Here is a 106,171-nt window from a genome sequence, read left to right on the forward strand (position 1 = left end):
GCTCCTGGAGCTTGAAGACAGGCTTGTGAAGATGCAGATGACCATGCTTGGCCACCATGCTCAAGAACACGCAGAAATCAGCCACTCAGAACCAAAGCCGCTGGAACCTGAGGCTGTTCACACCAAAGCCGCTGGAACCTCACACTATTCACACCAGGCTGCTGGAACTTCAAGCTGTTCACACCACAGCCACTGGAGCTTCACACTATTTGCACCAGAGCCACTGGAACCTCACACTATTCTTAGCCTTAAAGGAATGGAGGGTGGGGCCTGACTCAGGACAGACAGCTGCAACCTTTGTCCCCTGATGGCAGGTCAGCCTTTCCTTAACCGACATTCTCTGTAAGATGTAGAAAACCGAGGTGCCTGGGAAGACTCTCCTCTCTATCAGAGATTAACCCCCTTTCTTCCCTGACACGAACCTGGGGACTGCCACACAGTCTAAGGCTGAATGCTAAGTATGCTCTTTTAAATGAAAAGCCAAAAACAAATAAGGTATAGCTAATCAAAGTGCTGCCACGCATGAGCCAGGCTTGTATGAGAAGTTCTGTGATCCGTTTCAGTTGCTCTGTTTTCTGCATTTATAAGGGGGACCCTAGCTTTTCGGCTTCAGAGCACGGACCCCACTTCTTTGGAGTCTGTCATCCAGGTGGCTATTTTCAGCTTTGCACTTGAATATACTCTTTTAAACTGAATTCTGATCCTTTTGAGTTTTACAAGTTGACAGACACAGAAACTAAGGTTGAGAATTTTGGCAGAGAATCAGAAACCATTAAAAATTTAAAACAAGTAAAAGGCCTGAAAAAGGAATAATGGGGAAAATCCAATGAGTGGGTTTAATCGTAGATAAGACATAGTTAAAGAGAGTTTGTGAACTGGAAGGCAGACCATCTGGAAACATCCGGAATAAACTTCGATAAGCTGCAGAACGCAGTGCAAAAGACACGCAGTGTGGTCCGAGCGGATCGACCACACGTGCGTCCTGGAGTCCGTGACTGTGGGGACACGCGGGGCCGCGAGAGAGAGCAGGAGAGAACTCGGGGGCAGGATCTCACGACAGAATGGCGAAAACTTCCCCAAACTGAGTAAAACACAAGACGTGGGGTCCAGCAGTCCATGAAGTCCTACAAACTCCCAACTAATATGGAATAGAAATGAAGTAACCCAGTACTAACCAATACAAAATAGGTCAGAAAGAAAAGGAAGCATAGAGCAAGTGGAAAACAGAAAACGCTTCACAAATGGTAGACTGAGGCTGGGCGTGGTGGCTCACACCTGTAATCCCAGCACTTTGGGGGCGGAGGTAGGTGGATCACCCGAGGTCATAAGTTCAAGACCAGCCTGGGCAACAGAGTGAGTGAGACTCTGAAGAAAAAAAAAAGACAGAAATAAAAGAAAAAGGGTGAGAGTCAGTGAGTTATGCGTTTATCTCAAGAATTTAGAAAAATAGTAACAAATTAACCAAAAATATTGGAATGAAATCATAAAGACAAGAATAGAAATTGGGAGGCCAAGGCGGGCGGAACACGAGGTCAAGAGATCAAGACCATCCTGGCCAACATGGTGAAACCCTGTCTCTACTAAAAATACAAAAAATAGCGGGGCATGGTGGCGCGTGCCTGTGGTCCCAGCTACTCGGGAGGCTGAGGTGGAAGAATCACTTGAACCCAGGAGGCAGAGGTTTCAGTGAGCCGAGATTGTGCCACTGCACTCCAGCCTGGCGACGGGGCAAGACTCCATCTCAAAAACAAAAAAGAACAGAAATTAACAAAATTATACATATATATATATATATATATATATATATATATATATATATATCTTCTTTAAAAGGGTTCATAAAATCAAGACAGTCCTGGCAAATTCAATCAAGAAAAAAGAAGGAAGGTATAAGCAGACGTGTCTAGGGCTAGGGGCATTACTTCAGACCCTACAGATATTAAAAGGTAAAGAGCAGATCAATAATACCTGCAAAGTTGATGACAATAACTTGGAAAAGTTAGATAAAAAGAGAAATTCGTAGGAAATATGAAAGCCTTTTTTTAGAGATGGGGTCTCACTATGGTGGCCAGGCCAGTCTTGAACTTCTAGCCTCAAGTGATCCTCCTGCCTCAGCCTCCCAAAATGCTGAGATTGTAGGCGTGAGCCACTGTACCTGGCCTGAAAGCCTCTTACTAGCTGTATAAGTATTAAAGAATTGAATTCATAATTTGAAACCTTCCCATTTAAAAACAATGTCTTTATATCCAGTAATGAGCTCACCAGAGAATTTCACCAAGCATTTAAGGAAAAAATAACCAGTTTTACTAGAAGTAGAACTCTTTCGGAGAACTGAAAAAGAAGAAACATCCCAGTTGTTACCTGAAGGAAGCAGAACCGTGATACTTACAGCTAACAAGGACATTATGAGACAGACACATCACTGGCCAATGAAAATAAATGAAAAGTTCACACAAAATATTAGCCAGCCCAGAGTAAAGATCCTGTATCACAAGCAGGTGGATGGAATGCAAAGTTAGTTCTGCATCCAGCGCTTCCCTGTATGATCTGACATGTTCTCAGAATACGAGCGGAAGTCACGTCATCATCTTCGTAGACACAAAACGCATTTGATAAAACTCAGCACCTATCTGTGATCTAACAGAACACATGGAAACTTAGCAAGAGAATGAGACTTAATTAATCTGCTAAAGGCAGTTACAAATCCTATCGCAGGATTACATTTACTGGTGCAGCAGAAAGCCGGCCTTCTCTCCCGCTGGGAACTGGGCAGAGTGGGCGCTCGCCATCCTCGCTGTTCTGTGCTGCCAGGAGGCCCCGGCAGGGACAGTGAGGAGGAGGAAGAAACGACGTGGTGAGCACCGGCGATGAAGAAGTCAGCCTGGCGTTGTTCCTCATGATATGGTTGCTTTCACAGAAAATCAAAGCAATGCAAAGATCAGAATTAAGCAGGTTTAACAACGTTGCCAGATACAAAGTTGTGACACAAAAACCAACTTTATTTTTACTGGCCAGCACTAAACCAAAAATAAATGTTTTGCAAAGATAGAAGCTACAGTAGCACCACAAAACATCAGCTATTCATGCTAAATATAGTAGGATTCACCTAAGACCTTTACGCAGAAAACACAAGCATCATGAGAGCACATGCCAATAACCTGACCATGGAAGAAGGCGTGAGTCCTCGGGTGAGGGGGCCCTGGTCATGGAGGCTGCAAGCTGTGCAGGGCCAGTGCGACCCCAGCCAGACCCCAGCCAGACCCCAGGGCACACGACACGCTGCTCCAGATGAGGACCGGAGCAGCCAGGACCTTCCTGAAGAAGGAGGAGGTGGCGGAAGAGGCAAGGTGGGCTGTGGGGCTGACGCAGAATTGACAGAAAGACGGATGGGAAAGGGTAGGGTCTAGAAACAGACACACCTGAGCACACTTGAGCCAACAGAAGCCAGATGGCAAAGCGGAGGGTGAAGGGCACCTTCCCAACACCAGCACCCACGCCCCGGCCAACCCCAGTGCGGGGAAAGTGGGGAACTCCACACACGTGTGACATCGGACCTGGCAACTCCACCATAAAGACAGGCCCAGCAGAAACACAGGCACAGAGCGAAAGAGGCCCCGTGGCTTCATTCCTGAGGCCTCAAATCTAGAAGCCACCCGAGTACCCACCAACCGTGGCAAAAGAACGTAAACTGTGGAAGACCAATGTGATTTAATACAGCGTGGCAACGATGATCAATAAATTACCACTAGCCATATTGACATGGTTGAATCTCAGAGATGGTGAGTGAGGAAAAATGCACAGGCACGCACACACACACACAAACACACAAACACACATCTACACACACACAGAAATACACACATGCACACACACAAACACACATCTACACACACACACAGAAATACACACATGTACACACACACAAACATACATCTACACACACAAAGAAATATACACATGCACACACACACATCTACACACAAACACAGAAATACACACATGCACACACACACATCTACATACAAACACACACAGAAATACACACATGCACACACACACACATCTACACACAAACACACACAGAAATACACACATGCACACACACACAAACACACACACATCTACACACACACAAAGAAATATACACATGCACACACACACATCTACACACAAACACAGAAATACACACATGCACACACATCTACATACAAACACACAGAAATACACACATGCACACACACAAACACACATCTACACACAAACACACACAGAAATACACACATGCACACACAAATACACATCTACACACACACACAGAAATACACACATGCACACACAAACACATCTACACACAAACACACAGAAATAAACACATGCACACACACATCTACACACAAACACACACAGAAATACACACATGCACACACACAAACACACATCTACACACAAACACACATCTACACACAAACACACACAGAAATACACACATGCACACACACACATCTACACACAAACACAGAAATACACACAGGCACACACCAAGACACACACGCAAATACACAAACATATACACATACAAATACATGCATACACCAATAGACACACACATACACACAAATACACACATACACACAGCAATACACACACGCAAATACACAACTACACACATATACACATGCAGAGAAATACATGCATACACCAATATACACACACATACACACAAATACACTAATACACATGTACACACAAATACACACAAACACACACCAATACACACGTACACACAAATACACACACACCAAAACACACATACATACATACACACCAATACACACAAATACACCAATACACACACGCCAATACACAAATACACACATATACACATACAGAGAAATACATGCATACACCAATAGACACACACATACACACAAATACACCAATACACATGTACACACAAATACACACAAACACACACCAATACACACGTACACACAAATACACACACACGCACCAATACACACATACACACATATACACACACACACCAATACACACAAATACACACACCAATACACATGTATACACAAATACAAACACACCAATACACACGTACACACAAATACACACACACACCCCCCAATACACACGAATACACACACACACAAATGCACATTGTCTGATTCTACCGTATACAGATTGTCAAAACCAAAACAGGTGACACTAAACTGCGGAGTGTAACGGCACGTGCTGAGGCGGCGAAGCTGCGAGGAAAAGCACGGACATCACCTCCGTGAGTGTGCGCGGGGCCGCCAGCGGGGCTGGGGCTGGCAGTTGGAGGCCGGGCCCCGTGGGGGGCAGTTCCGTGGGTGCTCACTCTGGCGGTGGCAGTGGGGCGTCCTCTGTTTCTGCCCCGCTCTGTGAAGCGTGTTTGAAGGAAGGGCTCTGAACACCCCTCCTGGTGTCCCCATTTTCTGCCCTCGGGGCTGTGAGGTCAGGTGCTCCTGGCTGGCCGCGCGCATCTGACATGTTTGTGCGTCCTCTGGAAGGCAGGTGTGAATGGCGGCTGCATCCTGTGGGCAGCGAGCTCTGGGTTCTGAGCCTCCAGGCCGCCCCTCACCTGGACGCTCTGGGAGCCAACCCAGGCAACCGAAAGAGGGAATGGACCTCCAAGCTCAAGTGCTCTGCTTAACCTGGGTGCTTACACCACGCCTGTGTCAGAATCACAGAGCGTGTGCAGGCGTGGGCATGTGCGCCTGGGAGGGAGGGGGAGAGGTGGGGGGAGGGGGAGGTGGGGGAGGGGAGAGGTGGGGGAGGGGAGAGGTGGGGGAGGGGAAGAGGTGTGAGGGAGGGGAGAGGTGGGGGAGGGAGAGAGGGGAGGGAGGGGAAAGGTGGGGCAGGGGAGAGGTGTGGGAGGGGAGAGGTGGAGACTGAGAGGTGGGGGACAGTGAGAGGTGAAGGGAGGGTGAGAGGTGGGGGAGAATGAGAGGTGGGGGAGGGTGAGAGGTGGGGAGGGTGAGAGTTGGGGGAGGGTGAAAAGTATGAGGGAGGGGAAAGGTGGGGTAGGGAGAGGGGAGGGGAGGGGAGAGGTGGGAGGGGGAGAGGTGGGGAGGGGGAGAGGTGGGGGAGGGGGAGAGGTGGGGAGGGGGAGAGGTGGGGAGGGGGAGGTGGGGGAGGGGGAGAGGTGGGGGAGGGGAGAGGTGGGGAGGGGGAGAGGGGGAGAGGTGGGGAGGGGGAGAGGTGGGGGAGGGGGAGAGGTGGGGAGGGGGAGAGGTGGGGGAGGGGGAGAGGTGGGGGAGGGGGAGAGGTGGGGAGGGGGAGAGGTGGGGGAGGGGGAGAGGGGGGGAGGGGGAGAAGTGGGGGAGGGGGACAGGTGGGGGAAGGGGGACAGGTGGGGAGGGGGAGAGGTGGGGGAGGGGGAGAGGTGGGGAGGGGGAGATGTGGGGGAGGGGGAGAGGTGCAGCTCCCTGGCTGGGCTCCCAGCAGCGGTGGATCCCCTTCCTCCCTCCACTCTCCAGGACCCAGGGCTCAGGCCCAGGCTTCCCTGAGCAGTTTCCCACAGAGGCGCCCCATTGCTGACCAGTCTTTCTCAAGCTCCCCCAGTGTGAGAAGCCGAGTTTGGGCTCTTCGGAGGGCGGCTGAGCTGGACATGTCCTTTGTGACCTCACCCTGCCACCCTTCAAGCACTGTAAAGAAGGGTCACCGCCCCGGCCAGTCCCTTGAGGCAGGGCACGGTGTGTCCTGGGATGGCACCTTCCCGGCTCCCCCAACCGAGAACTGAGCCCGCCCGGGTTTGCTCACACCCAGGTGGAGGGTGGAGGTCTGCAACGCAGAGGCGTGTTTGTGTGATGGTGATGGGGCGTGGGTGGCACGTGGCCTGCTGGCCTTCAGCAGATCAACACGGCCTTCCTGAGCAGAGGGAATCCCAGCAGCCTGGACCCTGCCGGACAGCAGACGGCGAACCTGCCACCTCGACAGAGAGACAGTGCTGGGAGCTGGAAGGCGCAGAGAGCAGTGGGGCTCCCGGGGGTGGCAGTGGCAGCGGCTGCTGAGGGATGGGGGCTCAGTCTGCTCCCAGAGGTGCTGGCTCCCCTGAGGGGTGAGCATGGCAGGACGAGGCCAGCCTGGCGCAGACAGGGAGCGAGGAGGCAGTGTTGCCGCCAGAGCCACGGGGCAGCTCCCGCAGAAGCCGGTCGTGGTCCACGTGGTCCACGGGTCCTGCGTGCCGGCTCCCGTCTCTAACACAAGCACCGCCGCTTACGTCAACCCTGACTTTGATAAAATGAGCCTGTAGTCACTGGAAGCAAAAAAGGTTAAAAAATTTTTTATTTATTAAATACCTGATTTATTAAAATTTACATGTGTATTTGTTACAAAGCGTGGTGAGGAGCCAACGGAAATTCAGGCATAAAAATAGTTCATAATTAGATACAATCTGGGCAGCAGCCAGATGACCACGATGCGTCGAAGCAAAAATGTCCGCCCAAGACCTCGGCCCGCTGGAGAAGAACGTGTTTGTGTCTTCTTCACACGACTGACAGCGGGTATCAGACCATGTTGGCATTCGGCTTCCTGGATACATTTACAAGCGTGACTAACAGTTTTATTTCAACATGTGAGTATTTACGTTACACCAGAAATGACATTATTTGCAATTATTTACATTTTTGGATTTTTAAAGAAATGTAGATGTTGACTTTAACATGTGAGTGGTTTGGCAGCTTTTCAAAATTGTTTTAGGGAAAGACCCTGCTCCAGCCGCCTCTGCACACAGCCCTGACGGGAGACAGCACCAGAGCAAGGCGGGTCCTGACAGCGTCCAGGATAGGTCCGGCCTGGGCAGGGAGGGGGAACCAGGTTCCTTGCTTCAGCCCGGAGCCACAGTTCAGGCAGCTGCATCCAGCAGAGGGAAATGTCTGGTAGGAAAGGGTGGTGGGGGGTGAGGGGGGCAGAGAGTAGGTAGATGGCCAGGGAGGAGTTGGAAGTAAGAGGACAGGAGTGCCCCCATCACCACCTGGACCACAGTCCTGGACCACCAAGCCATGGCCTGGACCACAGACCTGGACCACCAAGCCATGGCCTGGACCACAGTCCTGGACCACCAAGCCATGGCCCGGACCACGGACCTGATCGTACAGCCCAGAACCCCCTCTGACTTCCAACATCACTGCAAGGTCCTTGGGAGGAAGCTGTGCCAGCGTGTGCAGGGCACACGGGGCTGGCACAGAGAGGCAGAGGGCTCAATGAGGAGGCCGTTCCTTGTGGCTCATGGAAGGCTCTGAAGCCATTTCCATGTGGCACCCAGAAACTGCTCACCAGCTCTGGAAGACGCAGGGCGTGATCTCCAGAACTACACCCTCATCCAACATAACCGAGGCGCCAGGACACAGGGCTGACATCGGGCCCTCCACTTGGAGCAAAGCTCATCACTGCAGGTGAGCACGCAGGAGCCAGGATGACTCCCATGTCCAGAAGTTCCTGCTGGTCCCCAACAAAGACCAGAGCCCACAGACCTTTAAAGCAAAGCAGTAGGTGGGTAAAAGAAAGAACCTGCGGTCCCTGCCCAGGCCCTCCCCATGCGCCCACCTGCCCTGGCCTGGACAGGAGGAGCAGCTCTGAGTGCCCTGGACATGGGAAATGCCTGCTGAGGATTCTGGGATCCAACAGCCAGCGCTAACACGGCCACTCCGGGAGCCTGTGCGTTCTGCGTTTCGCTAAATCCAATGGCTTCTTTCCAGGAGCGCTGCAGCCTGGCTGCCCTCCAGTTACGGGGTTATCTTCGCCTCCTGCTGAGCTTCTGTGTTCTCACTCCCACGCCCACCGGGTGACCTGAGCACTCAGTGACCAAGTCCTGCACTTGTGGGGTCCCCGGTGCCTTCCCATTGGGGTCACATCAGCCCAGTGTTCCCCAGAGGCACAGGCCAGGCAGCAGGGGCGAGGCATCAGGACCATATCCAGGCCTGGCAGAGGAGGTGGCAGCCCCAGTCTGCAGCCCAGGGGCCCAGCTCCAACGTCCAGGTCTGAGCACCAGGGTGCACTGGGATGGGGCTCCCAGAGCAGAGGCTGCCTGCCACACCGGCCTCCTTCAGAGGTGGGGCAGGGTGCTGCAGGCCCTGTGGGGCCCACAGAGAGGGCTCAGGGACAGCTGGCTGAGTCCACACTCTGTGAGACTCCTCCTCTCCAGCTCTGGGGCCTCCAGCCCACCTTGAGCTTCCAAACACCCAAGGATGGGGGAAGTTGCACCCAGCTGCTGACTCGGTGGACCAGGGTGGGCCCTAGGGTGGGCATTTTGAACAAGGTGGGGCTGCCTGGCTGGATGCAGGGTGCCCAGCACCTTCCCCACTCCCAGCCTCGGGCTTCAGTGCCCACCTGGCTCCTGGGGAGCTGAGCCCCTGCACCCCCTGCCAGGCCAGAGTGAGGGTCCAGGTAACCCCATCCGGGGCCTGAGTGCTGGGACTTCACCTCCCTGAGCACACCGCCCCCTCCCACTCTGCCGTCAAAAGCCTCCTTCAAGCCAGGAGCATTTATTAAGCGCCTACTGTGTGCCCGGCCGGCCAGACGCGGGAGCTGAGAGCCCGGCCCTGAAACCTCCCCTCTCCTGTGGGAGGGCAGGGGGCCGCCAGGGAAGGTGAGATTCGCCTCCACCCCCAACCCCCGACCCTTTGCCGAGCTCGGGACTGTCCTGGCTCTTATCCCGACCGCGGCTCCACTGGGGGTCCAGGGCTCACCCTGGCGCTGAAGAAAGCCCCGGAGGAGCCTGTGGGGCAGGAAGAGGTCGCCCAAGAGCCCCGGGACCCCCAGGACCCCCAAGACCCCTCTGGACCGGGGGAGGGCGGTGCCCTGTGGGTCTGAGGCCTCCAGGTGGGGACGAGGCACATTTGCCGCCTCCTTCCCGCCCCCCACGCCCCCCGAACCTCCGAAAGACCCTCGCTCAGTAGAGGCCCCCCCGGCGGCCCCGCCCCCTGCCCGCGGCCCCGCCCCCTGCCCGCCCCCGCGGCCCCGCCCCCGCCCCCGCGCCCCGCCCGGCCCTGCCCGGACGCCTCTGCAGAGGCCACCCCGGGACTGCGGCAGCCCCGCCCGGCGGCCGCGGGGGCGGAACGGGGGCCGTGGGTGCCGGCGAGGGGGTCGGGCCGCCAGTGCTCTCGGGGCGCCGGCTCCGCCCCTCGACCCTCGGAGCCCAGGGTGGGCGCAGACCCCGGGGCTCCCCGCGGCGGCCACACGCCTGGCTCCGCCCCCGGTGCCACCCCCGGGAGGGGGCGACGTGCCCGAGGCGCCGGGTCCGGACAGCGCCGCGCAGCCCCCGCGCAGCCCCCGCGACCCCGAGTTCCTGCTCGTCCCCCGGCCACACTGCGGCAGCGGCGGGCGGGGGCCGGGCGCGTCGCCTTGGAGCCGGGGCGCGCGTCGCCGAGCCCAGCCCAGCCCGGCCGCGGGGCGCGGAGGAGGCGGCTCGCTGGCCCGGGGGCCGGTGCGCGGCGCGGCCGCAGGATGCAGGCCATGGACCCGGCCGCGGCGGGTCTGTACGAGGAGGACGGTAAAGACCTGGACTTCTACGACTTCGAGCCGCTGCCCACCCTCCCCGAGGACGAGGTGAGCCCCGGGCCCGGGGGGGGGACGTTCTGCCGCCGGGGGCTCCGCGGGGAGCGCGGAGGAGGACTCGGGAGGGGCCGCAGCTCCCGCCGCCCCGGGCCCTCCTTTGGGTCTTGGCCGAGGGGGTCCCACCGCCATCCTCGATTTCCTCCGGAGGGAACAGAACCCCGAGTGCGCGCGGGACGGCGACGGGCGGCTGGGTGGGTGGGTAGCCCCCGAGGAAGTTCCGCGCGGCGGCTCCTGATGGGAACCCCGGCGGGACCGTGCGGGGCCGGCCAGGGGGCGGTGGGGGGTCTGCTCACCTCCCCGCCGCGCCCAGGAGCCCAGTTAGGCGCCGCTCAGGAGCTGCGGGAGGAGGCCCCGGAGCTGAGGTTCAGGGTGACCGCCCTCCCCCCCAGCCGCGAGACTGAGAGCTGCTTCCTGCTCTGTGGTTCCGCGGGCCTTCGCCCAGGACCGCGCTACCCTCCAGGGCGCAGAGGGGCTCTGGCTGCCATCTGCATACCCTGGCGCTTCTGCTCAGGGACGACCCACCCCGCAGCACCGTCTGCCGGAACTGGCCCGAGGCCAGACCCCGCCTGGGCTGGGTCTGACCCTATAGCTCAGCTCTGGCTTGGTTGGGTTGGAGTGGACAAGCCAGGCCCGGCGTTGGCATGGCAGGTGGCCCCTGGGCGATGCAGCCGCTCCCGGAGGGAACCTCATCCTTTCGGGGGTCCAAGAGCTGCCAGGCCTCCAGCAGGCAAGAGCCAGACGCCGGGCATGTGTGTGTGTGTCTGGTGACGGCGTCGTCACCTGCAGCCGTTGGTAGGATGTTGTGGTGCCCTCTTTAAACAGCTGGCCAGGCGAGGCTGGAGCAGGGCATGTGGGCAGCAGCAGTCCCAAGCCGGACGCCCTTGCAGCCCACATCGCTGCCTGGGTAGCGGGCTCTGAAGGGACCAGGAGTTTCTGCTGCAGAAGCACCGTCCTCTGGGAAGGTTCAGCATTGGCCCCAGGAGGCTCGCTGCCCAGCCACCTAGAAACCCCGGTGGCTCTGCGGGGGTTGGCACTGCCCCTGCCCCCACTGTGGCCTGGATTTGGTGTCGTTGAAGGCTGTAGAGAGGATCAGCAGGGCAATCAGTGAAGCTTCAGAGATCATCGCAGCTCCGACGGAGCGGGAGGGGCATGCTCTGCCTGCAGCCTTCAGAACCCCCCAGGACACATCCCAGGGCATCTGTCAGGAGGCCGCCGCCCCATCACTCTGGGAGGCTGCCCGAGAATGCGGCTCTTCCCACAGCTCCTTCACGCACCGGGGGCCTGAGACTTGAGGGCCGCCCCGCGCCACACACGGAGGCAGCGGCCGGTGCCACGTACACAGAACACGCAGCACCAGCCGTGAGCCCAGGTCCCAACTCGGAGCCACATGCCATCTTTGTGCACACGCCTCCCCCTGACAGCAGCCCCCACACGGCACACAGCGGGGCTGGGGGACTCCATTGCCTAGCGGCCACCAAGGCCTCCAGATGCACTGCAACGCCACCCAGTTAGCAGTGTGCATGGGAACGTTCTGGCGGGCCCTCCACGACACTCCTGTAACTCGGGAGGGGTCCCGGCCCGACCCGGTGCCCAGCTCTGAGCCCGCCATGCCCCGTGTTGAGAACCCCCCCGCGTTCAGACTCTGCTTTCCGTGCATGTGTGGCTCGCAAGTTTCTGAAATCTCCATCGGGGCACGTGCCTGCGCCTGACTTGCACCAGAAGGCGGTGCTGGGTGAGGGGAGGGGGCCGCAAGGCTTATCACACCCCAGGGGCAGTGGCAGGAGCCCCCGAGAGTGCCAGGAAGGCCAAGGGCATGGGGCAGCTGCAGGGAAAGCGTGGTGGCGCCAGGCCCAGGACACACAGAGGCTGCGTAAGATGTGGGAACTCACTCATTCCACAGCTAATTATAACGGCTGGCTCCACAGCGGGGTCAAGAAAGAGACGTGGCCCCAGAGAAAATCCACGTGGCTGCTGAACGTGGGAAAGATGTTTACTTATTGCAATCAGGGAGATGCAAAATACACGCCCCACGAATGCCTTCCCAACACTGCCAGGCTGGCGAGAACTGAAGAGCGGACAGCGGCGTGTGTTGGCAAGGACATCGCAGCAGCCCTCCCTCGCGCTGGTGGGAGGACACACGGAGCGGCATCTTTGGAAACCAGCCCGGCACTCGCTGGTGAAGTGGGCACCAGTGCCCTGTGTCCCAGCAACTTCACTGTGGTGTGGGCCCGAGACACGTGGCCATGCATGTGTGAGCGCTCTCTCAGCTGGAAGCCGCCAGCGCATCAGCAAGTGGGCCAGAAGGTCCTGGAGGCTGTGGCCACCTGCAGGCAGCACCGTTGGGTCAGTACAGGCAAGAACCAGCGGTACTCAATAGACGGAGAGATGTTCTGTGGGAGCAATGCAAGGAGGGCTTCCTGGAGGAGGTGTCCTGCCCAGATTCCCATGGGATTTCAGCCACTGTGGACAGGGGGTGTGGGATCTGAGGCAAAACACTGCAATCCAGCAGAATAGTGGCTGCAGAAGAGACACACAGGTCAGGCAGCCAGGCTTGAGGGATGGGTAGTGCTGGCCGCCCCCTGGGAATTCAGACGAGACGAAGAGGGTACACCGCTTTGGGTGCCACAACAGCACAGGTCCCAGGTCCCTGAGGAGCAGGCGGACCGTCATCCCTCTCGGAGTCCAGCAGGTGCCTCCAGAACCTCCCGTGTGCCGATGTCAGGCTGGGCTCCGAAGCTGAGACTGGACACAAATGCTGCCTGGGGGAGCGCAACGCTGGGGGTCCCGGGGGTCCCCTGCGGAGAAGAGGACAGTCCCACTGCAGGGTCCGTGTGGCCTCTGGGCCAGGACGAGCTCAGAGCAGAAGGCGCCTCGGGGGCCGAGGTGGGGGTGTGGTGGGGGCCTGGCAGTGTGCGGAGAGCTGTCAGCAGGCCCGGGAACTGGCCGCCAGCGCTCCCAGCCGGGAACGGAGCTTCATATTGGTCCTGTTCGAATCCGATGGCCGAAGAAAATCAATTGGTCACAAGACAATGTACTTGAAATGTGCCCAATGACCCAGGCGTCCCTGTGTGCCCCTGGCTCAAAGTCTGCCTGAGCAGGGTGGGAGTGGGGGCTTTCTGAACACGCAGAAGCCCCACATGGAGACATGCCGGGAGAGAGGGGTCCTCAGTGGGAAGCATGCCCTCCCCCCCGAGACCCAGGGACTGGCTGACCTGCTGCTGCACTGGAGAGCTACCCAGACCTGGGGGTTCACATCCACCTGCCTCCCCACATCCGTCCTCCCACCTGGAATAAGGCGGAGTCTGTGGCCGCACAATTGCCAAGTGGGGACCACTCCTGTCCTGAAAGAAACAGGTCTTAGAGGTCCCTGCTCTCAGATTTACCCCACGGCCCACCCAGGCACGCCTTGCTGGGGATGGTGAGGGGCAGGGAGGGAGGAGGGTAGGCTGGGCCACGAAGAACCCTCTGGCCCTGCCCAAGAAGCTGGGTCTGTGCCAGCAAACGTGTCACCGAAGGCTGGCCAGCCGCGACAAGGTCAGACTGTATTTCAGGAGAGGCTGATGTGTGGGAAGTCACAAGGCTCCGTTCTGCCGCGGGGCCCTCATGGGTGCTGGGCAGGTGTCTGCTGGAGTTTCCGCGGGAGGGGGCACTGGGCAGACAGACAGGCATCTGCCCGCCGAGGCCGAGTTGCTATTCACAGCATGTCACCTCTCTCCCCGGTGTCTGCCACAGCCCATTAAACTCTTGCTGAGGCCACTCCACAGCCCCGCATCCCGGCCGGGCCTATTCCACTTGAGCATGAAGCCTCCTGGCCCAGCAGCAGGGAGGCTGAGAGCCCCGGGGTCTCTGAGGCCCCCTCTGGAGGCGACGACAGGACGGCCAGATGGCTCCCGACCTTGGGGGTGACGTGGGGGTGTCTGCTGGGATGCGGGTAGGGTGCCCACGGACCTGGGGTCGCTCGGCTGGTGAGCGCCACCTGTGCCTCTCCGTCTCTCACCCTGGCCTCTTAGACCCGTCGACCCCTGCCCCTCACTTGTCCAGCCACTGCGGACTTGGGCAAGCGGCGAGGGGGTCATTCCTCTCACCTGTGCCAGAGCAGGGTGGAGGCTACAGGGTCCAGAGTTCAGGCCTGGGAGCCCTCAGCACATGACGAGACCCCTGGGTGGCCAGGGAAGCCCACTGGCTCAGGATCCTGTGAGAGCAGAAGCCCACGTTCTGGACAGCTGGCCCCGTCCCTGAGGGGAGGCCTCACCCACAGGCCCCATGGCATTCGCCCCTAAAGCCATCCGGAGATTCTCTGATGGCATTTGGCACACCCAGCTTGCACGATGCTGGGGTTCCCGGTGTCCGGCCTCCCTGAGGGGGGGGGGCTCCTCATCACCAGGTGTCTCCCCTCTGAGCCTGAGCAGGAGGGCCTGCTGTTTGTGAGGGGTGGCCCTGGGGGCACAGCCGACCTGGGCTCCCTTCCCTAGTCCGCATGTCTGGACACCACCGTGTGAGCTGGCAGGCCCCAGACCTGCGGACAACAGCCAGAAGGATCCCCAGGCCCCACAGGGGGACAGGGACCGGCCCAAACATGCATCACACTGGCGCCCTGCCTTTAAACAGCATACTCTGTGGGGTCCTCAGACGTATGTCACCACTCAGTACACGACTGTGCCCATGTTTGCAGGCACGTGTGTGCACAAGCGTGCTGTGTGCGTGTGTGGCAGTGCACAGGAGTGTGGACATACGTGTGGGCCTATGTGGGTGCACATGTGCATGTGTGTGCAATGTGTGCCTGTGTGTGCACAGGTGTGCATGTATGTGTGTAGTGCATGCCTCTCTGTGTGTGCATGGGTGTGCATGTATGTGTGCAGTGTGTGCCTGTGTGTGCACGGGTGTGCATGTGTGTAGTGCATGCCTCTGTGTGTGCATGGGTGTGCATGTATGTGTGCAGTGTGTGCCTGTGTGTGTGCATGGGTGTGCATGTATGTGTGTAGTGTGTGCCTGTGTGTGCACGAGTGTGCATGTATGTGTGCATTGTGTGCCTGTGTGTGCACGGGAGTGGATGTATGTGTGTAGTGTGTGCCTGTGTGTGTGCATGGGTGTGCATGAATGTGTGCAGTGTGCCTGTGTGTGCATAGGTGTGCATGTATGTGTGCAGTGTGTGCCTGTGTGTGCCTGTGTGTGCATGTATGTGTTCAGTGTGTGCCTCTGTGCACGAGTGCGCATATATGTGCACAGTGTGTGCCTGTGGGTGCATAGGTGGGCAGTGTGTGCCTGTGTATGCACAGGTGTGCATGTATGTGTGCAGTGCGTGCCTGTGTGTGTGGTGCATGCCTCTGTGCGGTGCGTGCCTCTGTGTGCACGAGTGTGCATGTGTGTGTGCAGTGTGTGCCTGTGTGTGCACAGGTGTGCATGTGTGTAGTGCATTCCTCTGTGTGTGTGTGTGCATGGGTGTGCATGTATATGTGCATGGGTGTGCATGTATGTGTGCATGGGTGTGCATGTGTGTGTGCAGTGTGTGTGCCTGTGTGTGCATGTATGTGTGCAGTGCGTGCCTGTGTGGGTGCATGGGTGTGCAGGTATGTGTGCAGTGTGTGCCTGTGTGTGCACAGGTGTGCATGTATGTGTGCAGTGCATGGGTGCATGGGTGTGCATGTATGTGTGCAGTGCATGCCTTCATTCTTCTCCTGTGCCTGGGGGCCTCCTGCAGTGCCAGCCACTGGGGCAGGGTGAGGGGACTGGAGGTGGGAGGTGCCTCTCAGGACATCAGCCCCGTGGTACCTGTAGGGCCAGAGCTGCCCTGTGTTGGGGGAGCTAGGGCTGGGGGAGAAGGGGCCTCTGCCTCTTTCTCACCTGCCTGGTCCCCTGAGGCACATGTCCAAAGTCTTTCCTGGCCCCCACCCATGTGCAGCCAGGGCGCAGCGCCCAGCCACCTTCTCCTGTCCACGGGGTGGAGCAGATGCTCCTGCATATGGGTCCCCCAGCTAGGGAACAGCACCCCCAAGAGGGTCTTCAGTCCATGTCTGGCATTCATGCAAGTGTGGCTGTTCAGCCTTGTGTGTTCCTGTGAGGATGTGTGTACCAGGTATGGGAATGGGTGTGTGTTTGTATGTGCCAGCGTGTGTATGTGCATGAGCGTGTGTGTGTGTGTGGTCAGCGTTAGGCGTGTGTGTGGTTGATGTAGTGTGTGCAGTCGTACATATGTGTCTGAGCATGTGTGCCTGTGGTCAGCGTTAAGCGTGTGTGTGGTTGATATAGTGTGTGTGGGAATACATACGTGAGCGTGCATGCGTGTGGTCAGTGTTAGGCATGTGTGCGGTTGGATGTGTGTGTGTATGTGTGTATGTGAGAGTACGTGTGTGTGTGAGGTATGTGCATGTGCATGAGGATGTCTCTTCTCGCTGCATGAGTGTGTGCTTGTGAAGTGGATGGAAGTGTGAGTGTGGCACACTTGTGCACCAGTGTCTGCCTGTTAATATATTAAGTGCACCTGTGTGGCGTGTGTCCGTGTGGGATGCATAAATGGGGATGCATGTGTCTGTGTGAGGGTGAGCACACAATGTGTGCTACATAGGTGAATGTGTGCGCGTGTGCACATGTTCGTAGGGTTGGGTGTTGGTGGCAGCCCTCATGATCACAGCTGAGCCCTCACACAGTCCAGGAGCCCACTCACATTTGGAGGTGAGCCCACATGGGGGCGGCTGGGCCACGTGCAGGGAACCACCATGACCGTCCTCCATGTGAACCGCCTGGAGCAAATGTCAGCAGAGGGTGTGGTTGTACGTCGTGTGAGTGTGTTGGGGGCAGGTGCGTGTGGTTGTGTGTCTTGTGTGTCGGGGGCAGGTGCATGTGGTTGCATGTCTCGTGTGTCAGCAGGTGTGCGTGGTTGCGTGTCTCGTGTGTCAGGCAGGTGTGTGTGGTTGCATGTCACGTGAGTGTGTCGGGCAGGTGCGCGTGGTTGCGTGTCTCGTGTGTCAGGCAGGTGCCTGTGGTTGTATGTTGCGTGAGTGTATCAGGAGCATACCCCGTTAGCCCCACACAAGTGCAGGGTTGGGGTGTTGACTCTGTCACGTCACTCATCTGTTGGTGGCCTCCATGGGCCAGTCCAGCCATGAGCCTGCTGCGGGGGAGTCAGGGTGCCCCAGGGAGCAGGTGACCCAGCAGCTCCGGCCGAGCCTCCAGGAGGAAGGCCCTGTGCCCAGGCTCGCTGATATGCCACCAAATGTTCTGTGTCTCTGATGGCCAGGGAACAGCAGGAAGACTCTTGAAACAAAATAAGACATGGCCTGAAGCCCTCTCCCTGACCCACGTGTTGAAACGCTGCCACGAGCCATCCCTCTCCCACGGCATCGTCTCGGTGGGGGTGCTGGGGCCGGCTGGGGGCCCTGCCCGGCTCACAGTCAGTCCTGTCTTGTCAGGAAAACGTGTCTCTGGCCGACATCCTCTCCCTGCGGGACCACGGCCTCAGCGAGCAGGAGGCCTGGGCCGTGTGCCGGGAGTGCAGCCTGGCCATGCAGAGCGTGGCGCACGCCGCCATCTTCCAGAGCATGTGCATCACGCCGGACACCCTGGCCTTCAACACCAGCGGGAACGTGTGCTTCATGGAGCAGCTCAGCGGTGAGGGGGCGGCGGGGCCGTGGGCAGAGGCGCCTTTCAGGGTGCAAGTGAGCGCCGGCTCTGCCAGAGCGGACACTGGGAGTTGTGCGGGCCGGGTTTCCCGTGGAGACCTTCTCCTCCTTCGGAGGGACTCAGGCTGGAGAGTACCCCGGGGCCCGTGGGGGTGCCTGCTGTGCCAGGGCTGTCACGCCCACCCTCAGATGCCAGAGGGGGGCTCAGCCCGCCCTGACCGCTCCCCTCAGCCTTCTCCTAGGCAGGCTGCACCTCTTCTGTCCCCCCCAGGCCATCTGCTGGCCCCACTGTGAGTGGACACAAGCCCCTGCCGTGGCTGGACCCCCTGCCTGGGAGCTGACTTTCCCTGGTGAACGTCTTCAGCTTCCTTCTCGGGAAAGCAGCAGTGAAACCCATTTCCCACCATAACCGCCAGGGAGCGGATTTCCCTTTCTCACCGTTGGGGGACGCCAGGCCTGCGGGGGGGGGGCACCTAGGGCCACCCACCTCCAGGCCCTTCCTGGCTGGCGGGTTCGGTTCTCAGGTGTGACCAGAAGCCCCTCTCTCTCTTCTCCCCAAGATGACCCTGAGGGTGCCTTCGTTCCTCCGGAGTTCGACATCACTGGAAACACCTTTGAGGTAAGCGCTGGTGGGGGTGACGCGCCACGCCCCCCCCTGGCTTCTAAGGCGGCCTCTGCTATTAACTCGGAAACGCACCTGCCTTCAGGCCTCCGGCGGGGCACAGCGCCCTAGTGTCATGACCTTAAAGTTTGACCCTGAAATAAGAGTTTGGTGGCTGGGCGTGGTGGCTCACTCCTGTAATCCCAGCGCTCTGGGAGGTCAAGGCAGGCAGACGGCTTGAGCCCAGGAGTTTGAGACCAGCCTGGGCAACATGGCAAAACCCTGTCTCTGCTAAAAATACAAAAATTTGCTGGAAGCAGTGGCTCACATCTGTGGTCCCAGCTACTTGGGAGTCTGAGGCAGGAGAATCTCTTGAACCCAGGAGGTCGAAGCTGCCGTGACCCAAGTTTGCACCACTGCTCTCCAGCCTGGCCAACACAGCAAGACCTTGTCTCAAAAACAAAGAAAAAAGAGTCTTAGGATTGTTCCCTGCCGCCCCCGATCCCCCCACTGCCCCCTCCCCCCACCGCCCCGCTCTCCTCACCACCCCACTTCGCCTGCACCCTGCTCCCCGCCACTACCCCACTTCCCTGCACCCCACTTCCCCCCACCACCCTGCTTTCACTGTACCCCACTTCCCCCCACCACCTTGCTTTCACTGTACCCCACTTCCCCCCCAGCATCCCGCTTCCCCTGTGCTCTGCTTCCCCTGCACCCCACTTCCCCTGTACCCCACTTCCGCTGTACCCCACTTCCCCCCCACCATCCTGCTTCCCCTGCCCACTGCTTTCCCGGAGCTCAGCTTACTTTCACTTTGAAGCAAGTGAGGCTAAAGCCCTTTGCCTGAGAGTTGGGCCGGGAGCCCCGGGGGGCCTCTGCTGTGGGGTCCTGTGTTTTATTGCACCCCAGTGTCCAGAACCTAAGTCCCGGCCGCCCGTGGCCTGGTGCCTGTTATCCCTGTGAGGAGGTTTTCATTCTGTGCTTGTCTCCAGTCGCGGCGTATCCAGCTCAGACCCTGGAAGTGCCCTCTGTGCCGCCATGCCCTGCCCCCCTGCATTCCGCTGATTTTATCCAAATTGCGTTTCCTAAAAGTCCCACGGTTTCATCTGTGCTGTTTTTAACTTTCTGAAAAGAGCTCAGGCTGTACGCGATCTTCTGGGACTTCCGTACGTTTCTTGCCGAACTTCATCTGCGTAGCGCCATGTGGCCGTAACGTGGCACCAGCTGCGTGTTATCCCGTCGGGTGAAGTGTGAAATTTAAATCCCCGCCTGTGGGGTCCCCGAGGGGGAGGCAGGTGTTTCCTGGAGTGTAGCCGAGAACAGATCTGGATAAGGTTTCTCTGGGCCACGTGCCCAGGAGGAAGTGTGGCTCGTGGTTGGGGCGGGTGTACCTGCGTCTGTTCCCGGAACTCCCCGTTCTCGGCACGCCCCAGAGCACGGTGCAAGGATGGCTGGCCCCCAAAGGACACGGGTGAGGCAGGGGCCTGGGGTCTGCTCTGGGGTCTGGCCCCCACAGGATGCAGGTGACGCAGGGGCCTGGAGTCTGAGGTCTGGTCTGCGGTCTGGCCCCAGAAGGACGCAGGTGAGTCAGGAGTCTGGGGTCTCTCTCGGGATGGCACTGGGCTGTGTCTCCTCCCTGCCCACAGGGATGTGCTGAGGAGTGCCTCTCCGGTGAAGGGTCTCAGTTCTTACAGGAATTCCCGTCCCTTTGCCAGGACTGTGGGTGCCACCTCCAGTTCGTAATTTGTCTATTTGTTTTAGGATGGCAGTTCTCAGACTTGCTGGCTTCAGGACATTTATAACCCTAAAAATTATTGAGTGCCCCTGAGAGCTTTTGCTTATGTGAGTTCTGTCTCTTCGTATTTGTGGTGTTATAAATTAAAACTGAGACATTTGTAAGTTATCTATTAATTCATTTAAAAATCACAATACCCATTCATTGCATGTTAACATACGTAACATTTTTATAGAGAATTTTTTCCTTCCAAAATTAGTGGGAAGGGTGACAAAGTGTTGCATATTTGTAAATCTTTTGTGTCTGGGTTGTGGACAACCACAACAAGACTTTCGTGACAGCTTCTGCCTTCAGTCGGCTGTGACGTCACATCACGTGGCCCCTAACCCCAAGCCCAAGCCCAACCCTAACCCCAGCCCTAACCCTAACTCCACTGTCCGCTTGTGAGGGGTTGAGAGTGACCCAGGCTGATGCCATCTCGGAATCGTGACGGAAAGAGTTTAACCTCTTGAACCCCACAGAGAAAAGGTGGCTGACGGTGTCCCCTGCTGAAAAATCGTTTCTCAGTTGTCATATAATCAGATGCAGTCATGCTGCTTCTACTGTTAAGGCCCAACTTTCACAAGAAGCCTTTCCCACTTCAAGGTCGAGCCGATAGTCACCGACATTTCCTACCCAGAGTTTTACGTTTTGTTCTTCACATTTGATCCACCTGAAGTTGGTTTAACATTCTGAAGTTTTGCTGCAGATGTCTTAGATATTGTTTACGAGAGTTATCCTCAGGAATGGGATGTTTTCTGATTCTGTTGTAAAATGGATTGTCCTCTCTGTGTTTTGTTTCGGTTTTGAGGCAGGGTCTCACTTGGTCGTCAGCCTGGAGCGCATTGGTGCCGTCACGGCTCACTGCAGCCCCCACCTCCTGGGGTCAAGGGATCCTCTCACCTCAGCCTCCCAAGCAGGTGAGGCTACAGATGTGCGCCGCCGTGCCCAGCTGATTTTTTTAAATTTCTGTAGACATGTGATCTCACTCTGTTCCTAGGCTGGTCTCGAACTCCTGCCTTCAAGTGATCCTCTCTCCTTGGCCTCCCAAAGCGCTAGGGATAAAGGCATGCGCCACTGTGCCCGACCAGTTGTTTTCTTTTTAATTACATTTTTCTGTTTGTTGCTAGTCTGCAGAAATGCAATTCACTTTTTTTTTTTTTTTTTTTTCTGAGCCAGGGTCTCACTCTGTTGCCCAGGCTGGGGTGTGGTGGCAACATCAGAGCTCACTGCAGCCTAAAATTTCTGAGCTCAGGCAATCCTCCCACCTCAGCTCCCTGTGTAGCTGAGACTATAGGCACATGCCACCATGCCCAGCTAATTTATTTATTTTTATTTTTGTAGAGACAGTGTCTGGCTATGTTGCCCAGGCTGGTCTTGAACTCCTGGGTGCACGGGATTTTCTTATCTTGGCCTTCCAAAGTGCTGGGATTACAGGCGTGAGTGACTTTGCCTGGCCACAATTCACTTTAATATCTTTATTTTATATCCAGCCATCTTTTTTTTTTTTTTTTTTTTTTTTTTTGGAGACAGAGTTTCGCTCTTGTTACCCAGGCTGGAGTGCAATGGCGTGATCTAGGCTCACCGCAACCTCCGCCTCCTGGGTTCAGGCAATTCTCCTGCCTCTGCCTCCTGAGTAGCTGGGATTACAGGCACGCGCCACCATGCCCGGCTCTTTATATTTCTAATAACTTGCAGATTCTTTTAGTTTTCCTGTCTAGCTGGTCAATCACTGATAAAGAAACAAGTGTTAGCTCCTCCTGTCTGATGGCCACGCCACACGTGTTCCTTCCTTCTCTTACCATACGCAGCAAGGAACAGCAATGAGTCTTGGAACGGAAGCCATGTGACGGCGAGCACTGCCCCAGCTCAGGGCGACACTGACCACTCCCCATCTGCCCTCTAAACAGAGTGCCTCTGCCCTTCCCATGTGCAGTGGCACCCACCTCTGACCCGAGGTCCCCTCGATGCAGAGTTTTATCGTGAATGTGCTTCTCAAATTTTACAAAATGTTTCTTCTGCATCCTTTGACAGGATCCTATAATTTTTTTCATTGAGGCTTTCATATTCACATCTTTATTTTCTAGTATTAAATCATCCTTTCTTCATAGAAAAACCTGACTTGGCCAAGTGTCCTGCCTTTCTCGTACGATGCTGAGTGGTTGAATCGGATTTGCGAGTGCTTCAGACTTTGGGGCACACTTGAGCCGACTGGCGATTTTCTGTCTGTTGGTGTTCTTGCTGGTGTTGGACTCCGGCTCTGTCTCATCCTGTATGGGCAGCACCCCGCCCTTTCATTGTCCTGTTTATATAAGAATGGGATGATCTGTTCCTTGAAAGTCTGATAAAAGTCACTTATAAGGCCACCTGTTTTCTTTAGGGAAGATTTTTCATTACTGCTCAATTTTTAATAGTTATAGGACTGGCTGGGCACAGGTGCTCACCCCTGTAATTCCAGCACAGGGAGATTTGGGGTGGATAGATGGATGGGGGATGGATGGATGGATGGATGGATGGATGGATGGATGGATGGGTGGATGGGTGGATGGACGGACGGATGGATGGGTGAGTGGAGGGGGTTGGGCAGACATATGGATGGGTCAGTGGATGGATGGGTTCCAGGTGTCTGTATGGAAACAAAGGGGAATGGAGGGAGGAACAAGTATCCTGGCTTTCCGTGTGGTATGGAGCTAGGTTCTATTCTCAGGGCTGAGGGAGTCGCTGTTGAGAGCATGGTCCCAGAGGGTGCTGCTGGTCTCCTGCCCTCTGTGTGCGTGGTGCTGGCAGGCATGCATGCAGGGGGCCCTGGCCATCGGGATGCTCAGCCAGTTTTGCAAATCTCTGGTCCACACTTCTGCCTCCACATCTTTGCCAGGTTGCTCCTTTGGCCTGGAATGTCCTCTTGCCTCTCACAGCTTCACGCACGTCTCCTTCAGGGGCTCCTCCCTGACCGTTAGCCCACGGTGGCTGGCCCTGCTCCTGTTCTTGAAACTGGCTGTCGTTTCACTAATGTGCTCTGGGTCCTCGGGTATTAGATCCCCTGGAGACCTGGGCTGTGCCTGGTGCTGCTCAGCACCCCTGTGACCAGGCTGAGGGACGTGCTGTCCACGCTTATTCTGTGCAAGCCACAGGCCACAGCCAGGAATGGCACTGCCACTCTGCAGGTACACTGCCCACAGTCAGGCTGACCACAGCTCAGAAATGTGCAAATGGCCTGAGCTGGCCTGGTGCGGTGTGTGTAGCTATGGTGTGTGCATGTGTGGTGTGATGTGGTATATACACACATGCACGTGCACCATGGCGTTTGCATGTGTGTGGTGTGGTGTGTGTGCGTGTAGTGTATGTGCACAGGCACATATGTGTAGCATGGCGCATGTTTGTAGCACTGGATTGATTCTCAGTCTCGGTCTTTGGGTGAGGACAAGGCTCCCAGTGGATGGTGCTTTTTATTTTATTTTTTAATGTTCATGATGAAACATTTTAAATGTGCAGAAAACAGAAAAAGAACAGCATATGAACCCCACGACTTCCCACCCAGCCTCAGGAATGACCCACGGCTGACAGGTCTCAGATTCACCTCTAAAAGGTCAGGCCCCTCTGAACACATACCACAACACTTGGAAACGTTCTCAGCCACTCTCGGCCTGGGTGGGTGTGGACTGAGGGTTCGGGTCCCCCCTCTGCCACCCGAATCTTGCTCTTCCCGCCACTTCCCTGCAGGATCTTGGTGAGAGCCACATGCCTGGCTGCGTTCGTGCGTCCTGAGTCTGACCCCGCACCCTGACTCTCTTTCTTCCTTATGGGTTTTTGTTGAAGAAACCTGGTGGTTTGTCCCTGAGACCAGGTCCAGGGCAGTCAGGGGCACTGTGGGACTCAGGTGGCTACTGGGGCCCGTGGGGGCATGTGGCGCCTGCTCCCTGACAGCCGTCAGCGGCCACCACAAATCCCTGGAGCCGCCAGGGTGATCTCAGCCTCGGTTTGTGAGCGGGGCTCCTGCGGTCCGAGAGCCACCCTCGTCGGCGTCGGGCAGCCGCAGCAGCAGCCACCATGGACAGACGGGAGAGAGGCTGTGCTCCCATCCACCGTACAAGGGCAGCGCCTGCGTCCCAGCGTCCTCCAGTGCTGACCACAGAGCTCAGCTTCGTGATCTTGTCAATTTATGACTCACACGTCTTTGATGGGATTTGGCCAGTTCTGATTCCGGTTGAAGCTCTGAGGGTGCCCTGAGGGTGCCCGGGTCTTCCAGGGCTCGGACCTCCTTCCTGGTGTGGCAGAACACTCCAGCCCCTTCTGTGGGGTCCCTGCCCCAGATTTGATCAGCCACGTGTCTGCGGAGCCCTGGCCAGCGAGGGCCTGTCTGGGTCCAGGTGGCCCGGGGCCCCCAGGCACATGTCCAGCGTCCTCGTGCGGTTCAGCGTCCCCGTGCGGCCCAGGCTGTGAGGCCCAGTGCTGCAGCATTGACTGGTCGCCTCAAGTCCACCGGAAACGTTTCCCAGGGCCATGAAGAGCCTCCCAGGGCTGACCCGAACCCTGATCCAAGGACCTCAGGCAGAGCAGAGGAACAGCTTCCCGGCGTGGCACCTGGGAGCCGGGAACCTGCTTCCCGCCCCACAGAGAGGTGGCCTTTTTAATTTGGAGAAAAACCGTAACCAGCGCTGAACTGAAGCCCATTTGGCTTTACTGCACTTCAGGAAGTCAGACCTCGTGGGGAAGCTTCGGGGTGTGCCGTCCGCTTCCTGCACGTGGCCACGTTCTGTCCCTACTTGAGGCCAGAGCCACTGGGATGCCCGTCGTGGGTGGGCGCAGTGGCAGCCACAGGCCAGAGACCACACTGAAGCTGGAAGGGAAGACTCCACTTCCTTCACCTGGGTTCCTGTCGCCCTGCAGTCCAAGCTGTGACCACTGCATGCCCAGCTGACCGCGCCCTGACCAGCCTCCCCTCCGGCCTGTTCCCCTGTGGGTCACACCCACCATGGGCACCAAGGAAGGAGAACTGTCCACACCTCGAGCACAATTAGCACCTGAAGAACATCTTAGTTCATAGTGTTACTACTCAGCTATTTCCTTTATATAATCCTTCATATATAACCATATATTAGTTTATGGAATTAGTGCCTAAAGTATAACTTACTGCTTCCATATATTTAGCTTATATAATCATACTTAGTACTTATATCTAATATACTTAGTTCCATATAACCTTTCTATATAATCATACAGGTATTGTAGCCGGAGCCGTACCGACACATTTAGTGCTGATTTATAGAATCCTCCTATATAACCATATAGTAGTTTGTAGTAGGAGGAATCCCCAGAGCAGTCACAGACAGAAGTAGTACATGGGAAAACAGCCAGACCAGGACGAGAACCCAAGACCCAGGTGGTGGTATCCCTGCCTGAAAGGGCACACGCTGTACGGCAGGCTTGGAGCAGGAGCCTCTCCTCCTGAGAAAGGAGCTGTAGCACCTTGCATCCAGTTCCTGTGGAAAGTCGGCCTCAGGCCTGAGATCCTGGAAGTAACCGAGGGAGAAGAACCCTCTGGCGTGACCAGTCACGGAGGCTGGACACCCTGTCAGTCTTTTCTCGCTTCTGTGCTAGCTCAGAGAATCCTCCCATAAATATCTTAAGAGAAGAGCACACGTCTGCCAGCTCCCACTGCACCAATATCCTTCTATTAGAAACCCTTTGAAGTCTCCAGCCCCCAGGTAAGAAGTGTCGCACGCGACACCTGCTGCACACAGCCCACCTCCTTGCCTCGGTGACCTAATGGGGGTGGACCCCTTTTCTGTACACGACCCTCTACTACTGCACATGGCCTGGCCCCCTGCTGCGCACGGCCCACCTCTCTGCCCAGGTGACATAACGGGGTGACCCCCTCGCTTGTGACTCACGTGATTATGTATGCCCTATCACTGAGCCCTATCACTAAGCCCTATCACGCACTCGCGACCCGGCCTGCTGCTTGTACCGAATAAACACAGATGCTCTGGGGCATTTGGGAGTCGCAGTTGATCTCCGCTCACAGGTGGCGTGGCCCCCGAGTCCAGATGCTCCTCACCAGTTCTTCAGTGTCCTGTCTCTTTACCTCTTGGATCCTGCACCTCAGCACAGCATAAGGGACATCCCGCGACCCTGTGGGGCCCTACAACCCTGCATTCCTCACTGACTGCCAAGCCCAGCCAGGCAGGGCACCCTGGTGCTCCCAGGACATCGCACAAGGTTTTCTGCGATCCGCAGGCCTGGAGAGCAGGCCCCTGCCTCCCTTCCTCTGCCAGATGCCAGCCCGTGGTCCAGCCCCGTCTCTGTCCAGCCTCATCCTGCTGTCCTGGGGCCTCTGGTGTCCTTGTCTCCTGAGAGGGGACTCTCCTGACAACATGACCCAGGGATACTCACTCAAATGGCTGCTCTTAGCTGGCGGCTCAAACTGCAGTTCCTCAGATTCCAACAGTGGGATTCACAGATTCCAGCTCCATGCTCCTGTGGACACCCGTGTCCCCACGTGCCGCGGCCTCCCGACCCCCGTGGGCGGCACACAATTGCGTTTCCCTCCTTCAGAGTGCCCTGTCCTTGACGTCAGAAGCTTCCGGAAGGCAGAAATGCAGAGCTCCCTGCACCAGTGCAAGGCAGGCTCCAGGTGGCTCTGTGCCTTGAGGGTCAACTGCGTCCTCTGGGCTCTGAGGGGCCCCTCTCCCACGACCACGCAGACGGACCTGCAAGTGTGAGTCTCCTGGCTGCAAGGACAGGGTCTCGGGGGCAGGAGGAGCCTTCCTTACCATGCCAGCCAAGGGGTCTCTCCAGGTTCACACCCCAGAGAGCGAGGCTTCAAACAGATTAGGTCTGGATATTTTAAAATTATAAAACTATCAGCAAAAACAGAGCTGTCCCTTTCACCTTGGGGCGGAGAGCATCGTCCTACGAAGCTGCTGAAGAAAAACAGGTCAGATTCCACACGTTAGCGCTCTCGGGTGTGAGAAGACACAGGAAGAGCCTTAGAAGCCGGCAACAGACCAGCCAGCGTGCGGGCAGTGCCCAGGCCGAGGCCAGCCCTGACACACACAGGCACCTGGCAGGCCCAGCCCAGCGGAGAATGCACTGTCCTCACCCGGGCCTTAGAGAAAAAAATTAAAACTCCAAGTAGACGCGAACAGATGCTCGGTCTCATTCATAATCACAAAAATGCAAATTAGCTCAACGCGAGTGGGTCTCCCCAAGAGACGGGCGCCTCAGCTGCGGCTGGCGAGTCAACCGGTCGGTCGTGTGTCAGGAGGGTTTGCCGCAGCTGCCCGAATGTAAGTGGACGTGACCTGGAACCCACATCCCCTTCCCAGAATTGTGGCTTCGCACACGTGACATGGCTGCACAGACGCCGCCCTGGGACACCCATGGAAGCGTCGGTCATGGTGGCAGAGTGTGGGACGCACCCGCCACAGATCAGAATGGAGGGCACAGACCCCGGACACGCACGTCACGGGTGCCCCAGGGAGGCGGACTCGGCCCAGGCATGAGACGGTGGCAGATCCCCCCAGGTGGCACAGGAGGCCCCAGGAGGTGGCAGCAGAGCAGCCATTGGGGCCCCAGCCCAGGGTAAAAAGGCAGAGATGGTGGCTGGGGCCGGTGTCTACTGAGCCATGAGAGGGCAGAGAGGAGCCGCGTCCCTACCAGAGGCCACGCACAGCCACGAGTCTGTGGGGATGGCCAGCAGGGGATGGCCGGTGTGCCAGGCGGGCTGCCCGGGCCACGGGGAAGGGTGCAGAAGGGAGAGCGTAGGGGAGAAGCAGAAAAGGGCCCACGGGGAGGCAGGGCCAGGCGTGGGGCAAGGAGAGTCAGCCTGGGCTCCTGACCTGGAAGAGGATTCCCGGCGTGAAAAGCCAGGGTGCCGGGCAGCACACCGCTCGGAGAGAGAAGAGACGCGTGTCCGGACTGGGAGAGAGAAGAGATGCGTGTCCGGCCGCCTGTGTAGCTCGGGAGGGAGAAGAGTCATGTGTCCGGCCGCCTGCGTGTTCTGCGTGTTCTGGGTGGCGTGGACGCAGGCAGCGTGGATGAGGGCAGCGTGGCATGGTGGCATGGGCTGCGTGGGTGGCAGGGGTGCGGGCAGCGTGGATGAGGGTGGCGTGGGCATAGGCTGCATGGGCGCTGGTGCTGCTTCTCTGGGGAAGCTCCACAGGGGGAGGTACCTAGCCACAAAGGGTAGGTCTGGTCCCTGAAACTTAGGCTCCTGGCCCTGAGAAGTGGTGGCTGTGGTCAGGGCAGTGCACATGCACAGGCCTTGGAGCCGATGGCCCCTCGTGCCCACAGGCTCACATCTACTCCCTGGGGGCCACGCTGAAGGCCGCCCTCGAGTACGTGGCGGAGCCCACCGTGGAGCCCAGGCTGAGCCAGGACCTGGAGGCGCTGCTGAGCCGGATGCAGGCGGAGGACCCCGAAGACCGGCCAGATCTCCAGGTAGGCGAGGCTGCCGTGGGCCACCCCAGGCCGTGACACCGTCCCCACAGGCCTGACACCATGTGCCCACCACACACACGCCTGGCAGCCTCACCTGAGTTCTGCCGCCAGTCTCGGGCACTGCATTTTGCTTGCAGGGGGCCTTGGCTTTTTATTATCTGGTTTTTTATGAAAGGTCTTGCTTGTAATGAGCCTACTGGTTCTCTGCAACCCAGACCTGCTGCCTTTTAAATACCAGAAAATGGGCAAGGCGGGCGCGGGCAGGGTGTGGGGACTGTCCCCGTGGTCACCTTCAAAGGGCCCAGCTGCGTAGGGTGGGCGGCCACAGGAGACGGCCCCTCCTCCGAGCCTTCCTGTCTGAGGTGCTCTCACGTCCGCAGAGCATTGTTGCGCTGTGTGAGGAGAAGCTGCAGCCCCTGTGCTCCTGCCGTGTGTGCCGGAGCCTCTCTGCCGTGGGGAGGAGGGTTCTCTCCATCGAGTCCTTCGGAGCACTTCAGGGTGAGCTGTTGAACCCACATGCGTGCACCCTGTGTACTGTGTACGCACATGCACACACACTGTACATACACCCATGCACACAGGCACAGCTTGTGCACACACCCACTCATAATGGGCACACATTCACACAGATCACACACACACTCGTGTATTCACACCGACACCCACACGGTCACACTTGAGTGTTCAAATAGATCACGTGTCCATATGCACATATTCACACTTGGTCACACTCAGGCAAATTCAGACAGGCCTGTTTACACTGCACACTCCCACACCAGGATGCACACATTTACACTCCCACGCTCATGCCTGCCACGCACACTGTCCTCACACGTCACACACACATGTGGCCCTGTCCACACACTCATTTCCACACTCAGGCCTGCCACGCACACTGTCCTCACATGTGGTCACACGCACACGTGGCCCTGTCCACACATTTCCACACTCATGCATATTGTGTTGCCTGTGCAAGCCTTGCAGGCGTCCACACAGGCAGAGGTGACTCAGGGGCAGCTCCAGAAGTTGTGGCATTGGTGCTGAGCGTCTGGGTGTTTGTCTCATGGGCATTTCGATAAATGGAGGCATTGATGTTTCACAGCTGATTTTCAGCTGCCCCCACCACGGGTGCCGGGCGGGTGCGTTACAGAGCTGCAGCTGCTGCATCTGCGGTGTTTGTGGCTCACTCGGACTCCGGCATCTCCCAGGCACCTTTGAACAGTGGCCACATCTGTGTCGGCATCACTGCCCTGCAGGGCCTCGGGTTGGTGGCGGGGTTGACGGCCACGAGGAGCCTCACAGTGGCCAGAAGGGCCCTCCCTGCCCAGTGAATGCATTTGCAGCTCCGGATTTGTGTGGCTGCAGGAGGGGCACAGCATGGAGTAGGCAGAAGAGAGCCACATGCAGCAGAGAAGGAACCACGCTGCGTGTGGGAGGTGGCCGCTAACAGCCGTGGCCATGTCATCCAGGTTCTTCCTGTGGGGACTCACTTGTGCAGTCCTCATGGAAGCAATATGCCTTTGGATGAGACAATTACGTGGGCCCAGGTGCCCATAGGAAGCCCCAGTGGGGAGCCCTACCTGGCCTGGGAGAGAGGCAGCCCCAGCCTCTAATGAGCCAGGATGCTGTGATGAGTGGGGCCATCAAGGAAGGCAGGAGCCTCTCCTAGGAGAGTCTGTGCCGGGGTCCTTCGTGGGGGGAGGGGAGGGGTGCCCAGCGGTGGTGACGGCCTGCACTGGGTTCCTTGGTGGGGGCTCGGGAGAGGAGAAGGGAGGGCAGGGGAAGGAAGGAGAGAGGACAGCAGTGACAACCTGTGCTGGAGTCCGTGGTGGGGGCGGCTGGGGTAGGAGGGGAGGGGGGGAAGGTGGGGGGGAGGGGCACCCTGCGGTGACCACATCTTGCTTGTGTCCAGATGTCAGTGAGAGCAGCTGGCGGGAGAGACATGCCCCAGGAAATGCTGGGCCCAGGAGGCCGCCTGGGGACCCTGGCACTGACCCGGTGGTTCTGCCTGCCCCTGGGGGCCGGTGCCCGCCCTCCGCCCCTGAAGGACCAGAGTCCGAGGCTAGCCAGGGCCCCAGAGTTTCCCCAACCAAGGCTCTGCTGTCCTCCTCCATGAGAAACGGCGAGAGCTATGGCCGGGAGGAGCTGGCCGGCCTCGTCCTGGACGCTGAGTGCCCTGCCGGGGAGCTGGACAGAGACGCCCTCAGGAGAAGCCGCCTGCGGAAGGTGCGGACATTCCCCAGGCTGCTGCCCGACAGCCCCGAGGCCGCCCTCTGCCTGCCGCTGACCCACAGGAAAAGCCAGCTCTCCGTATCCGGATTCCTCCCTCCGGACCCCAGGAAGGCCTTTCTGGATGGGAAAAATGGCCTGACTGGCTTCCAGACTCAGCCCACACGCAGGCTGTGGCCAGAGCAGGAGCCGGAACTCCAGCTGGGCAGGGTGCCCTGTGCAGGCCGCAGAGTGGACAGGGTCCCCGGGGCACCCGGCAGCCCAGGCCAGCCTGAGACTTCACATCCCAGCCTGAGGCTGGCAGAGGCCAGACCCCCACCCTGCCGCGCAGACCCTCGAGATGGGAGCAGTGAAGCCCAGACTCCCGGGAATGACGAGGGAGTTCCGGAGGGCGCCAGGCAGCCAGGAAGTGCAGCCTCGGAGCAGGTGGGTGCCCAGGCCTTGCGTGTGGGTGGGGGTGTCAGCGGGCAGTGAGTCGGGGGCTATGTTTCTCCACAGCTTTGTTTAACGAGGGGAATCAACCTTCACTCTCACTCAATAATTAAGACATTTTGGTTGAGCTGCCCCGTTTCTGAAAGAAGCTGTGGCTGTGGCTGTGGTTGGATGCTGTCGCCCAGCGTGGCCTCTCAGGTGGATGTTTGCCTCTGGATGACTCAGATGGCAGCCGCCTCCTCAGCCCCGCCCGGGCCACCTTGCACAGCCCTGCGTGGCTGTCCCAAGGGTTAATTTTCATCCGGGAAGCAAGGCCAGCAGGCCTGGCTCCAAGAGGCCTTTCCAGGGGCTCTGTCTCCCCATCCTGACGCTCACAGCCTCCCTCATCTTCTGATGGTTTAAAAAGTTAGATACCAACGCTGGGGATCAGGCTGGCTCATGCGCTGGGCTTGGTGGTGAAGGGCACCAGGAGGTGTCGGTACCTCGCTGCCTCCGCGGGGACGCTGGGAAATGGTACAGCTGCCCGGATGTGGCCTCCGTGCAGGACGGGGCCTCCCCAGCCCAGCACTGCCCCCGTCGGCTGCCCCTCGTGAGGGATGGAGGACGCTGCTGGAGCCAGTGTTCTAGGGGGCCTGGCCCGTCAGCCCCACTGTCCTGCTGAAGATGCCAAGTCCGGCCAAATGCGTTGCCCGCCTTGAGCCACCCCCAGCTGTGTCCCTGTGAGCTCTTCAGGGCAGGGACACCTGAAGCCAGGGGCCGCATGCAAGTCCACCTGCCGGATAATACTGGCCTAGGAACCAGGGTGCAAGTCTATCTGCCGGGCAGTGCCTGACCCAGGGGCCCAAGTGCCAGTCTGTCTGCCAGGCGGCACTGGCCCAGGGACCAGGGTGCCTTCAAGCCACCTGTCCCACCAGGCCTTGTTGACCTGAAGGACAAGAACGCAGGTCCTTCTGTGACAGGCTTTTCTGCACATCCTGAGCATATGTGCCCATCACCCTCTGCCACCCTCCACCTGGTGGCACGCCTTCCCATGCACAGCAGCCTCCCTTCCAGATGGCACACAGAGGCACAGGGTGGCTGGGCCTGGTGGAGGGCGGGCTTTGGTCCCAGCTGTCAGCACCTTGGGGCGGAGAGCGCCTTCCGGGCCCAGCACATGCCTGCGGTCGGGGTGTGCGTGCATGAGAAGGTGCACCCAGCAAAAGCGCACACCCCGGCCCAGCCCTTCCCCCAGTTCTGCCCTCCACCTCCATGAGCTCCATCCAGGGACCTCGTGGGAGTGGGGTGGGCGGTGCTTTGTGCCTGGCCTGCTTCACTGAGCCCGCTGTCCTCACGGCTCATCCCCGGGGCGGCCTGCGTGAGAGCACCCCCGCCCGAGGCTGAGCACCAGCACCACCCACGCTGCCCTGCATCCGTCCGTGGACGCCTGGTGCTCCCCCTCTGGCTGGTGCGAGCCACGCTGCCATGAACTGGAGTGTGCTCGTAGGCACCAGCCCTGCCCTTGGTTCCTCAGGAAGGGTGCCCGGCGAGGAACCGCTGTCTCCTGGAAGGTGCATGTTGAGCTTTTGGAGGAACGGCAGCCGTGCCGTCTCCGGTGGCTGCAACGTGGGACGTTCCCACCTGCAGGGCCCCAGTCTCCCCACGGCCCCCACATGCTGGACTTGACTTACGGACTCTCTGGCCCCTCTGTCAGCTGCGGGGGCACCTGCTCGGGCACTGAGTGGGCCTCCCCCTGGCCTGTCCCCCCGCAGGCCCCAGTGCGGGGCGTCCACGCTGACCTTGCCATTCTCCTGCCCACAGCGCGTGTCCCTGCAGGACCTCCTGTCGCAGCTGGGCCGGCCCTTCCGGGAGTACGAGCTGTGGGCCCTGTGCCTGGCCTGCCTCCGCGCCCTGCAGTCACACCCCCAACACCCAGGTGACGCGTCCCCCCGCCCCGTGCGTGACTGGACCCTGCCTGAGCCAGGGCACCCAGGGCAGCCAAGGATAGGGTGTCCGGTGAACCAGCAGGCAGCTCCCATCTGGAGCACCTTGAGGGTGCCTGCTGAGTTGCGGCACGGAGGGAGGCACGGGGACAGATGCCCACAAGGTGGGCCTGCTGCGAAGAGGAAGGGGCCCTCACTGCAGCCCCGCCCACGTACCCTCAGCTGAGGGACGTTGTCTCAGGGAGGAGCCGCTGGCCTTGGCGCAGGGCAGGAATCGTCAGCATTGCGCTGGTCCGTGCCCTGTCAAAGCCCGGCCCTGCCAAGCATCAGGGCACGTCCTGGGGTGCTGAGGGCCATGTCTAACAGGCTGGGGGAGGGGCCGTGGAGACACGGCCTGACTCCAGTGTCCACTGCTGTGGGCCGTGGCTGCCCCGTGGGCCCTGACTGAGGACGGGACCTGTGGTGGGGCTTCAGTGGACGGGCCGTAACCCCCACGCTGTCCTTGCCACTCAGCTCCCGTCAGCCGCAGTCGCGCTGGTGCAGCCGTGGTGACAGCCGGGCGGCGCTGCCCACGGGGAGGGCTGGGAGGAGCAGCTCCGAGGACCCCGGGAGGGCGTCGGGGGCGGGCAGTGTGCGTGCACCGGCAAGTGTGTGCCCGTACGACGGGAAGGCTGGGGAGCTACCCAGCCTGACCAAGGCTCCCCAGCTATTCCCCCCCAGCCCACCCCAAGTGCGGGCCAGGGCAGGCCCACCCTGACCCAAGCTCTGCCACAGCCTACCTGTGTCTGGACTCCGTGCTGGTCGCTGAGGACGGGACTGTGCTCTTCCAGCCGCCCCCTGCCAATGGTGAGCCTGCGGGGTCCCCTCAGGCCCAGGGTAGCACCGGCTCGCCAGGGTTGAGGAAACCTGAGCCGGGCCTTCTCCCTTAGGCACCTATGACTCGTTCTTCCTGGCTCCTGAGCTGGCAGAGGAGAGGCTGGTCACAGAAAAGGTACCTGGGCCCTCCCCACCCTTCCTCAGCCCTGCCCCCGGCCCTTGGGGGCGCCACATCCCCCATGTGTCCAGCAGCCCCCCGTCAGGACTTGGGGTCAGGGCAGGCCTTCCTGGACAGGCGGTCGTGGGCAGCATCTGCCAGCAGGGCCGTGGCTCTGGCCAGGGAGCTAGGACCGGGCCCCGTGCGGACGGCACTGGCCGTGGCCCTGGAGCTGCCCCTCCTGGCTCGTGAGAACCAAGGGCTGGACACCCAGGGGTGGGTATAAGGCACTTGTGAAACGTGAGCATTAAAGGTTAAATTATACAGATTTAAACACAATTAAATAAATTACATCCAAAATTAAGGTAGAGCGTCTACGCAGGGAAGATAAAAATGTGAACTTCCTCACTCCTCCCACCAAGAAGGAGCACTAAGTACCCTGTGCTAAACACCCTGTGCTAAGCACCCTGCACTAAGCACCATATATTAAACACCCTGCACTAAACACCCTGCACCAAACATCCTGAACTAAGCACCCTGCACTAAACACCCTAAACACCCTGCTCTAAGCACCCTGCACTAAGCACCCTACACTAAACATCCACTAAGCACACTGCACTAAATACCATGCACTAAACAAACACCCTGTACTAAGCACTCTGCACTAAGCACTGTGCACTCAACAAACACTCTGCACTAAGCACCCTGCATTAAACACCATGCACTAAACAAACACCCTGTACTATGCATCCTGTACTAAACACCATATACTAAACAAACATCCTGCACTAAGCACCCTGCACTAAACAAACACCCTGCACTAAACACCCTGCATTAAACAAACATCCTGCACTAAGCACCCTGCACTAAACATCCAACACTAAACACCCTGCACTAAGCACCCAGCACTGAACACTCTGCACTAAACACCCTGCACTAAGCACCCTGCACGCTGTGCAGAAAACAAGCACCAGGCCATCTGCAGAAGGAGGAGAAGGCAGCTGGTGAGGGGCCTCTGGACAAAGGGGCAGCACAGCCGTGGGTGCCCTGGGTTTTCTTTCTGTCTCGTACATTGAGACTTGGAGGTAAAGGAGCAACTGGAAAAATCCAGGGGGCACAGCTGTGCCTTTTCATCTCCTGGGGACGTTGTCTAGAGGAGCTCAGAGGGCTCCACCGTCGCCAGACCGTCCAGGGCTGTCCTGCCATCTCGGCTTGCGTGAAAGGAGGCTTTCCTGAACCCCAGCAACAGATCGCTCACCTTTACACCGAGGAGGCGGGAAGGTGTGGTCCAATGCAGGTGGCCTAGGCCGACCTCGGGGCGTCGTGCTGTGAGAGCTGAAGCTCTTGTGACATTGTCCCAAACAGAAACCGCACCCTCTGCACCGCAGCGGCCCCCTGTGGTCTGTGCACCTGCAGGATCCAGCGTGTGTTCCTCTTCAGGGAACGGAACGTCGCTAAATTGCTGTCGAAGTGCTGAGACAGAAGCACGGAGGCAGGAAACTGAAGAAGAAATGAGGCTTTTTTTGAGTAATTTTAACAAATTTAAGCCCCAACAGGCCAGGCGCAGTGGCTCACGCCTGCAATCCCAGCAATTTGGGAGGCCGAGGCGGGTGGATCACTTGAGCCCAGGAGCTCAAAAGCAGCCTGGGCAACATGGCAAAACCCCATCTCTACTGAAAATACAAAAATTATCCGGGTGCAGTGGCGCGCACCTGTAAGCCCAGCTACCTGAGAGGCTGAGGTGGTAGAATTGTTTCAACCGGGAGGTTGCAGTGAGCCAGGATCATGCCACTACGCTCCAACCTGGTTGACAGAGCAAGACTCTGTTTCAAATAAATAAATAAACACCCCAACAGTACGGGTGCGGTGGCTCAAGCCAGTAATCCCAGTACTTTGGGAGGCCCAGGTGCGTGGATCACCTGAGGTTAGGAGTTCAAAACCAGCCTGTCGAACGTGGTGAAACTCTTTTTCTACTAAAAATACAAAAATAGCCTGGTGTGGTGGTGCGCATGTGTAGTCCCAGCTACTTGGGAGGCTGAGACAGAAAAATCACTTGAACACGGGAGGCAGAGGTTGCAGTGAGCCAAGATGGCACCACTGCACTCCAGCCTGGGCAACAGAGTGAGACCCTGTCTCAAAAAAATAAGTAAATAAATAAAATGTCCCCAACAAAAGCCTGGGTCTGTAGCCAAAGGACCAGGCCGGAGCAGGGTATGTTAGTGCCCCCTGCTGTGAGCCAGCCAAACCCCCACAGGAGCACTGTGGCCCTGCCTAGCAAGGGCCAGAGCCTGGAGCCTGGACTCACCCTGGTGACACTACAGAGAAGTGCCCAGTGCCTGCCTGGCCCCAGGTGGCCTCAGAGAAGGTGAGCAGGAGCCAGCAGCCTTCCCTGCAGCCTGCCGTGCAAGGACATTTGGAAAACACTGCTCTCCCCAGCTCCGCACTCCAGGGCACCATGGTGGTGGCCGGAAGTCAGCCCCACGGGAGCGTTTACACCGGGGAAAGCGCAGACGCTACGAATGTCCTGCTCTGTGGATTGTCTGCACTTACCAAAGTGACGGTGAGCACAGTGATACCGTGACTGAACTTAACCATGCCCGTAGCTGCTACACTGTGAATAGCTCAAAACAGAGAACAGGGTCTTCTCATGTCAGCCGCAACCGTCTGATGCTGCAGAGACGTTGCTCGGAGGACGTCCCGAATCCCGGCATGGGTCTTCCGCCTGCTTTACTGAAATGAGCGAAAACATCACCAGCACTCGCCTTGGTCGCGCTCCTGTACTGCCGTGGGCTGTGGGTGAAAGTGGGTAAAAGTCAGCAAAAGCCTCCAGGGAGTCCACCGCTCCACAGAACTGACACAACGTGCGTTGAACTGTGAGCTGCACATCGTTCACGTCAGCAACACGCGTGTACACAGAGGCGAGCCGTGTGCGCGTTTGCTCAGCGCAGCGCCCGCCGGGGCCCCCAGGAGCGGGGTCCGGGAGGCGGGAATGGGCCGGCCCGTCCTCAGGCCCTCGGGCTGCTGCTGCCTGCGTGCGCAGAGCGGACGGCGGGAAGGCCCCGTCGAGGCTTCCACGCCTCGGGCGTTTAAAGCTCGGACAGAACTGCGGGGGGAGTTGGCCCTGCAGGTTCCGGGGCCACGATCCGGATGCCTATGGGCAGGTCCAGGGTGAGGCCCGGCCGACGCTGGGGAGGACTCCTGGGGAGAGACGCTCTACGGGGGCAGTGCCTGGGTGCCCCTCAGGGTGCCGCGGCGGGCAGGTCGGGCCTGTGGTCAGCACCACGCTTCTCTCCCCAGGCCGCTGTGTACTGCGTGGCCGCTGTCCTGTGGACCGCAGCCAAGTTCGGCGTCCCCCGAAACCAGAAGCTGGCGCTGCCACGCAGGCTCAAGACCCTCCTCCTGGACATGGCCAAGCGCAGTGCCCCAGAGCGGCCGTCCACGGTGGAGGCCATCAAGGTAACTACTCCATGGTCGCGGCCCCACCCAGGGTCCGAGGACTGAGGGCCGTGACCGCCCTCGCAGAGCTGGGGGTGAGCCTGCGGGTCCTCCTTTCCGAAGTCAGCCCAGCCATGCATCTGACCATGAAGCAATGGTCAGAGTGGGGGTTCACACCGTGGCCACGCCCGTGTGGGTGGACAGCACGGGGTCTCTGCTGCTCCCCTCCACAGGCGTTCCGCCTAAGATGCCTACTCTCTCCAGCTTGTCCAAGAGGCCAGGGAGGGCGCCGGGCGTGTCCTGTGGCCACCTGTGGACCCCTGCCCTTAGGCCCTGCTGGAGGTGGGCAGAGAGTGGCCTCCACCCTGATTCCCCACGCTGACCCCCACCTCTTCTGAGTATTCCACTGGCCTCGCCCCTGCCTTCCTGGTCTCCCCTGCTGGACTCAGGCTTCGGGGCTGGGACCTAACATCCATCCTGCTGGGACCTGCACCCGCACCCAGCAGGTGGACCAACGTGGGGGCAGGAGCCAAACCCTGATGTGTCAGTGCTCAGGAGGACCCCCTGGGGAGGAGCCCTGTGTGTGATCAGGAGGACCCCCTGGGGAGGAGCCCTGTGTGTGATGAGGAGGACCCCCTGGGGAGGAGCCCTGTGTGTGATCAGGAGGACCCCCTGGGGAGGAGCCCTGTGTGTGATCAGGAGGACCCCCTGGGGAGGAGCCCTGTGTGTCAGTGCTCAGGAGGACCCCCTGAGGAGGAGCCCTGTGTGTGATCAGGAGGACCCCCTGGGGAGGAGCCCTGTGTGTGATCAGGAGGACCCCCTGGGGAGGAGCCCTGTGTGTGATCAGGAGGACCCCCTGGGGAGGAGCCCTGTGTGTGATCAGGAGGACCTCCTGGGGAGGAGCCCTGTGTGTGATCAGGAGGACCCCCTGGGGAGGAGCCCTGTGTGTGATCAGGAGGACCTCCTGGGGAGGAGCCCTGTGTGTGATCAGGAGGACCCCCTGGGGAGGAGCCCTGTGTGTGATCAGGAGGACCCCCTGGGGAGGAGCCCTGTGTGTGATCAGGAGGACCCCCTGGGGAGGAGCCCTGTGTGTCAGTGCTCAGGAGGACCCCCTGAGGAGGAGCCCTGTGTGTGATCAGGAGGACCTCCTGGGGAGGAGCCCTGTGTGTGATCAGGAGGACCCCCTGGGGAGGATCCCTGTGTGTGATCAGGAGGACCCCCTGGGGAGGAGCCCTGTGTGTGATCAGGAGGACCTCCTGGGGAGGAGCCCTGTGTGTGATCAGGAGGACCCCCTGGGGAGGATCCCTGTGTGTGATCAGGAGGACCCCCTGGGGAGGAGCCCTGTGTGTGATCAGGAGGACCCCCTGGGGAGGAGCCCTGTGTGTCAGTGCTCAGGAGGACCCCCTGAGGAGGAGCCCTGTGTGTGATCAGGAGGACCTCCTGGGGAGGAGCCCTGTGTGTGATCAGGAGGACCCCCTGGGGAGGATCCCTGTGTGTGATCAGGAGGACCCCCTGGGGAGGAGCCCTGTGTGTGATCAGGAGGACCCCCTGGGGAGGAGCCCTGTGTGTGATCAGGAGGACCTCCTGGGGAGGAGCCGTGTCTGCGGCTGTGGGTGCCGGACCTGGGCCCACCTGTCACTGCCTTGACTGTTCGGTGACCTTGGGCCGGTTGCTCAGACCCTCTGGGGCTCTCAGGCCCCCTCCGCCATGGGAGGATGAGCTCTAGACACAGCTGAACGTCTGTGAAAGTGGATTTTACTCAGTAACTGCTGAGAGTCGAAGAAGCTGAGCTCCGTCCCACGTGCACAGGACTTGGGCTCATAAAGGAAGGATGGGAGGGGCTGGAGCATGGGCTCAGGTGAACATGACCCAGGGCTGGGGATGTCCTGGCAGCAAGGCCACCAGGTCTGTGGCCAACGCTGGGTGTGGGACTCTTCCCTCCCAGGGAGCCTGGGGGACAGTGGCCGACTGACCCTTTTCAGGAAGTGCTCAGACAGGCTTGTCCGAGGCCTGTATCAGGTGTCAGTGAGAGCAAACAGGAAACCCTCATGGCAGGCCTGAGCTTTTTCAGACCTGGACCCAGTGTCGTGGGGCAGGTGCCGCCACAGCTGAGGCCCGTCAGGACGCCTGGACCGTCTCCCCCTCCAGGTGTGCAGCAGCTACCTCCTGCAGCGAGGCATGGACAGCCGGAGCATCCTCGCCCACCTCAGAGCTTCCACCTGCCAGGTGGGCGGCGCCTCCTCCCACCCAGACACGCTCGCCCTCGCCTTGCCGCTGCCCGAAGTCCCACACGTGGGTCTCTGTTGACCACCAAGCTATGGGTGGGTGTGTCTCGGGGTGCAGGGGACACTCAGGTCCCATCTCCCAAGGGCCCCCCAGTGGCCCCAGGAACCAGCTCAGGATCCTTGGGGCAGGGTCCCCAGGATGGCAGCCGGCACCCACCCCTGGTGCAGAGAGCAGTAGGCTCTGAGTTTTAGGTGGTGCCAGCACCGACCACTCACAAAACCCACGGAAACCTGTTTGGATTGGGATGCAAAGGAGGCCCAAAGGCTTCCTCTACAGGCAGAACCGCTGTGGACCTCAGGCCACGTGGCTGCCACATGGGCTCCCCGAAGCAGGAAGCTCCCCGGGCACCGGCGGTGGAGTGGGGGGGAAGACCCCATGGGTGTGGCCAGCACTGGTGGAGCGCCGTGGTCACCTGGCCCAGAGCTATCGCCTGCTCCCAGGTGTCCCAGGAGGAAGAGACCATCAGCCTCCAGAACGCCTTCTCAGGGGTTGAACGGAGGCCCAGCGCAGCACCAGCCTCAGAGCCCGGCCCAGGTGGGGCCCCCACCAGCCCCTGCACCCCACCCCACAGCTGCCCCTGCCTTTGCCTGGACAGACACAGCCGGGCGCTTCCCGGAACTCCGGGCAGCAAGTCCAGGGCGCGGCCAGTGCAGCCCAGCCTGCCTGCCCCTGCCAGCCCTCATCTCTCCCAAAACTCCCGGTTCCTCAGGCCCAGGTTCTCACCGGCGTCTCCAGCAGCTGGCCCTCCCAAGCCCATATCTGGAGACCCCCCAGAGTCCACACACAGCCCACCCAGGGGCTTCACCCTCCCCAGCAAGCCCCTCCGAGCCTCCTGGTGGATCCCGTCTTTCTGGCCTGTCCCCACGTGCTGGCCCTTCCCTAAGCACTGGTCACACCCACCTTCCCGCTGGGGTCCAGCCCCAGCACAGAGGAAGCCCCCAGGGAGGTGCGGGAGGGGACAGCCCTGGGGATGCAGCACATGCTGGGGCCACTCCTCAGCACCCGGCCGGCCAGGCCCCACCTGCACGCTCAGCCCCCTGGGTCCCCAGGCTTCCTGCCGGTGAACAGCAACACCAGGCTTGTGGCTGTGCCAGGGCCCGTGCCCGGCCAACATCCCTGCTGTGAAGAAGCCGCCCAGCTGCCCGAGGCATTCACCTCCGAGGCCACGCACTTCAAGCCCATTATCCTCACGCAGGACCCCAGTGTGGCCAGGTGAGCCTCCGTCCCCACGCCCCGGAGCTGCTGGGGCCCTGGCGCAGGCAGCCCGTGCTGAGCTCGGCTCCTCCCGTAGGGACCAGCCTGTCTTGGCCCAGGAGGAATCCCAGGAGAGGAACGGCCAGAGGGAGAGGGAAGGTGAAGGGAAGCTCTGCCCGGAGATCCACACCGGGTCACCCAGTCGGAAGGCACCTGACTGGCCACAGGGAGCAGCCCCAGAGCCTCCTGGGGAGTCAGTGCAGCGTGGCTCAGCCCAGGGCTGCCCCTGCCCTCCACCCCAGGCCCCAGCAAACCAGCCAGACGGGGCCTCAGCCGAGGTTCCAAGCCCTCCAGTCCCTGCCCTGCCCACAAAGGCATCCGCGCTGCCTGAAGAGCGAGGGCCGGCTGGGCAGGTCCTTCCTGGAGTCACTTCCGGGGGCCTCAGGTCCAGTGCCCTAGGGCCCACCACGGCCCAGCACGGCCCTCGACACCCACCCAAGCCTCCCCGAAGCAAGGCCACCGAGCGCCAGGACCAGAAGCCAGAGGGCCCCAGGGCCACCCCTGCCGGGGAGCATGACAACCAGAGCCCGGACAGTGTCCCAGAGAGGCCACGGCCCGCGGACCGGAGGCCCTGTCTGCCCTGTGTGGACACCTCGCCACTGCCAGGGAGGACGGGCTGCCCGTCGCTGCAGGAGGCCACACGCCTCATCCAGGAGGAGTTTGCCTTCGATGGCTACCTGAACAACGGGCTGGAGGCACTGATCATGGGTACGTGGGGGCCGCAGACTCCCCAGAGGAGGCCCGGGCTGGGGAGAGCCCCGCGACCCACAGCCCCTCGAGCCCAGACCAGCCTTGTCCGTTTCGTCAGCCACAAGGGAGCCAGAAAAGTGGCCTTGCCTCCGTCTCACTGGCCTCCATCGTTTTTGAAAACCAGGGGAGTACATCTTCGCCTTGAAAGACCTCACCTTCGCCACTTTCTGTGGCGCCATTTCCGAGAAGTTCTGTGACCTGTACTGGGATGAGAAGCTGCTGCAGAGCCTCTTCCGGGTGGTGAACGGGCCGGCGTCACCCTCCGCGAGGTGGGTGCCCAGGGCAGCCCTGCCTCCCTCCCCTTCCCTGACACCCACCGTGCTCCAGCTCTCCCGCCCTGACGAGGGCCCAGCTTTCCCCTCCCAACCCTCAGTGTCCGTCCTGCCACTGCCTCAGAGAGGCCAGCCCCGGGGTAGATGGGTGGGCGTCCCGGCAGCCGCTCTCCGTGGTCCTGACGCCGACCACAGCTTTCTGTCGGGCCTGAGTTCCCTCCAGAGGAAGAAAAGGCTCGTGGGGAGCAGAGGGCAGGAGCTCTCTGGGAGGCTGTGGGGGCCTGGGCCATGGTGGCCACCAGGTGTCCTGCTCAGAGGGATCAGAGTGAGGTCCCGAAGGAGGAGAGGAGACCCCAAACAGGTGGCCCAAGACCCCACAGAGCCCAGCCCCGAGCCATGATGGGGGCCCCATGTTGCCTTGCTCATGGTTTGACATGGGGCCAGTGGCCCGGGCAGCTCCTGCACCTGTGTGTGGAGTAAAGGAGCAGCTATGCACAGGTGTGCCCACCTCAGCCCCGGCTCCCCACCCCGCAGCATGGAGAGGCTGCTCCAGAGCCCCGCAGGGGGACCCCAAGCAGCTAATGACCCCGGGATCCCGCTGGCTGCTATGCCCCTCAGTGACCCAGGAGGGACCAGCTCCTGATGCCTCTGGCGAGGGCTCTGTATGGCCATGTGGGCCAGGAGGGCTGGCCCCCTGGAGACTGAGGCCTCCTCCCGGTGGGCGGGGGCAGGGACGGTGCCTGACCTGCATTCTTGTTGTCAGTGCGGCCAAGGAGGCTGGGTCACAGCCGGACAGCAGCCCCAGGCCCTGCTCCCCGTCCAGCAAGAGGCCCTCCCTGCACCGCCTGGGTAAGTGCTGGCCGACCCACAGCAGGGCGGCTCCTCCATCCTCTCCACAAGTCATGGGGTGCCCCAGGGTCCCGGCAGCCTTGGAGGGCTCTGTCTTTGCCCTCGGGCACCCCAGCCAATGGTGGTCCTCTCCTGGGGACGGGCAGGAGCCCAGGGCCTTGGCGGGGGGGTCCTCTGTCACCAGCCATTGGGATAGGGAATGCTGGGAGCTGGGGGTGACCCCATCTCCAGGCAGAGGCGGAGCTGGGAGCCCCAGGCTTTGATAACAAGGCAGAAGTGGGCTTGCTGACGAAAGGACCCAGGGCTGGGCGCCTGGCTTGTTAGCCCTAGGCTTCCGGGGCACATGAATTCCAGGCTGGGGAAGCTCCAGTGTACGGCCAGCAGGCTGGGGGGTTAGGGACAAGCTGGTGGTCGTGGTCACCCTCAGGCTGTCCGTGGTCGTGGCCAAGCTTGGTGGTGGCCCAGTTTCCATTCCAACGAGTCAGAGACCAGGTGCCCAGGCCACGGTGTGAGGCCCATGCAGTCCTGGATGGCGGGGAAGCCCTGCACAGGAGAAGCTTCCAGCAGGAACAGAGCTGGGGCCACATTTTAACTTCCAGAAGCAAAGAGGAGAGGGTTGGTGCAGAGGACACAGTCTCGAAGGCGGGAACAGCAGGAACAGGGAGCGGCCCCACCCCGGGGGTAGAGACTGTTGGGGCCCCTCTGGGACCCACAAGTCTGGAAGGGCTCAGAGAGGGACTCCACCTGCGGAGAGGCCTACCCCGCCCCGTGTAGCAGTTCAGGGTCCCGCGTCTCCCCTGCGCCAGGAGGGGCAGCCATGCACGGGGTGTCGGGGGTGAAGGGCGTCCGCGTCCAGGCACCGCCCCGACCCGTGATCAGCCAGCGTGTGCTCCGCGCACACGAGCCACCATCCACGGAACCTACTTCTCTCTCTTTCAAGGAAAAGAGAAGCCGGCCGTGGCCAGGGCCAGCTGGGCCCCCTGCTCACCCACCTCGGTGTCTGGCGTGGACTCAGACAAACTCTCACGGGGAAACTTTGAAGTGGGATTTCGGCCTCAGAGGTCCATAAAAGCCGAGAGAGTGCAGCAGCCTGAGGCGGACAAGGACAGGCAGCCAGCGGGCGGAGCCCCAGACGGGGAGGCCGCGGCTCCGGCTAGATCCAAGGTGGGCAGCCCGGCCATGTCCCCCGGCCCCGCTGGACTCCAGAGCTGCAGCCCGGGCTGGTGCAGCGCCTTCTATGAGGCCGACTGCTTCGGGGCCGACGTCCACAGCTACGTGGAGGGCCTGGGTCGGCAGCACGCGGACGGGGCCCTGCCCGACGCCCACAGCCCGGTGAGTCCCAAGCCTCAGCCCTGCAGGATGGGCAGGGCGGGGCTTCCTTCCAGCAGAGCTCCCGGCCACAGCGGTGACAGGTGGCACCGTGTGCTCAGAGCCCCAGCAGGGTGATGCCTGTCTGGTGCCCCCACCCCGTGGCTGTGGAGACCGTTGGGGCCCCTCCGGGTTGAGCTGTCTGCACTGGTACCCCACGTTTGGGGATAGGGAACGGCTTTTCTCTGGTGGTTACCAGGGCGGTGGGTTCCCAGGAGGCCCCTCGGTGCTCGTGATCAGGCTGCGTCCGGCCACATCTCCCGTGGGGCAGGCGCAGCCCCCTGGGCCTTGCACAGCCTCGCTCTGCGGTAACGCCTGCCCCGAAAGCCCATGCTGGGCCTGGTCGCTGCAGCCTGGCCTGCCCTTTGTGGCCAGTGGTGCCGTCCTGGGTCAGGAGCAGCTGCAACTCCTCCCTGGTCAGCAGGGAGAGGAGGTCTTAGAACACACATCCCGGGGTGCAGGAGAGGCCCGCAGAGCTCTGGATGCAAGGGGGGCCAGTGACCCACAGCCCCGAACAGGCCCGCAGTCACACGAGGCCCGAGCGCCCAGGGCCGATGACAGGAGGGGCCCAGTTCCGGAACTCTCCCACCACCTCCTGCCTCGAGCCCCAGCCGCAGTGGGAAGCCTCCCCAGCTTCTGGGCTTCGAAACCATCCTGGGGCTCCTCCTTGCTCTCCGCCTGGCCCCCAGCTATAACTCAGTCCAGAAGGTGACCCGGCATCTCCCCGGGGTAGGGGAGGGGACTGAGGTTGAGCTCTGCGAAGCGTTCACGTCATTTCCACTTCCGGGCCACGTGAAGGGCCTGCATGGTGCTGCAGCCTCTGCATCTGGAGCAGCTCACACAGGCCTCCCGTGGGGCTGCGGAGGGACAGGGCGGCCTGCACAGCAGACACCAGACGACCCGGCCCCAAACACACAGCTTCCTGAGGGAAGACCCAGCCCCCAAACATGCAGCGTCCTGAGGGAGGACTCGGCCCCCAAATCCAGGGTGTCCTGAGGCGCACTCAGCCCCAAACGCCCAGCGTCCAGCAGAGAGGACTTGGCCCCCAAACGCACGGGTCTGAGGAGCACTGGGCCTCCCCAGTGCAGAGTCCAGCCTGTGGCCACAGCCTCACGTTTCTCTTGGAGGAACTGCTATGTCTGTTTCAAAACAGGAGGCTCAGAAACACACGAAGGGCAAAGAAACACCTGCAGACAGATTTTCACATCTGCAGCCCAACGAGCACACAGTGCAGGTGGGCCAGGGCCCTTCTCCGGGGCAGCCGGAGCCACCAGTGGGTGGGCGTTTCTCCGTTCAGCGGTGGCCCCCACCTGCGGTGGCCGCTGCAGCCGGCCTCGTGTGCAGGGCTCAGCACTGCCGGCTCCCTGGGGCTTTGGAGGCGGCGTCTGCATCTCCTGCTATTAAAACCAGCATGGGAAAAAAAAAGGGAAGGGAGGAAGGGAGGAGAGAAAGAAAGAGAGAGAGAGAAAAAAAGAAAAAGAAAAAAAGAAGGAAAGAAAGAAAGAAATGAGAGAGAGAGAGAAAGAAAAAGCAAGAGAGAAAGCATGGCTCCAAGAACGAATGAAAGAAAGAAAGAAAAGCAAGCATGGCTCCCAGAGTCAGGTGCAGGCGATGGCGTGGCTGGCGTGGCTGGCGTGGCTGGCGTGGTTCGTCCCCCGACCGTCTGCAGCAGTGAAGCGCAGCTCGTGTTTTCTTCCCCACCACCCCGTAGGTGGATTCTCAAGGAATCTGCCTGTGGTTCCCAGTGAGTCAGCGCCGCTGACATGGACGTGGAGTCCAGCTGTGAAAGGAGGCTGTGGAGGTGCCGGCTGAGAGGAGTCTGCCCGAGCCACGCTCCAGCCAGGCGGGCATCAGGCTGAGGACGCCCTCTCCCGGTTTCCTGATGCCGTGTAACACAGAGACCTTTCCCAGGAGATCTTGCCGACGTCGGTCTCTCGACAAGTGGAGGGGTGAGGGGGCCGGAGCCAGCACAGGTGACCTCTGGGTCCGGACAAGGGCCCTGTGGTGCAGCCACAGGGGATGTGGTCACCACCATCCTCAGAAGCAGAACACAGCTCCTTGGGGGCACCCGCGTTGGCCGAACTTGACCTGCCTAGCCCAGTCGGTCCTTCCTTGATGATGGAATATTCGAGATCCACGCTGCCCACAGGGCAGCCAGCAGCCACGTGTGGCTGCTGAGTTCTGGAAACATGGCCCACATGACTGAGGAGGACCTGACATTTTAATTTCACTGCACATTAGGCAGCCTCCGGCGGCTCGGTGTGGGAGGCAGGTTCTACCTGGCTGAGCGGGAGCAGGACCCGAGCACTGGGGTAATCTGGCTCAGCCACCAAGCTTCTGTAGAGGGGCCGGTCTTCACACAGCCAGCCGGGACCGCTGCCCACGCTGCCCTCGCCGGGAGCCTGGCCCTCCGTGGGGCCGCCACTGCCATCCCTGAACCTGTGCATGGGAGGAGACAGCAGGGGTCCCCCGCCTCCATGGAGCCACCAGATAGAGTGGATTCAAATCATTACACAGAAATATCACCTGCATTTTTTACTTTGCAAAACAGAATTCAAAAATAAGCACTATCAACAGAGCAGAGTCCCCGGCGGGCTGGCGTGGCGGGGTGGCTGGTGGACCTGAGCCAACGGCGCCTCACAGAAGGAAGCCTGCTGGACGGGCTCCCTCGTGGATGACCCCTCGGGGTGGTCGCTGCTGGCCGTGGGCACATGAACCCCTCCCAGGACGCCTGGGCCAGAGCCGCCATGCCTCTCACCTCTGCCCTCCACCAGGTGCCCCGCCTTGTGGCACCTCACGGTCCCCGCTGAAGACCTGCTGCCCCAGCCCAGCTCCCATGGACCCCCAAGTCTCCCCAGCAACCCCCCCACCCCGAATCACTCCCCTCCTCGGTGCTGGGCCAAGCCTCACAGGTGCAGGAGGAGGCTGTATCTGCCCCTGTGCCCCTGGAGGGAAAGGCCGTCTCTGGGGTTACTGCCCTGGCAGGCTCATCCTCAGGGCACCCCCGCTCCAGCCTCCACAACAGGTGCCCGTCCCACAGGACAGAGGGGGTCCCGGATGACCGGCTGCCCGGCCAGGTGTGGGAGGCATCCTGGGACAATGGAGCCTCTTCTCCCTGAATACAGTCCCATCCCGGGACATGCTCAGTCCCAGCCGGTATCTGTGCATGAAGCAGAGCCCAGCGGCCCTCCCTCCCGGCTCCTGCAGTCAGGACCTGCCAGTCTGGCCTCAGTCCCTTCCCTCACAGAGACAGCCTTAGGGATGAGGTCCCCGGCTCCGTCTTCCAGGCAGGAACTCAGACCCTGGGCAGGATCAGGACGGCACACCCGGGCATGCACTCACACTCCACGGGGCAGCCAAGGGCTGGGGCAAACCCTGTGGCCGCCACCCAGCAAACCACGATGGTCCAGCTGGCAGCTTCCCAGGAGGATGGTTTCCAGGGGTCTTGTCTGCGCAGGACGGTTGGACTCCATATGGTTGCGCTTCTTCAAGCCTAAGTTTAAAGGAAAGGCAAGGCCCGGTGCAGTGGCTCACACCTGCAATCCCAGCTCTTTGGGAGGCTAAGATGGGAGAATTTCTTGAGCAAAGGGAGGTGAAGGCTGCAGTGAGTTGTGATTGCACCTCTGCATTCCAGCCTGCGTGACAGGGCGAGATGTCAGCTCCAAAAAGAAAAAAAAAAAAAAAAGTCAACAAAAATAGAAAAGGAAAAGGCAGGCAGACGCCTGAAAACGCGGGATAAGCCTTTGGAGGCCATGCCCTGTCCTCCCCTCCCCCTCTCCCCACACTCTCTTCCCGCACCCCTGCCCCCCCACAACCTGTGCCGGGGGTCCCAGAGGTGACACAGCCCCACCTGCTTGGGCAGGAGAGCCTGGGGCTGACTTGGGTGGCGTCTGGTTCTACTGAGGTCCCAGGTGGTGGCCACATGGCAGTGCCCACTGTCCCCTGAGCACACCCCACAGGGCCTGAGCAGTGAGGGGTGGTGGGCACTGCCCTGTGAGCCGGGGGACAGCAGAGGCCCCCACACCACACTACCCAGGCCGGGGCCTGCCTCGCTGGCTGTGTGGGCCGGTCTCCATGGGACGCTGCCCTGCAGCTGATCTCCAAGGCCTGGGAGGCCCCAGCGGGGTGGGGCCTGGCCCTGGATGTGGCCGACGTGTGGGGCTGCCTGGGGCTTAGGCTCTGTGTTTCGTCACCAGGAGCTGGAGCAGCAGCTCATGATCGAGAAAAGAAACTATCGCAAGACCCTGAAGTTCTACCAGAAGCTCTTGCAGAAGGAAAAGAGGAGCAAAGGTGAGGCCTTGGGGGCGCAGGTCGGACACCCCGGCCACAGGAGCCCGGCCCCGGCCCACTCTGCCCTGCCCACAGGCTCCGACGTCAAGACCATGCTGTCCAAACTGAAAGGGCAGCTGGAAGAAATGAAATCCAGGGTGCAGTTCCTCGGCCTGGTCAAGAAGTACCTGCAGGCAAGTTCTCGGCGCCTCGGACGGCCTCCCACCGCGGGACGCTGTCGGTCTGTCGGTGCGGAGTCACCAGAGGGGCCCTGATTTGAGGAGGCCTGGGGGGAGGGGCGGGGTGAGCCAGCGCCACGTCCCACCGGCAGGTCCTGTACGCGGAGCGCTGGGGCCTGGAGCCCTGCGCCCTGCCAGTCATCGTGAACATCGCGGCCGCACCCTGCGACACGCTGGATTTCAGCCCCCTGGACGAGTCCTCCTCACTCATCTTCTACAACGTCAACAAGCACCCGGGCGGCCGGCAGAAAGCCCGCATCCTGCAGGCCGGCACGCCGCTGGGGCTCATGGCCTACCTCTACTCCAGGTGCGTTAGAGGAGAGCTCACTGGGAGAGGGGGACGCCGCCCTGGCCCCTCCGCCGGGCTAGGCGTGCACTTTCTAGCTGGGAAAGATGTTTACTCGGGGCCACCACGTGCTGGGGTCTGCTGGGGGCCACCGTGCACCGGGGGCCGCCGCAGCCCTGCAGAGACCCAGCCAGGGTGGCCGCCACTGCCTGCAGGCCTGGACACCGGGTCTCGGCGTGTGCCCGGCAGTCCCTGGAGGTGCGGGGGAACCCACTCTACATAATTAACTTGTGGAAACGGCTTCCAAAAATCCACACGCACAGCAGCTCGGCGATGTAGCCTGGACTCCGCCCAGCTCACCGCGTCAGAACAGCCCGCAAGGAGCCTCGTGGCCCAGGGACACGGTCGGGCTGGGGGTCTCCGCCATCGCTCGCTCGGTGTGTGCACTGGCTCCCGAGACCCCGATCCGTAAACACTGGTGTGCGTGCACCCACAGCAGCGAGGACCCAGCAGGTCCCTCACCTCTGCCGAGGCCACAGGGCCAGACCCCCGGCCGCCCCACCCACCTCCTCGCCCTTCACGCGCTCTGCCCTGCAGGGGCCTTGGCTGAACCCTGTTCTTAGGCACCGGGAGCTCTGCACCCAATGGTCTGACCCACTCAGAGAGGCCCCCCTCCCGGACAGTGACTGGCCCACCCCCATCTTGGCTATGGGACCCTCATGACACCACTCTGGAGCCCCAGGGGTCCTCTCTGAGCAGGGAGCACTTGTCCCTTGGGGCCCAGCAAAGGACACCAAGGAGGCCAGCAGGCGGTAAGGACAGGGAGGCCCTACAGAGGGACGGTGCTGTCTTCCCCCAGCCCCATTACGCCAAGTACCCTCTAGAGAGGGGCAGCAGCCTCCTCCCCGCCCCGGCCCTGTTACCCTAAGGCAGGCGTCCCCAAACTACAGCCCGCAGGCCGCATGTGGCCCCCGAGGCCATTTATCCGGCCCCCCGCCGCACTTCAGGAAGGGGCACCTCTTTCATTGGTGGTCAGTGAGAGGAGCACAGTATGTGGCGGCCCTCCAACGGTCTGAGGGACAGTGAACTGGCCCCCTGTGTAAAAAGTCTGGGGACGCCTGCCCTAAGGTGAGCTGGCCCTGGTCTCATGGGGCCTCCTGCTAGCCAGGGCTCCAGGCCGACCCTCAGACCCAAGTCTCAGCCTCCTCATCTGCAAGACAGGCACGGCCACACCCACCATAAGGTCTCTGTGCTGTTGTGGGAGACACCTGTGTGCGTGGCTGTGCACGTGTGCAGCGTGGCATGTTCTTGGTGTACATGTGTGGTGTGTCGGGGTATTGGGTGATGTGCTATATTGTGCATGTGCAGTATAGAAATATGATATGTATTTAGTCTTGTATGGAGTGTGTGGTGTGTGTGTGGTTGTGGGATGTGCGGTGTGGTAGGCACATGTGTGGTGTGCATGTGTGGGGCAGTGTGTGTGGCTTGTGTGCCCATGTACAGTGCGTGATGTGGAGTAGTGTGTGTGGTGTATGGTTGTGGGGTATCGCATGGCATGTGTGCATGTGTGGTGTGGGGTATAGTGTGGTACATGTGTAGTGTGTAGTGTGTGTGTGCAGGTGTGTGTGCAGGTGTGTGTGCATGTCTGTGGTTGTGACATTCTGTGTGGCTTGCAGGCGTGAGTGTGAGCTCTGTGCTTCCACAGAAGGAGCATCTCCTGGCCGTGCATGTGGTGTGTGGCATGGGGTATAGTGTGGTGTGTGCTGTGTGCTGTGGGGTATAGTGTGGTGTGTGTGTTATGTGTGTAGTGTGTGATGTGGGGTATGGTGTGTCACACGTGTTGTGTGGTGTGGGGTATAGTGTGGTGTGTACACGTGTGGTGTGTGTGGCGTGTGTGGTGTATGGCGTGGGGTATAGTGTGCTGTGTGTGTTATGTGCTGTGGGGTATAGTGTGGGGTGTGTGTACATGTGTAGTGTGTGGTGTATGGCACATGTGTGTTGTGTGCTGTGGGGTACAGTGTGGTGTGTATGTTATGTGTGTGTACATGTGTGGTGTGGGGCAGTGTGGTGTGTGTGTGTGTACATGTGTGGTGTGGGGTATATTGTGGGGTGTGTGTACATGTGTAGTGTGTGATGTGATGTATGGTGTGTGGCACGTGTGTGTTGTGTGGTGTGGGGTACAGTGTGGTGTGTGCGTACATGTGTGGTGTGTGTAACGTGTGTGGTGTGTGCCATGGGGTATAGTGTGCTGCGTGCATACATGTGTGGTGTGTGTTATGTGTGGCATGTGTGTGTTGTGTGGTGTGGGGTACAGTGTGGTGTGTGCGTACACGTGTGATGTGTGGTGTGTGACGTGTGTGGTGTGTGCGTGGGGTATAGTGTGCTGTGTCTATGTGTGTAGTGTGTGATGTGGGGTATGGTATGTGGCACGTGTGTGTTGTGTGCTGTGGGGTACAGTGTGGTACATGTGTGTTGTGTGCTGTGGGGTACAGTGTGATGTGTGTGTGTACACGTGTGGTATGTGGTGTGTGTGGCATGTGTGTAGTGTGTAGCGTGGGGTCTCCTGGCTGTGCATGTGGTCACAAGGGGCTTCCTCGCTTTGTAGAGCTGGTGGTGATGGGGTATTACCTGGCATGTGAGCACCTGTGTGGTGTGTGGTCGTGGGATGTCGTGTAGTGTGTGGGCCTGTGTAGTGCTTGGCCTGAGCTGTGGCCACCTGTGTCCTCGGCCCCACGTGAGCAGGTGACCAGGCCCCCGGTTCCAGAGCCACCCCGTCTCCTGCCCGAGTTTCCTCCAGCATGGGAGGACGCCTCGCCTCCCTGACCACGGTGGTCGGGCTCCCAGGACACCGGGACGGTCCCTGACCCATGTGCAGACCCCCGGTCAGTGTCTCCCGAGGGTGGCCGGTTCGCCCGGTGAAGGCAGGAGCTTTGAGTGTGCAGCGTGGCCCCCGGCCCGAGGCACCGGCTCCCTCGGCTTCCCAGGCTGACGGCCGGCGAGTGAAGCCACGAGGCCCCGCACAGGCCACGTTCAGGAAGGCCTGGTGCTGGGAACGGTTGGGAATTCAGACGTTATCCTTGTCCCCCCTTTAATTTCTCTGGGGATTCTCCTGACAGTGACATGCACAGAGAAGACGCACTCACACTCACTCACACTCACACCCCAGAACACCAGCGGAGCCTGGTGGGGCCGCGGCACCCCCTCACTGCCGCCCTGCCCGCCCCACCCCACAGCGACGCCTTCCTGGAGGGCTACGTGCAGCAGTTCCTGTACACCTTCCGCTACTTCTGCACGCCCCACGACTTCCTGCACTTCCTCCTTGACCGCATCAACAGCACGCTGTCCAGGTACCGCGCCCACAGCTCCATGCCCGCCAGAGCCTCACCGGGGCAGGCCGGGCTCCGCTATGAAGGCCAAGGCAGTCCCTGGGGGGTGAGGGGCCAGGGAAGCCTGGCCAGAGGTTGGGGACACACATGGGCGCAGAGAAAGCGACCGGGGCAGGAGGGCAGCGGCCTGGGAGCCTGGGAGCACTGGGAGGTGACCTGGGGAGTGGAGTCTCTTCCTGCTGACTAGGAGGAAAGTGGGGAGCCAGGAGAGTCAGCAGGTCAGCTCGGGAACACCAAGCGGAGGGCGCTGCCGGCCCCCAGCCTCCCTCTGCTCCCATGGCCAGCAGCTGGGGCCAAGAGAGGGAGAGGTGCTCTGCCTCTCCAGGTTGACCTGCTGACCCCTAGGACACCCCATGCACCCCCTTGTCCAGGCCCACACACGCCCAGGCAGGGCACCCCCATGGCCCTCAGGCCATCAGCCAGTCAGCTCCTGCCTTGGGGGAGGGACCCACAGAAGACCCCCAGCCCCCTAAGCCCCCTGCACATGTGGAGCCTGGTCCTGTCCTGCCCCTTCGGGAGAGCTGCGCGCAGCCCCTGGGCCTCTGTCCCCGACTCACACTCCTGGCAGCTCAGGCAGCTCCCCCATGCCTCCAGGGCCCACCAGGACCCCACCTCGACCTTCACCAAGATCTACAGGCGGAGCCTGTGCGTGCTGCAGGCCTGGGTGGAGGACTGTTACACCGTGGACTTCACCCGGAACAGTGAGCTGCTGGGGCAGCTGGAGGGCTTCATCTCCTCCAAGGTGACTGCGCACCGGACCCCCACGGCGGGAGGGGCTGCCCTCCTCCAGAAGGTGGCACTGACCGCCTTGCACCCTACTTCTGCCTAGATTCTACCCCTGGACGGCTCTGCAGAGCACCTGCTGGGCCTCCTGGACGTGGGCAAAGACAGGCGGGCCGAGGGCAGCCCTCGGGGCACAGACCTGGAGAACCCCAAGGAGGCGGAGGAAGACACCAGGCCCTTCAACGCCCTCTATAAGAGGCTCTCGGAGGACGGCCTCTCCCGGAAGGTGGGGTTCTTTCCCAGGGGAGGGCCTCCCTGGACAGGCAGATGTGGCCCCCTGAGCCCAGCCTCAAGAACACATGTACACACAGACGTGCACAGGTGCACATCCATATACATGCACACACACAGGCACATGCACCTGTGTGCACAGCTGCACACCCCCCCACATCACACAGTGCACCTGTGTGCACAGCTGCACACCCCCCCACATCACACAGTGCACCCTCACACATACACACGTGTGTGCCCTTACACACATGTGCACCCTCACACATACACGTGTGCACCTTCACATACACATGTGCACCCTCACATACACACACGTGTGCACCCTCATACACACATGTGCACCCTCATACACACACGTGCACCCTCACATACACACATGTGCACCCTCACACACATGCACCATCACATACACACATATGCACCCTCACATGCACACACGTGTGCACCCTCTCATAGACACGTGCACCCTCACACACGTGTGCACCCTCACATATGTGCACCCTCACATACACATGTGTGCACCCTCACACACGTGTGCACCTCACATACACACGTGCACCCTCACACACACATGTGCACCCTTGCACACGTGTGCCCTCACACACGTACATGTGCACCTTCATACATGTGCACCCTCACGTGTGCACCTCACATACACACATACACGTGCACCCTCACGCATACACATGTGCACCCTCACGTGCACCCTCATACACGTGCACCCTCACACGTGTGTGCACCCTCACATACACGTGCACCCTCACATGCCTGTGTTCACACGTGCACCCACACACACGTGCATCACACATGCATGTGTTCACACATGTGCAGCCTCACACACGTGTGCACCTCACATACACATGTGCACCCTCACACATGCATGTGTTTGCACACACGTGCACCCAGACACACCCATGTGCACACCCTCCATGTTCCCAGTCCCAGGCAGCCCTGCTGGGCTGGCACCTCCTGTGCCCAGGCTCTCAGGTGAGGAGGGTCCTGCTATGACTCACTGACCCCAACTTCCTGACCCTTGGCCAGAGACTGGGTGGAAGAAACCAGTGTGAGGAGATGAACGGCCTTTCCATTAAGCCTCAGTGGCCCTGCCATGGGGGACCTGCTGAAATGACCAGGATGGGCATCCTTGTGCCAACGTGGCAGTGGGTGGGCAGGCCGCTCTCTGGCTCTGGCTGGGCCAGTCTGAGGAGTGCTGGGCTTGGGCCCGGCCTGATCCTCACCCCGCCCAGCCTCCCTGGACCCCTGACCCCGAGGGACCCCTCAGTGCCCGGCCTGCCCTGCAGAGCTTCCCCTGGAGGCTGCCACGGGGCAATGGGCTGGTACTGCCACCGCACAAGGAGCATCCCTACACCATCGCCGCGGCACTGCCCAAGCCCTGCTTCCTTGAGGACTTCTACAGCCCCTGCGCCAAGACCAGTGAGAAGGGGCCCTACTTCCTGACCGAGTACAGCACCCACCAGCTCTTCAGCCAGCTCACGCTGTTGCAGCAGGTGAGGAGGGTGGGAATCCACACCGGGTTACCCACCCCATGGACACTCGGCGCCCACAGGGCCCTTAGCGGCCGCTTCCCGGAGGAACAGACAGGCAGGGAGGGGCCAGCTGCCAGGTGCACAGGTCCAGGCGGCTGCTGCCTCAATGGGAGGCCCCAGCAGGGGCTTGGTCCCAGCAAAGCCGGGTCCTCCTCTCCAGACAGCGCTGCCTGCAGGGTCTGGGCCTGCCTCTGCCCAGCAGCACTTTGGCCTCACAGGCACTAGAGGATGGCCTGAGGGCCATACGGGGTGCCAAGTCTCTGCCCCAGCCCCTTCGCGGGAGTTGGGCCAACCCGGTTCGTTGTGCCCCCACCCAGCTGCCAGGGTTCTGCCCAACTTCCTCCACCTCCACCACAGCCAGCCCTCATGCAGCCCCTTCCCAGGCCCTGCCATCCTGGATCACACAGCAGGTGACAGCAGTGATGCCAACCTCGTGATCCCACCTGCTGTCACTGGGGCTGCCTGGACACCGGGAGCCCTGCGGTCGACCTTGTGGACTGTTGGGTGGGCATTGAACCTAGGATTGCAGCAATGGCCCCCGTAAAACCCCCACCCTCCCTGGGACCCGGCCTTGGCCACGAGACTCTGAATGCTGGTAACCTGAACCTCTTCTCTCCACGTCCTGGCAGGAGTTGTTCCAAAAGTGCCACCCGGTCCACTTCCTGAACTCACGGGCTCTGGGCGTCATGGACAAGAGCACCGCCATCCCCAAGTGAGTGTCCCAGGCCCTCAGCTGGGAGCGGTGACGGAGGCCTTTGGGGATGCTCCTGACCAGCAGGAGATGCCTGTGTCTCCAGAGACCAGAGAGAGTGGTGTCTGCCAGTCAGAGCAGCTGCACGGCCAGACCCCACCCGACTCTGCACCAGCAGCTCTGGGGCGACAGGTGCCGTGTTTCTCTTCCAGAGCCAGCTCTTCTGAGTCTCTTTCGGCCAAAACCTGCAGCTTATTTCTGCCCAGTTACGTTCAAGACAAGTATCTGCTACAGCTTTTAAGAAATGCAGATGACATCAGCACCTGGGTAGCTGCCGAGATTGTGACCAGCCACACCTCCAAGGTGGGCACACCATAGTTCTGAGGCCAGCACAGGGCATGGGGGCCGCCTGCCCCAGAGTGGTGGCACCTCCTGCAAAGCCGTGGCCTGAATGTTCCCGCAACGCAGTGAACCCAACTCCGTGTCCCTCGGAGCCACACCTGACCCAAGGCTTGAGGGGAGGGGCATCTCCCCTAGCACTGCCTGCCATGTGCACAGCCACATCCCAGCCACATCCCAGCCACGTCTGCACATGCCCAGCCACATCCACAGCCACAGCCACATCTCCACATGACCAGTCACATCCACAGCCACGTCTCCACGTGCCCAGTCACATCCACAGCCATATCTGCAGCCATGTCCACAGCTACCACCACATCCACAGCCATGTCCACAGCTACATCCACATCTGCAGCTGGACACCACTTCTCTCAGTGGTAGGTGCTCCTCAGCTCTGGGCCGCCTGGAGACAAGCTGCACCCACCACTGCCACCACCCCTACCTGTGCTCACAACACACACACACACACACACACACACTGGGCTCTGCCACAGCACCCAACCCCAGGGCCCCGTCCCCTCTGTGCCTGAGCCCGGCCCCTGGACTGGGGTTTGTGACGTCCATTCCTACCCTAGGCTCCCCTGCCCCGGCCAAAGGTTCACTGTGGCTTCTCACGCGGTTTGCGGAATGGCGGCTCTGTGGTCCCACCAAGGTCAGGGTCCAGCTCCATCACCGGAGCCCAGTCTCAGCCTCTTCCAGGTCCCGCGGGCCTTGAGCTGGACGGGGGGGGCTCCTGACCCGCCCCACCCCGCCCCACCTGCTGTCAGGCAAGGCACTGTGCTCCCCTGCCCAGAAGGCCTCGGGGTCCACAGCTGCTCAGGAGGCCAGAGTCCCCCAGCCCCGGGGGTGTGCTCCTTCCTCCAGCAGGCACCCTCGCCCAGCGGATGGACGGATGCCATGTGACAGAGGCCTCTGATCTCACCTGAGCTCAGCCAGGCCTCACCTCATAGGCTGGGGTGGCCAGGTCCCGCTCCACCTGAGACTCAGGACCGCAGGGCTCCTTCTGTGCAATGTGGCCCCTTCCCCCGCAGCAGGGAGGTGGCAGCCTTGGCCCTGGTGGACACCCACCCGCTCCTAGGCCGAAGCTCCCTGAAAGCAAACTTGGGCCCAGGAACAAAGGAACAGGCTCCCGGCCACAAACCCATCCTGGAGTGGGCCGAAGGCGCCGAGGGCAGGGGCCGGGGCAGGGCCAGGGCCGGGGCCCTGCACCAGGAGCCTCCACAGGGCGTTTCCCTTCCCGCTGTTCCTTCACGCGAGCCCCTCCCACCCGCAGCCCACCCTGGGGCCCGTGAGCCAGTGCAGAGGCGCCGCCTTCTCTCCTCCCTTGAGAATTTTCCAACTTTGGGGTTTGATCAGCACGGGCCCCCTGCGCAGGACACGGAACAGGGAGCCTGGTTGCCCCGTATGCTCTAATCCACAGTTCCCACGATTTTGTGAGGGACGTGGAGATGCAATTTCTCTACATCAGAGCCTCCACACGTGGGCTGTGGATGGGTTCGTGAGGACGAGAATGAGGACAGATGGCGGTCACCGGCTAACCGCAGCGTCCCGGGCAAACCTTCACCCCGAGCTGCCGCAGCAGGTGGGGACGGCCCCTCCCAGCCTGACAGAGGTCCACCTGGAGCTTGGGACGCCCCGCCTGCCTGAGGGCCTCCAGGACGGCCTCTCGTTCGGGTCATGCTCCCGTGTCCGGGTCTGCGGGGTCGGCAGGAGCCGTGCAGGCTCACACCCCAGGCTGCCGGAGCCCGGCATCACCATGACAGAGCCCAGCACTGCGGCCACAACACTGTTGGCGAAAGGGAGCAGCGGGTCCCTAAGCACAGGCCCCGCACGACCAGGCAGGACAGGAGGGGCTCACTCCTCCGTCTAACCAGTGCTAGACACACGTGTCCGGACGTGTTGTCAGTGGCTGTGATGTCACAGTGATCCAGAAGACTGAGCTTCACGTTTCTAAATTTAGGATCCCAGAATATTGTTTAAACACGGAATGTGAGCTCACAGGGCAGGAGTGGTCAGTGAACGTGCTCAGGGATCAGTGTGTTCCGTTCAGACGTCTGGAGGGAGGAGGCAGAACCCAAAGGCAGGAGAAACTGCGCAAAACTTCTCACCTCAGGAAAACACAGGCTGGGCTCAGGGGCCGATGCCTGTGACCCTAGCACTTTGGGAGGCCGAGGAGGGCAGATCGCTCGAGCCCAGGAGTTGAGACCAGCCTGGACGACACCACGAAACCCAGTCTCCACTAAAAATATAAAGCAGCATCCAGGCCGGTGGCGCACACCTGTAGTCCCAGCTCTTCGGAGGCTAAGATGGGAGGATCACTTGAGCCGAGGAGGCAGAGGCTGCAGTGAGCTGAGCTGGCACCGCAGCAGTCTAGGGGACGGAGCGAGACCCTATCTCAAAAAAAAATAAAATAAAATGGTGAGTTTGAAAGCAGAATAGGGTTTGATTTCATTCGATTTGTTTAATAAAAGTATGGAACACCACAGCCACGAGGTAGAGGCGCCGACACATCCACCAAGGGGCAAACGGATCGTGTGGCCTCTGTGCACCTTGAGAGATCACTCGGCCCCAGGAGGAGGGGAACTCTGACGCCTGCCACGGCTCGTGAACCTCGAGGGAATCACGCTCAGGGGAGCGACTGGTCACGGACGCCGGGCGCTCCACTGACCTGAGGTGCCTGGAGGTGCTGGACTCAGGGAGACAACACGGCAGGGTGAGCGCGGGGGCGGGAGTCGGTGCTGAAGGGGGGAGACGGAAAGCCGCCGAGACCTGCTGCCCGGTGCGGATGTCGTCAGCTGGGAGCGCACTTGGAAAAGGCTACCACAGTGGGTCCTCTATTACGTAGTTTTTACAATTAAAAATTAAAAAGTTAAGACAGAAAAAGTGTGACGGAACAGTTTAAACTGAAAGTTACGCACTTTGCGTCTCCTTAAACCGAAGAAGAAACAGACTGAGATGGCAGCGCGGGGTGTGTACAAAGTATATCCGATAAACGCTTCTCAGGCTCCTCCAGAGGCGCCCAGGCCGCGGTCAGAGCCAGCCCGGGATCATCTCAGGGGCCTTCGGCTGCACAGGTCCCTGCAGACAAGAGCCACGCCGGGGGCCGGGCGTGGTGGCTCACACCTGTCACCCCAGCACTTTGGGAGGCCAAGGTGGGCGGATCGCCTGACGTCAGGAGTTTGAGACCATCTCGGCCAACGTGGTGAAACCCCGTCTCAACTAAAACTACGAAAATTAGCCGGGCCTGGTGGCACACGCCTGCAGTCTCAGCTACTTGGGAGGCTGAGGCAGGAGAATTGTTTGAACCCAGGAAGTGGAGGTTGGCACCAGCTTTTATTGAACAAATCAAATAAAAGGCTGTACTCCAGCCTGGGCCACACGGCAAGACTCCATCTCAAAAAAAAAACAAGAGTGGAGCCCAGGCCGGCGTCCCTGGTCTCTGTGGAAGAACGACCCAGGCCCGGGTGATCCCTCAGGGACAGGGTGCTCCAACAGGAGGGGTCAGCTGAGTTCTCCAGAATCTTCCTGAAGCCCTGGAATTGGATCTGAGACGCAGCCGCTCGGGACAGCTCAGAATCAGAATCCTGCTGGGGGGTGTTCCCACCAAAGCCAGCAGGGTCATCACCGCCATCACCGCCAGCCACAGGGCCACGGAGGAGGTGGTGGCACCCAGCGCCCACCCCTGGGCTGCACCCAAACGCTCCTGCCATGGGCTCGGTGGGGGGCAAGGAGCTGCCTGTGGCTTCCCGTCTGCCTCTGGACGTGACACTGCCTGTCCCTGGGTGGGGACATCTTTCCCAGTCCCAACAATGCCGGGGGAGGGCGTCCTGGCACAATTTTGCTTTTGAGAAGTGAGGCTGGACTTATTTTCAAATCTTTCCACTTACCAGGCATTGCTTTTGTTGTTTTGTTTGGAGTAATGCCCACCCCATCCCACCAGCCCAGCCCCCTCCACAGCCGCGGCCACATGGCCGGTTCCCTTCCACACACGAGCGGCACACACTTGTTTTGAAGCTGGGCGGTTTTAACAGGTTCTCAAATGCTCCCTCTGTTCATCTGAAACCAGAAGACGCTGAACGTGTCCTTCTCCCGTTGCAGCTGCAGGTGAACTTGCTGTCCAAGTTTTTACTGATCGCGAAATCTTGCTACGAGCAGAGAAACTTCGCGACGGCCATGCAGATCCTGGGCGGGCTGGAGCACCCGGCGGTCAGGCAGTCCCCTGTGCGTGCCCTCGGGGCCCTGAGGCGGGGGTGGGCGCCGGCTCGGCCTCCGAGTCTCACCTGTGCTAACCTTTCAGGCCTGGAGAATTCTGCCTGCAAAGATCGCAGCAGTCATGGAGGAGCTGAAAGCCGTGGAGGTACCCGCACCGTCCTTGGCTGGGTGGCCTTCGTCCAGCCGGGCCCTCTCCTAAACGACCCACTCAGTGGCGCCTGCCGCACTCACGCAGATGCAGGCGCCACGCGGTGTGCACAGGTGTCCCAGCCAGGGTGGCCTCACTGTGAGGCCCAGGAGTTGCCTCCAGCGGGGACTCCACTGCCACCTGTGCGAAGCTGTCCCGCCTGCTCGGTCACGGGCCTTGCTGGTCTAAGGTGCCCACATGGAGTACAGGTGCCCAGAGCACAGCACTGAGGTCTGCGGCTGGGGCCTGAGCTTGACCGACCTGGCCCTCCTCCAGGATGGCAGGCATGGCCTCATGAGATAACGAACAAGGAAGTGCTGCTGGAAATGACTGGGCATTCCCCAAAATGAGAGAGACGAACCCCAGAGCAGCCGCAGCCCGCACCGGTCCTGGGTGTCGGAGCCCGGCCTCAGCCCCAGCTGCAGCTCTCCAGAGGCGGGAGGGCTCCTGCCGTCCCTGCCGGACCGCAGAGGCGGGCGCGGACCAACCAGCCTGGGTCTCATTTGGGGAAGTCAGGTCACCTGGCTCTTTCCTGAAGTCCAGCAGAGAGCAAGGAAAGGGACTCCCCTTTTCAGTAGCGGGAGGCACAAAGCCTCCAGTGGCTGTCAGGGCCTCATGTAAGAGCCTGCAGGTGTGAGCCAAGTCCACCTGTCACCCTCGTGACTAGAAGCTAATTCAGAGTGCCAGGTACCCCCGCAAGTGAGAACACAGGACCAACTGGGAATGGGTGGGCTAGGCCGGCCCCGGCTGGCTCCTGTACTGACCTCGCCCTGTCTCTCCCCGGCCCATGCCCTCGCCGGACCACCAGGTCTTCCTGAAGAGCGACAGCCTGTGTCTGATGGAAGGACGGCGCTTCCGGGCACAGCCCACCCTGCCCTCGGCCCACCTCCTGGCCATGCACATCCAGCAGCTGGAGACCGGTGGCTTCACCATGACCAATGGGGCCCACAGGTGGAGCAAGCTCAGGTGAGGAGGGGCTCAAGTGGCCGCACCCCCAGGCTGGGCAGGCTCAGGTGGCACCTCTCCTCCCGTCCCTGCAGAGTTCCCTCGCCCCAGGGTGACCTCCAGCCACTGCCTGCTCTGCAAATTCAGAACATTTCCTGCTTTCCTGGTGTCCATGGTCCCCACACACTCTCCGTGGTCTCTAGGGACCCTTGTTGCCACGCAGCCACACTCCACCCCACCCGAGGGTCTCTGCAGCACTGTGGCTGCCTGGCACCAATCTGCCCTGACCTCTGGGTGCCACCGCATCCCTGCTCCCCTCAGAGACCTTTCCCTACAGACACCCACATGGGACCCATGATGAGTCCTCAGCCTGTTCCCGTGTCCTACTGTCCTGCCCAGCACCCGAGGCCGGTGACCTTGCATGCCTCGCCTGGGAGGCACAGACGGGTTGGCTATAGAACCTACCATCTCGACCCACAGCTCACATACCCTTGGCCACACAGGCTCTTCCACCTGGGAAGCCACAGCCCTCTCCTCAGAGGCTCAGGCCTGTGACCAGCGGGCTCAGGCACCCTCAGTCCCGGCTCGGCCTCACTCTCTCCCTCAAGACACAATCTCCACCCTCTCGTCTATTCTTGTCTCTCCATTGTCCACACACGGTCAGGAGGCTGCCCAGGCCACGGTACCTCCACCCTCCTCCAGGAAAGACGGCCTCACTTGGGGAGCAGTGGCCAGTGGACCAGGTGTCCACGGATCCCCAACCTGATACATGAAAAGTCTCCTTCTTAGATAGGCACCAAGTTAAAAGCAGTATTTACGCCATAAATGTACGCTCATTGTAAGAAATCAGAAAACCCCCATCAGCAAAAGAGAACTAAAAACTTAAGGTAGGCTGAGCGCGGTGGCCCACGCCTGTAACCCTAGCACTTTGGGAGGCTGAGGTGGGTAGATCACGTGAGGCCAGGAGTTCAAGACCAGCCTGGCCAACATGGTGAAACCCTGTCTTTTCCAAAAATACAAAAAAATTCGCCAGACGTGGTAGCTGGTACCTGTAATCCCAGCTACTCAAGAGGCTGAAGCAGAGGAATCGTTTGAGCCTGGAAGGCGGACGTTGCAGTGAGCCGAGACGGTGCCACTGCACTCCAGCCTGGGCGACAGTGAGACTGTCTCCAAAGAAAGAAAATGGCCCTAGAGGCTTACAGCTGGTCACTGTGCACAACCAGCTCTCCTGGGACACGGGCCGTGGGCTACAGCCGTGGCGATTCCCAGGTGTGGACGCTCCACATGGCAGCAGCGCCCCTGGCCTGCCTGGTCCCCTCAGCTGCAGCCCCTGCAGCCCACCGGCCTTTACTGCTCTTGGGGGGCTCAGCGTGGACAAGCCTGACCCGGTGGGGTTTCCATAACGTTTGTGAACGAGAGGTAGACGGATGGACAGGTAGACAAACGGGAAGGTCTGAGCAGTGGCGTGAGGTTTGGCCCCGTCAGTAAACACAGAAAACCCACCCTTCAGTATTTACGCAGTGAAAAGGTTTAGCGCACAGGATTCCTGAGAACTCAAGGGGAATCCCTGCCCGGGGAAGCCGCGTCCCTGCCCCATGCAAACTAACGTCTCTTCTTCCCCCGACGGAAGAAACATCGCCAAGGTGGTGAGCCAGGTGCACGCGTTCCAGGAGAACCCCTATACGTTCAGCCCTGACCCCAAGCTCCAGTCACACCTCCGGCAAAGGATCACCCGCTTCAGCGGCGCCAACATTTCCACGCTGGCCGCAGAGAGCAGGGCCAACTTGCACCACGTCCCTAGCGAGAAGCACTCACGGAAGATTCAGGACAAGCTGCGGAGGATGAAGGCCACATTCCAGTAGCCAAGCTCCAGTGTGGGCCTGCTGTGCAATTCCAGACCTGACCCGACTCTGAGGGGGGCAGGGGGCTGGGAGGCAGGAACCGAGTCTCAGGTGCCACAGTTAGTGGGGCCCCTCCGCCGCCGGGGCCCGGGGGAGCTGGACCGGGAGATGGAGGCTCAGGGGACCCCATGAGAACAGGCACAGCTGATCTCCTCCCAGCAGACAGAGCCGGGACGGCACAAGAGTCTTGGAGGTTTGCGTGTTTCTGCTAGAATTAAAAAGTTAAATTTAAAAATGAAGAGGAGAGACTGAAGTTCCCAGGAGTTGTGTGCCTGTCTGCGCCTCTCACACACAGATAAGTGGCTCTTACCCAGTTCCGGCAATTCCCCCACCAAACAGCGACAGCCCCCACCTCGACTCTGCTAACTTCAGAGCAGCTGCTCCCTGAGCGGGTTTCTGGGCCAGCCTAGGTCGGCTGAGCAACCGAGGACCAAAGCTGACCTCCGAGCTCCATGCCAACCGCAAGCTGTGGGCCTTTCAATCTCTGTGTTGACCATAGCTCCCGGGGTCGGTGGTGGCGGGGGGAGGCTCTGAGACCTCCATGCTGACAGAAGCTCCCAGGGAGGGGGAACTCTGAGACCTCCATGCCACCCACAGCTCCAAGGGGGGAGGGGCTCTGAGACCTCATGCCAACCTCAGCCCCCAGGGAGGGGGGGCTCTGAGACCTCCATGCCAACGGAAGCTCCCGGGCTCTGAGACCTCCTGTCTGAGACCCTGCCTGCGTTCATCCCCCACCCACACCCAGGACCCCCTCCTCCCTTCCCCTGCCTGGTGCCCCTCCCCAGCCCAGACCCCCAGGTGCCTGAGGCCTCCTGCTGGAGCAAGCACCTTGGGCTGGCCCCTCACCCATGGCTCAGGGCCCCCAGCTTAGAACAGCTGGTGTGAGGCAGCCCCCCACCCTGGGCAAAGCCCTGCCTCCTAGAAAGGACCTCACAGCAGCTCCAAGGTGCAGGCTCTGCGGCGGTGACCCAGAGAGTGCCCCTGCCCATCTCCTACCCCAGAGGCCACTGCTACCCTCGGTCTCCACAGCCATGCACGTGCAAGGCCTGCAGCCTCCACGGCCTGTCCGCCACCCCGCCCGTGGCCTCTGCAGCTTGCCACACACTTGCACTTCACCAGAGGAGGCAGGTTTTTGGACCCTGGGCAGCTGGTGTGGAGCCCGCAGCCGGGGCATGGGGACCCACGCTGGCCTGTGGCCAGGTGGCCGGAGCCCCGAGCACCACCCCGGCTCCGTGGCTCTCACGGTGGCAGTCACCGCAAGACCCAGGGCTGTGCTTTTGAGTTTTAGAAAGTCATTCCTTAGAGCAACCAGCTAGTGGCATTTCTGGGAAAACTGTCACTTGCGACAAAACGCTGCATTTTTCATGTCAAGATGTGCTTCCCACATAAACTCCCTGGCGACACCTGGGCCCTGCTTCAACGTAACACAGGAGGAAGCTGGCGTCCTGGCCACGCAAACGGAAATGCAGACGCAGTTCACGTCCGCTTTTTCTTAGGGTTTTCTATGAGGATTATGTTCTGCTGACCCATGCCCGAATTATCAGATTCAGTCTTCAACAGAGTGTCGGGTGCAGATCAATGCTCCTTCAGTCAGGACTTACTTCATGGGGGCGGCGGGGGGGCCCAGGTCAGGACTTACTTCCCGGGGGCCCAGGTCAGGACTTACTTCCCGGGGGGTCCCAGGTCAGGACTTACTTCCGGGGGACAGCCGGCTCAGGCTCCAGCTCCACTGTCTGCATGGCTCCTGGTGCTGTAGCACCGATTTCTAAATAAAGTCCTTTCTACCGATCCTCTGTGGTGTGGTCACTCTGTGGGTCCCCAAAGTGACCTCTGCAGGTTGAGCTGGTTTCCTTCACGGCCCCGCGAAGACGCCTTACCAGTGCCCCAGGACTCCAGGCGTGTGACGCACTGGACCCAGGACTGAAACCCGACCTGCCGGTCCGCAGCAACACCCTCCGATGCCTTGAGAAAGGCCTGGCTCTGCCCGTGTGTCGGAACTCAGGCCCTGCCAGGAGAAAAGATGCTTCACAGTGCCCCAGCCATGGGAACGAGCAGGCGTGTGCCACTGGAGCAGGAAACCCTTGTTTCGGTGAAGACTGCAAATAGCCTGGAAGGACAGATGCCCTGAAACGCTCGTGTGCACGTGAGCACATCCACACCTGCCCTTCCGTTGACGAAAAAGACGTCCCTCACACTGGACGAGCGGTGTCTTCATCCAAAATCAGGACAGGCGTCTGTCAGTTCTTTCAAGCTATTTGCACAAACCCACGGCAGTTCTTGGGTCAACTTACCCTAAACTCTGCCCATCCCAGCCGGTTGCCGGCGGGCAGCTCAGACATCACCAACAGCCTGTGGGCAAGACAGAGCTGGGTCCCCGTCATCACAGGGCTGGGTCCCCGTCATCACAGGGCAAGCTCGCTGCAGCCGAGAGGGAGGCCTGGGGGGAAATCTCCTGTAGGTGGGGTGTCTAGCCTGGAAAGGACACTGTCACCGCTGTCACAGTTTAAGACTGGTGGACACCACGCAGGGAGGGGCTCAAGGCAGGGCGTCAGGTGGCTCTGGGTGTAAGCGGTGGATGCTTCTGCGAAAGAGCTGGTGGGTTCCTGTGATGAACCGCGAGGTTACCTGGCTGGAGGAATGCCCAGGAAAAGCCTGAAGACCGGGAGACGGTGGAGTCCTGCGTGACGGGCGGGAGCTGCGCCAGGCAGGTGGCCCTGGGTCCCTGTGTGTCCGCCCCCCGGGGTGCGCCGGCCAGACCCCCCGTGGCAGTGGCTCTGATAAACGTAGCTCCACGGAGCACAGGACTTTTCCCTTGGAGAACTGACAGCCAGCGACCCCGTGAGCCTCACGGCTGTGGCTCCCGCCCGTGTGGTCCTCTCCCGGGCTGTGGAGTGCGACAGTGCCCGCTCACCCGCTGACCACAGAGGTCCCGCTGCTCCAGCGTCATCCACATTCACAGGGCGCCACGAGGCGGGTGGGAATTCCCACCGTGTGTCTGCACTCGCGCCTCCCGTCCGTCCCAGCTTCTCCTCAGCACGCCCGTCGGGAGTGTGTGGGGTGTCACGGGAGGCCCGTCGGGAGCATGTGGGGTGTCAGGGCAGGCCCATCGGAGCGTGTGGGGTGTCGCAGCAGGCCCGTTAGAGCGTGTGGGGGTCACACGGCAGGCCCATTAGAGCGTGTGGGGTCACGGCAGGCCCGTCGGAGCGTGTGGTGTCGCGGCAGGCCCGTCGGGAGCGTGTGGGGTGTCAGGGCAGGCCCGTTAGAACGTGTGGGGTCACACGGCAGGCCCGTCGGAGCGTGTGGTGTCGCGGCAGGCCCGTCGGGAGCGTGTGGGGTGTCAGGGCAGGCCCGTTAGAACGTGTGGGGTCACACGGCAGGCCCGTCGGAGCGTGTGGTGTCGCGGCAGGCCCGTCGGGAGCGTGTGGGGTGTCAGGGCAGGCCCGTTAGAACGTGTGGGGTCACACGGCAGGCCCGTCGGAGCGTGTGGTGTCGCGGCAGGCCCGTCGGAGCGTGTGGGGTGTCACGGCAGGCCCATTCCCCACAGGGCCTGCACCACGTGCGCTCCTGCGGGCACTGACGAGGGTTCCCGGCCCCAGGTCCTCGGTCTCTTGTGGCCAAGCACGTGAGCGTCTCCGCACAGCTTCATCTGCCCTTCACACGCCACACTTCACAGAGGCCACGTCTCTTCCGTGTTTATGGCTTGTTCTCTATGGTTTTTCTGTTTATGGCTTGTTCCGTATGGTTCCGGGTAGCAGCTGCACAACTCTCTGCCTTTGTCAAAAGCTCGCGCAGCCGGGACGCCCCTCCTGGCGTTCGGTTTGGCAAATCTTAGCGAAGGACTCAGATGGCTCCAGCCTGGGCCAGATGTCTGCCCCTGGACCAGCCGGTCAGCAATGACCAGGGACAGGGTGACCCAGGTCAGCCTTCAACTGGGCCGCACCCCCAAATTCTGGAATTATTTTCGAAAAAAGGGGATCTTTAACTCCGAGTTTCGGCACGGTACATTCAATAAATTTTAACAACCTGAAAAATCCACCAACAAAACCCTAGAACTGTCTGGTGAGCAGGATGTGGGGAACCCCAGGGCAGAGGGGAGGCACTGACCTGCGGCCCCGACAGCCGGTGGGTGACACCACCTCACTAACCGGAGTGGGCTGAGCTCCGTAACCAGGGAAGCCAAGGCAAGGCCGGAGGCCCACGCACAGACATCGCACTCTGGCAGCAAACCTGCTTCTCAGAGGCACACCGTCGGCAATTCCGAAGCCAGCTTCTCGCACGTCAGGGGTGAACAACGAATCCGTTGTATGTGCGGGAGCCAGGCCCCCCACTGTGCCCAAGAAAGCAGTTCCAGAAAAGCAAGCGGGGAAGGAGAGTCAGAGGCCCCGATGAGCTCGTGTGTCTAACGAGGGTCACACATGTGCATCCAAGGCCAGCCCACACCACACACTGCCCGCTCTGTCTCGAAAGGGCTCCTGACAGGCTTCCCGGCTGTGCACCGCAGCTGCCACTGTGAGCTGGCCGGTCTGCACTGGGGTCCCAGGCACCATCATCTCTGATCTCCACCCATCAGATGTCGCTAGCACCCTCAATCGTGTTATTAAAAATCTTTTTTTTTTTTTTTTGTGATCCACCTCCCAGGTTCAAGCAATTCTGCTTCTGCCTCCCAAGTAGCTGGGATTACAGGCACCCGTCCCACACCTTGCTAACTTTTGTATTTTTAGTAGGGACAGGGTTTTGTCACGTTGGCCAGGCTGGTCTTGAACTCCTGACCTCAGGTGATACGCCCGTCTCGGCCTCCCAAAGTGCTAGGATTACAGGCATGAGCCACCATGCCGGCCTTTTTAAATTTTTTTTTGAGACGGGGTCTTGTTCTGTTGCCCAGGCTGGAGTGCAGTGGCATGATCTGGGCTTGCTGTAACCTCTGCCTCCCAGGATCAAGTGATTTTCCTGCCTCAGCCTCCGGAGTAGCTGGGACTATAGGCGCACACCACGATGCCCAGCTCATTTCTGTGCTTTTAGTACAGACGGGGTTTCGCCATGTTGGCCAGAATGGTCTCGATCTCTTGACTTTGTGATCTTCCCACCTCTGCCTCCCAAAGTGTTGGGATTACAGGCGTCAGCCCCTACACCCAACCTTTTTTTTTTTTTTAAGACAGAGTCTTGCTCTGTCACCCAGGCTGGAGTGCAGCTGGGCAATCATGGTTCACAGCAGGCTTCATCTCCTGAGAAAAAAGACATCCTCCTGCCTCAGCTCCCCACATAGCTGGAACTGCAGGCACATGCTACTACACTCGGCTATTTTTAATTTGTGTGCAGATATGGGGGTCTCACTTTATTGCTCAGGTCACTGTCAAACTCCTGAGCCTGGGAGATCTGCCTGCCTCAGCCTCCCAAAGTGTTGGGAATACAGGCATGAGCCCCCTATATGAGCGCCTGGCCAGGAACCACAGATTTCTGGAGAAATGTCTGAAAAGCTGATTCTAAGGCCAGGGTTGGCAAAGCACCACATGAGACAGGAGCATCCTATTGTGCCAGGGAGCTGGAATTGGGGTTTCAACAGGACACAGGAAGAGAGGAAGCAGTGAGAAGAGTCTCAATGGCCAAAGCTGGAACAATCTGAGCAAAAAAAATAGGCGCTGGGGCTCAGGCCTGTAATCTCAGCACGTTGGGAGGCCCAGGCAGGAGGATCATTTGGGCCCAGGAGTTCAAGGTGAACCTGGAAAACAAAGCAAGACTCTGTCTTTACAAAAAGTAAACAACCTAGCTGGGTGTGGTGGTGCACACCTGTAGCCCCAGCTACTGAGTAAGCTGAGGCTGGAGGATCACTTGAGCCCAAGAGTGCAAGGCTACAGTGAGCTGTGATCGTGCGACTGCACTCCAGAAACAATAAAAATAAGCAGAACTTTTAAAATAATTAAGTAACAGCATCATCGGTTTATGACCTAAAAAATAAAATAAACATACACCAGCCCACACTGTAGAAATAAACGACTGAGCAGATAAATCAACAGGCCGGGGAGGCCAGCCTCCCCAGAATCCCAGAAAATACAGACAGGCCTCCAGGAGGCGGGGCCAGATACTCTCCCCATGAGCTGGGGATTGACTTGGGGACCGGATTCCAGTGACCACAGCAGGGACGGAGAGGCGGCAGCTGAAGAGTGAGGCCAGCAGACGCCCCCACCTAAGCGCGTAGTGGACCTCGCCGGGGCTGAACCACAGGACCGGAGGGGCGAGACCGGCCCCCGACCTCTGCGCCTCCCTCCCAAAAACCCAGCGCCCCAGTCTGGCCGCAGGAAGACACCAGGCAAACCCAAGCCGAGAAACAGTCAACTAAACACCCGGCCAGTCCTCCCCAGTGTCCAAGACGCGAGAAACTGCCACGGACCAGGAGACGGAGGAACACCGCGCTGCGTGGCGCACGGAACAGCGTTTCCTGTCCCGGGGACGTGGGCTGCAGACGCGCTGCAGATTGAAGAAGTTCAGATTCTGCAGAGCGCGTGAATTCCCACACCCGTTCCCGCACCTGGCTGCGGCTTCTCCTCCGACCCGGCCTCTGGACCCGCAGGCACCGCTCCGGACCGGGATCGGGATGGAGACCCGGGACCCCTCGGGGCAGGCGCTGAATCCGGGCGGGGGCGGCGGGGGCGGCACAGGGGGCGGGACGCAGGGGCGCCGGCACCTTCTGGAGCGGGAGGGGCTCCGCGCACCCCTGGACGTGGGAGGCGGGAAAGGCCGGCACGTGCGTAAAAACGCATGGAGCGGCCGGCGGTCGGGGGCGGGGCGGCCAGGTGGCACCTCCGTAAACGGCTTTAAAAGCAGAACCGCTGCGGATTCTCCCTTTCCGACGACGGCTGCGCTCTGCCTTCAGTCTTCTCGGCCCAGGCCCCCAGCCGATGCGCCGCGATAGACCCCTTAAGACCCGGCGGGCGGAGTGGAGGGGCGGGGCGAGCGGGGCGGGGCGGGGCGGGGCGGCCGGCGGTGGGAGGGTCGCGTAGACCCGCCTTGGACGACGGGACCACGGCGCCGGAGTCTCAGAGCGCGTTTCCCGCCTCCTTTCTCCAGCCGCGGCACTGAATCCTAGCGCGCCGCGCCCCGGCCCCGGGATGCTGCTCCGGCCCCGGCGGCCGCCGCCCCTCGCGCCCCCCGCGCCACTGTCGCCGACCAGCCCCGACCGCGAGCCGCGGCCTCCCGGAGACGCCCCGGCGACCCCGCCCGGGAGGCCCGCCTCGCCGAGCGCGCTGGGGGAGGTCATGTCGCCGGTCTCCCCGGGCTCCGCGCAGCGCACGCCCTGGAGCGCGCGGGAGACGGAGCTGCTGCTGGACACGCTGCTGGAGCCGGGCGTGTGGCGCGCGCTGCTCCTGGACCGCCGCCAGGCGCTGCCCACCTACCGCCGCGTGTCGGCCGCGCTGGCCCGGCAGCAGGTGCGCCGCACCCCCGCGCAGTGCCGCCGCCGCTACAAGTTCCTCAAGGACAAGTTCCGCGAGGCGCACGGCCAGCCGTCCGGGCCCTTCGACGACCAGATCAGGCAGCTCATGGGGCTGCTGGGCGACAACGGGCGCAAACGGCCCCGCCGCCGCTCCCCGGGACCCGGGCGCCCCCAGCGCGGCCGCCGCCCTGCCCCCAGCGCGCCCGCCCTCGCTCCGAGCGCACCAGGTAGGCGGGGGACGGGGGGCTGCGGGGGCGGCGGGGGGAGGGGCGGGCGCGCCCCCGGACCCGTACCCGACCGCCCGCTCCGCGTTCCCAGGCGCCGGACAGCTGCCGGCCGACGCGGACCCTACCTGGAGGCTCCGCTTCAGCCCGTCCCCGCCGAAGTCTGCGGATGTCGCCCGCGCCCCGGCCTCCCCGCCAATCCCCGCCCCGACAGCCCTCGCCACCTGCCTCCCAGAGGACCGCGCGCCCGTCCGCGGCCCCAGTTCCCCACCGCCGCCAGCCCCCGACCCGACCCGCGAGGACCCCGACTCGCCGCCCGGCCGCCCGGAGGACCGCGCGCCCCCTCCGGCCGCTCCCCCGTCGCTGAACGCCGCCCTGCTGCAGACCCTGGGGCACCTGGGCGACATCGTGGGCATCCTGGGCCCGCTGCGCGACCAGCTGCTGACCCTGAACCAGCACGTGGAGCAGCTGCGCGGCGCCTTCGACCAGACCGTGTCCCTGGCCGTGGGCTTCATCCTGGGCAGTGCGGCCGCCGAGCGAGGGGTCTTCAGGGACCCGTGCCAGTGACGCCCGCGGCAGCCAGCTCCCCTCTCCAGGCCCGGCCCCTCCGCCGTGATCCCTCCTGCTTCCTTCCCACCCCCACTCCTAGGTATGTTCAATAAAAGCGTTGTTTTCCTAGACTCTGGGCTGTTAAGGGGTGCGGGTCTCCATGCTGGGAGGGAGCGCAGGGGCTGCAAAGGGCAGGGCAGGGCTCCAGCGCCCTCATCACAGGGAGGGAGTCCCACTGGCTCCTGAGGCGTGGACGGAGCTCCGTGGGGCTCACTCAAATGTAGCCCCAGGAGGCCACCTGGGGGGTGGTGGGCACGGTGCCTGCCGCTGGGTCCTGGTTACACACGCCATTCTCAGGGCCACAACAGACTCCCTGCTCCACCTGGGGAGCCCCACTAAGACAGACAGAGGGGGAGGGTGGGCTCCGCTGAAGTTATGGAGAGAAACTGAGGCTGACCCCACCTCTTGACTCAGTACAGGGGTCGGGAGGAGGCGGCCTCCAAGCTGCCCAGCAGAGAACTCCCACTGACCCCGCAGTAGCACGGGGCGTTCCAAGGCCCTCCCATAGCCTCGGGCAGTCGGGAGCCACCTTGCTGACCTCTCCCGGGTCCTCGGAAACAAAGGAGGAGGAGGAGGAGCCACGCAGCTCCGGGGAGGTGGTTCTGGTCTGGGTGGGCCCCGCGCAGCGCTGAGCGGCTAGGGTGTGATCTGAGGGCAGGGTCCTTGCAGTTTTGAGGAAACTGAGCACACCTGCTCAGGAGGCATCTTTCCAAGTGGCCGTCTGAGGGCCCCTCAGTCAGAAGGCGGATTGGGTGGAGCCGGAGATAACAAATGTAGCCTGGAGGAATTCGCTAGCATAACAATGCCCGCAAATTAGCAGGCCCATCCGGGAAGACAAGCGGCTTGCCCTGGGCCTGCAGCTAAATGGGGCTGGGGGTCCCCGTGGGTGGCAGGGTTGGAGCCTCCTCCGCACTTGCTTTTCTGAGTACCCGGAAGAATAGGTCCTGCAGGCGCTGATGGCAGCTCCTGGGAATGAACACCTTGTCCGGGTGTGAGGGGAGTCCTTCGAGACCACGCCTCCAGGAACTGACTCCTCATTTAAAACAGGCCAGACACCGGGCGCGGTGGCTCACGCCTGTAATCCCAGCACTTTGGGAGGCCGAGGCGGATGGATCGCGAGGTCAAGAGATCGAGACCATCCTGGTCAACATGGTGAAACCCCGTCACTACTAAAAATACAAAAAATTAGCTGGGCATGGTGGCGCGTGCCTGTAATCCCAGCTACTCAGGAGGCTGAGGCAGGAGAATTGCCTGAACCCAGGAGGCGGAGGTTGGGGTGAGCCGAGATCGCGCCATTGCACTCCAGCCTGGGTAACGAGAGCGAAACGCCGGCTCATCACTGTAATTCCAGCACTTTAGGAGGCCTGGTTGTGGGGGTGGGGGGGATCACTTGGTCAGGAGTTCGAGACCAGCCTGACCAACGTGGTGAAGCCCTGTTTGTACTAAAAGTAGAAAAACTAGTCGGGCGTGTGCGAAATCCCAGCTACTCAGGAGCTGGGGCAGGAGAATCACTTGAACCCGGGAGACGGAAGTTGCAGTGAGCCGAGATCACACCACTGCACTCCAGCGCGCAACAGGCAGGACTGTCTCAAAAAAAAACACAGCACTCTGGACCAGGCTCAGTGGCTCACGCTTGTAATCCCAACATTTTGGGAGGCCAAGGCAGAGAGGCAGAAGGATCACTTGAGCTTAGGTGTTCAAAACCAGCACGGGCAACATGGCAAGACCACATCTCTATTAAAAATCACAAAATTAGCTGGGCATGGTGCCATGCACCTGTAATCTCAACTGTTTGGGCAAACAGGTGGGAGGAGGCTTGAGCAAAGGAGCTGGGTGAGCTGTGACTGGGCTACTGCTGGTCCAGCCTGGGCAACAAAGTGACGCCTTGACTAAAAAAAAAGACGTCTGTCCTCAGCTCCACCCTGCTGCGTTTCCTGAGAATCTCCAAGCTGGTAAGCATCCCCCCTCACGTACACAGCCCCCAAAGGTCAGAGTCACAGGCTGGGGGCCCCATGGGGTCTGAAACAGCTGAAGTACACCCTGCGTTACACTCCGTCACTCCAGCTCACGCCTGACAGCACACCCAGGTCCCTTCGGCCACATCCCAGCAAACGCACCAACACCCTAAGTGTGGGGCTGTGCTGCCCTCTCGCCGGGATACTGGACACTCTGCCCTCTCCAAGCGGGAGTGATTTAGGGGCACCAAGCAGAATTCATCTGCCTTCCTACTCAGGCAGTAGGGTGAGGGGCACGTGCCATGATCCTCCTGAGCCCGGTATCAGAATAATGAATCTGAACACACAGGCCCTGGATCTCTAATACTTTGTGATCTGGTGCAGGGAGTGTATTTTGGCTGTTCAGGATCAATTTAGGGGCTGAGTGTGTTGGCTCATACCTGTAATCCCAGCACTTCGGGAGGCTGAGGCAAGAGAATCACTTGAGCTCAGGAGTTCGAGACCAGCCTTGGCAATATGACAAAACCCCATCTCCACAAAAAATACAAAAATTAACTGGGCACGGTGGCACGCGCCTGTAGTCCCAGCTTCACTGGAGGCTGAGACAGGAGGATCACTTTGGCCCCGGAGGCCGAAACTGCAGTGAGCTGTGATTGCAGGAGGCACTCTAGCCTGGGCAAAAGCCTGTCTCCAAAATAAATAGCTGGCTCTATGGATATAGCAGGATGAGTCTCCTGTGTGCTGTTTAATGGGGCCAGGGTTTGAGCACAGCTGCCCAGCTCGTCCAGGCCCTTAGCTGGTTTCTTTAGCGTCCTTACACTTGCCTGCTCTTCCTGAGGTCCCTCTAGCTGACGCAGCAGCAAGGCCCCAGCTGCTAGTGCCATCTGTCCTAGGCTGGGGGGTCCTCTGCGTATGGCCAGGTGTACGCAGACCCCTGGACCAGGCGCTAGGCTAGGCTCATCTTGCCCCATGACTGATCTAGGGTAGGACAGGGTCCCCCAAGACCTCTCCTCAAATCAGTGCCCCTGTGGTCTCAATAGGGGCCCCCTGGACAGCAGATTTGCCTCTTTTTAAAAATTGTAGTAAAATGCATCTGACATGACATAACTGCCATCGCAGCCACTTCTAAGTGCACAGGTCACTGGTGTCCCGGACGTTCACAGGCTTGTGCGGCCGTCACTACATCCACCTCCTTAACTCACCCCACCTTCCAGACTGAAACTCGTCCCTTCAACACCAGCTTGCACCTCTCCTCCCCCAGCCCCTGGTAAACACACTTCTGCTCTCTGTCTATGAATCTGACCGCTCCAGATAACACACAGAAGACGATCTTTCCGCTGCGCCTGGCTGGTTTTGCCCAGCGTGACCACCTCTAGGTTCACCCACGCTGTGGCGTGTGGCGGGATTTGCTTCCTTTCTGAAGCTGAATCACACTCCACGGGTGGAGGGAGCACGTCTTCGTTGTTCATCCGACAGTTATGCTGCCTTCACGTCTCTGACGCCGCTGTGCTCGTGAATGTACAAACATCTCAGAAACCCTATCTTCTGTTCTTTGTGTACCCAGAAGGGGAATTTGTGCGCCAATTCCATGTTCAGTTTTTGGAGGAGCCACCGAGCTCCTTCCCACAGCAGCTGCAGCATTCTGCGTTGCCACCAAGGGTCCCCAGAGCACCCCCAGCTTCGCCTCCCCGCCACACTGGGTGTTTTCTGGGTTGTTTTTTATTTATTCTTTCAGTATTGCCATCCCAATGGAGGTGAGGTTTGCACCTTTTACTGTTTTGTTGTATTGTAGAGATGGGGTCTTGCTACCTTGCCCAGGCTGGTCTCAAACTCCTGGGCTCAAGCAGTCCTCCTGCCGCAGCCTCTCAAAGTGCTGGGGTTACAGGCGTGAGCCACCACTCCTCACTTAACAGCTGTTCTCATAGCCTGTGGAGATACAGAAACATTCCACCCTATGACCGATGGCTTGGTGGGCCCCTCTGGCCAGTGTCTCCACCAGAGACAGGGTCAATCTCTGTTGTCCGAGCTGGAGTGCACCTCCCAGGCTTTAGCTATCAATTCTTCTGCCTCAGCCTCCTGAGTAGCTGCGACCACATGCATGGGCTGCCATGCCCCATAACTGAATTTTTTTTATTTAACTAATTTTATTTGATTTAAATCACTGCATGTGACTTAGCTGTTAAATCCCACACCTCCAGCAGTGACTCCAGCGTCTCGCTGTGGCTGCACCCCTGTGAGCCTGGTCCGTGAGGCTGGCCCAGCCCCGCTCAGAGGCCTGGGCAGCCCAGGAGGATGCGGGAGCCGCGCCCCTGCAGATGTTCTGGCCCGCACGGCTCTGAATCACCAGCATAAAGGTCACAGACCAGGTCACGCCTGCAAACCACCTGCTCACTGATCACGGCGTGGGGAAAGCGGGGGGCATCGTGAGTGGGGGATACCTGAGGCCCTGCAGCATCTGCTCTCAGAGCTGTGGGCATCAAGACCACAGGTGAAGGCCAGAGAGATGCCTGAGGCAGCCAGGAGACAGGTGCACCCACAGCTCCCACACCTGCCCAGCACCCCTGGTACTGGTCCCGTGTCCTGGGAGGAGGCTGTGGGGCCAGTGTCCAGCGGGAGCTGATTGAGGCCTGAGGTCGCCGTTGGCCACCTTGGTGCCCACGGCTGGGGCTTTCACCCTCAACCTGTGAGTAGGGTGCTGGCCAGAGGAGGCCTGCTGGACCCCTCCCACCTGGCAGACAAAGTCAGTGGCCCTCTCATCCCTCCAGGGGGTCTCCACCTGCATGACTCCTCTCCCCTCACTTCCCACAGCCTCCAGAGCCACCACTGGTGGGGTCCTTTTCAGATTTGGCCTCAGTGCCTGACTCACCTGCAAACCTCTGGGAACTGAGTTAGCCGCTTCCCTGCAGCCCTGGTGCTCACCCGGCCCTGAGGGCAGCAGGAAGGGGCACTTGCAGGCAGCGGCCACCCGGAACTTCCCGAAGCCTCTGCACTGTCCCTGGAGGGCCCCAAGGAAGGACAGGAGACCAGCGGGGCCCTGAGCAGCCCTTCTCAGGCAGCCTCCAGGGAGCTGTGCCTGCCTGAGTGTCCCCCACCCTCACCTTGAATGCCCGGCTGGGGCAGTGTGAGGCCCACAGAGCCGCCCACCCTCACACCTCCCTTACCCCAACCAGGAAAATTGCGGGCTCTGAAGGACAGAGGGGTGTTTAAGGCGGGGTGAGCCATGGCGGGCATGGCAGGAGCCGACCACAGGAGAGGTGGGGGTGGGAGGGGGTATCGGGGAGGCCAAGCAGCTGTGGCTTCAGGTTACCCCTAGAGCATGTGAAGGCTGGGGTGGTGCCGGGCCTGTAGGAGACCAGGACGCCCAGACCAGTTCAGTGGATGTGTGTGGGGGTGGGCGTGTAGGGTCTTCCGTGAGGAGGGGCGTGGAGTGCAGGGTAGCGAAGCATAGGGATGTCCAGGAGGGGAGAGTGTGGTGGGGTTGGGGAGGAGGATGGGGAGACTGGGGGTGTCATGGAGCAGGGCACGTCAGGGTGTCGGGGAGGGGTGCGTGGGGGTGTCGGGGAGGGGGCGGGGGAGAGTAGGGGTGTCGGCCTGGAGTGGGGGCGTGTGGGTGTCAAGGAGGGCGCGCATGGGGATATGGGGGGGCGCGTGGGGTGTCGGAGAGGCCGCGGGGGTGGGTGTTGGAGAGGGGGTTGAGGGCCTCTCCCCAGGTGGTCCCGGAGGAGGCTCCAGCGAGTCTTGACAGGGCCGGCGGGAACACACGCTGGGCCTAGTGACCCTGAGCCCGTGGCCGCGGGAGGTGCCCGTTCCGGGGACTAGTTGGGCTTCGGGCCGTGTGTCGGGACGGGGCTGCCGGCCTGGGAGTGACGCGGGATTTCGCCGCCCAGCCCTACCCGGTGCGGTCCCCGACGGTGGGGGTCGGGGCGGTGCCCGCGGGGGCTACGCTCTGGGGCGCGCGGGGATCAGTTCTCGGGGGGCGCCGAAGTCTCCTAGCAAGGGCAGCGCACCGGGACGCGTCCCAGAGCCGGGGGCGGACGGAGGCTTTGGTGACCCCAGGCCCGGGCCGCCGGAGGCGGGGAGGCCTGAGCCTCCGCTGCGGGGCCACTGGGTGGGAGACAGGGGCCGCCCCGGCCGCAGCAAGGGCCTGGGTCGGGGCCCAGGACGCAGGCGGTGTCTGACCCTGCTGCGTGGAGGCGAGGATGCCTTCGTACTTCGGGGGGTCGGAGGGGGCGGTTCAGGTGGAAGTGCTGGCGGGGGAGCTGGGAACTGGGAGGAGGGTCTCCGTGCAGAGCTGGGGGTGGGAGAGCTGAACGGCGTGCAGAAGGGAGCTCAGAACCCGGGGGCCCCCAGGAACTAGAAATGGAGAAGGGTAAGGCTGGGTGCTGGAACGTGTGTTGGTGCCGGCATTTCACAAACGTGGCGTTCCTCCTTACGTAAGGGATGCTTCTAGGCCTTTTTCCCGCCTGTCGAACGTTCTGTGTTAGAGGGTCATGGGGGTGCTGGGTGCTGTCTTTTGCTCCACTTTGAGGCACCGCCCGCCGCAGCCCCCACCGCCATGCCCTCTGCTCCCACGTGGCAGGGCCGCCCCCACTGCCCCAGGGCTGGGGATCCGCCCCGGGGCCACCCTCGGAGCCAGCCCTGTGGCCGCAGGGATCGGGCCCTCGCCGCCGCTGGCCGGGACACTCGGTCGGTCCCGGTCTCTCCGGAGACGAAGTGGGGAGCGGTCTAGGCCGCCTTCCGGGCCCCTATCCCGCCTATTTCACTCCCAGACGCCACGTCCAAAGCTCCCCGCGCCCCGCCCCTGTCAGCCTCCCCCTTGAGGGCCCGGGGACCTAACTGGGCCGGTGCAGGGTCCAAGGAAGACCCGGGTGGGCGGCGGCGTGGTCCGTCCCCCGACCCCTCGTCTGGGACCCAGGTCAGCCGCCGATCGCTTTCCCGCGGAGGTCCCGCCAGCGCCCACCTCCCGGCCCCCCTCTTTCTCAGCCTGGGAGACTCTGGAGCCTGCGTTGGGGTTTACTGCGGGGCGAGGCCGGCGGGTCTCTTTGATTCCGCGGCGTGGGCTCGGAGGCGGCGGCGTCAGAGCCTGGCCCGGGATCTGAGCGGCTCGCTGGACCCCGTCTGCGCCGAAACCCTGCGTGGCTTCCAGGGCCGGACCTGCGCCCGCTCCCAACTCCGGCCGCCGGAGACGCAGGGCGGACCCCGAGCCCGAACCCTGGGGACACCGTGGCGCGGAGTCAGGCGGAGGCTCGGGGCGTCGCCGCGTCCCACTCCGGCGCAGGCGATCCGGGGGCGCCGGAGACATTGCGCCCCGGTTCTCCGGGACCGGCGCGGCGCCCAGAACGCGGACGCAGGCAGCTCGGGCGGGAGGTTAGTGGGAGCAGCGACCGCGGTGACCGTCCCCGTGAGGTTTGCGCTTCACAGTCCTCGGTGGCTCTGTCCCCGTCCTGGCCACCGTGGGGACAGCCCGGCTTGGCCGGAACGCGCCAGTCACGCAGCCGAAGCGGAGTTTCGAGCCCTTCCAGCTCCGGATGGGGTCCGGGAGCCACGCGCGCCCAAATGCCCGGGAGCGAGTCCCCCAGGGGAGCCGGGCCGGGGCTGGAGACGGCCGAGTCCACCGAGCGCGAGGCCCCTCCCGGCACTCCCGCCCCGCGCGCCGCGCCGCCGGGCCCCCAGCTGTCCCTCCTTTCCGGGAACGCCTCCTCGGGTCCTACGCGGACGCACGGCCTGGACGCGGCGCACGCGGGCCCTGGCCGAGTCCGCCCTGACTCTCCCAGCCTGAAGCCGGCTCGCGCTCAGGCGTCCGAGCTGAACACACGCTCCCGCGTCCCCACGGAGAGGAGAGGTGGCCGGGCCCCGCTCGGGATGCGCCCAAGTGGGAGTGGGACCCTCTTCCCTGCCTGTGGCCCCGGCCTGCGGGGTAGGGGTTGGGAGAGATGAGAGGAATTCGGCGTTCCCGAACCCTCACCGCTCCGGGAACCAGGCCCGCAGCCCCGCCCCGCCCCCAGACATCCAGGAGCCGGGGAGGTGTGAACCGCCCCCTTGGTGCCTCCGAATGCTTATCTGGGAATTAGCCGTCCGAGCAAACCGGGCTCCCGCCCCCTCCCCCTGGGCCTACAAATGGCGGCGCCCGCGGTGCCTCCCGCGCCTGGCCAGCCCCGCCTGGCCTTCCCTCCTTCCCGCCTGGCCGCCATGCGTCTCTCCTTCTCCTCCCCACCTCGAGGCCCGCAGCAGCCCTCCGGCTTTGGCTCGGTGGACTGGCTCTCCCAGAGCAGCTGCCCCGGGCCGACCCACACCCTCAGGCCTGCCAGCGCCTCCCCGGGGGGCCTCCCTGGCCTGGGCCAGGCACCCGCTACCCGGGAGCCCCCTCAGGCCATCAGCATGGAGGAGGCTAGGTCCCCGCATCTGCCTGCGCCGCAGAGGACCGTGGCTGGTAGGTCCGGATGGGGCGTCCTTTCCTTCCCAGGTGGAAATGGGAGTTGGGGAGAGGCCAGGACCCAGGCGGCTGCATCCCCCGCGGTGGCCTTCGGACTAGGGCAGGGCCTGGGGCATTTCCTTGAGGACCGGCCAGGGCCTGGCGTGCGCCCTTCCTGGAGCGCAGCTTCCCTCGGAACCAAAGCCTTGGGGATTCTCTCTCCTTGAGCCCCCGGTGGGCTCCCCTGCCTGCCCTGTCACCCCGTTCCCCACCCCAGCCTGGTGATGACGGACTGCCCAAGGAGTCCCAGTCTGCACTTCTCTGCCCCAATTCCAGGCGCCCCCCAAAACACAGTGCAGACCTGGGCCCCGTTCCTCCGGTGTTCCAGCCCCTTGGCCAACGGTACCCAGGTCCGAGGGCCCCTGTGATTTGCCAATCCCCCAGCACCTAGGCTCAAGCCGGTCCCAGGCCTCCTGGAGTACAGCTGTCTTTTCTTTGTTTTTGTTTTGTTTTGTTTTGTTTTGAGACGGAGTTTCGCTCTTGTTACCCAGGCTGGAGTGCAATGGCACGATCTCGGCTCACCGCAACCTCCACTTCCTGGGTTCAGGCAATTCTCCTGCCTCAGCCTCCTGAGTAGCTGGGATTACAGGCACGCGCCACCATGCCCAGCGAATTTTTTGTCTTTTTAGTAGAGACGGCGTTTCACCATGTTGACCAGGATGGTCTCGATCTCTCGACCTTGTGATCCACCCGCCTCGGCCTCCCAAAGTGCTGGGATTACAGGCTTAAGCCACCGCGCCCGGCCTGTCTTTTCTTAAAGAGTGCTGTGCGTTTGGTGTAGGGGCGGCCGTGACCGAGGCCTGCAGAAACTCTGAAGTTGTCTGTGACCCAGAGGTGCTCTGTGGTCTGCTGACGGCAAAGGTTCTTCGTGTTTGTCTGTTAGTTTTTGCGACATCATCTCGGGTTTTAGGTTTAAGGTCGTACTTGGTCAAAAGTGGGGGTGACACTGAAAGTTTTCATTTCTTTTTTTAAAGACGGGGTTTCACCATGTTGGTCAGGATGGTCTTGAACTCCCGACCTCAGGTGAGCCGCCCGTCTTGGCCTCCAGAGGGCTTGGATTACAGGCGTGAGCCAGCACGCCCAGCCTGAAAGTTTTCATTTTTAAAAGTCTCATCCTTATGGAGTAACCTAGTGCTTCAGGGAGGTGAAAATGTAAATATGTTCTCCGCAGCTTGTTAGCCTGCCCTACCCCAAAAAGCCAGCCCACCCCACCCTGCACCCACTCCTGGTGCTGACCCCTGCAGGCCTCCATCACACAAGGCACTTGCTTTCCAGGTCTGCGAATGCTTTCAGGTTAGCATTGAGACAGACTGTAAAATGCACTTCCTTCACAGAAACACCCCTGAGCATTTCCGTCAGACTCGAGTTAAATGTTGATTCATTTCACCAGGTTGGCCTCCTTCCTGGGGCTCAGCCCAGATCCACAGGCCACCTCGTGGGGCTGTTTAGCACCAACCCCCGTCCCTCCTTTTAGAAATTAGAAAACAGATGTGTCCGAGGTAGGCCTGGGGATTCACCATGCGGAGCCTCGGAGACCGAGCTCCCTGGGTGGGGCCCAGGCCTTTGCATATAATGGAGTCTGCCTTACCTGGCTGGAAGGTCGGGAAGGGGTCCTGGGAAGCAGCTCTGGAAGGGAAGTGTGAGATGGGGCAGAAGGGAGTGAACTGAGCAGGGGTCAGGCCCACAGAGCGTTAACATTCCTTCCTACCTCGAGCAACCTCTCTGGGCCCCATTCCGAACTTGACCTGGGAGGAGGAGGCGGGGTTGCTGGTCACAGTCAGATGAGAAGATCTGGCCGGCCCTGCCCCAGCACGGCTGTCTTCACCTGTTACCCGTGGGCGGGAGCCTGCCCTGTGGGTGGCCTGTGGAGCCGAATGCCCTTACCCTCTACGTCAGGGTTGAGTGAGGAGCCAAAGCCCTGGCAGGCTCCCCGCATCTGCACAGCCTTCAGCACCGAGCAGGTCCGTGCCCTGGAGGGCGTCTTCCGGCACCACCGGTACCTGGGCCCTCTGGAGCGGAAGAGGCTGGCCAGGGAGATGCAGCTCTCAGAGCTCCAGGTGAGGTGGGCCGGGCAGGCTGGGGTGGGCAAGGGTGGGCCGGTGGCCTCTTCTCACCCCTGATGCCATCTTGGTTTTCCTGCAGGTAAAAACCTGGTTTCAGAATCGCCGGATGAAGCACAAACAGGAGGTGCAGGATGCCCAGCTGAAGAGCCTCTTCTCAGGGTCTCTCCACCTGCCCCCGGCTCTCCACTCACCGTCTTCTGGCCTGGCCAGTGGCCTGCAGCTGCTGTGCCCCTGGGCACCCCTGCCCGGGCCCCAGGCTCTGATGCTGCCCCCGGGCTCTTTTTGGGGTCTCTGCCAAGTGGAACAAGAGGCCCTGGCCTCTGCCTGGGCATCCTGCTGCAGGCAGCCCCTGGCATACCACCCCTCAAGCCCAGGACGTGGCATGCAAACTCGGGGACCAGCCCTGTCCGTGGGGCCCTGGGGCCTGTGTGCTCTGCCTCAGATGGGGGATGCGTTTTGAGGAAGCGCCTCCGACGCCACACCTAACAGTGAAATCTGTGCAGCTGGCACCTGGCGCCCACCAGAGGACGGGGCGGCTCTGTTTGCGTCCTGGTGGCACCTCTCACCCTGACCCACGCAAAGGTTCTGGAGATTTCTGGAGAATATTAAAGCTACCTCTTCACTGAAAGATTTCAAAAGGGCCAGTTTAGGAAGTAAATGAAGGGTCAGTGAACAGAGTCAGATGCAGAGTGGGCTTGTCATGGGTAGGGCTTTCAGCATATGGTGAAAGGATCATTTGTTTTTTAACAAGTGTTGGAAAAACGGGTTTTCCGGTTGGAAAAAGTAAAGGTTGTAAAGTTTGTGTGTAAAAAAGAAGCCAGAAGGATTGGAAGGGAATGCTGGTGTCGTATTTATAACCTTGTGGTGAGTCCCTCTTCACAGGGACCCCAAAGCTGGAAAGCCGGAGAGAACAAAGGTGAAAGTGAAGGTGGGTGCTGGGGCCCCTCGGTGCGCTCCGGGCTGTGCGTGAGCCGGGACCGCGCCCGCGGCCTGCTGGAGGCTGCTCTCCGGCCGGGGAATGCCGGCAGCTGGGACCCGTGGCCGTGCCTGGACTGGAGCTGTCCCGCCTGTCCCCACCCTCCAGCTGTGCTCGTCCCCCTCCTCACAGCAGCCTCGGAACAAAACAACGACTCAAGGACAGCACTTCCTGCAGAAAGTCTAGAAGTGCCCGGCATGGCCGGCTCGGAAGCCCTCCCCGGGAGGACCGCCCCTCACGGGTGGACCGTTCTGGGTGCAGACTCCTGACCGCACACACAGCCTCAGACAAGCACATGTTGGTCCACGTTGCCCCGGAGTGTCGCGGAGGCAGGCGGTGCAGGAGCCCCGGTGGACGGGTTCAGCCTGCCGGACTGCGAGGCGACCTGTGAAACCTACCCAGGCATCCCACCAGAAACAATGTGGTCCTGTGGCTGTGTCCACGGCAAGGGCCACTTTCCCCTCGCACATTTCTACATCGCTGGAAGTGTTAGAACCAGCATGCACTTTTATGATACAGCCCCAGGAAAGAGCGGAAGAGCCGTTGTGCATCCTGGACAACGCGGATGTGTGGCTGTGGTGGGAGCCATGTCCGTGATAAAAGCCCACGTGTGCAGCCCCACCCTCGGGAATGGCTTCGGTCCCTGTGTGGCTCCGGCCACACAGCGTTCGGCTCTGGTCCCTGAACTCCCCTGTGAGTACGGCCCTGAGCGGGTGATGTCTGCAGGTCCTGCCACCACACTGGACCCTACAAGGCAGCAGCCCCTCGGGGCTGAGCTGGGCCTTCCTAGGACCTGGCTTGATCCTGCAGAGGAGCGGGGTGGGCTCCACGTGTCCAGCAGGGACCCAGACCCTGAGTTCCGGGGGTCCACAAGACCCTGGGACTTAGGGAGGGCTCTGCCACCCAGAAATTACAAACCTCCCTTCCTGTGCCCCGTCGGGCTGCCGTGGGAGTCGGCTGCAGTGATGTAAAGAAGGCCCCATGAGCGCAGTGACCCCACTGTCCCCACGAGCGCAGTGACCCCAGCTGCTCTTTGCCCCACCGCACCCGACAGCCCCATGTGGGCAACTGACAGGCATCAGGGTATCCTGACCTTGCTCCTCTCCCATCTGCCCCTCTGCAGCCAGCCTGGTACCCTCACCCTTGCTGGCCCGTCCATGTGCTCGGAGCAAGCCCATCCCCCACTCGCACCACCACCCTCCAGGCAGACGAGAGGAACCCAGACCGTGCTCCCAGGCACACTGGGGCGGAGGGCAGCGGGGCAGAGACGCCTGCACATCCTGGATAGAGACGGGACGTGTCGTGTGTGTATGTGTGGGGGGACTGTGCCCGTGTGCACACTATGTGTGTGCCTGTGTAGTGAACGTGTATACTGTGTTGTGTGTAGTGAATGTGTATGCTGTTGTGCGTGTGTTGTGCATGTGTGCTGAGTGCATGTTGTGTTTCCCCCAAGCCCTGGACTCCCTTTGTCACCTCCACCTTATCCTCTGTAACCCAAGCAGCTGTCAGGACGGGGAGGCTGAGGGCGCAGGTGTGGGCCCCGTCAGGACGCTGAGGGCCCGGGTGTGGACAGGGAGCTCTGGCTGCCTGTGGACCGGCCCAGGGCTGTGCTGGATGCACCAACCTTCCTGCTCACCCTCCTTTCCCTCTGAGCTGCTCAGCCGCCTGGGGATGAGGGCTGTGCCAGCTCCCTCCCCGAGGGGTCAGGTGGGAGGTGCAATTGCTGTGAAATCATCCCACCAAGAATCTCTGGGAGCCTTCGCGTCTAACTTCCGGCTCACAGGGACTCAGTGGACTGCACTGGGCTGCAGAAGCCTCCAGGACGGAGGGTGGTCTTGGTGTGGAGGCCGGGAGGCTCCCACGGGAGCCGTGACCAAGAAGTGTGGAAAAGCACAGCCCTGTGGAGCTGTGGGTAAGATTCCGAGGGGCTCACGGACGGTGCCGGGAGGGGTCTGTGTCCCCAGGTATGGAGGACACCCTGTCTCCAGAGGCAGCACTCAGGACCTCAGACCTGAACCTGACATTCAAATAATTCAAAAAAAAGCATGCTATAAACATGGCAAAATATTCACTGCTGAATCTGCGGGGAGTCAGTCCACCTCTTAGGTTCTGAGACTGTCCAGGAAGCTGCAGGGAAGAGGCTGCTTGCACTCTGGCGCCTCGCTGGCCCCAGCTTCTGTTTCGGGGCCCAGGACTCCATACCTTTCTGAGCCCAGACTTGGCTCCCAGGCCATGAGAGAGCGGGCAGAGGCAGGCGGTCAGGAGCCCTGGAGAAAGCAGGCCTCAGCCACCCTTTAGGGGGGTTGGCAGGGCCCGGCATAGTCCCCAGTAAAAGAATTACCTGAGCCGGGCACGGTGGCTCCCGCCTATAATCCCAGCACTTCGGGAGGCCAAGGTGGGTAGATCACGAGGTCAGTTTGAAACCAGCATGGCCAAGATGGTGAAAACCCTGTCTCTACTAAAAATACAAAAATTATCCAGGCATGGCGGTGGGCGCCTGTAATCCCAGCTACTCAGGAGGCTGAGGCAGGAGAATCACTTGAACCTGGGAGGCAGAGGGTTCAGTGAGCTGAGATCCGGCCACTGCACTCCAGCCTTGGCGACAGAGCAAAACACCGTCTCAAAAAAAAAAAAGGAAAAATTACCTGGGGGCACTGCCCGGAAACGCTGGACCTCCTCCCGTTGTCTCTGCAGCCTGTCAGGACAGAGCCGGGAGGCTCTGTCACCCCCACCTCAGGTTCCGTTCGTGCCCCTGAGTGATGATCAGCTTCTCCGGGGCCTCCCGGGGCTCCTCAGTGCTCCCCAAAGCAGGGTCTCAGGGGGCCTCCTCTTTCTCCCACGCCAGGAAGACCCTCCTTCCCAGCCTGGCTGTCTGCAGAAGCCGCGGTGTGACATGAGGCAGGCTCCTCCAGGTGCCCCTTGGCCCCCACCCACCGTTCACGGGACGAGGGCCTCAGGACCTGGGGGCTGTGGTCAGGAGGCCTGGGTGTCCAGGGGGCCTTCCAGCCCCATCCTGGTCCCTGCGTTGCCACCGATGCCCTCAGCAGGGTCTCAGCGGGCTGGACCCGATACGTGGGTCTGGCTCGGCAAGCTGGATGGCCACCCTTGCGGGGGCTTGACACTTAGAAACCCTGCCTGCCTTCCTAGTGGGGATTCACCCCTCTCCCTGCCCGGGAAGCCGCCCACCCTGCAGTGCAGGCGGGAGGGCACAATCCATCTCAGCTGCCCAGCACCCAGGGAGGGCAGGGCCCCTGGAACCACAGCTCTTCTGGGGAAATAGGCGCCATGCTGGGGTGGGGCCTCTCCTTTCGCAGCCCAGCAGCTGCTGTGGGTTACACCGAAGCTCTGGGGGGCAGGGCCAGGCCGGCTACACGCAGAGTGGAGCAGAGCCTCCGGCTCCCTGGATCCAGCCACGCCTCCTCTGCCGTTCTGCGGGCGCCGTCTCTAACAGCACGCCACTGCATGTCCACGTGCCACAGCGCCGTGACACCTGCTTCAGGCTGTGCGGATTTGAAAGCCTGTTCAGGTCCCGTGGAGAGCGACTCCCCAGCAGGCCAACCTCCACCCTTCTCCAGGGGGCGGGGGGAGCAGCCCAGCCTGTGGGGTGGGGGCGTGGTCGAGCCTGTGTTGGGGGGTGTGGCTGCCCTTCCGCGTGTGGCCTGGAAATCCCCCAGCTGGAAGCACCCCACCCCTCTTCCTGCCACCTGATCTTTCCCGGTGGACACCCAGGCTTCAGGCTGTGAGGGAGGTGGGAGGTGACTATCAGATGGGATTGGGGCTGGGCTTGGGGAGGCACCTGGGGGCCTCCAGCTCTGCCAGCTTGTTGCTCATTTGCTGGGCTGATTGGTGATAAAGGCCCTGCAGACCGACAAGGACTCTTCGGATGGAGGGGCCTCCCGGACTCTGTTCAGGCCTGCTTTGAAGACAGCAGCCACAGTCATTCTTTAAATGGAGCTGATGAGGGGCCCCCTGTCCATTTTTCTTCCTCAGGAAGTCAAGACTGCAGTCCCACCCTGGTCATCCTGGAGGCCCCGTAGCCACAGGCCCCCGGCCCAGGACAGACGAGTGCCCCTCACCGCCACAAGCGGCTCTTCTGGGCTCTCCCAGCACTGCTGGCCAGGTACCAGGCTCTGGACTTGTCACCCTGGCCATCAGAAGGGTGGGCCCCAGGCCTGCGCCCAGACCAGGCCCCGACCAAGACCTGGGAATCTTCACCCCCCTGTGTTTACACATTTTTGATTGTGTCCCCAAGCCCACGCTTGACTAAAGTGACATCCGCCCACTGAGAGTGAGAAACACCAACATCACAGAGTAGCTTTATCTAAATTTTTTTTATTGTCAAAACTACCACACTTCATACATTTAAATGAAATTACCGAAATTTCTGGCCAGAAAATCAACTTATGATTACAAAAGTAATGACAGGGTTAAGAAGCAAAAGCTGGCCGGGCGTGGTGGCTCACGTCTGTAAGGCCAAGGCAGGTAGGTCCCCTGAGGTCAGGAGTTCAAGTTGACCAACAAGGTGAAACCCCATCACCTAAAAATACAAAAGTCAGCCAGGTATGGTGGCAGGTGTCTGTAATCCCAGCTACTCCGGAGACTGAGACAGGAGAATTGCCTGAACCTGGGAGGCGGGGGTTGCGGTGAGCCGAGATCTCACCACTGTGCTCCATCCAGTGAAGGAGCAAGACTCGGTCTCAAAAACAATAAATAAATAAATAAATACACAGCAAAAGCCACCGGGCCAGAGTGCACGCAGCCTCCACCACACGTGGTTCCCGCCGGTGCCCCAGGCCGCACCACCACCGCGTCTGTAAGAAACGGGCCCCACAGTGAGGACAGCTTCGTAGTCTGCAAAGACAATTTCCAAAGAATGAGTCATAGATCCTCCCAGCCAGAGCCCGGACCCCAAAATCCCGGCCCTGCTGCCCCCGACGGGCACTGCCCCGTCCCCCAGGCAGCTCCAGCGCGCGGGCCTGTCCCCGCACCTCCCGTAAGGCGTCCGCCCCCATCTCCGGTCAGCCTGGTCACGGGGCACAGCCCAGCTCCGGCCTCCTCTCTTCATCCTGGGCCCCAGCTCGGGGGCTGCCGAGATCAGCCCAGGGGAGAGGCCGGGGCCACGTCCCCCCCAGGCACTTCCAGGACCCACACAGAAGAACACGTCACACGTTTGCCTCGTCCTGGAACATCTAGCCCCTTTCTACCCCAAAGACACGGGGGTTGAGGCCCCAAGGCTCCCGGGGCGGGCGGGAGGGAGCAGGCGGAGTCGGCAGTCTGGACTCGGGCACCGTGGAGGACCCACCGCCCCGTCTTCCCATGCCCTATACCTCTTCAGGCCAGATCCTCAAAGAAGTATATGCATAGGAAAAAGGAACGGCGGGCGGCTCTGCGGGCGGCTCCCGCAGCTCGGGGGTGGCCGGGTGGCCGTCCTCAGGCAGGTCCCGTGCGGGGCGGCAGGGAGAAGTCCGAGGCCCGGTGGGCGCCGGGCACCGAGGTCCTGTGGGAGTGAGGAGGGCAGAGCCGAGCCCGGGCCGGGTCCCCGGAGGCGCCTGGGCCTCAGCTTACCTTCGGTCCAGCCTCCTGGGCGGCCGTGAGCGCCGCTGAGCCTGGGTGGGCGGCGGCGAACTGTCCCCTCCCGGCCAGAGTTCTGCTGCCGCCTCGCCAGTTCTACATTTATGCGCAAGAGAGACCTTGGCCGCTGCCGTCACGTGCTGCTCTGTGCCAAGGACCCCGTCCCACCCCCACACCTGCCAGAGCGGGGCACAAAGACCTGCTGTGGAAGGGTGCTGACCTCGGGCCCGGCGGGTGGGCAGGCGGGTGGGCAGGCGGGGGCTGCGGGCCAGGGGCTGCGGGCCGGGGCTGGGCCGGGGCTGGGACGGGGCCAGCCTGGCCACCCGCCCTCCGCCAGCCCTTATCTCCCCGTGGCCTCTGCCTGCGTCAGGGAGAATCGCCTGCCGGAGAAGGGGCCATCTCTCCCTCCTGGGCCTGCTCAGCTCAGCAGTAAGAGTGCCTCAGGCTCGGGCTCCCAGGGGCTCCCAGAACCCCCAGCCAGCGCGCCCAGCACGGTCCTGGTCACCGAGAACCAGACCCCACCCCCAGGGCAGGCGGCCTCCACAGCTGGGGCACCCCGACGGCCCATAGCATCAGGCAGACGCTGGTCCAAACAGGCCCAGAGCCTTCCCCGGGCCACTGAGCCCCCAGGCTCGTGGAGAGGGGGCTCTGCAGCCTTGAGGGCAAGAGTGCAGGGCCGGGGGAGAGGCCCCCAGGGACAGCAGGTCAGACCCGAAGCTGCCCACACAGAGTGAGACCACACAGGCAGGCAGACACCCTCTCCCAGGGCCAGGAAGCCCCCGGCCAAGGGGCCCGGGGAGGCAGCGGAGCTCTTGCAGGCCTGCGGCTGCCCCCATGTCCCAGGCTCAGGACACAAGGAAGAGGCCCAGAGACACCCACGGGGGTCCGGGGACGGGGCTCCTGAAGCCCGGTCACAGGCAGCCTGCCGCAGGAGTCCAGGGGACAAGGCGTTTCAACCCGGCCAGTGGCCTCTCCCCAGGACAGGGGCAGGTGGAGGCTGGAGAAGGAGCAAGGCTGAGGCCTTGGAGGCGTCTGCAGCGACCAGCTTCTCCGGGAGACTCAACGTCCCTGGGCAGCCTGTGCAGGCTCCTGGCTCCAGCTCCTGTGATCTGTAGGCCCAGGGTCTCAGAACTGGCCCCACACAGCACCCACCTGTGGCAGGGACACACACAGAGACTCACACAGAGATACACACAGACACAGAGATACAGACTCATACAGAGACACACAGACACAGATACACAGAGACACACACAGAGATATACACAGAGAGATACACACAGACACAGAGACATACACAGAGACACACAGAGACACATAGAGACAGAGATACACAGAGACTCACAGAGATACACACAGACACAGAGACATACAGAGACTAACACAGAGACATGGAGATACACACAGAGACAGAGACACACACAGAGACAGATACACACAGAGATACACACAGACACAGAGACATACAGAGACTCACACAGAGACACAGAAATACACACAGAGACAGAGACACACTCACACAGACATACACACAGAGACACACAGACACAGACACAGAGATACACAGAGACACACACAGAGATATACACGGACACAGAGATACACGCAGACACAGAGATGTACACAGAGACGTACACAGAGACACACAGAGACAGAGATACACAGAGACATAGAGATACACACAGAGACAGAAACACACAGAGACACACTCACACAGACATACAGAGACACACACAGACACAGAGATACACACAGACTCACACAGAGACACAGACACAGAGACTCACACAGAGATACACACAAAGCCACACACAGACACTCACACAGAGACACACACACACAGAGACAGAGACACATACACTCACATAGTGACACACGCAGACACAGAGACACACAGAGACACACAGAAACTCAAGACACAGAGACACACACAGAGACACACACAGACACAGAGATACACACAGAGACAGAGACACACACGCAGACTGACACAGAGTTAGAGACAGACACATACAGACAGACACAGACACAGAGACATACACAGAGATACACAGAAACACACACATAGAGACACACAGAGACTCACACAAAGACACAGAGACAGAGACACACACAGACACACACAGACACAGAGATACACACAGAGACACATACACACAGACTCACACACAGATACACACAGAGATAGAGACACAGACAGACACAGACACAGAGACGCACAGAAACACAGACACACAGGCACACACACAGAGACACAGAGATAGATGCAGAGACACACACAGAGACAGACGTACATTCACACACACACAGAGGCACATGCACAGACAGACACAGACACAGGCAGACACATGGAGACACGCACACAGTGTGCCCACACACCCCACACACACTCTTGCCGGTTGTGCTGGAGAGTCTCATGTCACCTGGATGGCAGAGGCAGAGCCCTTGGTGGGGGAGGGGCACCAGGGGCCAGATGGGGCTGTAAGACAGGGCAGTGCCCTCCCGGAGGACCCCGAGGCAGCGAGGACCCCTCTGTGGGGAAGAACGAGTGGGCCCTGCTGGGCAAGAGGAGCCGTAGGGACCGCCTAGCAGGCAGCTCTGCAGACCCCCCGCTGGGAGCAGCCTCTGCCCGTCCCCTTGTGCAAACCTTCCACTGGCACGCCAGGCCACGCAGTTGATGGTTATGACCTGCCACAGCCACAGAAGGGTGGGGCGAGCGCATCAGTCAGTCTGAAGCCCTCCTAGTCGGGGCAAAGGGCTGGGGACGGGCCCTGCTCAGGGTTGGACCCCTGCAAAGAGGCCCAGAGTGGGGACAGAGGGGCTGGTGGGGCTCCGTCCACCTGCTGGCAGGCTGAGGGCTGCCTTCTGGGGGAGAAGGTAACGTGTAACCCAGACACACACATGCTCACACTCACTCCCACAGGCAAACACACGCACACATGTGCACGTTCACACATGCTCACACATGCTCACGCTCACTCCCACAGGCAAACACATGCACACATGTGCACGTTCACACGTGCTCACATGCTCACACTCACTCCCACAGGCAAACTCACACATGCGCACATGTGCACGTTCACACACATGTGCACGTTCACACATGCTCACACTCCCACAGGCAAACTCACGCACATGTGCACATTCACACACACATGCTCACACTCCCTTAGGCACACACACACATGCACATTCACACATGCGAATTCACACTCCTGCAGGCACACACGGATACACGCACACACACACGTGCACATTCACACACTCATGCTCACACATGCTGGCACACTCGCACGCACACATGCACATTCACATGTGTGCTCACACACATACTCATGATCCCCACCTCCATGAGGGCCCCAGATCCAAGGAAGGGTCCTTGGGGGCATGGGCACGGGCAGGGCCCCACTCTTCCATCCCGCTAGAACCTGCACGCAGAGCTCCAGCGTCACACTTCCCGGGGCTGGGCCCACAAGGCTGCCTCAGAGCTGCCATCCTGAGCCTCCACCTGGCATCAGCCCGTCCCGCTCACAGCTGCCCGGCAGGGCTTCGGGGAAACACGCAGCACAAACTCACCGTGGGCTCCCGGCCTGGGTTCTGCAAGAGGGAAGGAGGAGAGAGGCAGAGAGACAGAGAGAGACAGACACGCAGAGACAGACAGAGACACAGACAGAGAGGCAGAGAGACACAGACACACAGACACAAAGACAGACAGAGACACAGAGAGACAGAGATGGAGACTGTGGGGAGACAGAGCCCAAGAGACAAAGACACAGAGACAGAGAGAGAGACAGACATGCAGAGAGAGACAAACAGACACAGAGACAGACAGAGAAACAGAGAGAGGCAGACACACAGAGAGAGACAGACACAGAGAGACAAAGATGGAAACAGTGGGGAGACAGAGACCGAGAGACAAAGACACAGAGATGGAGAGACAGACACACAGAGAGAGACAGACACAGAGAGACAGAGATGGAGACAGTGGGAAGACAGAGACAGACACAGAGATGGAGAGACAGACACACAGAGAGAGACAGAGACATTGGGGAGACAGAGAGACAAAGACAGAGATAGAGACACAGAGAGACAGAGACAGTGGGGAGACAGAGACAGAAAGACAGACATAGAGAGAGACAGAGACAGTGGGGAGGCAGAGACAGAGAGGCACAGAGATGGAGAGACACACAGAGAGACAAAGACAGTGGGGAGACAGACAGGCAAAGACACAGAGACAAAGAGACACACAGAGAGAGATAGAGACAGTGGGAAGACAGACAGGCAAAGACACAGAGGTGGAGAGACAGACACCCAGAGAGAGACAGAGACAGCGGGAGACAGAGACAGAGACAAAGACAGAGATGAAGATAGAGAGAGACAGTAGGGAGTTAGAGACAGAGAGACACAGATAGTGGAGAGACAGAAATGGACACAGAGAGTGACAGAGATAGTGGGGGAGCAGAGACAGAGAGACACACAGGGAGAGACAGAGGCAGCGGGGAAGCCCTGGGCTATTTGAGGGCATCGCCAAGTTCTTCACTTTGTTTTCTGTTTTCTGGGTTATGAACCCACACCTGCTGATGGGAAAACACTTTAAACTTCCAGAAAGGTGTAGCGGGGCGTCGGGGGCGTGGGGGGCGGGCGGGGCGGGCGTGCAGCTGTGAGGACGGCCTTCTCTGCAGCCTCTGCAGGGGAGGAGCCCAGGGTCTGCCTTCCTGCTGACCCCATCGGCCGGAGCCTGGGAGCTGGGGTGACTGCTGTGGGGCAGGCGCACAGACCCACCCTCCGTTTCCTGTGGCTGCAGGGAGCCACCGAAGGCTATGGGCAGGCAGCCAGGTGCTGGGTGCTGTCTTGGGCTCAGGCTGCCCGGTGGAAATGGTCGGGTGGTGGCGGCTGAGGCACCAGGTTTCAGCCCTGCCTGACCATCCTGGCTGTGAGTCCTGGAGAGTCCTGAGACCCCTCAGGGGATTCTGTGAGGTGAAGGGAGGGATTCGGGGCAAAGGCCAGCCCCTGAGAGCCGAGGGACCCAGGCTTCCTGACGGGCTCACCCCACACACATGCCCCGTCCCGAGCTCCCTGTGGCTCCTTCGAGTGAAACCTGAGCCTGCAAGCAGAACGTGGGGCCTGAGGGGGCAGCCCCCACGTGATCTGGAGGCCACACAGCCTGGCTCCCCCAGCCTGGGGACCCCCTGCGGGGTTCTGCAGGAGCAGGGGGTGAAGGAGCCTGAAGGCAGAGGACCCCCCCACCCAGCCATCTTCCCCAGCACCCCAGGGCCCCATGTTGCCCGCCAAGCCCTGCAGCCGGCACCTCCAGGACCGTCCGGGTCCTCACATCACAGGGTCAGGACGGCCACCTGGGCAGGGGCCCTGCAGCTGGGTCCAGACACTCCCTGGGCACCTCGGACCCCAATAGCAGTCCCTGCGCCCCAATAGCCAGACACGCTGGCTGCCCTCCCCCCACTAGAGACAGAAAGGGTCCTTGTGGGTCTGGCGGACGTGCTTGGCACGGAGCTGGTAGTGATAACGGGTGGCCTTCGGGCAGCTCCACTCCCTCCATTCCATCCCTCGCAGTGCCTGGTGGAGGGTGGGGGTGGGGGGTCCCTGCAGCTGTCTCTAGCCAAAGGCAGCCCACTGTTAACACTTGGTGGACTTTCCCTGCTTAAGTTCCCACAGGGGGTGGCCTACTCCTCCTGCGTGGCACGTGGAGACCTCAGTCTACACTGGCCACACCCCGAGTCTGGACCCCCTTTGAACCAGGGGCTGGGCCCATCCCACTCTGCACCCACCCCACCCTGCACCCCATCTACTCTGTACCCCATCTCACCCTGCACCCAGCCCACCCTGCTCCCCGTCCCACCCTGCACCCCATCCCTCCCTGCTCCTGACCCTGCCCTGTGGCCCCCAAACCCCAGGGCCAGCGTCCTGGGAGTCAGGAGCTCCCCCAGGTTATGTGCTGGCCCCACTCACCCGAGTTGCAGGCCAGGCAATGTCAGTGGCAACCCCAGAAGAGCCGCCTAGGCCTAGAGTGAAGCTGACCGCTCCTGGCCTCGGTTTCCCCACCTGTCAAAGGAGGTGCTGGAAATAGTACAGTTTCCTTGGAGACAGGCAGAGTCTTATAAATGAAACCCGTGTCCACCGTATGCCCTGGCCATTCCACTCCCAGGCATTTTCCAGGAAGAATGAAATCATCCGTCCCCAGAAAGACTTCAGTAAGAACGCTCTGGGCCGGGGGCGGTGGCTCAGCCTGTAATTCCAGCACTTTGAGAGTCCAGTGCGGGAAGGTTGACTGAGCCCAAGAGCTTGAGACCAGCCTGGGAAACGTGGTGAGACCTTGTCTCCACAAAAAATTAAAAAATAAATTAGCTGTGTGTGGTGGGTGCACCTGGGTCCCAGCTACTTGCCAGGTGGAGGCAGATGACCTGAGCCCAGGGGTCCAAGGCTGAGCTGTGATGGCGCCACTGCACTCCAGCCTGGGTGACAGAGCAAGACCCCGTCTCAAAAAAAAGAACGAAGGAGGAAAGAGGAGGAGAAGAAGAGGAAGAAGAAAGAGAAGAAAGAAGGCCCTTAAATGGGGACCACGCCAAGTCCCCAAGTCCCCCTTGAGATCAAAAGTCAGGACACTGGTTCATGAAAGCAGCAGATGCAGGGTCTCGGGCCTCCCCAGAGCGGGCCAAACCACATGGGGAGACGGGCCCCCCGTGGAATGTTCTGTGGCCTGAAGAGGAAATGGCTGCATGCCGGGCACGTTTGCCAGAACGCTGGGCTTGTACGCTCGAGACTGTTCATTCCACAAAAAATAAATAAAATAGAAATGAAACTTGGGGCTGTGTGGCGGCTTCAGGGGTGCCCGCTGTGTGGTGGTCGGCTGATCCCAAAGCCACGCCGGAGTAACACGGGACACAGGGTCAGCGCTGCGTCTGGGAAGAACACGGCCATTTCTCAGGATACATGTGTCCCATGAAATATTTGGGGATGCATTTACACTACGCGTTTTCATTGTTTAGCTGAATTTGAATTAACTAATTAACTAATTGTGTGTCCTGAACTTTTACTTGCTACATCTGGTAGCCCCACGCCCAGGTTGTGGAGGGGACCTTTGCCTGGAGCGGTGACACGGACCCAGGTTGGTTCCTCTGTCTTCAGGGGGCTCCCGGGATCCCGGCCGGAGTGAGGACCTGAGGCCTGTTGGGGCTACCCCAAGCATGGGCAGAGGGCAGTGCGGCCACGTGACTGGGTTGAGGCCCCTGAGGCCCTGGGCCCCCATGGAAGGTCCCCTTGGGGGCCAGGCCCTGGGATCTGCTCCAGGCTGGCTGCAGAGGAGATGCAGGGCTGGGCCTGTGCCCAGAGGCTGGCCACCACCTGGCCCCTGGCAGGGTCCGGGATGGTCTCAAGGGGCTGGTGGGCCAGGCACTCGCTGAGCCACCCTAGGCAGCCCCCCGCCTCCGTTGGGAGAAGGAGACAAAGAGTTAACCCCTGGCCCTGGGAGCTCTGCCCCAAGCTCAGGGCCGGCGTTTCAAGGCTGTGTGTCTGACTCCCTCAGAGGAGATAATCGTGGCTTCTTGATATTTTCTTTCTCCTCTCCCGAGCACACCCACACACCAGGAGCACTCGCTGGGCCCTGGGAGCTATCATCTGCCCTCCAAGGCCACGGCGGGCGGAGGGGCCGGAGCTGCTTTGTTTGGGAGTCTTTGTCCCCAGGAGCAACTGGCCAAGGGCTGGGGCCACCGGGCTAGAACCCACACCTCAAGTGGACACGTGCCTTTCACCACACACAGCACACATGTATACGCCACACACACCACACACATACACACCACGCATGTACATACCACATATATACACCCCACACTACACACTACACAGCACACATACACACCACACACCACACACATATACACCACACATGTATACAAACCCCACACACCACACAGGTACACACCACACATATATACACACCACACACCACACATGTACACCACATATATACACCCCACACTACACACTACACAGCACACATATATACAAATCACACACACCACATATGTACACACCACACACGTACACATCACACATGTACATACCACATATATACACCCCACACTGCACACTACACAGCACACATAAATACACACCACACACATACACACCACACAGGTACACACCACATATGTATACACACCCCACACACCACACATGTACACCACATATATACACCCCACACTACACAGCACACATATATACAAACCACACACATACACACCACACACACCTGTATACACATCACACATGTACACACCACATATATACACCCCACACTACACAGTACACAGCACACATACACACCACACACATACATACCACACAGGTACACACCATACATGTATACACACCCCACACACCACACATGTACACCACATATATACACCCCACACTACACAGCACACATATATATGAACCACACACACCACACACATACACACCACACACCACACCTGTATACACACCAAACACGTACACACCACACATGTATACACACCCCACACACCACACTACACACCAGACATATATACACCCCACACACCACACATGTACACACCACACATTAATACATACCACACGCACCATACCTGTACACACCACACATGTATACACACCCCGCATACCACATTACACACCATATATATATATATACACACCACACACACTGCACACCACACGTGTATACACACCCCACAAACCACACATGTACATACGAAATATATATACACACCCCACACACCACACATGTACATACCATACATTAATACACCACACACACACCACACCTGTACACATCACACATCTATACATACCACACACACCACACCTGTACACACCACACACGTATACGCACCACACACACACCTGTACACACATGTACAGATCACATGATGTGTACAGCACTACACCCCCACAGCCCACACAGCACACTACATGCACACGTGTATGTGTGCAAAGCCCACCCCTTGCTCTACCACCTGGGGCTGGACCCCACGCTCAGTCTAGGCCCAGCCCCGGGTCTCAGGCTCTGCCGTGGTCACTGCCGTCCATTCCCAGGGGTTGGGGTCTTTCTCACTGAGGACAGGGCTGAGCTCCCCCAGGCTGGAGACGGCCCTGCCAACTCCAGCCCCCGCTGAGGGGCCGCAGTGCCTGCTCAGCCTCCTTGGGTCCTCGGTGCCCTGACCGGACGCCGGGACTGACCCTCTGCAGCTCCAGGTAGGCTGGCCTCGGTCGGGTCTCTGCGCATTCCTCTGGGAGCCCCGAGAAGGCAGGTGAACTCAGCTCCAGGCTCCTCACCCAGGGACAGCGGCCAGCACTGCTTGGTGACCCCCCAGGGCGAGGGTGGGACTGCCCGGGACGCACAGCCCCTCTGCCCTGGAGTCCCGCTGCCCACCCTCCTTGACACCCACCACCCCTGCTTGGGCAGCCTCTGGGAGCTGTTAGAGAGTGGAGTTCAGCAGAGGGAGACAAAGATCCCCCGGCTGGATGGTGCGGGGGCCACCCCACTAGGGCATTCGGCCTCTGGACACCGCCATCAACCCTCGCCGGCCACGTCACGTGGCTCTGCTTTTCCTGATGAGGCCCCCATGGTGGGAGGTCAGCAGTGCACACAATTCAGCCATATCCACAGCTTTTATTTCAGGGTCTCAGTCTGTGGCCCGGGCTGGAGTACAGCGGTGCAAGCTCGACTCACTGCAGCCTCGACCTCCCAGGCTCAAGCGATCCTCCCACCTCAGCCTCCCACGCCGGGCCAACTTTCGTATTTTTTGTAGAGACGGGATCTGGCCATGTTGCCCAGGCTGGGCTCAAACTCCTGAGCTCAAGCCGTCCGCCCACTTTGGCCTCTCAGAGTGCTGGGATTACAGGCGTGAGCCACCACGCCGGGCTTTAGTGGTTCTTTGCGGAAGTTATCTTTTTAAAAAAATGTATGGGTCCTTTCAGAGTCTGTGAGAGGTGCCGATTGATACAACTGTAAACAGATTCCAAAAATACAGGGAAAAGCAGCTCCAGCAAGCGCTCAGCAGCTAGGTTTCCATTTATTCCTGGTTGTGAAACAATATATCGATACATAACAACATAGTTATTATGAAGAATTGTGAACACTGCAGAAAAAAAGTGTGGCCAGCGAAAGCAGTCACCACGTATCATGCTGGTGGTTCCGTCCAGCAGAGCCCAGGGAGCGGGGTGCTCTGAGTCCCGACTCCCCCACATGAGCGTCTCCCCTAGACGTGCTCAGGGTGGTCTCTCCACTACTCACTCCTTTGCGCTTTCATTGCCAATAACTTCAGTGAGTTGTCTCTGCTCTGCTAATTTACTATTTAAAGTTATGTACAGCTTGATCTAAAAAAACTTTGTGGCCTGGCACACTGGCTCACACCCGTAATCCCAGCACTGTGGGAGGCTGAGGTGAGCGGATCGACTGAGGTCAGGAGTTCGAGACCAGCCTGGCCAACATGGAGAAACCCCATCTCTACTAAAAACACAAATAGTAGCTGGGCATAGTGACTCACATCTATAGTCCCAGCTATGTGGGAGGCCGAGGCAGGAGAATCGCTTCAACCCAGGAGGTAGAGGTTGCAGTGAGCTGAGATTATGCCACTGCACTCCAGCCTGGGCAACAGAGTGAGACTCTGTCTCAAAAAAAAAAAAAAAAAAAAACCAGGCAAACAAAAGAACTAGCAGTGCAGGTGGCAGGTGCCCCGGAGGCTGAGGTGGCTATCCAACATCGTACTGTGTGTAAGGGCTTTTTTTCTAAGTAAATTTCATGGCTCACGTCACTCAGCAGAGTTTCTGACCATCCATTCCCATTTTTTCCAACTTCTGTGACCCTAGGGTGCTTTTGCCTTAAAATTGTTGTTATATTTCACACACGAAAAATAAACACTAGGTGACATGAGGGGCACATACATCCACCTTCCCGGTAAGAAGCATGCCGACCACACCCCTAGGGTGCCGGGTCCTGCCGTCTACCTCCCAAGTCCTGGAATTCTAATTCCTTCTGGGAGGTCTGGGACTTTTCCAGCCAGCTGTACCTAGGAAATCTCTCCACCCAGGAAAGCTCCTCTCCACCTTCCAGGGAAGCTCCTCTCCACCTCCGCTGCCCCTCCTGGCCTCTCGCTTCTGGTCTCCCCTGTCCTCTGCTCTGGGTCTGTGCTCCTCCAACCTCTGTGACAGTTCCTCCCCATTTCTTGGCACTCCTCACTCCTGGCGGAACGTTTCACTCCTTGCTCTCCTTCCCACTGGAGGGCACTTGCCTCCCAGCTGGTCGCGTGGGCAGGGAGACGGCCTGGTGCAGGTGGGTGCTGGAGGGCAGGACATGAAGTCATGTGGCATCTCGGCCACCCAAGGTCCCAGTACGGGCGCTCAGAACCCCTGAGCCCAGGGAGCTCCCAAGGGTCTCATTGTCCTCTGGGGTCTTTGCCGGCCAAGGGCAAGGCCGGGTGAGGATGGAAAGAAGCAGCCCCTCCCCCACCGCACACCCAGAGCGGGGAGAAGCCGGGACTCAGCAGCGTCTAGGGATGGGCACAGCACCGCTACAGGGACCCAGTGCTGAGGTCCTGGCTCCCACTCCGGGGCAGCCTGGTGGCTTCTCCCCAGACGGGGTCCCATGTGGTCTGGTGGTCTCTCCCCAGTCGGGGTGCCGCGTGGTTGGTGGTCTCTCCTCAGTGGGGGTCCCACATGGTCTGGTGGTCTCTCCCCAGTCGGGGTCCCACGTGGTCTAGTGGTCTCTCCCCAGTCGGGGTCCCGCGTGCTCTGGTGGTCTCTCCCCAGTCGGGGTCCCGCATGGTCTGGTGGTCTCTCCTCAGTGGGGGTCCCACATGGTCTGGTGGTCTCTCCCCAGTGGGGGTCCCACATGGTCTGGTGGTCTCTCCCCAGTGGGGGTCCCACGTGGTCTGGTGGTCTCTCCCCAGTCGGGGTCCCATGTGGTCTGGTGGTCTCTCCCCAGTCGGGGTCCCACGTGGTCTGGTGGTCTCTCCCCAGTCGGGGTCCCGCGTGGTCTAGTGGTCTCTCCCCAGTCGGGGTCCCGCGTGCTCTGGTGGTCTCTCCCCAGTCGGGGTCCCGCATGGTCTGGTGGTCTCTCCTCAGTGGGGGTCCCACATGGTCTGGTGGTCTCTCCCCAGTGGGGGTCCCACATGGTCTGGTGGTCTCTCCCCAGTCGGGGTCCCACGTGGTCTGGTGGTCTCTCCCCAGTCGGGGTCCCGTGTGGTCTGGTGGTCTCTCCCCAGTCGGGGTCCCGTGTGGTCTGGTGGCTTCTCCCCAGTCGGGGTCCCGCGTGGTCTGGTGGTCTCTCCCCAGTCGGGGTCCCGTGTGGTCTGGTGGTCTCTCTTCAGTCAGAGTACCCTGCACAGGGGCTGTGGCACCTCCCAAGGGCCAGCCCCTCCCTGACAACTTCTCCTTCAGCCAGGATGGGGTCCACACTCCTTGAAGAGGGTTCCCAGCTTCAACACCGTCTAGCACCAGTCTCACACCACCCAGGCCCTGGCCACCCCAGGGATCCCGCAGAGGCCTCCTGAGGGTCTATCTTTTGGGGGTGAGCCGGTCCTGCCTGTAGCATCTGGGGTGTGGTCTCCTGACACCTGCCTTTTCGGCTGTGGTGTGTCCCTGGCATGGGGCCTATTTCTGGCTCTTCGGAGGGAGCAGGCTCCTTGAGGGTGGCACGCTCTCCTGTTTGGGTGCGCAGGAGCATGTGGGGGCCCCGAAGCTGAGCTGTGGTCCGCAGCTCCCGACAGAAGCTGCCTGGACCTGGGTTGGCTCGGACTTCTTGGCCTGGCCGTTCCCTGGAACTTCCCGCCCAGCCCAGCTGCAGGACCACTGAGGTCTGTGCTGTAGAAGCCTCATCTCTGAGGGGTCAGTGGCTCAGGGAAGTATCTCCCTGCTCTTGATTCCAGGAGCACCGCTGGCAGCCTGACATGCTCAGGACCCAGCACGACCCAGACTCCTGAGCCAGGACCCACATTCCCCCGACACGGGGGAGAGGGCGGACCCTGTGGACTGAGACCGTGGCCTCTCTGCAGCCCACAGTGGCTTGCGCTGAGGGGCTGCTCCCCTGGGAATGGCCCCTTCCTGGAGGCAGCCCCGGCCTGGCTGGGAGACGAGGGCTCTGGGAATGGGTGGCCCTGGGTGGCTGACCACAGCACACCAGGCCTGTCTTTGGGAAGCCGCCCTCTCAGCTCATACGCTGCAGGGATGCTGGGTGGAGGGGACTGTGCCTTGCCACCCTGCAGGACCGCACAGCAGCTGTCCGTGGGGGAGGGGCCTTGCCTTCTGACTCACGGAGGAAGCGGCTGCTCTCAGCTGCTGCCTTCACCCCCAGAGGCAGCTCTGCAATCCGCCTGTTTGTGGCCCTGAACTTCCTTCCTGAGATCTGCAGGGGGCTGAGCCCTTGGCCCAGGCACCGGGCAGGCAGAACCTGCAGGTGGTGGCCGGGACGCGGGACAGAGTATGGGGGGCTTGCCCAGCGGGCCTCGGGGCCAAAGGGGCTCTCGGAAATGACGACGACATCACAGTTCCTGAGCTGGCACCTGAATCTGGATGAGTTGTTTTCAGGGGCAGGCAGGAAAGTGGCATCATTCTGTGGCTTGAGATTGACCGCAGCCTGGCAGAGAGGAAGCGGTGGCGGGAAGGGAAGCTGCTGGCATCCCAGCCGGGGCTCTGTGGCCCACGTGTGGCAGCGTGAATCACAGCTGCGTTATGAAACTCAGAGGCGACTCCGCAGGGTGCCCTGGCTCAGCTGTTGCTGCAGTGAGATGCACAGATGGGGTCAGGCGAGTGCCCTGGAGGAGTCTGCGGGGCCCCCCGGCAGGGACAGTGAGTGGCCTGGGCTATGGAGGGCCATGAAGAGCAGCTGCTTCCTGTGTCCTCGGGCAGAGGCCCAGCACTGGGGCCGTGCTTCCCACCTCGAGGCCACCTGCCCTTTGTGGTTTGTCTCTGAGCAAGGGACGCTGTGGGGATGTGTGGGTAACCCCCCATATAGGCCCCGAGGAATGAGAGCTGAGCAGAGCCCTAGCACGCTTAGGGCTTGAGGAATATCTCACTTTATAGTGTTACTACTCAGCTATTTCCTTTTATATAATCCTTTACATAATCATATATTAGTTCATAGAATTAGGGCTTGAAGAATCCCTTTATATAATCCTCTCTATATAATCATTAATAGTTGATAGTATGAGTGCCTGAAGAATATTTCCCTACATATATACCTATAATTATATCTTAGTTCATAATCGGAGGAATGCCTAGAGTGGACACAGTCCAGAGCATGAATTAAGGGAAAACAGTTACACCAGGACAAGAATCCACGGCCCAGGCGGCAGCGTTCAGTATTGTAAAGATACCCGCTGTGTGGCAGGCTTGGGGCGAGAGCCACTCCTCCTGATAAAGGAGTTGCAGGACCCTGCTCCAGTTCTCGTGGAAGGCTGCCCTCAGAGCGGCAATCCACCTTGGTGACTGTGAACCTCATCAGCTCTTACTACTGTGCTGCTTGAAAAGCATCTTCCCATAGAAGCCATTGGAAGCTGCCAGAAGGTGGCGGTAACCCTGACAGCTCTGTCACTGCTGTGTGACTTATAAAGCATCCTCCCATAAATCTTCTTAGAAGTAGTTTTCCCATAGATAGAAGTATCGCACTCTGCACCCTCTTCACTTCGCACGGCCCACCTTCGAGCCTCAGTGACCTAATGGGGGTGGACCCCTTACTGCACACGGCCCTTGCCTTCATGGGAACCGGGCCCCTTGCTGCGCGCTGTCCACCTCCTGGCCTCGGTGACCTAATGGGGGTGGACCCCATGTTTTATTGCTCACGACCCTATCACTATCCTTAAAGATGATTTCACTCACTGCCCTGCCCCCTAACCTATACACAATAAATACGCTTCTGGATATTCGGGGCCTCGCCTGACTCTGCTCATAGGTGTCGTGGCCCCCTGAGCCCAGCTGCGATTTCTTTGTACTTCTGTGTCCTGTCTCTTTATTTCTTGGATCCTGCACCTCAGCACAGCATAAGGCTCACCCCACGACCCTGCGGGGCCCTCAGCCTTACATCTGCTCCCAACGTGCCCTACAGGGATGGCCAGGACCTTGGTCTGGCTGGAGCTGCTGAGTGCCGGCACCCCCCTCGCCACCCAGCTCTGCCCATATGTGGCCGTCACTCCTGGGCTTCACCTGGGAAACGTATTTGAGGCAGCTTGGCTTTTCCAAATCCGGCTGAAGTCACGTTTCTTGCTGCTGAGACTGGCTGGGTCTGTGCTTCCAGTATGGGCAGGTTTGGGAGGCAGTCGGCCGACCTCTCCTGTGGCCACTGTGCCTGAGGCAGGCACCGGGGTGGGAGAGATTCTCACAGATGTCGTCATGTGCCGCCCAGCAGGCCTGGAGTGAGCGTCTCTGTGGAGCCAGCACATCCCTTAAGGTCCTGCAGGCTGCAGCTGGAGGAGGCAGGTGTAGCAAGGAGCTTCCTGCATGCAGGAGAATGGGAGACCCCTGGTGAAAGAGCCAGTATGCACCTGTAGATCCAGGCACAGGCCCACGGAGCCCATCAAGGCTGATTTACACCACAGAGCTGGGTATGCATTGAGAACCAGGTGTGGACTGAGATCCAGGTGTACCCTGAGACCCAAGTGTGCACTGAGAGCCAGGTGTGGACAGAGCCAGGTGTGCATTGAGAGCCAGGTGTGGACAGAGACCTAGGTGTGAACCCACAGAGCCAGGTGTGAACTAAGATCCAGGTGTGCACTGAGACCCAGGTATGAACTGAGACCCAGGTGTGGACAGAGTCAGGTGTGCACTGAGAGCCAGGTGTGGACAGAACCAGGTGTGTACCCAGAGCCAGGTGTGAACTAAGATCCAGGTGTGAACTAAGATCCAGGTGTGCACTGAGACCCAGGTGTGAACTGAGACCCAGGTGTGCACCCACAGAGCCAGGTGTGGACTGCATATCTAAGTGCTTATGTGGAGTCTTGGGCTATTCTGGTGCTGCCCAGGACCCTGGCCCTCTGGCTGTCTTCTGTGTGTCCGGAGTTGGCAGAAGGGGTTCAGCTCTGGCTATAGGGCAGCTGGCAGGCTTGCCAGCCAGCACCCCATTTGATAAGAGCTGGTGCCCACAGGTGCTCAGCAAATGTCTCTATTTTGGGGATGGCTGGATAGAATGAAGACCATGTCCTCTCTACAGGGCTCCGCACACGCCCATTCCCAGTCCTTCAGCCACAGGGAGTCCAGGCAGCAAGGGCGCCAGGTCGCCGGCACCCCAACTGCCTCCTGCAGAAGCGCTAGCGCCTGCTCCTCAACCTCTGGCAGCAGTTGGAGCCCGGGGTCTGTGGGTTCTGGCTGCCGGCGGCTGCGTCCCCACTGCAAGGCTGACACAAGTCTTGAATCCAGCTGTGGAGGGAATTGGGTGGTGGAGGCTGGGGAGACGGGAGGGAGGCCTGGGGGCTGGAGGGCTTGAGAGACCGTGGCCCACCCTCTGCAGTGCCGTGGCCTGCCCCTCAGAACGCTCCCACTCTTCGTGCTGAAGGGAACTGGGGCTTGGCAGCCTGCGTGACACATGGGTGCTGTCAGCTCAGGGCTCTGCCTGGGAGCAGCCACCGGAGGCAGCTCCTGTGGGGGTGGGGCTGGGCCACAGGCTGAGGGGACACAGATGGACGAGGTCAGGCCTCCTCGGGGCAGCACCAGACACGTCTCCCACTCGGACTGGCTGCCCACGTGCCCAGGAGCAGAAGGCACTTCCTCAGCGGCACACGGGCTGGGCACTGCTGGCACGTGGTGGGACCATGTGGACACTGGAGTGCCTGGATCCTACAGATCTAAAGGCTGAGCCGATGCAGCAAAGGCGAAGTGGGGTTTGCAGCCCCAGACTCTGGGGTGTCGGCGAGCAGCCAGGAGGGGCATCTCGGCCATTCGCCGCTCTCCTGGGTGGAGGGTGCAGGCCCTGGCCGCGGGGGGCCCCTTGGACTCCACGGCGTCTCAGACGCGCG

The 106,171-nt window shown here is 60.4% G+C and overlaps 3 protein-coding genes across 13 annotated transcripts; all 3 read left to right on the plus strand.

Annotated features, from left to right (window-relative positions):
- Positions 1-10,019: 10,019 nt before the first annotated feature.
- KNDC1 (kinase non-catalytic C-lobe domain containing 1) lies at positions 10,020-65,658 on the plus strand. Of its 11 annotated transcripts, none has more exons than XM_074383139.1 (31): positions 10,025-10,584; positions 18,000-18,198; positions 18,770-18,828; positions 21,400-21,504; positions 28,880-29,026; positions 29,407-29,524; positions 30,939-31,681; positions 33,485-33,599; positions 34,381-34,452; positions 34,536-34,597; positions 37,877-38,035; positions 40,163-40,240; positions 40,741-40,834; positions 41,350-41,512; positions 41,592-42,262; positions 42,429-42,573; positions 43,340-43,425; positions 44,366-44,757; positions 48,990-49,083; positions 49,159-49,250; positions 49,388-49,608; positions 52,821-52,934; positions 53,568-53,715; positions 53,803-53,982; positions 55,289-55,495; positions 56,164-56,246; positions 56,438-56,588; positions 60,723-60,845; positions 60,922-60,981; positions 61,832-61,989; positions 63,599-65,658. In XM_074383139.1, the coding sequence occupies exons 1-31, from the start codon at positions 10,483-10,485 to the stop codon at positions 63,828-63,830; spliced, it is 5,373 nt and encodes a 1,790-aa protein (XP_074239240.1). In that variant the 5' UTR covers positions 10,025-10,482; the 3' UTR covers positions 63,831-65,658. The 11 variants fall into 11 exon arrangements, with proteins under 11 accessions (XP_074239245.1, XP_039321164.1, XP_039321162.1 ...); XM_074383141.1 differs by having other exon boundaries at positions 40,750-40,834; XM_074383142.1 differs by lacking the exon at positions 21,400-21,504.
- A 5,285-nt stretch (positions 65,659-70,943) lies between these two features.
- UTF1 (undifferentiated embryonic cell transcription factor 1) lies at positions 70,944-72,199 on the plus strand. Its single transcript, XM_039465371.2, has 2 exons — positions 70,944-71,522; positions 71,614-72,199. Exons 1-2 carry the CDS (start codon positions 70,973-70,975, stop codon positions 72,084-72,086), a joined length of 1,023 nt encoding a protein of 340 aa, XP_039321305.1. The 5' UTR covers positions 70,944-70,972; the 3' UTR covers positions 72,087-72,199.
- An 8,073-nt stretch (positions 72,200-80,272) lies between these two features.
- Positions 80,273-83,078, plus strand: VENTX (VENT homeobox). The gene is made up of 3 exons (XM_003922079.1): positions 80,273-80,513; positions 82,452-82,612; positions 82,698-83,078. Exons 1-3 carry the CDS (start codon positions 80,273-80,275, stop codon positions 83,076-83,078), a joined length of 783 nt encoding a protein of 260 aa, XP_003922128.1.
- Positions 83,079-106,171: the final 23,093 nt, after the last annotated feature.

Source organism: Saimiri boliviensis, chromosome 12 (assembly GCF_048565385.1).
Source record: "Saimiri boliviensis isolate mSaiBol1 chromosome 12, mSaiBol1.pri, whole genome shotgun sequence".
Taxonomy (NCBI): domain Eukaryota; kingdom Metazoa; phylum Chordata; class Mammalia; order Primates; family Cebidae; genus Saimiri; species Saimiri boliviensis.

Bases quoted from the DNA above. Each gene is read 5' to 3' on its own strand.
- KNDC1 (XM_074383139.1), top strand. From the start codon at position 10,483: ATGCAGGCCATGGACCCGGCCGCGGCGGGTCTGTACGAGGAGGACGGT. The intron at 31,682-33,484 runs GTGGGTGCCCAG...TCCTGCCCACAG, and splicing joins GAAGTGCAGCCTCGGAGCAG to CGCGTGTCCCTGCAGGACCT. The intron at 61,990-63,598 runs GTGAGGAGGGGC...CCCCGACGGAAG, and splicing joins CACAGGTGGAGCAAGCTCAG to AAACATCGCCAAGGTGGTGA.
- UTF1 (XM_039465371.2), top strand. From the start codon at position 70,973: ATGCTGCTCCGGCCCCGGCGGCCGCCGCCCCTCGCGCCCCCCGCGCCA. The intron at 71,523-71,613 runs GTAGGCGGGGGA...CCGCGTTCCCAG, and splicing joins CCTCGCTCCGAGCGCACCAG to GCGCCGGACAGCTGCCGGCC.
- VENTX (XM_003922079.1), top strand. From the start codon at position 80,273: ATGCGTCTCTCCTTCTCCTCCCCACCTCGAGGCCCGCAGCAGCCCTCC. The intron at 80,514-82,451 runs GTAGGTCCGGAT...CCTCTACGTCAG, and splicing joins GCCGCAGAGGACCGTGGCTG to GGTTGAGTGAGGAGCCAAAG. The intron at 82,613-82,697 runs GTGAGGTGGGCC...GTTTTCCTGCAG, and splicing joins TGCAGCTCTCAGAGCTCCAG to GTAAAAACCTGGTTTCAGAA.